This window comes from Cucumis sativus, unplaced genomic scaffold, assembly GCF_000004075.3.
Source record: "Cucumis sativus cultivar 9930 unplaced genomic scaffold, Cucumber_9930_V3 scaffold66, whole genome shotgun sequence".
Taxonomy (NCBI): Eukaryota; Viridiplantae; Streptophyta; class Magnoliopsida; order Cucurbitales; family Cucurbitaceae; genus Cucumis; species Cucumis sativus.
The window spans coordinates 1-116663 of NW_022279559.1; the positions used below are offsets into that span (position 1 = coordinate 1).

Consider the following 116663-nt stretch of genomic DNA (forward strand, 5'->3'; position numbering starts at 1 on the left):
ATAGTTATTCTTTAAAAGAATAAGGACAATATTTAATTTGGTTTCGAAGGTACATCAATCAAAACAAATCGAAGTTCAATATATTCTAAACGACTATATTAATATTATATGAACTAAAATTAAAAAGAAATGAAAAAGACGAAAATAGTATAATTCAAAGTAGTTGATGATTTTATAACTATATTTTGATGCCCAAAAGGCATAAACTCTTTAAAGCCCTTTTTCGAAAGATACGATTTAAAGTTATTGTACAACAAGAAAAAAGGAAAAAGAATGAGTTATGCTTATCTCTTTATTGAAACTAACATAATATTTGAAATAGAAGTACAAAAACTAGGTAATAAAAAAACGGTTAAAAAAGAAGTCGTTGTCTCTCTTCATTTCATATCAAAATATATTGTCAAAATCAATTACAAATATAATAAAATATCATTTATAGACACTCATGGATATTGTATATTAATTTCTACCTCAAATAAACAATGAAACATCAACTATAGGAATGAAATTTTTTACTTAATTAAAAAATATTTTAATTTAACTTAATAGTTACGAAATCTTAATCCTAAAATATTTTCAAATTCTTTCAAGGATATGTTTGAAAAAGAAAAGAGTTCTTAAAATGAAAAATTAATTAGGAGAAAAATAGGATATAAAGAAAAGAGATGTAAGATGAAAGTACCACCAAAGGGCTATAATTAGTATTAAAAAACAAGGATAATCATGTGTTCATGCGATGCTTTTAAAATGTTAATTAAGTGTAAGTAAAGGTTTTAATTTGGGAGCAAATGATTGAGGTTTGGCCTTTTTAGGTTGGCGTGGAGAATTTGCTAACAAAACTTCTCCCTTGGGGCAAGGTGTGATTGTAATTATATTGTTGGCAATTCAAATCATGCATGGGATTATTTGATACTAACAACATCAATCATATACCACATTTCCCCCAAATAAATTAGTTCATTATCACCTAAAATGGGTTTTAAATTTAAAATTAGCGTTCAACCAAAGTGACCAGATGGATTCGTTTTTCAAATAACCAATCTCGATTAACTAACAAATGATCACCACTAAAATAAGTATGTAACACAACTTACTTATTTAATCTATTAACTCTTAGGTTTATGTGTTTATAGTCTCTTTATCCTTCTTTGTAATATAATACATCTTTAAACGTTCAAACTTTATATATATATATAAATCTTTAATTTTGAATTTTTTGTTTGATCTATTCAATTTATTCGAACATATGCCAACCTATCAGACACATAATTGAAGGTCGAATGATATATCCTATCACATAATTGTAAGTATAGAAAAAGATGTAAATGAACCGACATCACATCCTAATGAAAGAAATTTTGGACATATAAACAGTTAATTGTGAAAGAATTGAAAATTATTATTTCTACCTTGTTGTACGTTTTTATTTGACAACCTTACTTAGTTTGAAAGTAAAACCTCCAATAGAAGTACTACATCACTTTTTTAAAATTTAGAAATCAAATAGATAGGAAATCATTTAAGGCTAAAAGTTTTATGGTTTGAATTTCCATGCAATAATAGAATTATATTACATTATTTATTTTCAAATAGTTTTTAATAAAGAAAAATAAAGAGTTTTAAAAAAGAGTAAAAGAAATTTCACTTCCCCATGGTAGACACGTCAGACGACTCGTATTTAGCCACGTAGGAGCTAAGTATAGGATAACATAACACATCCGAATAAGAAATTTAGTTAATGAAAGAAAAACGAAAAATCAGTCAACCGGCCGTAGGTCCACACACCTTAACTGCGGGGGCCACATAACTGCCAGGTCAGCATCTCGCCAACATGAAATGGACTGTAAATTAAATTAAAAATCCATTGAAAATTAAAAAGAAGAAGAAGAAAAAAAAAACCCTTATTTTCAAACTTACCTTTTATCCAAAAAAAAAAAAAAGAATAAACAAAAACTCCATTAATTAAAAAGCTAACTAAAGGACAGAAGAAGAAGAAGAAGAAGCTTTAGCAATGGCGGAAGAAGATTTTCTGAATGTGCAGTAGCTTCACTCAAACTAATTGGTTTCCACCTAATATTCTGCTTCTCTGAGCTTCTTCTTCTTTCTCTTTCCTTGTCTCTTCTTTTTAGCTTTTTTTTTTCTGTTCTTCCGCTGTTGATTTATTATTATAGGTCACGAATCTTCAGGATTATTCTTCTGTCCCTCTTCACAGGTACTTGTTTTGGATCTTCTCTTATTCACCATCTTTTCATATCTTTTTTCTTCCTCTTTATCTTCTGGAGTTTGTTGATCTGTGGTTTGATTTTTTTATGATGAGCTGTTTGTTTCTTTCGTGTCTTTTTGGATAAAGCTGCGTTGAGTGTGATTTCGCTTGTGGCAGAGCTAAGTGGTGAACTGTTGAGAGATAAGAGTTGGTCGATTGGTTTGATGAGTAGTTGGGCGGTGGGAAATAATTTGATTTCGAAGTCCAAGGATGCGTTTGGTTTCATATTAGTCTTTGGGATTTGGTTTGGGAGTTTCGGAAGTACTTCGTTTAATTTGTTTTCAGAATTAAAAAAAAAATGCGTTTGGTTTGGTTTTGTTTCATTTTAGTCTTCTAGATTTGGTTTCAGAGTTTGAAAGGTACTTCTTAAACGAATTTTAGAAAGTCGCAATTTAAATATTGAGAGTAGAAGATTCACTTTATCATGAATTTTATATATTTCTGGTACAATATTACATAATTTTAAATATTTTGAAATATTGGATTTTTAATTCACTAAAATGTTTATTATATCGATCAAACTCTTTAATTGTTGACTAAGCTTTTGTTTTTTGAAGAATGAGAAAAAATTAGGGTGGCATGAATTTTGAAATGAAAGCACGATGTACTTCCAAAATGTCTCATGTTTTTCCATCAGGTGCTATTTTGAGAAATGTGATTGTAATTCTTCGTGGCTCTTATATATGAATTTAGGCTCTCCTTATTTGGTTGTCGTTCTGGTTACTACTTCGTGATCATAACTACAGGGATGTTTCTTTTTGGGATTTGGTTAGTCTTTTTGCTTCTACTTGATATTCTCTTTCATTGTTTTTTTGCTTTGTTGTAATTATAGACACAAACTAGCTCATATTTATACCAATTGGGCCTCTTTCAATATATTTGACTGTCAATGGATGGTTGTCTTTGCAGATATAGCATAGCAATGGCTCTATTCATCCTTTTTGCATGGATTTCATAACGCCGACCAATGAAAATGATGTTGGTTAGGATGGGAGAAGTCTATCTTCTAATTCTAGTACTGGCTTGCTATAATTATCTTGCCCTTTCTGATTTTCAAGGTATGGATTGCATCTCTAGATGGTGTTTTAAAATTGAGACGTCTCTTGTCATACTGCTGCTCATAGAATTGTAGCTTAAGCGTTTGGTCTGTGATGTGGAATTAAAAGTTGCCCATCTCGTTAATCCTTGCGATGTTTGTACATTGTTCTAGAGTGGAACAAATAAGATAGAGATTAAAAATTGATTTCTTCTTCTTGATTGGCTTGGACAAATATTGCATATTCAAGTTAAATGCACATGACATGCTTATGTGTAATTGAAGTTTACTTTTCGCAACTGTATACATGTATCACTTAGAGCTGACAAGTGAAATGTATCTTTTTATTTTTTTTCTCCGACGTTGTTTTGAAAGCAACAGACTCATTTTCTTCTACTTGCTATTGTACTGATATACTCGACTTGTTTGACTGATTGATGAATGTTGTTCTGCTCTCCTCCAGGTGATGCACTCTATGCATTGAGGACTACATTGAATGCAACAGCAAATCAGCTCACAGATTGGAACCCAAATCAAGTCAATCCATGTACTTGGTCCAATGTTATATGTAGGGGAAACAGTGTGATCTCTGTGTAAGATAGACTTAAATGTACTCTTTTCCATAGTTTTCTCTTCGATGTTGTTGTATTCTACTTTTACTTGCCATTATAAAGTTTCTAAGTCTGGTTTTTACTTATATTGTGTCTAACTTCTCAGATCCTTGTCCACAATGGGATTTACTGGAACCTTGTCTCCGCGAATTGGAAGTATAAAATCACTTTCAACTCTGTGAGTAGTGTGTTTGTATATATAAAACTTACAGCCCTGAATACTTCATGTTGCTAGATTTTAGCTGAAAGTTTGATTATACATTTCTGGATTTTATCTTGATTTGTACTTTCTTTGTCATATATTTTCCGTGAGTAAGTCCTAATTCTTCAAACCAGGTGCTTAGACTTGCTTAAGGTTGATAGAAACTTCTTTTTGTTCGAGAAACAGAATTTTGTATTGCACGTATTTGTAGTGTTAAAATTTCATAATTGGAACATTCTTTTTGGTCTTGAGAGAGTTTGGGAGCTGTTGGTAAATAAAACCAAAGCATCATACTATTACCATTAAAGCAGTAAAAGTTAACGACTGCTGAAGTGTATTCTTAATATTGAAGGTTATGAAATTCACCAAGCCTAATATTTTACTGTCTATATGGTATAATTGCTGGCATCACGTGGTTGGAAAGTTTCTTTTATGTTTGTAGTTTCAGGAAAGGGTTAGAAATTAGTCGTGACTTGTGAAAAGCATATTATGATTTTTTTTTTCCTATTAAATTTGTTTCTCTAAACTGGTGTTTGAAGAAAATCTGCTTATTAGCGATGAACAACCAAGCATCTTCATTAATATAGATTCGTCTGCAACAGCATTTTGCAGGGAAATTACATAAGTGGGGAGATACCAAAGGATTTTGGAAACCTGACAAATTTGGTTAGTTTGGATTTGGGAAATAACAGCCTAACTGGCCAAATACCATCATCCCTGGGTAATCTTAAGAAACTACAGTTCTTGTAAGTAATTCGCAATGATGTCAAAATTTGAAGATATTTCACGAGTGTCTATAATGATTACGGTTTATTCTTGAGATAATGAGTCATTATTATTTTTCAAGCAGAACTCTGAGTCAAAATCGTCTAACGGGGACTATTCCCGACTCACTTTCAACCCTTCCTAGCTTGATTAATCTGTAAGTTTTCCACTGATCTGGGGCTAACTGTAAATCTTCAGTTTCTGTTGACGAAGTGTATTTCATTTCTTGATTTCTTGATTGTGATTCTCCTACAGTCTGCTTGATTCGAATGATCTGAGTGGTCCAATTCCGCAGCAGTTATTTCAAGTTCCAAAATTCAAGTACGTAGAACTTTTGAATATTACCAAGGTAGATACCTAAACACTGTGCACACAAACCCACTAATTAGCCCTAGCTTGTGTTGGTCCCTTTTTGTTTAATTTTGCATCATGTCATTTCTGCTGTTGATGGGTAATTTTATAGAATTGAGAGTAAGAAGCCTGTAGACTAGCATTGCTAAATTGAACATTCAAAAGTTGCTTTGAAGTCAATGTCAAGGATGGTATAATTATTCTTTAGTTGGATTCCTCTTTTCATTATTCTCATTGTAATATTTCATTCTCTATGAAAGCTTGACTGTTTGCCCCAAAAATGGTTCCACTGCCTTTTTCTGGTCGATTAGCTTGGTCAGGGAAAAATTGATGATTAGTTCCTTAGGTTGCTCATACTATTTTCTCATAGGATGTTCAATTGTTTTGTTTGTAACAGCTTTTCTGCAAACAAGTTAAATTGTGGTGGAAAGTCTCTTCACGCCTGTGCTTCAGACAGTACAAACTCAGGTTATTGGATCACATTTACCTTGGGCTTAGAAAAATGCTTTTCTATATTTTTATTACACAGTCACCCTATGACTAGAAGCGTAATCAAAATGTGAAAGTTTCTCTTCTTGTCAGGTTCTTCAAATAAACCCAAGGTGGGCCTCATAGTTGGAATAATTGCTGGGTTCACCGTTGCTCTTCTTTTGGTCGGAGTATTATTTTTCTTGTCCAAGGGTAGATATAAAAGCTACAAGCGCGAAGTGTTTGTAGACGTTGCAGGTAAACTGTTGTGACTAATTTATTTATACGGATTTTCCAAACATTTCTAGTGAAGGCTAGCTTGCAAGTATATCATATCAATTTAAAGTATGATTTTCTGTTGTATTCTTGCCACAAACTTTTGTAAACATTTTGTGGTATTTTCATGGAATAAGCACGTATCTAGAAAATCAACTGTGTTGTTTCTGTTTGAAATTTGAAGCATAGACAATCTCATGAATTATTATATCAACCAGGGATCCATGTTTATATGGGTATTTGAATATTTCATTGATCAGTTCTCTTGGTTTCTATTTTTTTATATATTTTGAAGTAGTTGAAAATTAACTAATGGATCGATTCATTAATAATTGGTATATGATATTTATATATTACAATTACATACAAAATAAATTCCATTTTTTTTACTCGAGGTTACATGCCAACAAAACTTTCCAATTAATTTACGTGACATTCATATGATATTTATATATTTTTTGAGCTATGTCCATGTTGGTATTTAATTACAATTAATTTACATGATAAATTAACCTGTACTTAATCACATGATAAATGAAGTATCATTATATTGAAACTAAGTGTACTTAGATTGCCAACAAAATTAAAATTACAGCTCAAATGACATGAGCTCTACGAATGCTTCTTTATCATTGCATACGGACTTTTGAAGCATCTTCCAGTTTGCACACACAAAAATGGTAAAAATACTCCTGTAATGAACTGGAATTTTTGTTTATACTTATATCCAGTGTTGTGTTTCCCTTGAATTTTCCAATTAGGTGAAGTTGATCGAAGAATTGCATTTGGTCAGTTGAAAAGATTTGCCTGGAGGGAACTACAGCTAGCTACAGAAAACTTCAGTGAAAAAAATGTTTTAGGACAAGGAGGCTTTGGAAAGGTGTACAAAGGGGTGCTTGCAGATGGCACCAAAGTTGCGGTGAAACGGTTGACTGATTATGAGAGTCCAGGGGAGATGCAGCGTTTCAGCGTGAAGTTGAGATGATTAGTGTAGCTGTCCATAGAAATCTGTTGCGTCTCATTGGATTCTGCACAACTCAGACAGAACGCCTATTGGTGTATCCCTTTATGCAGAACTTGAGTGTTGCCTACCGTCTTCGAGGTATAAGGTGTTTTCGTTATTGTCTATATTACATTTGCAATAATTGCTCTTGACAATATGTTTACATAAAATAAATAATGCTATTTGAGAAAATCATTTCGTTGTTTACGTATTACATAATGTTGTTTAGAGCACGTTTTTGGAATATGATCATGAAAAAACGTGCATGATACTGATACATAAGTAAATAGTAGATGCAGGCCCACTCACACATTTAAGATCCTTTTGTCTACTAACATTTAAGTTCATGTTGGATTTGTAGCATGCTAGTAATCTGTGCTAAAGTATTAATATAATTAGATTTATCTTAATTCATCAGTTAAAGTTTTTAAGTTGATTGGTAATTTAACATAGTAATAGAGTAAGATGTCATGTGTTCAGATTCTTATACTGTCATTTGCTCTTCAGTTAGATATTTGTTTTCACTTGTTGGATGCTATGCAAACTTTCAACTTCGGTGTATCCTTATGTGGTTAAGTCTATTTATAATTATGCATTAGGTTTGATTTTTCTAAGTGAAGGTCGTTTTTGTTGTTCCTTTGTACTTTCAATTGTGTCCATCATTCTATCCTGCTTTCGTTTAGTCAAATGCTATTCTAATTCCACGCCTTATGACGAAAGGAAAGTCGGGTGGTGTAAAGTGAAGATTAAGGGAAGTAGAGAAAAATTCCCTTCAAGGGTATTCCGAAGGTGTAACCTAGGCAACGAAACTGTTAAATACTTTGCTGTTTTTCCTCTGATTTCTCCGGTATTTTCAATGCAGAACTAAAGCCCGGAGAAGCTGTTCTAGATTGGCCTACTCGAAAACGGGTGGCATTGGGCACAGCTCGTGGTTTAGAGTATCTTCATGAACATTGCAACCCAAAGATTATTCATCGAGATGTTAAGGCAGCTAATGTATTGCTTGATGAAGATTTTGAAGCAGTTGTTGGCGATTTTGGCTTAGCAAAGTTGGTTGATGTTAGGAAGACTAATGTCACTACTCAAATTCGAGGGACAATGGGTCACATAGCACCGGAGTACTTATCTACTGGAAAGTCATCCGAAAGGACTGATGTTTTTGGTTATGGTATCATGCTTTTAGAACTTGTTACAGGGCAACGTGCAATTGACTTCTCACGCTTAGAAGAAGAGGACGATGTTTTACTACTCGACCATGTAAGTAAATCTCGTCAAATCAATATCTTTAAGGGTTTGTTTGGGATGCTGAGTTGGTTATTACAATAATTTGTGTTTGGAGTGTAAACTATTTTGGTATAGGTTATAATAGTTTGTTTTAAAGTACAGATTATTTTAGTTTAAATAATAAATAAGGAAAGATCATGATTATACTATAGTTTGAGTGTCGCTAAGTCTGAGTATCATAATGAGGAACTTCAACTATTGTAATGGAAGGGGTTGGAAGGCCAAATATTAACGTGCCATTATTATGGATTAGAAGCACAAACAAAATAAACTACCAAGTCTGAATTCTCCTAATTTTTGCCTCATTTGTTATTCCTTAGCTAATTCCCAATTTCACTTGGCTATGAAGGTTAAGAAACTAGAAAGGGAGAAACGACTCGATGCCATTGTCGATCGTAATCTAAATAACTACAACATTCAAGAGGTAGAGATGATGATTCAAGTGGCATTGCTGTGCACACAGCCATGCTCGGACGACCGTCCAGCAATGTCACAAGTCGTTCGGATGCTCGAAGGAGAGGGATTAGCAGAGAGGTGGGAAGAATGGCAGCATTTGGAGGTGACTCGCAGACAAGAATACGAAAGATTGCAGAGAAGATTCGAATGGGGAGAAGATTCAATACATAGACAGGATGCAATCCAATTATCTGGTGGAAGATGAGGTACCAAATTTACCTCCAAATCTCTCCCACCTTTTCATCTCTCTTGGCTATGAAACCATATGGACATGGCAGTTATTGTAGTTAGGTAAGTTTTATTGGTTCCAAATGTTCCCGAAAGCCTTGCCTTTTCATCTCCCAGTTTGTAAATTTCCGTTGGCTTTTGCTTTCTTTTTGTAATCCTGTTTTCCCCCAATTTAACATTTGTTGTGGCTGAACATTGTAATACAGCCAATTCTACAAAGTCATCATATTCATATTTGGCTTAACATTTCTCGTGTTATATTGATCAATTTTCCCCCCCTTTTTGGATTTTAAATATATTGTTTACTTCCATATAGTTAAATCCTAAATATGGTAGTTCAACTTTGATAATTAGATTCGTTTAGACGCGTTTGATATTCGATAGAATTTAACATATAAAATTTTTTTTTGCATTTATTGAATTTTTTGGTTTGTTGTTTGCTAATGTAGGAGTGTTTTCTAAATCAAAATATTGAAAACTGATTAGAAGTATGTTCGTCTATTAACGTTAAAATTTTCTTAAATAGTTAGTATAATTTCTTTCCACGTAAGAATTGCTTATTGGTATTGAGTTGTTTATATATGATTTATTAATATTTTAACGGATTAATTTTAACTTAGGGAACTCACATTTTCACCCCTTTATCTAGAATTATATATCAATATGAAAATGAAATGTAAATACAATTAAGAATTATTGTAAGTTTTAGTTTGTCAACCTTGAGCTTGTGGTTAGTTTTAAACTTTTAATATGGGTCAATAGATTTCTAACATTTTCACTTTTGTATCTATGTAAGAAGTCTCTCCACTTCAATTTTGTATCTAATAGTTTTTAACAAGCTCTAAATTTTAGTAAGTAGTAGTTCTTTTAGATATGATTTTAAATTTTATATTCATCGGAGAGGTTAAGGGTTAGTTTCGAAAATTCAAAATTTAAATCGACAGCCCAAGTTTTTAGATTAAAAATACAATTTTGTGAAAAGTAATGTAAATAACCGAAATCATAATTGTAATATGTAAAGCATGGAAATTAGATCAAATCAATCAATAACAATGAAGTCACATTAACGTTCCTAGAAGACCTAATAGAAGTCAAGTTTTTTCCTTCATGAAAGCAAAGTGTGTTTGTGCTCTAACTTAAACAGTACAAGCAATCATTGATGTCAGTTTAAATAATCAAATATGTTGATTTAAACACACTCAAAAACACGCTTACCAAAACCAACAATCTTTTTAATTATCGTATGTAATTTATGGTCTAAAGTAATGTTGAAAATGATGAACTAGATACTGAGAAGATCCTCAAATAAAAACGGATAACTTTATTTAAAAGCTTACCGCTTCAAATAACTCTTCATACCATACAATGGAGAAGGAGAGAATATACAAAAAGAAAACTAGCCTTCTTCGTCACAAGGACATGGAGAACCCTATAATAGGCTATGCTACAAACTCCAAAACATTCACTTGAAGGGTATGAAAAAATTTATCATCAATAACATCCAAAGCATTAGATGAATCTAAACAATCATTGTGAAAGAATCCTATGATCTTCAAATAATCCGACCCAACCTCCAAATGGGACGATAAATCTAAAATTTCATCTTTTTGTATATGTATCATAGCTTGAAAATCCACTATAGAACCATCTTGGGTGAAAGATATTTGGATAGGACCAAAGTTATCACATGATAACAACACTTTTGTACATTTATTAACCTAATTAATAAAATTTTAGGTAAAAACTACATTATAACTCTTTTTTTTTCTTTTTTGTTTTTGGTTGAAAGGTATAAGTTTTGACAAAGTCATCATTAAATTATGTAATAGTTTATTTTTTACTTAAGCTTTGTTTTAATAAAACTAATGATTTAATGAAAATTCTTACTAATTTTTAATAAAATAAAAATTCAGTAAAAGTTGAACTAAATGTTTTACTTTTTTTTAAACAAAATTTTATCATTTAAAATAAAATTTCAAGAACAATAATTAATTAGTCAAAAGAATTTGAATAAGAACAAAACACATATGAAAAGGAAACACCAAAAAGGGTAAAAATGAATAAATTAGTGAACAACCCACAAGTGTATGTCCACATGCCATCTGGATCTAACCACCACTATGAGATGAACTCATATTGTAAATTTGTAATACACATATTTACATTCATATTTCCTTTTGGCTTCTCACCAAAATCACTTTTATATTTAATTTCACACTTTTGAATATACTTTTTATCACCATCAAATCTAAACATGCTAGTTAGAGGGTTTTTAAATTCAAATTTACTCTAACAAATATTGTATTTGAATGGATATAAAAATACATATCCCCACAAAAATATTTTATCGGATTTTATTTTCGTTTATAGAGATGATTTTTAGTTTTTTATAGTAAGATAAATTAAAATATTTAGAAAATTTAAGATTTTATACTGATAAAAACTGATATATAGAAAGACCTATCAAAAGTCTGTATTAATAGAATATTACGAAATTTTGTTGTCAAATTTTCCATTTTTGATCATTTTTATGTATATATATTATTTTGAAAAATTAATGGGAAAAAGGAGTGAGAAAAAAGATATAATTATTAATTAATGTTTTAGTTCATTTACATTATAGTTACTTTGAAAGGTTTCTAATGATATCTCATAATTAAAAAATTATTGTACTTTTAGTTTAGTCTTGAGAGCAATGATTGATGTTTGTGAATGACGTTAATAATGGATAAATATTATATTCAAAATGTTTTTGTATAAAAAATAAAAGAAAAAAAAAGTTAAATTTAAAAAGTAGTTATCGAAGATCAATGGTAAATGACAAAACTCATCATCCCACATATTTAGTACACACGACTCCAAAATGTAGGAATGAACCTTCAACCTCTCGAGATAGATGTCATGCCGATACCACTAAGCTTAGTTTACAAAGAGAAATCAATATAGATATATATTTGTTGTTTATTATTAGTGCAATTGATGTAGAAAGATTTAAAAGAGAAACATTCTCTAAATAATGCTTAACTGAATTGAAAGTGCATTTTATATTAGCACAAAGTTGTAAACGTTGATTAAATATTAGAAACATATATGTTAAGTATCGGTGAAATGTTCATAAACATCGAGGAAATTTAAAATTTATTAATATATAATCGATATTTGGGTCTATATAACAATATGTTAATCACCAAACTCAAGTAGGATGGTATAATTGGTTAAAATATATACTATCAATTAAAGTAGCAATTTGTTTCATAAACTTAGAATTTTGTTACTTGCTTTCAATTTGGTAACAATTTAGTTCATATATTTTAATACGTAACAATTTAGTCTTGGTACTTTCAAATTTATAACAATTTAGTACGTAGAAAATATTAAAACTAGATGTTATTTCTAGACTATGTATTTTGTAAAAGATATTAAGTTTCGGTTAGTTTATTGATTTTAAATTGATCCGTATGAATTCGAAAATGAAAGATTTAAAGATTAAATTGTTATAAAATTATAAATACAAGTTACAAATAAATTGAAGTTTAGATACTAAAAGTAATTTTTAATTTAAAAAAATTGAGAAATGAAATAACAAATGAGTTTTTTTGAAAAATAGAAAAGAAGAACGATCTAAAAAAGAATAAAAGAATAAAAGAATTCTTTTACATTTTATTTTTATAAGCGTAAATAGTTAGTGAATTTATATTGTATTTTAAAGGTTTTGTTTTCCAGCTCCAAGCCAATAACAATGGAAGACAATGAATATAAGCAAGCTCTTGCTAGTGGCGGAAGGATGATTTGCTGAATGTGATGCAGTTCCTCTTCAGGCACCACCACCACTCTCTACAATTCTTCTTCTCTGAGCTTCGTATTTCTTAACCCATCACCGCCCTTCTTCCTCTTTCTTATTACTCTCTCTTTTTTTTTTTTTTCTTTCAGGTTTAAGAATCTTGAGGATAATCTTTCTCTTTACTCTGCCCCAAATCTACTTCTCCTATTCCCAGGTACTTATTTTGGTTCTTCTTTAATCTTTCAGTACCCTTTTCGATTTAATCTCGTTTCTCTTCTGGGTTTTGTTGATTACTCATTTGCTTATTGATTTTAATTAGCTACTTCTCTCTTTTGTTTTTTTGTTTTTCTCATTTTCTAGGGTGATTTGGTTTTCGTTGCAGAGCTAAGTGGCAGAGATTTTATAGAAAATTGGAATGTGGAAATAAAAGAAATGGTAATTAATTTATTTACGAAGTCTGAATTTTTTTTTTAGTTTCCATTTTAGTCTTCTAAAGATTATAAGGATATTGTGATGTTTGAATATCGAATGCAAAAAATTCAACTTAACATGACTTTTATTTTATTTTATCCTGTTTTGAGTGATAAATTTTAAATGTATGAGAAAGTCATTTATATTCATCAATCTCGAAGTTCAACCTGAAGGTCAACTTAAGAACATTTGGGAGAAGTGTGAACAAACTAATGAATTTCAAGCGCCTTCCTCCTTGTGGTATTTTGATGACCACGAAAATTTGTGTTTTTTTTTTTTTTTTTTTTTTTTGAGTACTATTCTTCAACCATCAACCATCAACCATCAGAGCCCTCTTTTCTAGCTTAGTTTTTAAAGTTGGTTAGATTGATAAAGTCATTCAGCTGGTTTGTGTTAGATTGCCACCAAAGTTCTACTTAGGAAGGGAAAAGATATATGGTACACAAGCGAGGACAATAATCTCTCAAGAGGTATAAAAGATATTTTGAGTGAAACAAGAAACAATGTCATAAGGGTTATACCCAAAGTGACCATTGTGGAGATATATTTGAGAGTTTGTTGTCCCTAGCAAAGGGTATGAGAGCCACGCCTCTTACATTTAGTTGTGTAGTGCGTCTGGATGACGTAGTCAATTGTGATCCTGGTTGAGCTAATCAAATAGGGGATGGGCTCTAGTGAAAAGGAGTTATTTGGGTTAAAAGTGATTGTCGAGAGTGCTCATGGATTGATGACTATTCGAGGGGATGCCAAGAAAGTCTTGCTTATTATTGTTATTAAATTCTTAAAAATATTTATTTAATTTTAATATGTATAAATTGACCACATATATTTTTGGTTTTTCATAAATTTTTAATTCTTTTTTTCAAGTATGAGTAGAAAATTATGATAAAAGAAGAAATTTTGAAATAAAATCACAAATCATATAGTTTTTCCTAATTCTAATATTTTTCCACGAAATCAATAATTTAAGAGCCCTAAAAAGGTAATTCAACGTACACCAATCAGTAATTAGTTTTTAGATTATACTTTGTTAGATTGGAGGCAATTTTTAAAGGTCGCCTCCCTTTTTTATGTGTTCTTCTTTGAGTTTTGTTATTTAATTTCTTCTCAATGAATGTTTAGTGTATTCTTTAATTTTTTCTCCATGAAAGTTGCATTCATCATATTCTGATTTTACAAATCAAGATTGGTGCCTATAGCTATTGTTCAAATGCTCTAGAACTGCTATGCTAGTAGTCTGATCCATTCTTTTTAATGTGGCCTTATCTTCTTCAAGGATTTGTTGGTAGACTGTGGATCATTAGGTATCTTGTACCAAATAATTTGGGACTTATTACCATGCCAATATATTTGACTAAAAGAATGGTTGGTTTTGCAAATATGGCAATGACTCTATTAACCTTTTTTGCCCAGATTCTTAACATTACGCGATGAAAGTGATTTTTAGCGGAGATGGCAAAACTCTATCTTACTGCTCTAGTTTTGGTTTGCTTTCATTACTTTGCGGTGTCTGATTTTCAAGGTATGAACTGCATCTCAAGGTAGCTTATGAAAATTGAGAACTTACTGTACTGCTGCTCATAGTCTTTTGTATAAACATCTGGTCTATGGCAAAAAGATTGTCCATCTGATTTATCTTCATGATGTTTGAAACAGTATGTAGTTTTGAATAGAAATTGAAATTCTTTTAGCATGTTTGTCAGTTTTAATAATATTAAAAGAAAGATTATGGAAATCACTTCCAAAATGACTTTTAATAATTCAAAGTCAGTTTTAATAATATGAAAATTGTATTTGAAAGTGTAAAATTATAACCAACTAAGTGTATTTCGTATTGATTTTGAAGTGATTTTAGCAATTTTAAAATCAATCCCAAAATACACATTTTCATTGGCAAAGACAGTATTAAGTGTTTCTAATTCTTTCTTTTTTTTGTTTATTTTTCACACTATCTTTGGATATGCTACAAGTCTTTTGTCACATGGAAGATACCTTTTCCATCAGTTCGTCTTTTTGCTCATTTCTTGTGAGTTGGTAGAAAAGCTAGTCTGAAGTTATCAACAAGTGTGAAAGCCTTTTTTCCCTTGTAAAGGGATACAAATTTGAAAATTTTGTGAGATTAAATCATTAAATAATGTAGTTTTCTTTTCAATTTCTGATTGCTTCCAGTTGCGCAAATTTACCTGGAATTACTATTATACTGATATTCTCTAATTGCTTGATCACTTGATGAATGTACGTTGTTCTTATCACCTTCAGGTGACGCACTCTATGCATTTAAGAAGGCATTGAATGCAACAAGTAGTCAGCTTGGAGATTGGAACCTAAATCATGTCAATCCATGCAGTAGTTGGTCCAATATTATGTGTAATGGGAACAACGTGACAGCTATGTAAGACATAATTAAATTAAATACACTCTTTTGCTGATCTTTCTATCCATTTAGCAATAATCATGTCACTTGTGAGTGCTTAGATGCTCTATATAAATGACTTATTTATTTCATTGTATGAAATATTTTACTTGCCAATATTAAAGGTTTCAAGTCTGCCATTACTTATATTAAATCTAATTTTCTCAGAACCTTGCCAACGATGGGATTTACTGGAACCTTGTCTCCAGAAATTGCTGTCATAAAATCTCTTTCAACTCTGTGAGTACTGTGTTATTTTGTGGACGAGAATTTGCAGCTCTAAATACTTGATGTTTGTGCAATTTAAGCCGGCTTCTTTTATTATTATACTCCAAATTCTGGATTTTATTGATCATAATATTCATTGTTGTCTTAAAAGTAAGTTTTAATTCTTCAAGTCAGGTGCTTGGCTTACTTAAGGTTATCTATTCATGTTGCTCGAGAAAGAGTTCTATTTTGCACATGTATATATAGTATTAAAATTCCATAACTGGAACTTTCTTTATACTATTTTTTTCAAAAGATTGTAAATTAGAAGATCACCCACTAATACCAACTGGGATAAACTATTATCAACAAAGAACTAAAATCTGTTTTCTTATGATTGGAATTCCTGTAATTTACTAAGCGCAAGACTTCGTCCTCTTCAGAGATCTAATTTTCTCACATCCCTTGGTCGGATATTTTCTTTTAACCTTCTAGTTTCAGGGAAGTGTTGGACGTTAGACATCCGTATATCTGAGATAACCTTAGCTTTGAAAAGCATATTATGATTATTTGGACACTAAATTTGGTTAACAAAACTGGTTTTTGAAATAATCTTCTTATTGGCAATGAGAAACTTAATTAATATATATTAATCTACTGCAGGAACTTGGAGGGAAATTACATAACTGGAGGGATACCAGCGGAGTTTGGAAACTTGACAAATTTGGTCACTTTGGATCTCGGAAATAACAGCCTAATTGATCAAATACCATCGTCCCTGGGTAATCTTAAGAATCTACGGTTCCTGTAAGTAATGGGTTTCAAATTACTCAAATTTCAAAGATACCTTATGAGCATTTGCAATACACCTGGGTTTTAGTTGAGATAATGACTATTGACTCCTTATTCTCATTGAAGCAGAACTCTGAGTCAAAATCATTTAACTGGGAGTATTCCTGAGACGTTGTCAACCCTTCCTAGCTTGATCAATCTGTATGTTTTCAATTATGCATAAGGCTATTAATGGAGATTTTCAGATTCGGGGATCTGTGTTCTGTTCTCAATGCCTTGATTGTTACTCTCCTACAGTTTTCTTGATTCGAATAATCTCAGTGGCCAGATTCCGGAGCAATTATTTCAAGTTTCAAAATTCAAGTACGTGGAACTTTTGAATACTATCAAGGTAGATATTATCATACCTATATATCTGCTATAACATGGCATTAGGAAACCAACACCAATTCCTAAAATTAGTGATATTAGGAAACACATCTATCTGATATTTATGGCACGATCATATAGCTCAACAGTTTAAAGCATCTACTTTTTTTTGAGAATGAAGGTTTGATTCTTTACCTTAAATTTTAGTTTCTAATGAAAGTAAAAAAAGACAATAATTAACTTAAATTTTTGAAGCTAACATTCAAAATCTAAAGCATCACTGATCGACAAATGAAAAGGAAATACCATATGTTGCTTGGACATGACAAATCCCATATCCAAAATTGATTTGGTCAAAAGAAAGTAACCAAAATTATAAAATTTAAACACTTGCTGTTAAGAAAAATTTCCTATTACTACTGTCAGGAGAAAGCAGCAAATAACGGAGAACTTAAAAGAAAGCAATAAAGATTGGAAATATAAGAATTAACGTGAATAACTCAAACTGAAAGAAAAACCGTGATCAATCAAAAAGAAGTTCACTATGTGAAAATTATTACAAACACATAGAATTCTCTTGCTGATTCCAACTCCAACACTCTCAAAACTTTTATGCTACTCACACCCTTTTCTTTACTTTCAAACTAGAAAATACAGAAAGATAATTCAACTAGAATTAGGTCACCCAAGCTTTTAGAGTGCTTGGAGCTCATCGCTCTCAGAACTTTTTTGATGTAGAATTGTTCTCATTTAATAACTTGTCAAGAACCCTACAATCACAATCTCTATTTTTCAATAGATCTTACAGTGCAATGTAATTTCTATATTCTTTGTCATCCGTTTATTTATTTTTCACCTTCCAAATATTTTTTTCACAGCTTTTCTGGAAATAAGTTGGATTGCGGCAACAATTCACGTTGGTCCTGTGATTCGGACAGTACAAATTCAGGTTATTGGATCGGATTTGCCTTAGGTCCTTAGGCTTGTGGAAAATCTTTTCCTCCGTTTTGATAACTTAGGCACCCTTTAGCAGAAAGAGAAATGTGAAAGTTTCGTCATTTTCTCAGGTGCTTCAAATAAGTCGAAGGTTGGGCTCTTAGCTGGACCTATTTCTGGGTTAATGGTTACTCTTCTTTTGGTCGGATTATTGCTTTTGTTGTGCAAGCATAGATATAAAGGCTACAAGGGTGAAGTCTTCGAAGATGTTCCCGGTAATTGTTATGACTATCATTGAATTTTCAAAATGGATTATGCAAGCATCATTTATGGTGACTAGGTTTCATGGATATCGATATCAATGTAAATATAATTGTTTTCTCGGTGCAACCTTTTTTGCCAATTCTTAGTAGCGTTTGTACGTATTAGCACCTATCTAGAAATACAACTGTGTTGTATTTGTGATTTTTGTCTGAAGCATAGACTATCTAGATGCTACTCATCTAGAGAATTATTCCTTAAAATTTGGTCCTCTACTAGCATATTGAATTGCTCGAGATAATTGATATGTGATTCGTAGTTGCATAACAAAAATATTTTCCCAACTGGATTCATGAAGAGCTTGTAGAAATAGTTTCTCATGTTTCTAACTCTTTGATGTAAGTTTTTGTATTACTTGTCAAGTTAACCATCTTATGTCTTAAATGAAATTACTGGATAATTTGAGGTATAGTTATAATGAATAACAATTTTAAGAATAATAATTAAGTATATAATAACATTTTTTTAAAATCGCAAATATAGCAAAGTCTATTAACGATAGACTTCTATTGCTGATAGATTCTTATGATTTATTAGATATGGTATATCAGTGATAGATTTCTATCATTGAGATTTTGATAGATTTCGACAGATTTCTCTATATTTGCATTTTTTTAAATTTTGCTATATACTTAATTATTTTGAATCTAATTGCTATATTTCCAGTTATCGTACTTTGAGTCATTCATTAGTAATTTTATGAAACACGCAATAATTTCAAATGTAATCAAGTCACAAGCTGGAAAAGGGAATCAAAATTCCATATGCCTCCACCCCATCTCACCCGCACTAGAACTGAATTTTTTGTTCATGGAAGCGTGTCTAAATGTTTTTTTTCCCTAATCTCTCAATTAGGTGAAATTGATCGAAAAATTGCATTTGGTCAGCTGAAAAGATTTGCATGGAGGGAGCTACAGCTAGCTACAGAAAATTTTAGTGAGGAAAATGTTATAGGACAAGGAGGCTTTGGAAAGGTTTACAAAGGGGTGCTTGCTGATGGCACCAAGGTTGCAGTGAAACAGTCAACTAATTATGAACGCCTTGGGGGAGATGCTTCTTTTCTGCGTGAAGTTGAGATGATTAGTGTAGCTGTTCATAGAAATCTATTGCGGCTGATTGGGTTTTGTACAACTCAGACTGAACGCTTATTGGTGTATCCCTATATGCAGAACTTGAGTGTTGCCAACCGTCTTCGAGGTATTAAATCATTTGCTTGTTTTGGATATGAAATTTGAAAAAAAAAAAAAATCTCACAATTTCTGTTTTCGTTTGAGCAGAAATACTTCAATGTTTGCATATTACATCATATATTAATGATCTGTAGATCTTGGTTTGGGCATAGGGAAATGAGAGAGTAACCAAGAAAACTTTAAAACTAAGGTCTAAGAGATCAATTGAGTGTCAGGTGCTTGAGTAGATCCTGGTTTGGGCAGAGGGAAATATTGGCCATGGGCTATTTCTTTCCTGTATCTACTTTTTTCATTTTTCGTAGTACTTGCTCAACCTTCAAATATTTTGATTACGGCCGACTTTTTAAGTCTAAAAAAAATATACATGAAGGCATTGTGCCCCTGTCATGTCCTTGGAAAGTAGCACCATTGTCTTAGTCCAGAGAACAACAAAATTTTCTACTCGTTTGTATTTAGTACTGAAGAAAGGAGTCCTCCAGCCTCTATAGGGGCCACTAGTTGGAAAATGACTTTTTGTGAGAGGGCGTGGTGGGTGCGGATTATCACATTCTTGAACTGGAAGGTGGTCTCAAGATCTTTCCTGGGGCGGGCTGCGGATAGGTGAAATTGTTGGGTAATTTAGCTAACTGGTTGCTACTTTCCCGTTACAACTTGAAGCTTTATAGAATATGATTGTTGTCAGTAAGTATGAACATCATTTCGATAAGTGATTTATAGGTGAGTTTCAACTTTCATTGTTGCATAGAGAGAAACAACCTTGATAAGTCTTTGGATAGTTGTCCTTTTCCGGTTAACTCCTTGCTCGATTGCTCTGTTCATCACCTTCCTGCTCTCATCATTTTATCAGTTAGTCTTTTTCTTTGTCGTTTTTACTTTTACTCTTCTCAATGAAAGCTTATGTAAAATAGTCTTGCAGGATACTGAGCATACAAGTTACTCATTTAATTCACAAGATGAACTTTGGCCAATTGTTATTGTATTGCCTTACTGATAAATAATTACTACCCCTCTAGCTGATTTCTTTTGTAATCTCCTATGCCAGAACTTAAGCCTGGGGAACCTATTTTAGATTGGCCTACACGAAAACGTGTGGCATTGGGGACAGCTCGTGGTTTAGGATATCTTCACGAACATTGCAATCCAAAGATTATTCACCGAGATGTTAAGGCTGCTAACGTCTTGCTTGATGAGGATTTTGAAGCAGTTGTTGGTGATTTTGGCCTCGCCAAGTTGGTTGATGTTAAGAAGACTAGCGTCACAACTCAAGTTCGGGGGACAGCTGGCCACATAGCACCCGAGTACTTATCCACTGGGAAATCGTCAGAAAAGACTGATGTTTTTGGTTATGGCATTATGCTTTTAGAACTTATTACAGGACAACGCGCGATCGACTTCTCACGCTTCGATGAAGATGATGATGTTTTACTGCTAGACCATGTAAGCAAATTATATCAAAATCAGCACATCTCCATTTGAATCTATTCCTTCTTTATGCCAACTTCAATTAGCTCTACTATCATAAATATAATTTTGGCTTATTCATCTCTGTTTCTTAAAGGTCAAGAAATTGGAAAGGGAGAAGCGACTGAACATTATTGTGGACGAAAACCTGACTAACTATGATATTAGAGAGGTGGAGACATTGGCTCAAGTTGCGCTACTGTGTACGCAGCAATCTTCGGCTAGTCGCCAACAATGTCGCAAGTCATTCGGATGCTGGAAGGCGAGGGACTCGGAGAGAGGTGGGAGGAATGGCAGCATTTAGAGGTGATTCGCAGACAAGATTATGAGAGAATGCAAAGAAGATTTGAATTAGGGAATGATTCCATTTATAAACAGGAAGCTATTGAGTTATCTGGTGGAAGATAAGGTAGCAATTACCAAGCTTTTTGATCCTCATCTATATGTCAGTTTTTTTCTGTTAGATTAGTTTGATTTGGGGGCCATCCTTATGAAATCATTGCCTTCTCATATCCTACTTTTGTACATTTCATTCACTTTTGTTTATATTTTTTTGGCTGTGCTTCTTTGTGTAATCTTAATTCCCTCAATTTAACACGTGCTGTGGCTGAAGTTTGTATTTGTAATACAACTGAGTGAATAGAGTCGTTATTTTCATACTTGGCATTGCATTTGCCAACATTGTAACTATAGAATAATTATTGTTTGAGCTTAAATAAAATTGTTCTTCGTTTCTAAATTGTTCTTGGTTCTGTGCTTGCTTAATAAGCATTTAAAGTTTTAATTTTTATTATTTTTTAAATAGTTTGTGTAAGTTTCAAATTACATATTTTAATTTTGTAATCTAATTATATATCACATGATAATGTAACATTTTTCATAGGATAAAATTAACCATATAAAAAAAAGAAAATTATAATATTCCCAAAGGCTCACGTGATTTAGAGTCAAACATTTGCAATGACCCTTCAAATTCGTCAAAAATGGGTTACTGAAGACTAACACTTTTCTTCTTTCTTTCTTTACAATAATATTGCATTTTAAAACAATGATGAACACAACATCCCTTTTGACCTAATTTCCACATTTAGAAAAAACAAAATAAAGTATATATTTAATTTATTTATAAAAAAAATAATAATTTCCTTTTGCTATGTTTGAGTATGAGCTTACATATTAATTAAATATTGAGTTTACAAGCGAAAAGTTAATGTAATTTTTTTTGTAAAATTATAGTTTACCTATTGTGGTGTATATATTATAAAATATAAATAATGAGTAAAATTTTAAATTTAATTTCAGCCTTTGATTTTTATAAATTAGACTTAGCAAATTTTTATTATCTATCACAATAAATTTCAGATAATATCGATCACTTTAATGATATATATCAATATATGTCTATTTAGATATATTGTGGTGTATAAGATTTTGTTATATTTATAAATATTTTCAATCATTTTACCCTATTTCAAAACAATTTAGTTCCTAAACTTTAGTCGGTGAATGTTTAGTCTCGATACTTTAAATTATTATTACTAACAATTTTAGTCCTTAAACTTTTAATAAAAAACATAACAAAACCTCCCCACTTAGCTTTGATAATACCTTTTAACTTTAAAAATCTACATTTTTTTTTAAATTATTTGAAGCTAACGTATTTACAAAATATAACCAAAAATCTATAATATATCAATAATAGGCACCGTAAATGCATATATTAATAAACTTTATTGATGTCTATCAATGTGCCTATCATATATAAAATACGAAGTTTTGTTATATTTTGTAAATATTTCGTTTCATTTTACTATATTTTAAAACATATTAACTCTAACATCTAACCAAAACATTATGGAATATCTTTTTGAAAAAAAAATTCTAAATGAACCAATATACGAACAACCATAATTAAGTTAGCAACATTATCAGATAATCAAAGACAGAAGAAGGAAAAAAAAAATCAGATAGTACAAGAGAACATAACATTCCTTTGATCATGATTCGTTGTTTTGGTCATGGACTCATGCGTGTCAAACAACAATACATATATAAAAGTAAAATTCAGAATGTGAACATACATATCTATATATATATAAGGAAATAATACATTAAAGTTATTCTTCCAAAAAATAAGGAAGATTTTTTTGTGTATTTGAAAGGTAAAAAAGGGCAAAGTTCACATGAGATATTGAATGTTTTTTGTGTCCATAAAGTTGGTATTTATTTGCACAAAAGAAGCAAATTATTTGGATGATTTCATGTATATGATTGCATGCATGACGAAATATCTTTTAGTTTTCTCTCTTTCAACCTATGGTCAAATTAATCACATACATATTTTTATGGATGGATAGTTACTAATTAATTAAATGCAAAACTTTAACTCCATTTATATATATATATATATATATATATATTCAACCTACCACCTTGACTTTATTTAGTCAGTCTCTAAATTTCAAATAAATTATAGTTTGAGATTTGTTTACTAAGGTAATTGTGATAGGTAGTTGTATATATAATAATATTTTTTAAAAAAATTATAAATATATATACAGTAATCTATCGATCATAGATTTATGTTATTGATAAGTTGTTATATGGTCTATCTTATTGGTGACAAACTTCTATCATTAATAGACGATGACAGATTTTGTTATATTTGTAAAAAGTTTTTAAATGTTGATATATATGCTAATAATTTAAATTTAATTATTATATTTACAACTATAATCTTGATTGGTGATGATGCATACTTTAACTAGTTGAGTTGCACCCATGTAGATAAACACTATGGTCTCGACCTTGATATCATTTGGCTTGATAAAAATCATCGGTGTATCCCATGTTTGGGAGTGATTTTTATTTAATCACTTTTTTCATATTCAAAATTACTTTGAGATGTGTTTTGAATCAATTAAAATTAATTTAATATTTAATTTCACACCTTTTAAATACTATTTTCATTTCATCAAAGTTAATTTTAAATGACATATAATAGCTTTAAACCTAAAAGGCTATCAATATAAGATGTAGCAAATCAAGTTATCCACTCCCCTTGGTTCAACCTAAATGGGCATACCTATACACCATTGACCTCGAGAAACTAAATTAGTATTTATCTTAAAATTAATCGACAATTAATAGAAGAATTACCTCATATACTATATAATTGTAACATCCACACTTTTTTCAATTTGAGATATTCATCATGTTTCTTTAAGATAACGTACCTTTTTAGTTTTTCATCATGACCGAATTTTCACATTGCCTTCATTAGAATAACCAATACCTTATATTAAGAAAAATAGATTAGAGTTCTATCTTAAAATTAATGGACAATACAAGAAGTAATCCACCAAAAAGTGAGTTTGATTTAGTGGTATTGACAGGACCTATGAGAGGACGGAGGTTTAATCCACCACCTCATAGTTATTGTACTAAATAAAGTACAAAAAGTATTAACTTCAAACGTTCCACCACTAGGACGTAATGACCGTCGTCATAAAAAATAAGTAATTAAAAAAAGGAAGAAAAGAGATCACTAGCTCACACGTGAACATCACACCCTTAAATTATAACTTACCCTTCAAAACCCTAAATGAGTTCCCAATTTTGAACAACCTTTTTCAATGTTTGATTCTTATGGAGCCCGTGAGTCCTTATTCATCATCTGCCCTTCAAAGTCTATCTATAAATATCCCAAAATCATCACTTTCCAATTCTTCATCAAACCCCAAATCAACTTTATTAACCTCAGCTCTCTACAAAAATTCCCATAAAACATATATCCATATATCTATATCTTTGTAAAGCAAATTAGTACACACTTCTGTACTATAGGTTTTCCATGTCGGTTTCCTTGGAAGCTTTGGCAATGGCTGGGATTGATTCCAATGAGTGGGCTATGGACGCTGAAGAATGGGAAAGAAACGAGATCGACGTTGTTCCACCACATTTATTAGCCGATGAAGAAGATGACGAGGATGGTGATGAACATGTAACGACGAGTACTATTAGTAACTATTGCTTTCCCGTTGATGGGTCATTCGAGGGATGGCGTGGGAGAGATTGCAAAGCTGATGGTGGCCATGGCCATGGCATTTTGGGGATTTTTTGTAGTCTAAGCAAAGTCATAGAGAAAAGGGCTTCTAATGGGATGAGTTCAGTGAGAATAATAGTCAGAACTATTTTAGGGTTTTTGATGGTGATGACCATGAAGATAATTAGTGCACAAAGATCCAAGATGTAACAAATTTGGTGGATATATTTTGCAAGAAAAAGTTGATATATATGTTTTTTTTTATTTACATTCTTTCAGAATACATTATGGTAATATAGGAAGAAAGAAAGCTTTCGTTTTCATCTGCTGTAGAGAATTGAATTACGACCATTTTACGTGAAGATGTTTTATGCTAATTGAGTTATACTTATTTGTTAAAGAATGATAAGAAAAGATTCGTTGAAATACTTGAGTTTTCTTTTTTATATCATCGTAAGTGTTCATTAAGGATATTAATTATGAAAGTTTAAACTTAGATAATAAATTAATTGTAGTTAACCCAGATAAAAATATAACATTTTAACCAAAATAATATAAAAATGTTTTAGAGTTAGTATCAACTTACTAGCAATGATAATATGCACTAGATCCTATATCATCATACCCTTCACTTTTAAATACGTTTAATTTTTAGACGAGAGTAAGTTTTAAGTCGAGTGATCATTTGAAAAATCAAGTTATAACGACGAATGATATTATTTCATAAGAAATCAGTAAAACTTAACCCTAGGTTGTTTCTAAATTATTATATATGTGAACAATATATTTTGTTGAAAAATAATATCCTCTTTAAAATATCGAGAAAAGCTATTTTATAAGTTAGACCTACTACAATGTGATGAATATTCATAATAACCGTGCAAGGATAGTATGTTTGTAGAAGCATCGTAACTTTGGATATTTTTCAAATAGAAAAAAAATTATCCGATCATGTCGATCTCGTTAATTAAATCCAAATCAAAGCGTTCTTTGTCACAAAACAAATGAATAATCCATCTTTTTAGTTCACGTATGTTTCTTCTCTACGTAAAGTAAAGACGATATGTACACTCCGTCTGTCTCCTTGAAATAAAAGAAATAACAATCCTGCTTTCAAGAACACGATAGTTATAACTTTGATCACACACATATATATAAAAACTAAAACAGTAAACCTTTTGAGTTAATAATTAAGTACATTGTATAACATTTCTAATAAATTACAAACAATATAGCAAAATCCATATGTAACGGACTCTATCATTTAGTAGATAACTTCTATAAATCTAAAAAAAACTATATCTAAGATTTGGTGCATTATGATTGGTATTATTTGAAAAGGTGCATAAAAATTATGGATATAGATTATTGGAGATAGTTCTAACACACACCTATACATCCTACGATAATGAAAGATTAGAAGCCATGCCTTTGGCTGTCTCATTGAACAATTTCTCTATCCAACCCTCAGCTCGAATAACCCTAACAATGTGTTGTGCATGTAACCATCCCTCAATGATCCTCCATGTCGTCACTTCGAGCTAACCACTTAGTAAGTTTAATTTTCAAGATTGGCGTACCGAAGCTTATAGCCAAATTGCATCATTTGCTCACGAGAAAACCACCATTTTAATTATTTACCAAGCCAAGACCATTCAAACCCTAATCTGTTCTCAAATTTGAATAAACTTTTTCCAATATTTTGATTCTTATGAAACTCGTGAGCTTAATTATTCAACCTTCTTCACAAAAACCCACACATCACCTCTAGCTCTTCAAATCTCATTTATATATATATATATATGTTTGTATATTATCATTCATCACATTCAAGAAATTAGCCCATTTAATCTCTCAATATTATTCCCAAATTATCAAACCTCTCTGATTTCTTATTAACCATGAGGGTTTCTTTAGAAGCTTTGGCAATGGCGGGGATTGATTCCAATGAGTGGGCTATGGATGCTGAAGAATGGAAAACAAATACTCATCAAATGGAGAACGACGACATAATTCCACCGCATTTATTAGCCGACGAAGACGAAGAAAATATAGCAGCCAAGGAATTATGCATTTCCGGTCACCGAAAAGATGACGGACTGGTGGTGTTTTGTGCTTTCCGGCGATCATATGCAATTTTAAGAAAAATGATGGAGAAGAGAGCTTCCTAATGGCCTGAAATCAGACATTATACCCAATTCTTGAGAACCCAATATGTATATTTTGCTAATTTACCCCATTTTTTAAAAAATGTAAACATACCTACATATATATAACCGAATATATAATAGAAGATAAAACGGTCGAAAATATTTATAAATATAGTAAAAATTTTTATTTTACGATTATAGATATTGATAAACTTCGATTTATAATCTATGATTATACTATTTGTTATTACGTGTAATCTAAAATTGGCCATAGTTCACCGTTGTGTCATATGGTCATGTTTTGTAATAAAAGAAACTAAGTTCATCATCCATTTCAAGAGTCGATGGACCTCTTTTAAGGCCAATGTCATCACAAGAAGAAGAAGAAGATGATGGAGACCTTCCCATATTCTACTTTTTCTTTTTCTCTCTTATGTTTTTATTTTTTCTTCCCACTTTCTTCAAGATCAACTTAAAAATTTAAGTTCATGTAAAAGAAGTATACTTAGCTTAGATGTTCTATTTTATTTTATTTTACTTTTTCAAAATTTTAATGGAAGAAAATGGTGGCTTCCTACTTGGAAACAAAAATGTGTTTGTTTTTTGTTGATCTAAATTGTGGATGCCCATTTTTATCTAATTTTCCACAATATCAACTGCATTTCTATTTTGGTTAAGTTGTTTTTTCTTCTTCTTTTAAGTTGATCTTAAATGTGTTTGGATACTCTTTTTGAGCTAATAAATGAAAATTATTGCATTAAAAATTATTTGGTTTTGTAATGTAGATTGTTTTTGTCACTTCTTCACATGCATGTTTCCTCTTTTGTATCATTGTCTATATATTTTATTGTTGGTTGCATTTTGATTGGTTTGGTTTGTTGATTGAGTTCATGAGTAAATTTCTTAATTTAAGTTTTAAGTTCATAGGAGTATATTATTTTCATAAATTACGTAAGGATAATTATATTAAATAAAAGGAAAGGAAAGGGAAAGAGAGAGGAAAAATTCCTAAATTTTGTCATTAATTTGTTTCCAATAAAACACCCCAATTTGTTATTTTGTTAAAAAAAAAGTTAAGACTCGAAACTATTGTTGTGGAACAAAATTAAGTTGGCACACAAACACCTTCTCGATGTTCTAATGCTCCTAATTTTCATCTAACAAGTTTCAATTTTCATCATAGTCATTCTAACAAATGTTTATTTCCTATGAGTTTTGAAACATTTACGAAGACTAACAACAATATCACAACAATATAACAAGTACAAAGTTTTGAAATAATAATAATAGGAAACACTTGTTCAACTCAAGAAAAACTTGTTGAAATATTTCAAAGATTGCACTCCAATTTTAATCATCTATTGTAATTTTGCACTTTTTAATCGATAAAAATGAATTGAACTTGTAAGGACGATTAGGAAATCTTTTTCTTGAAAGAAAAAGAATGAGAAGATGTCACTCTAACCATGCTTTTTAGTTTGTTGTTGTTTTAATATAAATATTATGGGGTATAATCGATGACAACGAGTCAAACCATGATCTCCTCGGAGGCATTCGTTTCCTCTTAATTTTTTTAGGCAGGAGGTAATATCGACGGATACTTGTTAGCAAACGAACAAGCAGACAAATGAATATGTTGCTTTATACAATATTTGAGGGATGCACCAAAAGCTTTTGGCTCAAATTTGGAATGCGATCACGAAAGCTTTGGCATGAGTTGTTGGGGATCATAAATCTAAAGGAATGGAGACTATTTCTTGCCACTAAAACGTGCATTGTCCTTCTGCATATCGGTTTTGGTTCTCTTTGGAAAACTTTGAGTTGGTTGGTTGGTATCATTTCCTATATCCATAATCTATGTATGATCTTCTGACATCTTTGAGGAGAACGAAATGACAACACTTTCAAGAATGTTTCTTCTTCTTTATAGCTTATATCTTTCTTCTCGAACTTCATGTTCGTAACTTACATATAAGGTACTTGGTGTTCATTTGTTCCATGCAATTTCCAAACCTTCCATAAGCATAGCATTCATTAGATGAAAACTCTTGAGACATATATCAGTTGTGCTTATGATCACCCCTTTGATTGAAGAACTCTCCAATACTTTTTACTCATCAAGTCATCATAGTACATCAAAATTTGAGACTGCTACAAGATTCAACAAGCATACATACAGGGGCAGAAAGCCTACAAATCATGTTTCCAGAACTAATATTCAATTTTGAGACAATGTTTCATTCAAAATCATAGTAGTCTAAATCTTCATGGTATGAAAAGAAATGACAATCATATTCCTTCAGGCAAAGTTATCAAGTGGCTATAGCAACTCACTCGAAGGCAGCAAGAAAAACAGCCAACCCAGGAAATATTTTTTGAAAAATCAACCAATTGAAAGGGAGAGAATTTACTAGGATTCCCAGTTTTGTATACACACAATCACAGCAAAATCAACTACTTGAAATTCTCTATGATGCATCCTACTGCTCTATTAACCAAACAAAACCTTGAAAGAAAACTTGGGATTCATCAAAAGTAGAGATGAAAAACTTAACTTTCAAAGGCTTAACCTTCTGTGGGAGAGATTTTGATGGTGTCAATCCGCTCATCCTCCGGCAAAATCGACCAGTTCGGAGACGGCACGGCTCGTAACCAACGAAAATCATCTACATTTTCCCAATTCCCTGTCTCCACGCCAAGGGTTGCATCTGTGAGATCTTCTTCAATTCCTTCGTAGCTCACACGATAGGGAGCGAATCGCACGCTGCTACTATCTTCAATGATCGGCCTACTCCTGACTCTGAGATAGAAATCGCTTTTCTTAGCGTTGTGAATCCGGATTTGATGGGAGGCCATTGCAAAGGTACATTCCTCAACATCATCAATTAGAATTGAACCCATTACAGGTCCTGTGTAAACTTTGCAGTTTCTTAGTTTGTGAATAAATAATGCCCTAACACTACCGATCAACTTGACCTCACAAGAACTAAGACCCGAGATAGTGAATTCCCCAACATCTGATCCCTTGAAATTCTTTACCAGAATCTCTCCGTCCTTGTCTCTGATTCCTGGAGAATCCCGCGCGCTGTAACTCGCTTGCTGTTGCTTGTTCATTAACATAGAATCAGCATTTTCAAGCCCTGGATCTTTCGACTCTGATTTTTGGTCTTTCTTCGTGGCTTTGTTTTTGAATGAGAATTTCTTTTTAGGTAGCAACTCAGAATTTAAATTATCGAGGGCTTGTTTCAATTCCGAAATGGATTTGAGTGAAGCTCGTACCTCGTATGAGGGCAAAGAGTAAGAGGATTCGGCAACGAGCTTCTCGAGGTCGGAGATTGAGGTGGATATCCCATCGAGGTGAGATCTGAGTTGAGCGGGGTCCGGCGGTGTGAGGCGGCATTGGGCGAGTGCCGACTCGATGGCGCGCTTGGAGTCGGAAAAGCGGTCGAGAAAGGAAGAAGTGGAAGAGGTAGAGGAATCGGATTCCGATCTGCGAGTTATGGAATTCTCTAAGCGAGTTTGATTGCGATTGGCTAGGCGTTCGATGACTGAAGCATGCTTCTTTTGGAGATTCGCGTCTGAAGGATCTGAAGGAATAGAATTAGGGATCGACGAAGGTTCATCAGCGTCCGCCATTAATGGATGCTTCGGTTGCAGCCGCGAGTTTTTTAATTTAACGATGACGGAAAATGGGTTGCGTTATACTTCAATTTTGAAACCAACCTTATTTTATTTAATATATAGAAAACAAATCTATCTTTTAATTTTCTTTTATAAAATTTCATCTATACCCTCATCCATGAAATTCAATCATTGCAAAACTAATTATTATGAAATTTCATTATTCTAAATTTACTACAAAAATTAAATGCAATAAATTAAATAAAAGTGGTTATAAATATTTTGAAATTCTATAAAATATATGTATATAAATTTGAAGGTTTAGCATAATTCCGAAGTACACAAGCTCTTAAGTGAATTGAGAAAATGGAAATACAAGTAGGCTTTTGTTATTAGAAGAGTTTTTATGTTACTTGATAGTTGATTTTTCGTAGGAAGCTAGCTTTGGTAGAGCTCTCATCTCTTATGGTAAAATGGATTTTGACAACTAATTAGGCAAAATCAGTTATTTTAATTGTGAATTTTAATTTTATTTTCTTCTATAATTTTGTGAGTGTTTTTCTAATGAGAAATACGGAAGAGGAGGGAGAGATAATGTAAAAGTGAAGAATTTGGAGAATATTTTAATGATAATTTTTTTAAAAACATATTAGTTTTAAAGTCGGAAGGATTGTTGGATTGTTTAACAAGATCATCTAAATTTGACACCCTCGTATTACATGGATAGGTGATTTAAGTAAAATTTACTTTGGTCTTAAATTAGGATATAAATTTTACGGTACTAATATTAATAATAATTCTAAAATATTAAAATCAAGTTTTTTTTAAAGAAATATTTTAAAACATGATAATTAAAAAATAAAATTTAGATAAATGTTTAAATAAGTTTTATTTAAATGATAGAAAAGAAAAACTTTTAAATAAAAGTTGAAAGAGAGCGCCCATCTCTCTTCACTGTTTTTTTAAGACTCGACCTTTCTTTTTATTTATTTTTTAAAACAAGATTCTTCCTTCTTTTTTTTCTTTTTCTTTTTTTTTATTTAAAAAAAACGTAAAAATCAACTATATTTATGTAAAATATTTCGAAACAACATTATTTTGATATAAAAATATTCAATTCAATAAAATAATAGTATAAGAAAATATTAAAATGTATAGCATGGTATTACACTAGTAGTTAGAAGTAGTTAATGGGCTCAAATTTATATTAATTTTTGCAACTGAAATTCATGTCTTAAAGTTACAAAAGAGTAAACTACGTGGTAGACCTATTTGAATAAAAATAGGTAGGTGCATTACGAACATCACTCATAATTATACACCCTTTCTTACCACTAAAATATATTTCAAAAACCAATGCATAAAAATTAGTAGAACCAACAATCCCCTATTTAGGAAGGCTATTTCATCAACATTTGTTACGAGGTTATGAGGTTACTATCACCTTTCATGTTTGAATATTTGACATAACAGATGCTCGAAACGACTCCTCATCTCGTATCAGAGGTGGGATACTCCACGATCCAAACCGATGTGCTGACACCTTACCACCTGATTACATGTCAAAATGATTTGATATGTCTTCATATTTCAGGAATTTTGTGCTTTAAAATGTTGGACCAGTTACCTTCTTTAGTGGCCTCTTCACATCTCCTTTGGTAAAGTGAGGATAAATGAGGATCCAAAGCTTTTAATAGTTCGTCATACTTTTCCTCAGCCTCGCTCACATATTTTGCCTGAAAATGGTTACCACACAAACTTAGTATTAAGAATCAAAGACGTGGTACAAGCTGTATATATGCCGGTTACCATGAGTAATCTGTTGAAAAGGATTATGTTTTGTTCAGTTACAAATTTAATCTTTGAACTTTGATCTTGGTGTTTATTTAATCTTCCAATTTTAAGCTTAACACCAAATCTCTTCTATGTAATTTGGAGCTGCTTCAGAAATCAAATGAAATTAAAGCTACCTCAAGCACTCACCAGCGCTGTTGGAGCTGAAGCTCCATACATCCGGACAAACATCCGCAGAATATTGAAATTATTCTCTAGTACATCATCCTACATGAAGATCATAGCTTTTATTTGCAGCTAAAAGGGTCAGAAAATATATTAGAGAATTGGTAAACTCACCTCATAATCAAACCTAACAGAAAGTCAGTGAGTCAACCCAGCATCAAGGGAAACCAGTGTTGTGCTTGCCAAATGATATTCAAATTAATTATTAGTAGACATCAATTCAGGAGTCAAGCAAAGCTATTGCCTATTAGCAGAACTCAAAATGGGTGATTGTTCAGAGTGCTTGGAAGCAGGAGGAGAGGGAAGAATACTTACAAATCGTCAGCTATCTCAACTAGCAATTCTGAGATTGATAGAAATTCCATGTGCAAGTCATTAACCTTCAAAAAAACTTCAGCACGACATAATCAAACTAACAAAGTAAGGTGGATAGCAGATCAAAAACAAATTGCAACGCTAACACATCAGTTAACAACTTAATATAAGAAAAAATAGTAACAAACACAGTTAAATCAGAAGATTGACAAAATTACTAAAGAACACAAGAAGGTAAGTCCATTAGGCTTATAATTCAACCACTGGAAGCCCCCAGATATTGTCTGTAGGACTAGTACATATCGTAATGTATTATCTCTAGCAAGTACTTCATGAAAAGTTAGATTATTAAGCTTCTAAAATGAAATATTAAATGGCCAAAGCTGTAATTGACATAACCTTCTATCCTAGAAGTGGAAAGTTCGATCTCCTATCCTATTATTGTTGTGCTAAAAGAATGAAATATTAAACAAGAAAGAATTACCTTCTTTCCTCTCAACTGATACAAAAGAAGGTTCAACACTCTATAATCAAAAGATTTCAGATGAATAGCCCGCATTACATCCTCGATAGAGACCTAAACAAAATAGTTGGGATCAGCATGAGCACAAGGAGTCCCAACAAGAAATAAATAAAAATAAATTAAGACTACAACAACTACCTTCCATTGCTCGCCAATGCACCACATAGGTCCCTTTCCAAGGCCCAATACTCCTCTCCACTTCTCAGTTCGTGGACCAATCTAGGCATTGGAACAAACAAAGAAGTCAATATTGCCATTCAAAGTAAGTCCCCAACTTCTCAAGTGGAAAAGAACATGGTTTGGAGCAAATCATCAGACCTGTCTGTCAATAAGCCATGTGATTTAAGGAGATTAATAAGTGGTTGAAGTGGATCAGATCTGATAGCACTTAGAATCTTAGTGCTCTTTTCATTTGTTTCCTAAATCTCAGTGGAAAAATCATATGAAAGTTCGTCAGCTAAATGCACAAGTGCTTAATTGCCATGTTTCATCTTATCCAGTATTCTATTAACACCTGAGATTCTCCAAAAGCAAATCCACCCAAAACTATCTTCTCATTCAAAGTGTCCAGCTGCAGCATGAAGATAAATTCATTATGCACAAACAAAACAGAACCCAAGGTCACTGAGATCATAGTAAAGACATGATTGGGTTATAGAAGTGGCCAAGTGGGCATGAGCATCAAAAATAGAAAAGGTGAGCCATCTGATTTACCAACCGAACCAGCTTCAGTAAGTCGACTTAATGATACATCTTGATTTGGGCCAGTTGCTAAAGCCCATCAAAAAAATTGTTTTAAAAAGAAGAATAAATATAAACAAATAAATAAACGTGTGTTTTGTGGCAATGTGTTGCTGCGGCTCCTTAGGAATAACTTCTTCCTATTCTCGTGTCTCCTTTCTCCACCTTTATTTTCTTCTCCTTTCTCCACCTTTATTTTCTTCTCCTTTCTTCTTCTTTTCTTTCTTCTTTTCTTTCTTCTTTTTGCTCCTCTTATCTTTCTTCTCTTCTCTTTCTAGCTTCATCTCTTCTTTCTTCTATTCTTCTTCCTTCTCTTCTCCTTTTCTTCTTTTCTTCTCCCTCTCTTCTTTTTAATCTTCTCCTTTCAGTACTTTTTTCGTTCATTTCACCAAACAATGAACCTCTTCAAAACTAGTTAGCTGAACCCAAAACTGACACCGAATGATCAATGATCTCCTCTATATAGATGTACTACTTCAAGAAACGTGTATTTATATTCACACCACACTCGGATGAAGTTTCTTCATTCTGTCAAAGTTCATTTTAGCAAAAGATATTCAAATATTCTCCATCCACTAATTCCTGTAGTTGTTTACATTGAGACCAAAGCAAAATTCAAATTCATTTCTTCTTACTTTCTTTCTTTCTTTGTGTTTTTCTTAATAAGAAACAATTGATGTAACATCCTCCAACCTTCGTATTAATCATTGAAGAGTTTTTTCTCTTCTCCCTCTCTCTTTCTCTTTAATTTTTTTTTTTCTTAACTGCAACATTATCCTTGAACCTTTGTACATCTAATTTTCCACCAAAGACAACTAAAGAAAAGAGTAGGACATAACCTGATATATGTAACTTTCCGTAAATGACAGAATGGGAAAGTATTTGAATACAGATTGAGGTTTGTTTGCATCCATTCCGTGAAACATGAAATAAGATCTGAACTGCAGAATGAATTATAATGTCAGCTTGTTATATGGCAGAATTGTCATAGCCTAAGTTTACTAATCCAAAAGATTCTAGACATAAAAGAATTATTTTAAAGGAAAAAGGCCTAAAATCCGAAAAGAAAATCATGACAGTAATTGTATGCCTTGAGACCTGAATTAAAACAAGAACCGAGATTACAAAATGGGGAGAGGTGATAAGACATCTAACAAGCCCGTAATATGACTGTTAAAAGCGGTAAAGTAAAATAGACACTGAGTTACATGGAAACCCAAGTACCGGAAGAAAAACCACAATTGGCTCTCTTATTAATTTCTCATATTAACAAAAGATACAAAAGGGAAGACTTATGATAAAAGGGATAGGAAATTAGGGTAAATCCTTCCTTGGGCCAAGCCCATTAATTCTAACAATGACTTACAACAGCACGTAAATAAATAAATAAATAAAACCTTCCCAGTTTAGACCAGAAGAAGAGGAAAAAATCAATAAAAAGAAAGTCCCTCAATTGAACAAACTAACCACTTTGAAGACAATGTTTTTAAATCCAACCGATTCCAACTTCAATTTTGACATGTTGTACCACTCCTCAATTTTCACTCCATGTAACCACCTTCTAAACTAAGAAGCATAGATACGAATACAACACACACATAGGACACGACACAAACATCATGACACTTCATTTTTTAAAAGTCTAGGAAAGCATTACAAAATATACATTGTTAAAAATATATACCATTTTAATATAAGGAAATACAAAGTTAAAAAGTTGATGCATTTGTATGCTTAAAAAATGAATTTGGTGCATTTTGTTCCCAAAATTTATTCGAAGTTAAGTGTTCTAGACATGTCTGACAATGTTGGACCTATATTGCCTTTGTATAACTAGTAAGTGGTAACTAGCACATCCACTGCAATAACAAGTGTCCAATATATGTCCAGCAAGTATCAGAGTGTACAAGTGTCTAAAACGTGTCAAACACGGACACCCTAGCCAAATCAAAGTGTCTGCTTCTTACTTCTAAACCTGAGATTCCAATGTGTTGGAGAGGAAATACCAGCAGTTCGTCACAAAATCAGCAATAGTGAATTCTTCGGTGAGCACCTCCAAGTTCCTCAGTTAGACCCACTAACCTAAAACCTTAGCTTTTCTCCATCAACTGATTTACTAGTGGAATATTGCTACAAAAGAGTCCTGCACTCAGCTAATTTGAAACCCCTTACTTTGGAACAAAGAGGGGACAGCAAGGAAGAACTGAACCAACCCAGCCCAGCCCATCCACAGGTCTGAACCATATATGCTGCCGATACGACCATATGCCATCAGAGGTATTTGCCAATGGAAGTCCCCCAAATATTTAATATTCAATCAAAGATTCAAAACAAAAATAAAAAGTCTATACCATGCACTTACAAAATCTTCAAGTGTAGAATTTGCACGCTGCATTGCATCCAAGCCAACCATAGCCATTTCCCCACAATAGTTCTGGGAAGAACCAAGATCCAGCTTATTGTCACAATAAGGCTGCAAAGTGTTTTCCATCTCCTTTCCCCTATAGTCTGAAACAAATTAAACCATAGCAACCAATCAATAGTAGGGCCACTACCTCCGCAACAAACAAATAAAATCTCTCTCCAAGATTAAACATCAATATATACCCTAACAAATACCAATAAACAAAATCATTCCACAACTTTCCTTATTTTATTGATCTACATCTACATTTCAGTTAGATCATAAGAATAGATATCAAAGCAAGCTTAGCTAAGTTGTAATTGACATAACATTCCATCCTAGAGGTGGGAGGTTTGAATCCCAACCCCCAATTGTTGTACTTAAAAAAAAAATCATAAGAACATAGTACCTCCATCGCCAAGCAGCAATGATACATCGCCAAGAAACTCTTCCGAAAACTGTAGAACAAAAGAAAAGTTGATGGGCAGGAGTCAAATGAATCAAAGTCATCAGTGGTTTAGCTTGCACTCACCTTCGGCATGTATTCAGAAACCAAATCGAATTTATCGTCAAAGTCAAGCTCTCCACATGGTTGCACCTAACATACAAATACAATTCAATTATGAAACAAACTCACATCAGAACAACGATTCATCAGCACCAATAAATCAAGCTGCAATCAAGAAACATACCATTTTACTAGGGGAAGTGGAGGAATTGAAATGTTCAAATTGGATGAGGAATTTAGAACGTAAAGCAGAGATGAAGTTGAGTGAGAAAGTACCAAAAGGAGAAGGAAATTGGCAATGAATCGATTGGAGGAAGAAGAAGAAGTGATGGGGATTCCGCGGGAGTCCATTAATGTAATGAGTGTATGTACTTGTTCTAGTTTCCTTAGTTCTTCCATTGTTTTCCCTTTCTTCTCGTTCTCACCCACAAATTTGATGACTCGCAATCAACTCGTCTTTTAAATTTGTTTTCTGAAATCTGAAACAATAATATATATATACTCCACACTTCCTGCCCACCTTGAATTTCATTTTCTACTATTCAAAATAAATTTAAGGTAATTATAATATGCAGTAATATTTTTAAAAAATTATAAATACAGTACTGTCTACAATTCCTAATAGACAATTATTTTAAATATAATTGTTATATTTGCAACTTTCAAATAAATAATGCTGGGAAAATTTAGAGATTAATTTAAGGAAAAAATAAAGTGTATTTAGTGATACCAAAATGTTCAAAAATTGAATTTTTATTTAAATAATTGTTTAAAATGTATTTATTTTTAAAAAATGGTTAAAAATATAGTAAAATATTTACATATTTAATAGAAAAAAATTAAAAATAAATTGAATTTATAATTTGACATATTTAAATGTTTCAATTAATTTTTGTTTAATATAATCTTGTATTTTAAAATTTGAATATAATGAAAACATGAAAGATATTGTTTATGTATTTGGAGAGTTAGAATGGTAAAATTCAAAAATAATTTTTGGAAACATATTTCATATTGCTACACAAATGATATTTGTTGAAGTGAAACATACTCTAAATATTTCCATTTTTTAAAAAGATTTTTCATTTAGAAAAACAGATAAAACTGTGTACTCTAAATTGTTTGTGTATTTGTACTCTAAATATTAAAGCTTAAAGCTTAGATGTTTAATACTTTAGTCTATCCCAATGAGTAGGGAGAATTACGGGTGGAGTCTCAATTTTTATTTCTAATTTGATATTTTCTCTCAAATAATAAACTATTATTTGTTTGTGTGTGAATATAATTAATCTATTGTTAGTAAATCGTAGAACTTTAGTTTGAATTCTCCATTGTTATTGTTCATCAAAAGCATGTTTAGAAGTGATTTTAATAAAATTATAGTCTCAAGCATTTTTTAAATTTGGTTGTCATTCATCTGTAAATAACGGAACTTTTACAATAGATACTTCTCCTATACTGATAGTAACACATCCCATCAACTTAAATCAAACCTGTGTGAACAAATTTTTACCATATACCAGACACAAAAAGAAAAAAGAAAAAAAAAAAAAAAACCTTTGTTTATATGATCACAGATTGGCCATTCACTACCCGACAGTTCCTTCTCACTTCCCCGGCCGGCCAGATTGCAAGTCGCCCATCTTCGACATACCTTCCACAAATGCATCAAAAAATGCACTTTGATTTTTGCTAAAGAACCTCACGTACTTTCTAGTTTCACCGAATGTGTAAAGAGTTTCATCAGAATTCAACAAACCCTCCCACCAACCAAGTCCTTGAAGTACTGATTGTCAAAAACGTAAGGTGTGGAATCAAGGTTGAGTGTCACATTTTCATCCACGCCATGAGGGCATCGCTTGAAGAGCTCTTCTCTGAACCTAGGCTCGATTGCTGGGTCTGGTCGTCCTGTGCCGGATTGGTTGTAGAGTCGAAACATGATGGAGAAACATCGGCCTTTGCCAATTGAGTGCGAACCTGAAAGAGCTACCAAATCTTTGACGGAGAGGTTGTATTTGCTGAAAAGGTCAATGAGAGAAGTTGCATTGGCTCTTGGACTTGGCATGATTTGGTCCGAGTCCTCTTGGCTTGCTGTTAAACTGTCCAGCCGTCCCAGTTCTACTGGCCAATCAGGGCCGCCTGTCTGAATAAATACAAGTTATGTTCATAAAAATGTGAATTTCATCTCAAAATTAATTATAAATTAGAGAAATAGCTCATAACTTCATCCTATTATCTTATTTTTGTTTTCAGATTGAATATATTCCTTCAGACTTAATGAATTTATTTCTTTCTTGTTTATGACATATAAGTGAAAGATCGAACATTCTAAGTTGATAATTCAAATGTGAATCGATTGAGTTATGTTTATTTTAGCTTAATGAATTTAGATTCGATAGGGTTAAAAACAATCAATAATAAAAGTGGTTATATTTTGATTTCTTTGGACGTGAATTCTTGACAAAATGAGCAAGAGGATGACATTTGGAAAAGTAGTTGGGGTGGGAGGATGGGGATGGACCAGTTTGTTATGAATTTTTGGCAGGATTGTTGGTGGAGCTTTTAAACCATTGGAAGTTACTTGCTTATGCAAGGGTTACTGTCCAACTCTGCTTTATTAACAAGCTACTATTATTATTGGGTACCTTACTAATTCAGTACAAGGTATCAATCCCACTTAACTCTTTTCAAACAACTTATGAACCATACAAATAGTTGTGATACTTTTCTCATCACTTACACCTCATTTCGTAACTCTTTGAATTTTGATTTTTTAAACTTAAGCTTATATACATCATTTCACAACCATTGTTTAGGACGATGTTTGATTGTCTATATTTTAGGAGTATTTTTTACTAAGAATGAGAAAACTATGAACATGGAATTAAGAGAAAATGAACCCAATTTAAAAATGAAAATAATAATTCTACCCCATCTTAGATCGACTGAATTAGGAAACATGCATGAAAGTTGATTTCTCTCTTTCGAAGATAAAAAAATATCATATGCTAAAAATATTCTCTCGTGTGTTTTAAGTTGAAAAATGGTGTCACATCATGTCGGTCTGATTTTCTATGTCTCATACAACTTTCTTTTGTTGTAGGGTAAAAGATATAACAATAGTTCGATTTTTATAATACATATATACACATTACTCCGCTCTTTCTTATACGGTAGAAATACTCTCTGATTCTATAAATTCTTACTTTTCAATTCAATGTTCTACTTCTTATCCTAAATATTTCTTTTTAAATTAAAATCCAACGATTATCACGAAGTATTCAAATTCTATATTAAATCGTTTTAAAAAATGGAGTTCACTCAAATTTGGACTGTTGTTTGGTAGCAAAAATTTCAAACAATTAAGTGGAATTAATGGAACTGAAATGTTAAATTGAAAGGCAGTGTTGGTTGATTCGTTCCTCTTTCTTGTGTTTTCGGAATTTCGATTTGTGGATTTTAGGAGAAGGATTGAGAGTGAAAAACGAAGCAAAGAAGATAAACATCAAGAAAAACAAATCTCAGGCTCCAATAAGAATTTCATAGCACAAAAAACAGAGGTAGAAGAAACGGAAGTACTCACCAAAAAGACAGCGTCTCTGGATGCCATAATTATGATATCTGCACAAGAAACAATGCCAGGACAAACCTTCTCCAAAGTCTCTTTCACTTCATCAACGACTTCGTAAGATCTAAGCGAATTAATGTTAGCAAGAGAGAGTTTCTCTCCAAGCATCGTCGGCGTATCATCTAGCAACATAGAAGCATCACAGCCCTGAATTAGACAAAGGAAACGCCGATTCAGAAGCCAAACAGGTAAAGAAAAAAAGCAAAATCCAAAAGAACGAACAGTTGGGGGGATCAATTACATTAACAAAGCAATCGTGAAACTGGAAACGCATAACGGAGGCGACACTACGAGGTTCTCTGATGAAAGCTTTGTGCATCACAGAACGGACTATGGCTTCGGCCTGAGGGCATGAGTTGGAGTAGAAATTGAGCTGGAGTTTGGCCGGAGAAAGGGATGGAAAGTGGAAGAGGAGGAAGAAGAGGAAGAGAGGGAAGAAGGTATTGGCCATTGGTTGCGCGTTGGGAATAGAATTCATTCAGTATTCACTAAAAAAGTTGTTTAGGTTGGAAAGCTTTCTTATAGCAGAGCACAATAGCAATGGCAATGGCAAGTTATAGACGACAAAGGCTATATGGGCTAAGGATGGCCAATAATTGCCATTTCTTTGGTCCTTGCCTCCTTTCATGCATCAACTTTAGCTATGACAAAATTAGGAATATTAGAACCTGCATATAGAGCTATTGGAGGACTAAAAATAAATTTATGTACTTTTAAAATTATTTTTATAATTTAAAAATGTAATGAAGTGAATTTTATTATCATAAATTTTTTTTTTTTGCTATTTTTTGCAATGTCCCTTTTATTTAATTCCTAAGATTGAGGTTACAACTTTTCTACCAACTTTTTCATATTTTGATTTTAATTTAGTTTTTAATAAAATTAAAATAGATGAATTATAAAAAAAAATGGCAATGGACAATCTATTTAAATTGCATAGTAAATAGTTTGGTCATTTTTTAAAATAGTAAAATAAATTAAAATATTTATAAGTTATAGCAAAATTTTGGAAAATATTTCGTCGAATTTACTATTTTTTACTATTTCCTCGTTGTACTTTTTTATATTTTTTGAAAAACTCCACTAAAATATTAGACTTTTATTTTTACATTTATATTTTGTTTCAATTTGGTTGAATATCTACGTTCTTAACCTCAAATTTTCACTAAATATTTATTAATTTTCACTAAATACTTATTTTTGTATTTACGTAGGTTAATAAATTTAAAATAGTTAGAGTGATGTTTAAATTAAATTTCACTATATTTCATCACTTAAAAGTAAATTTGAAATTGTCATTCATAATCCTTCTAAATTAATAAATAAACATAGACATTTGTTTGAAAATGAGTAACGATAAATTGACTAATTGAAATTTAAAATATAAATAAAACTATTTCCTATTTCCTATTTGACACATTAATGCTTCATTCCTTTTATGAAAGTAGCAAATTAAAAATTGATAGTTTTTTATAATCTTATAACCATTTGATATTACTAATTATTTGTCATATTTGGTAATATTTACTTTGACTGTTTTTTTCTAAATATTTTTGTCAAATAAATTAATAATGAACGCGTGTCGAAGTATGAGTGGTGAATGGGGGCATTATGGAGATTCCATTTACTTTTCTAAAATTGTAAAGTAATTATGGGATTGATTAAGCTTTATTATAAAATGTTAAGTTAATATTTTTGTAAGGGAAATGGAAGGTGGGAACCACGAGTTTAGGATACATATGATTCCAAATGTTGACATATGGTTTAGTTTGTGTAAAGAAAACTTTTAAATAGGCAATTTCTTCCTCCCTCCAATGAATGAAGGTCCTAATTTGGGTTTCTGTTGGAAAAAGGCTTAGGCCTGGGTGGTTTCTTGTTTCTTTCAAAAGGATTTTGTTTTCTTTCTTTCTTTGAGATGTGGTGTGTGTGTGTGTTATTGGGGGAGAGATTGTGAATTTGAGCAATGATGGAGGAATTCAGAGTTTTGGAGTGGGGTGTTACTTGAGGTTAGATAGTTGTTGGGAGGGATGCATGTAGTCTTGTAGTAATGTTTTGGTGAATGCGTTGGTTCGTCTAAATAGAGTAAGTTAATCTATGTACTTGTTTTATTGAAGGAACGAAACGAAAGCAATGGGAGATCTTACATTAATTTAATTTGAAACTTAAAATTATTGTAAATTGTTAAACAATTGCATAAACAAATTTTCTTATAATTTTAACTAAGGTTAAACATATGTTTAAACAAATTATAGATTAGAGAACTATAGAATAGAGGAATTTACTCTTGACGACGTCTCTGAATCTACAAATCACCAAATTTGAGACATTACTCGTCGGAGACCTTTATATCCTCTAGGTTGAGATTGGTTTGTGAGAATTCATTAGAATGACAAAAAGTTTTGAGAGAATTTCTGATACAATTTGCAAGCAACGACTTAGGTTTAAAAACTTGTTTTGTATTTATAACTCACTCTTCTAGAGAATCAGAAGATTCCATTAATTTAAAAAATATTAAATTAATAGAAATATCAAATTAATTATTAATTATATCATATTTAATTAATATTCTATTTAAAACATATTTAATGAATATCTCTCGTATATTTTATAGTTTTAATTTAATTAATTTAATAAAATTAAACAAAAACATTAATTGATCCTTCAATTACTAAATTAAATATCTTATATTTAATTTTACTCAAATTTGAATCATATCCAAATATAAATTTCTCTCGTTACCAATAATTTTAATACGAATCAAATTCACATTAAATTAATAGTTCAACTCATTCAAATATTTTATCTCTTATAAATTAATTAGGAATCATATTCAAAATTAAATCTATATAATAAAGTTTAATTAAAATATAAACTTTATATTATAATGTATCACCATACAATATATTAATTCCTAAAGTAAATTTGAACATTTCAAATTACAACCAATATAAATAAATTTCATTACCCTTTACGAGCTAGGAAGAAGATCTAATGAACCTATAGATCAGAAGTTAAAACGATATAAGATTAATTGGCTAAATTCATTAACCACATTAATCAATGTTCGCTAACTGTGTGTACACTAGATTCACATTTGAACTCTTCTTACTGTAGATATATTTTTGTGTCAATGCATATATACCAATAACAGTAAGTTAGTCATTCACGAGTGTTCGTAACACCAACTGGGTCAAATTACTATTTTATCACTAAGTTACTTCTAGTCCTTAAATACCAGTGCTCCTCTAATGAACAACCTATTTATGGTTCAACTAATAAACATAAACCTCTCTCGTGCCATAGAGTGGATAGACCCTTTTGTTCAAGTCCTAGAGACATCATTTAAGGAAACACTCATTTACTTATCCTAAAGTCGGGAAGAAGTGAATTCCACCTTGTGTGATTATGTTCTTAGCTCCCCACTTGGTCTTGTTCTCAAAATGATAAGCATATTAAGTCGACAATTTGGCCTCTCTCACCCGTACAAATCAAAGGACAATCCCTCGCGAACAGGAGTTCATAAATACACTCAGTACTAAAATTAAGTTACCTAGGTCATCCTAATAAAATAAAAACTCAACTAGTTAACAGAGTTACATCTAGTGGTTACTATTTCGTGGTTCAGTCTTATGCAAACTCATTGAATAAGATACCTTCACTCACATTTCACCTACACGAACACATTAAATCATTGCATTTGTATCAAATACAAAGTGAGTCGTATCCATAGTGTTACTTGGATAATCTACCCAACTTTATCTCTATACTATAGACCCTTTAAGTTTATCTCGAACATTGATTCATGTATGTCTCTACATACTGTTCAAGACTCCTCAAACAACTTAGGATGTTAGTTTATTTGATTTAGGTTATTGAGACAAAACTAATAATATAATCAATAACACTAATTGAAATTATAATAATAAAATTTTATTAATAAATAACGGTCAATTAATTATATTTACTATCTACGAATTTTAGGACAAATCCCAATGGTTTTGGTGTTGCTTCTTGGGCGATTTTGGAGGATCATAGAAAGGTGAATAATTTCATCTTGGTTGTGCTTCCCCATAGTATGGTGGGTAGATTTATAGTTATTCCTTTAAAATTTCATGGGATGTGGTAGATTTTGTTCTTTGTTCTATTTTGGTTAGGGTTGATGTGCAATCCATTTAAAGAACTAGGATGGGTTCCAGATTATTGGTGTTGGTGTTACGACTAAGTTTATCATTGCTCATTTGTCTAGATAGTGTCCTGTGACAATAGGTGTGGTGACTCAACGTTCATGTTGTGTATCACCCTAACAAAATGGGAATTGATTTGGGTTTGATATCTTGAGAAATAGAAGTGGTAATTTGGTTGTTGCCTAAACTTTACTTTTGCTTTGGGACACGTAGATGTAGAAGTTAGAGAAAAAATTTGGCCATTCCGATCGAGATAGGTTTGTAGAGAAGATTCACTTTTATGTGATTTGACTTGTATCGATGTTAATGGTGTGGTTAAAATCTTCTCTATGTTTCTTTCTCTCATCCCTTCCTATTTTTGGGTAGTTTGTGCTAAAACTTATTCTTTGCTAAATTGTGTTTGTGGCCGACTTGAGTTATGTTGTAATAAGGTGGCCTATAATTTGACCTACTATGTCTTTCATATTTTGATTATTATCATTAGACCAGTGATTTTGGTATTGCTTCTTATTTTTGGAATCCACTCATTTGTTTTAAGAAAAAAAATTTAACAAAAAAGAAAAATAGTTCTAATTGATTTATCTTTTGGTAATGGTGTGATACTGTCAACTTCAGGTATAACAAATCCTCATGGTCATTTTACTTTTGGTTTCAAACTTAGTTTCGAATCAAAATATCTCATACTAATGGAGGTATTTGTATGAGACATTTTCATTTTCATTTGCCAAATTTATCAAAGAGTAAAATTGCTGACATTAATTTGAAACTCAAGGTATAATTTGATAAAATTAAAACTCGTGTATTTGTTCGAGTTAAAAAAGTCGTATATGTGTACATATATATTACAAAAATTAAATCTAGAAAGTTGAGTCATAGAAGTGTAAGAAGAAAGTGAAGTTTGTTGTAACTTACAAGTAAAGGAAGCCAAGCATAGCCAACCAACAAGGCAAAAAGAATGAAAGGGGAAGTGGGAAGAAGTAGAACCATAATAATTCACACTTCATCTTAGGGTTGTGATTTTCACTTTCAACGTTCCTTTTTGCTTTATCACTACTAGGTCAAACACACTCACATCAAGAGTCTATTTATTGTATCTCACACTAATGTATTTTTTAAAATATGACGATATTAAAATGAAGTCCACAAATAATATTTATGTAGATAAAATTATAGTGCTAGAAAAATTCATCACAAGTAATCATTCCCTCTACAAGTCCAACCTCCACCCATTTATATGCATATATAAAATCACAAAATGAAAAATATATTCATATATATAAAGGAAATTTCATACGTGACAATTTTTAATTAGGCATGATAGTGAAATGCACAAAGATAAATACAACGCAAGATACGCTCGTATTTCTTATAACATATCCCTTTATTACATAGGTGAGCATGCAGTAACTGTACCTTATTAGAATATGACAAGAGAAAAAGGGCACGCCATAAACTTTTTGTATGATAATTAATGAATGGAGGTCGTATGAAAAGTTGTTCATACAATCTAATACTATGAATTTGTTCACGAATGGTTGACTTGAACAAATATTGAATAGTTAGAAGGATTGTAGATTAAAGTTTCTTTCCTCTCACTTTGTATTGCAATATGAACTCGAAATTTCCTTGGTCCATAAATCACACACCTCTGAGAGGAAAGTACCAAGAAAATGCATATTTCATTTTATAAATTTATCATTGCTATTATCGTAACCGAATTGATAATTTTCAACTTCACAATTAAATTGTGTTTGTTGATTATGTATTTAATTTATACCCAACGTTTTATTATGACTACATTAGTAAACTAAACAAACGTAATAATCATCTTGTAAACAAATAACAAATGTAATCAACATGTGTTTGTTATTTAAATTAATTTTACTAATTTGCCACCATCATTATGCCTAAATGGGCCAATGTTGGGCCGTTGGGCCGTGAAGTGAAGTAACTTTTTAAGGGCCCAACAATTCCGATTCTATGCAGTTCTACGCATCGAACGAGGAGATTTCTAGAAACCAAAGCGGAATTGTGAGCGAACGAGATATGGAGGAAGAGGAGCACGAGGTATACGGTGGAGAAATCCCAGTTGAAGGGGAGATGGAAGGAGACGTTGACATGTCTGCCGGCGACGACGACGCTGTCAAGGTTGCCATTTGTTCTTTCTCTTTCTGGTTCTCGTGCTTTGGAGAGAATCAGAAGAATTACAATTGTGATCGTTTATGTATTTCAGGAGCTTGACGAGATGAAAAAGCGCTTGAAGGAGATGGAGGAAGAAGCAGCGGCTCTTCGAGAAATGCAGGCCAAGGTTGAAAAAGAAATGGGAGCTGTGCAAGGTTGTTTTCTCATGATTACGCATTATTGTTTTCGTTAGAAACATCTAGTCATGGAATCTCTTGAATTTGGATTGTGATGTTGTAAGCGATGATTTGGGGCTTGAAATTTTTGATGTGTTGTTGTGATATATTTGCTAGTATTACCACATATCTGTTTCGTTTCTTGCAAATTGCTAGCATATTACCACATAGCTGTGCAAGGTTGACAAAACTCTTGACATTATGGTTCGTAATTGTTACTTTTAAATTTTAGAATATGTTTAAGCTTGTGTTTAGTTTTATGTAACCTAGGGGAGTAATAATCGTATGTGATTATGGTTTTAGACAGAAACCAATATTGAATTATGCGATCATGTTGGTTGAAAGTTTCTTAAACTGGATGAATTTTAAAGTATGGTATTATAGTTAGTTTGTTTCTATAATTATTCTCCAATTTGGCCTATCTTATTTTACCTATTGTTGTTATGTTTGATGCAGATCCTGCTGGTACATCAGCTAGTCAAGCAGGCAAGGAGGAGACTGATTCACGATCAGTATTTGTTGGCAATGTGAGAAGAAAAATGTCCCTACTGATGTTCTTTAGATTTGAGAAAAACTTTTTAGTTATTTGATCTGTGGAAAAATGTTATTGAAATGAGGAATTTCTGCAAAAATTCAAAAAGAAAAAAAAAAGAAGGAAGAAGAATAGAAAGAAAGAAGAAAACTGTGAACGATGGTTGAAATACTGGTATAATGGGAAAAAATCAGTGAGAAAAAGAAAGAAAAAAAGAAAAAGAATCTGAAACATCAAAAACCATTAGTGAGTTGTTGCATTTAGAACAAAGGGACTGTTGCTAGTAGAACTTATGTTGCTGTAAAACATGCGCTTTGGAGGCTGGGACCGTTAAATGTGGAATAATGATGTCGATGGCTCAACTCTAGGTGACAACTCAAATGTCTCCGAGGAAGCAGAGGCGAGTCAAGTGCATGCAATTTTAGTTGCAGAGCCTTGTCAATGCTCGCAGTATTATCGTTTGTCTCACAAATGAGCTAAAAGGTGGAGGCGAGGGTGTAAGATAAACGCTTTTTTGTGGAATTATTTTTCTAGTTTGTGCTTCATTTGACTCGGTTAGACCAAATGTTGGATTTTAATGCATGCATTTCACCTTAACCAGGTGATCTTTGAAAGACTATTAGTCCTTTTCTTCATATTAGAAAATTTTACTAGATTTATTTATTAATCTAGACTTTTCCTTTTAGTTAGAAACTCAACCTGTCATCTTCCGGCAGAGAGTCTTCTAGTTTCATAGTGGTAATTTTATTTCAAAACTATGTGAACTAAGATTAATGTGAGAAATCCTCCATGTTGAAGAATAAATACCTCATTCTCAATCATATCTAATGTGGAACTGTTTTCTACTACTTATAATTGATCTATTAGCAGAGGGAGGCATGCTTGGACATGCATCTGCCATGTGAATCTCATGCCTCTGATTGACTGCTACTTCTACATATGTTCATTGAACATATGAGTTGGATTTTCGTGGTGATTTGGTGATTTTGTTCATAGTTAATAATTTCTGATTCACTTCCCATGCCATTGGAAGTTTATTACTTCTTAATGTTGCTCTGGTGTATTTATCCCCAAGCCTTGTTGATTACATGTGATGAAGTTTGCTTTTCTTTTTTTGTTTTTGTTTTTGTACAAAGCTTCTTAGCGTAAAACTTTATTAAGAAACCAAACAATTAAGTCACTGAAAAAGTAAGTAGTATTTATATTTATATTAAAAGCTAAACAACAATCATAAGACTTTTTTTTTAAAACATACTAACTTAATTATTGCTGTCTGATGTGTTCTTCGAACAGAGAACACTAGCTTTGTATTCACTTTTATAGAACTTAACTATTTTATGCTCAAAGCTCTACTTCAACAATCAACGTCCTTGTTTTGAAGGTTGACTATGCATGCACACCCGAAGAAGTGCAACAGCATTTCCAATCCTGTGGTACTGTCAACAGAGTGACTATTTTAACTGATAAATTTGGTCAGCCGAAGGGCTTTGCCTATGTAGAATTTCTTGAAGCTGAAGCTGTTCAAGAGGCTCTCGTTCTGAATGAATCTGAGCTACATGGGCGGCAACTGAAGGTGAGTCTTCCATTCTCTAGGTTTTCCATAAAAAATAAAAAGGTTTTTCGTTCACAAAAAAAAAAAAAAGGAAATTTCTGGAAGGAGAAACCTTTCTGGTTCACTGGTTTGGTTTGGTGTGAATAGATAGATATAGGTTAAATTTCAAATTTGGTCGTAGGGTTTGAGTGATGTTAGTTATGTTAGAATTGAGTCGTAATGGTTCGTAATTAATATTTACTCCCTACGGTTTCATAAAACCTTCACAGATAGGTTCAACGATAAAGACATTTATGAGAATTTTATCAAATAATAGGGACTGTCTGTGAGGTTTTGTCAAAACTATAGAGACTAAATTCTATCTTTACTCTAACACTTCAATTTCACAAACCCTAGGAACAAATTTGTAATTTACTTCAACCAGATAGATATCATGCAACGCTTGGGAACTTCAATATCACTCTGACCAATATTGACATTATTTGCTTGATTACACCATTCCAGGTTTTGCCCAAGAGAACAAATGTTCCTGGTATGAAGCAATATCGTGCACGTCGCTATAACCCGTACGTGGGATTTAGGAGACCTTATGCACCACCATATTTCTATTCACCTTATGGATACGGGTACAGTTTCTAGTTTCCTAATCTTGCATTGTCATGGAAATTGTTGATTCTGCCAGTTTCTTGATCCTTCAATATCCCAATGCAGGAAGATGCCCCGGTTTCGTAGGTCCATGAGGTACATGCCTTATTATTAGATGATGCCACATCATTGTTCAGGTTTAATAAGTTTGTCCTGAAAGAGTTGGCAGTTGCTTTTGATCCTCGAGAGAATAGAGAAAGGATATATGTCTATATTCATGTTATATTGTTATCTGTCTATTGCTTTTGTTATCTTGGATATAAATTACTTTGCCGTTTCAATAAGTATATATATATATATTTTTGCCTAATTACTCGTTCATAATACACTGATGCTGTCCAGTTTTAAGGGGGCGTTTTAATTAACCTTTTAGTGTTTATATGTGAAAAAAAATGTTTGTAAATGCTAAAAAAAAAAAGTTTATAAACACCAAAAAGTCGATTCAAATGGGTGCTTGCGTTTGATAATGATTCTTCTCAATAATTGCTGGAAAAAAAGTTAGGTTATCGTTGCTTCTACTAAATTGCATAAACTCAACGATATTAAAAAAAATTATGGTTCAATTATAGAGTACACTGCTACATTTTCATCGAGAAAATTCATGGAAAAAAGATAATTTGATCTAAATTGGGTGATGATGCTCTGTTTTAGGACTTCGCTAATTGATCATATACTTACCTTTTTATCTATTTTGGAATCTCTTGTCCGCAAAATGAAATCTCTTCCTCCATTTATTTTCTCTTAAATCACTATCTTTTGTCTGTCTAGTGTTGCATTTTAGTTTTTGGTCTTGCTTTTACACTTCTCTCTCTTCCACATTCAAACTCCTTTGGTAATACAAACTAAAAATGAGGGAGTTTTAAAAAGAAGTTGGGGGTATGGTCTAGGAAGGAGGGGGTGATTTGGAAAAGGGTAGGATTAAAAAAAAATTGAGAAAGATGGATGATTTGAAAACTATTTAGCTAAAATTTTGGCTTGATTAGAATGCTTCTCTTGAAAAGTTAGTAAGGTGGAAGAAGAGACTCAAAAAAGCAAAAGAAATCAGAATGTATTTAATAGACGTGACAAGAGAAAGAAATTTAATAGTTACAAGAGAGTTGATTTGACAAGGGAGAGTTCCTTTACTTTCCGCGATCCTTCTCTTTTTTTCTTCCGTAAAACTTAGCTTGTAAATTTACTTGTAACAAAAGAAAACTCCCTAATATATTTCTTCAATCTTTCATCAACGTTTCCTTCACAGCCGCGCAACTTCACCTTCAAATTTCATCCATTTTTTCCTATTTTTTTTTAAACTACCCCTTTTCCAAATCACTCGAACAAAAAGTGAGTAAATTTAAAACTTATAAAAAATGCATAAGGTAAAATTTGAACAAATTGTTAAACTCACAAGCCAATTGATGAAGCTGAAGATGGGGAAATTTGATATAACTTGAACTTACTCCAATTAATAATTAAATGACTTTGTTAGGAAAATTAGAGACATTTTGTTGATCATGCAACTTTAATATATAAAATTGGATAATATATTGAACGAAAGATTAAACACCTTGCTTTCAAATTCGATAGAGTCATGCTCATTTTAGCATACTTTAGTTATTCAAATAGATAATCTGATGATAGCTTCGATATTCTCGTTTCCTCAGATGCTTCAAAATCGTTCCTGTGTTTTGCTATAAGCGCCTGAATCACCAAAATTCTCCATTGATGGTAACGATGCTCTAATCTATCTTTGTTCTTCAGAAGAAGCTTTGGAATCTCTTCAACAAACTCAAATTCTTCTCTCTATTTCTCTACAAATGTTACTGCCTTCTCAAAATCTCTTCAGATGTTCCAACCGTCTGAAGCTTTGTTCCTTCACCAACTCCCTTCCCAGAAACAACAATCACTTCTGTCCCTCATTTTCATCTTTATCCCTCCAAAGCCTCAATCGTTTCCACTTTCATGCACATAAGTTACTGACCACTCATAACAATTCAACTTCCCGCCACCGATTTATTGCCATTACGGCATTGGAGTTTACGAATCCGAAGACAATGCACGGAGTGGCGATTTCAATTTAGAATCGGTTCTTTTGCTTTCGGAATTCATTTTTCTCTTCTCTTCTGCTGTTTTCTTGGTTGTTTTTGTTTTGAATTTCGTGGGTTCTAGTTCGAAAAAGGGGATTTTGATGTTGATGGGTGATAGGGGTTTAGTGTGGGGTTTCCTCTGCTGGTGGCTACGGTTGTTCTTAACTCGTGGATTCGAAGGTTGCAATGGAGACGAATAAGTTGGGGGAAAACGAGTGATGGGTTGAAGGTGAATTTGTTGGATAGGTTTGAGAAATTGGAGGAGGATTTAAAGAGCTTGATGATTGTGATTCGGGGTTTGTCTCGGAAGCTTGAGAAGTTGGGCATAAGATATATGGTTACACGAAAAACACTGAAGGATCCAATTGCCGAGGTATTATTATCTCTCTCTTTTTTGTCTATGATCTGTTTTGATACTTGCAACATGTTCATGAAAGATGAATTGAGTTGGTTTTATTCTCCTTCGGGTTTAAACCTTTTCAATCCAGTCTCCTTGAAGAGAACATGATATGTATAGCCATTTTTTGTTTATCTAAACCTGAAATGCATTCAGCATTTCCATAATCATGCTGAATTTCTGTGGGTTGTAAGCAGAATTCGAGAAACTGAGGTAACAATATGTAGGATGAGAGATGGAAATTGATGTATGAGCTCGTCTATTTGTTGTTGAAAATTAAAACATGTTTTTACTCTTGATACATTATACATGTACACGAGCGAACATTTAATCAAGTGTATGTGTGTATAGTTTTGTAAGATAAAAATCATGAAAGAATACTAGGGCATACAAAAATCTAGTCCACCAAAAAACAAGTCTTTTAAGATGATTAATTGTGGATATATGTAGCCAACATGAAGCATAATTCACTTGTTAACACTTGCTCTTTTCCTTGGGGTTGGGGTTCAAACCCCAAACTTCACATTGTTGTAGGCAATATAAAACAAATGTAGGTCAATGTATATTGATACATGGGATGGGAATTATTGTATGGTTTAGATTTTTCATTGTGCTCCCTAAAAATTGTAGGGTTTCTTTGTTGGGTTTGATGCAATTATGTGAAGAACAAGAAAACAAAAGACAGTTTAAAAGAAAGTGGTGAACTAAGTTTGTAGTATGTTGAAAATTTTCAATACAATTGATTTCGTTTCCTCTCATTTCTCAAGTAAGTTTTATTTGATTACTTTTTATGAGTTCACATGCTTCCAACAGTCGCTGTGCCCAACTTCTATGAAACTTTGAGCGGATGTTTTGTTGTTATTTTGTTTTTTGTGTGTGTTCATTTCTTTAAGATTGAGTGTGAAATCTGACTTTTAACCCACTATTTTCCACAAACCTCTAATCATTTGCATGCTATTAAAGACTGCAGTTTTAGCTCAAATAAATTCTGAGGACACTCGAACTTTGGCTGTGCAAGAAGATATTCTTGAAAAAGAATTCCTTGAGATGCAAAAAGTCTTGCTAGCCATGCAGGTAAAATTTAAAATGATTATTATAACTGATAAACAGAACTCTTTAATTATTTTCAAATTAATACCCTCTATGTGCTGTTTATTGGATGGATGTTTGAGAGGGATGAAGGCTGTTTTCACAATTTAAATTAACACCCTCTATGTGCTGTTTATTGGATGGATGTTTGAGAGGGGATGAAGGCTGTTTTCACAATTTATAGGCAATTGTAGACAGGCTTCTATGATTTGTGGAATTCTTGATTTTGTTGAACTTGTTTGATTACAGAATCTTCTGATACATCTTTATGCTCTTGTGGTACTCTTTTTTTTTTTTCCCCTTGTGATCCTGAAGTTAGCTTTATATAGAAAGACGGTGATTTTATTAAGATTTCATTGTTTGTTAAAAACTGATGGAACTTGCTGTAATGAGTTAATGTGTAGGAACAGCAACAAAAGCAACTGGAACTGATTGTTGCTATGGGAGAAAAAAGGAAACTCATGGAAAGCAAACAAACGCGGGATCAAGAACAGACAAGAATTGATGGACAAAATTCAGCCAATGTGGAATCAAAAGAACTGGAAGCTTATGAAATCTGAGTTAGGATCTTCATTAAAAAATTTCCATTCATTAATTATTCACTTTTTCTTGTGATTTTGATCTAAAACCTGACTCTTCCTTAAGCTTATAACTGAAAGAAGTAAATAATTAATTAATATCTGTAAGGAGCATTCAAAACTTATTAGGCTTAAGTTTTCACTAAAACCGAAGTGGACAAAATTTAACGGAATTGTAGCACTTCACGGCTGGTGGTTATGGTGTTGGTCATGTAGCTTTCACTGGTAAACAAGGATTCTAGCAGGGATAACATATATATATATATATATATATATATATATATATATTATCCACGACCCTTCTTTTTAACCAACCCAAAAGACAATCCCTTATATGGGAAGTTAGGAAGTAGTAGATAAAAAGAAGGGTTGAGGATTCACTTAAAAAATAGAAGGGTTTTGATATATGCTGCCAACCTCTGGTAGGGACGTTTCTTAGTTTGAACGAATAATGCTATCTTTTCTTATTTTGCTTGCTGACTACATTTTAGATATGTAAAAAACTCATATTTGGATGATTGGATCTAGAAAGCACTTAGATATTCTAAGAGCAATAAGCACAACAATAATATAATAAATTCTTGGTATAACTTTGACGATACAGGTGTGTCACAAAGGATTTTGTTGATGAAACGAGACTGAAGTGGAATTTCTACACAGTAAGGTGGATTGTTTCTGTACTTGTGATCTTGATTCTTGTGGCTGCTGTTTTCAAAAAATTTTTATTTGGTAGTTATAAAGCTGGATAAGAATGCTGGAGATATGAAGAGGACTTGAGCCTTTTTCAGCAATGGTATGTATGGAATTTTGGAATATTCATAACATAATGAAGAATTTGTATTGTCTGACAGTCATAGTGTAGATTTAGGCGAATTTAGAGTCAAGTTTTGGTTGATTATGAAATGAAGGATGTAGACAGCCTCACAACCACCTATATTGGAAGTGACGGAACCAAAACGCAGGAACCAATGATAAAGAAGAAAGAACAGTTCCGGAAGCCAATTCGAGCCTAGTTTAACTAGTTTTAACACAACCAATCGACCAAAGGGTCAAAAAGAGTTGAATCGTCGCCTCTACTTGTTGAACTAATAAAAGAATTGGTGGTGAGAGGAATTGGAAATGCTAAAGACTTGTTAGATGGCTCCTCTAATTTTTGGTAACATAATTGTACCACCAGCCTTAGAAACTGATGCTTGACGTCTTTAAGGTTGATCCAGTCGACAAAAACATAGTTTCATCTTTTGAAATTAACTCATCTTCATATATGGGAGTGTTGTTAAATAGATGGTTGATCAAACTAAAGATCTAGCAACAAATAAATATAGTGGTTTATAGACTAAATAAGTTTAGTTCAATCATAATTGATTTATTCGATGTGTTAGTTGTGTTTATTAGCTGTAATTTTAACATTTGTGAAATAAAAATTGAAACATAGTTTATCTGACTAATTATTTCTTTGTAAATATGCCTAAGTTTGAAGAATATGGAATCACACCTCCTTTTTATTTATTTGTTTGTTTTTTTATTTTTTGTCACACACCTTGAGGATAAAGGATTATGTTAATAATCCCTGAGCTTAGCTTAGTTTGGTAATCTAAAGGTTCATAGATTAATAATTTAACTTAATGAATATGTTTGGTAACACACATGGTTCACTTTGAAGGGGTTTGGATAAACCTTAACAATTTTTCAACTAGAAATTCAATCCAAACCCATAAAAAGCATCTTAAACCTTTTCTTTTTCTTTTTCTTACTTAAAACACTTTTTTATTTAAACTTTGTAATATTCAATTTTTTAAGATTCTTGAAAGTGTTAAGCTTACGGAGTATATATTATATGCTTGATATTTTTTATATATATATACTTTGCTTTCATTTTCCTAGACGTACATTTATATTTTTTTGTGGTATTTATCCATTCTTTATGTGCATAGGAGTACGTGTGGGTCCTATGTACAAAATTAACTTTATTTATAAATTTAATTCCAATATGAACATAAATGAGCAGTCATGGCAGAAAGAAATTATTTGATTTTTGGAATTTAAGCATATAAATACGGCTTTTATAGAAAAATATTTTTTTAAAAAAGAGAATCTTAATTTATTGGTTTCATTTAATGTTTAATTCTTTTAAAAAAGTTTTTTTTTATTGATTTTGTTTAACTATAAATTTTAATCAAAATAAGACTTGTTGATTGAATTAGCGAGTTTAGTTGGGTTGCATGCGTGTTGTAAGTATGTTAGGGTCGTATTCATATAGCTAATCTAAATTTTATTCGGATACAATTAAGTCAAGATGCTCGAAGTGATAGCTATTTGTAAAAATTTTGATTGTATATTGACTCTATTAATGTTCAACTTCTCGTTATGGAATCAAATTGTTTAGAGGTTATTAATACAGTGAATGATGTCTCTTTGTAACTCATTGTAGTTTTTTCTTTCGTTAACGAAACAAAAAAGTCAAATACGATTAAGTTAGGTGAGGTGATGCTGGTATTATTCTAATAATGTTCTAGCATACTCTTTGGTGTATAAAGTATTAGGTGATTCTCTTCTTTACTCTCCTTATCCTAGGTAGTTTTTGTTTCACGTGTGCCTTTTAATGTAATTCCTTAATTTGATCTTTTTGTTGTATGATTCCTTTAACATTAATGTAATTCCTTAGTTTGATCTTTTTTGTTGTATGATTCCTTTAACGTAAATAAAAAAAGGCATAAGGCACAATATTATGTGCTTAATAGTCCAAGACATTAAAGGTGTTCAAAAAATTCAATAATCAGAAAAGATCCAATGCATTATGTGTAGTTGGGATTAGGTTATTGACTCATCTAGATTAGATTTGGTTCAAATAAACAAAAATCTTACAGATTGGATTGATAGTTCACTAAAATAACCCAAATTCAAATCCAAACTTAAATATTATTTAATTCCATTAATATTTATCCAAAAACTCCTAAATATAGTTTTTTAACTGTTCGAAAATAAATTTAAAATCAATTTTTTTCTAAAACTAAAATTTAAATAAATAATCGAGTAACTTGATCCAACCAAACTCAATAAAATTTGTAAGAAACAATCGAGTTTAATTCTATTTATGTTTTAATAAATATTATTTTGATCCACAAAATTTAGTGTCCAAGCAAGCAAGTTGAACCTAAAAATCTTTCAACTCAACTCATGAATACTGTATTTGTAGTACACCATTGTTCAATAACACCATCGATTACAATAAAGAGAGCTCCCCACGTTGTTTCTTTGCTTTTCGAAAATTATAATTATAATTTGTTTATTTTCTTTCTTTCTTTTAGAAAAACTAAAACAACAAACGTCATTCGCGTGTGTCTACGGAAATAATAATTCAATTTATTATTCGTAAAAGCGCGTGTTTCACACTTGCAATCCCGACCCACCGTTTATGCTCTCCCCAACCGCCATTGATTTTCCCTTTTAACACCATCACTCCAAAACACAACTCACTACCCTCTCCCTCCCTCTCCAGATTTCATTTCAATTCCTTCTTCTTACACTAATGTCTTCCCTCCTCCACCTCGCTTCATCTCAGGAAGATCGAGAAGAAGGTGGTGGAGGAGGAGGAATAATCCAGATTATTCCACCCAACACTATTCTTCTTCCTTCTCAAACCTTTCTCTCTGCAGCCGTCTCTTTCAAGAATCAGGTTTGTTTTACCTTTTTTTTCTTTTCTCGAGCTCCCAAGCGTTCATGGAAACGGTGTTGATTACACTGGTTTTTTTTCTCTCTGCTGTTGAAATTTTGTTAGGTTGTGGAGCTTACTTGGAAACAGAGAGGTAACGCGGATATTGGAGTTGATCCGACGGTGTATAACGGCTTACTTGGGACGGCGGTAACTTGCCTGAGATCGTACGAGGCCACCGGAAACCACCAGGACTTGGTATTGTGTTCTGATATTGTAGATAAATGTACGGTTCTAGCACGTGCCTCTCACAGGTGATCATGTGACTTTTGCTTTCCCTTTCTCTATCCAATGATATGATTTATTTGGTTTGTTGCCTTTCCAATCATAAAATTTAAAACGTGAAGTTCATAAAATAGACGTCCAAAATTCAAGTTTTTGTTTCCAGTTTTTCGTTTTACCTAAATTTAGTTTTTCCTTTGATAATCTAAAATGAATTTCATAGGAAATGGTTTTTTTTTTTTTTTTTTTTGAAAATTCAAAGTGATTTTAAATCCATTTTTACTTTTAAAAAAATCTGATTATAATAGGATTTTGCAGTGTTTTATAGGATTTGGATGTTATTACTTAGTTAACTTTCTCAATTCTGTACAGCCCTTCCATAAAATTGTTAGATCTACTATCGACCATTGAACTTTTTGATTTTTTTAGTATAAGGGTTAGTTTTTGTGGTACAATTTGGCTCCAATTTATTATGGAGTTGTTCTTGCATTTTTACACCTGGGCCAACCATGAATTGTCATGTGTCAATGCATTATCTTTTAGTTTTCCCATCAAGCGATGACACCTCTTGGCTAGCAATGAAGAGTGAGTTTTTCCGATAAAGTAAAATCATCTTTCTTTAAAATTCTCTCCGTTTGTACTAACTAATAAAATTGTTCCAAAAAAATATATAAAGTAATTAAAAAAAGAAAACTCAGATAGCAACGGAATATGTGATTAGATAATTTTTTTTTAATATTTCCACAAAGCTTCTGGACCCAGTTAGACCTGTTTGTGATTAAAATAATAAAAATCATCATATAATAAAATAGAGCAAAAAAACGAGTGCCACAAATATTGAGTTTTCAGAAAAATTTCAAAAGAGACAAACTTCTTTTGTCATATAAAAAATATCTCATGACCAGGCCTCTGGAATTATTTTTCCCCTTGATTTTAAATTATCTGCTCCTCAAACCCACTTTGAAAAGCAGAAAGTGTACTACTAAAAAGTAGTCTTCTTTTTTCTCATGATTTCTTTCTGTTTTTGGCGAAATTTTGTTGAATGATTAATGAGTGAAATAAAATCGTATTTTGAGACATGATATTATATAAGGTGGGGCAGTTCTTATGAATTTTGTTTTCATAATCTTCATTTCTTAAAAAATATAATGATGAAATTTATAGTATTAACCTCCCGGTTAAGTTCTTAGTTTAGTTCGTAAGCTTTCAAAAGTATTTAGTAGGTATTTGAAGCATAATAAGTCCTTTCAAAACTTTAAGTCCTTTTGATAATTGGTCTATTATATGTACCTTTGGATTTTGTTTCTAATGGAACCTTAAAGTTTCACATTGCAGAGGTATAAGGACTTATAAATACAAAATCAATAAAATTGTACGCGATAATTTTTCATGAAGATATTACCTTCCTGACATCTGAGAGATGATGGGTAATTAGTAACTGTTTTGCTAAAAGAAATAAATAAAGAAAAGAAAATAGGTATTGGAAGTATGGGATAGAAGTTAATGCTTATTTATTATTGTTGTTGTTTCCTTTTTAAAAGGAGAAATTATTGGTTTTAGGCATATGTTCTTTTTAGTTAATATATCACTTGGAAAGAATGTGGACCATATAGTTCTTGGAAGAGTTTGATGTGAAATAATTGAATATTTTGTTACTTTGGTATGGGCAGGCACTTGACTTTTCTTTGTGGTAGAGGAGGAGTTTATGCTCTTGGCGCCGTGGTATCTCATTACATGAGGGACCCTCAAAAGCTTGACTTCTTCTTCAATCTTTTTCTTAAGGTCTGGTCTCCACTTTTGCTGGTCTAATTATATGTTAAAATTATGAAGTTACATTTTTCTCTCATATAAATAAATAAAGTTATATTTCTCGGTATGCAGGCCTAGGTTTATATTTGGTTGCATTTGGATCATTAGTTTTTAAACTTGATATTTGAACTTTTTTGGTCTTGGTTAGTTCTTGAAGTTGACTTACTAAACATATTTTCTTTTCAAGTACTATAGGTGGGGGATTCAAACCACAAACTTTGTGGTTATGTCAGTTGAGTTATGCTCTCTTGGGCTGATATCAGTTAAATATTTTTTTAAAGTTGTTTAGGAAAGATATATCAATTATTGTTCTCTTCAAATTGGAAATTTTTTTTTTCTTTATATATGTTTTCCTTTTTCTCTTTTCACTCTCCTTCACACTGCCTGCCTATTTTCTTCTTCTTTCCTTTCCTTTTTTTTTTCTTATCCAAACTTCTCGTTCTTTGGTCCTTTGAACATTGTCACGTAGGAGACCTGTTCCAGATATGGAGTTGCATATCTGGAACATTGTGTTGTTTAAGATCTTGCATGTCTCATCAGCGCTATACCAACAAGATTAAAACCACTTGGAACATTTGGTTTAGTTTAAATCTCAAACTTCTTGGTCGAAGATGTAATATGCCTAAATATATTCAGCTACTTTAATTCCCTAACACCAATAGGTAGTATCTGAAAATTTAGCACCACCGAGCCAACTCTCACTGGAAATTGGCACTGCATTAAATTGACATGTTTTGTTTATAACCAGTGGATATTAGTTGGACACCTGAAAATTGCGAGTAAGGTTTGGTTTTGACAATTATTTCGGTTTGGGCGGTTTTCTTGTTCACCCCTAGTAAAAATCTTTTAAAAAACCTCCCATATGTCACCTATTAACACAGTTGTACTGAGCCACAGCAAATCGGTAAAGGAGTAATTTATCATTCTTGGCAAGTTTGGGGTAGGAAATAAGTTTCGATAGCTTGTAGACGATGTTTATTCAGAAATTACGTGTAACTGAATTCTTAATCAGCTCCATATATAAGCTTTAAGAATTCAAGAAGTCTGAACAAGAAACTGAGTTGAACAGAGAATGAAAATACAATTTTCAAACAGACGATGGATATCTAAAAGTGTTTGAACTCTAAAGATAAAAGGTAAAAATCTTAAAAAGGTACCACCAAGAATTTGGTTAAAACAAAAAAACACTTCACAATTACTATTATTATTATTATTATTATTATTATTACTATTTAAGAAGCCTAGGCATAAAATGGCAATCCATTGGATTCTCAGTTTCTTATTTACTGTTTATGATGTTTCAAAACAAGTGCTCTCCATGTTTACCGTCTTTGGTGGTTTGCGTATATGCATATCAAAATTAAAGCTGAAGAAGACAAAATTACTCTTGATATTTTATTTTATATTTCATGTGAAACTTTGGAGTACAAGAAAGAAGAGTGTAGCTAAATCTATGCTTATAACTAAAACGAGAGAAAAAGAAACAAATATAAGGTACGAGAGTGTCTTAAAATGTCCTATAACCTTTTATAACAGGCAGCAGAAGAGAAAGCACTCCCTATTGGACCTGAAGAAGGAGGTTTTGGAATGTCATATGATCTCCTGTATGGGCGAGCTGGGTTCTTATGGGCTGCCTTATTCATTAATAAGCATCTTGGAGAGCAGAGAATACCTCATGATCTTCTCATGTCCGTAGTTGATGCTGTTTTAGCGGGTGGCAGGGCGGGTGCATCCGACAACCCAGACTGCCCTTTGATGTTCAGATGGCATGGGACGAGATATTATGGTGCAGCCAACGGCCTGGCTGGTATCTTGCAAGTACTTTTGCATTTCCCACTTTCAAAAGAGGACACTGATGATGTTAAGGGGACGTTGAGATATTTGATGAGCAAAAGATTTCCACACAGCGGTAACTATCCCTCAAGTGAAGGCAGCCCAAGGGACAAATTAGTGCAATGGTCTCATGGGGCCACTGGCATTGGCATTACCCTCTGCAAGGCTTCACAGGTTGGTTCATTCTTTCGTGTCTAACTTTTTAATGTGGCTCAATGCTCATCTTTCGACTTCAATATCGTCCTTCTATTAGGCATGGAGGTTCTAGTATCTTTTTGTTGTTCAGTGTAGGGGTGAGGCAGATTTCTTAGTCTTGTTTATCCAGTGGAACACATATAAAACAAAAATCACGAAATCATGTTTACTAGGAAAGAAGTTCTTGGCCTTGATGTTTTAAGAAATTTTCAGATTTGTTGTCAACCATAGACCACAGCGATTAAGGTTAAGCTTCACTGGGAAAGGGTTGGATTAATTTAATAACTTCAATCTGGGATCTTTATTTTTCTATCATAAACTGCATAGTAAAGACTTACATTCCTGAATGAAATACATAAGGTGGTTACAGGAGTTCTGATTTTACTCGAATTTCAGGTTTTCCATGAAGACAGGGAGTTCAGGGACGCTGCAATTGAAGCAGGGGAAGTAGTATGGAAAAATGGATTGGTAAAGGAAGTTGGACTTGCTGACGGTGTTGCCGGCAATGCATATGCCTTTCTTTCCCTTTATCGCCTTACCGGAGAGAGTGTCTATGAAGAAAGAGCCAGAGCATTTGGAACCTACCTGTATCATAATGCTAGCAAGCTTGTTGCTACCCAAAACCAGGTTGGAGGCGACCGTCTTTTCTCTCTTTTCCATGGACTAGCTGGAACTGCATGCCTTTGGTTCGATTTGCTTGAACCTGAGAAGTCAAGGTTCCCAGGTTATGAATTATAGTTGAAGCTCAACTCAAAAGCATCCCCCTTGGAGTATGAAGTTGTGTATATTATTCCACTGATGTCTTGATGTTTGGATCTTTTGGTGTGATGGACTCGTTAATAATCAATTGTACAGTGCCTAAGATGTGTTACGATAACACACCAATTGAAGTTCTAGAATTGGGTTTTCAAGAATGAAAACAAGTCAAGGCAGGGGTGTTGATTTCTTGACCTTGAAGTTTGAAATCACATTTCACGTGCTTGAATAAAAAAAAAAATTAATTGATTAAAAGAGAACTCACTGTTAATTCTCTGTCGTGGTGATTGTTTAATTATAAAAGGTAGGTTAACATTTGATACGTGGGAACTATGGAAGAGCCTATTGATTCTCACATTTTTTTAAAAAGAGGAACACTCTGTTCAAAACGAGTTTCTTCAGTTTTTATAATTTTAGCTATAATTTCTTTCATCGGATAGTGTAGGGAACTGGAATATCTTGAAACCAGCTAACACAAACTATTCTCATTTGATTGAAGAAGAAGACATCTTTAGGCACCAAAAAGAAAAAAGAAGAAAAACCACATAAATACACAATGTAAACTACTTGTATGAATTTACAGTTTTACAAAAAGATCAAAAGAAAAAAAAAAAAAAAAAATCAAAACTGCATTAACATCACAAAAACTTCACTCAGGTGATTGTTCCTTCTTTCTGTTGAAAGCTCCTCCTCCTCATCAAAAGATCCCAAATCTCCTTATCAATGCCTTCTTCTTCCTTGAATTCCTATCTCCTTCTAACTCATCCAAATTCCCTTCTTCCAACTGATCCAGATCCTCACCATCAAAATGCATCAGCTCCCCATCTTCACTATACTGAGACAACGATGGCCTCCTCTCGTGCAGCCTTGCCGAACCAGGTGAATCAACATTCTCGTCAAAAATGGACCCTTTAAGCGTCTCCTCCATTTCAGGCTCTTCATCTTCTGCTTCTTCTTCCACCTCCTTCTTCTGTGGTGAGATTCTCAACTCCAAGAAACTAAAACTGAAAGCTTTCCCTAACCTTTTCCCAAATGTATCCTCCTTCTCGGCTGGACTCGGACTTGGATTCTGATTTGGACTTGGACTCAACGGCGGTTTTGATTTCGTCATCTCCACTTGCTCTTTTCCTTCTTCTTTGTTCTTGCTCTCCTCTTTGCTCTTGTTCTCCTCTTTGCTCTTGCTTTCCTCTTTACCGTTCCCTTCTTTCTTGGTTGCTTCTTCTAGCAATTGCTTCAACTCCTTAATCTCCTCTAGAGCTGAAGCTTGGCTGACTTTTAGAGTCTCATTCTCAGTGCTAACAAAATCCAATGCATTTTCCTTCTCGACTAAACAATCTTTTAGCTGTGAATTCTCCTCTATTGCAATTCCTGCAGCTTCCTTGGCCACAGTAGCTTCATTTAAGGCTTGTTTTAGAATGTCTCTTAATTTCTTGATCTCTTCTTTTGATGTCATGTTCTTGAGATCGGCTAGCCTCAGCGAATCCATTAAGCGGCGATTCTCTTGTTGCGCATTGTATCTGTCATCTTCAGCTCTTCTTATACAATCCACTAAGCTTGTTTCTCTTCCACTCCATGCTAATAGAGATTCTTCTGCTTCTAATCTCAGCCTATCTACTGTGCTTTTGTATAAATCAGCCTCTTTTCTTGCCTCTTGTAACAGAGTTTTGTTCTTTTCTTCTATGGTTTTCAATGTTGTTCTCAAGTTCTCTGTTTCTTCCTTTCTTTGCTTTAATTCCTCTTCACTTGTGCTGTATTTTCCTTTGAAATGATTGGCTTCTGTTGCTACTTCTTTTAATGCCATAGCTAGATCATCCATGGCCTTCTTGTTGTTTTCCTCTGCTTCTGTGGCTAACTTTAGCTCGTTTTTTAGCAGAGCCAGATTTTGTTTCGTCGATTCGAGCTCGAATTTTAGGCTTTCGAATTCGTGGTTTCCTGGAATGTTGTGGTTGTCATTATTGGTGTTGGAAGAACATTTTTGGAGCTTTTCATGAAGGGATTGGATTTCTAGCTTTGACTCTTCGAGGGAAACCTTTGCTTGTTCTAGCTGTTCTGTTTGTGCTAATATTAAATCCTTTGTTTTCTCCTCTGATTCTTTGGAAATTCGGTACTTTTTCTCCAGTTCTTCGATTCTTGATTCTGTTTGTAGTTCAGAATTTTTCAAAACAGAGAGCTGCTCTGTTTTCTCTGCCAATTGAAGCTTTAATCCCTCAGCATTTTCCACGGCGGAGTCTTTGTTTCTCTTCACAGATTTCAATCCCTCAGCCTTTTCCACGGCGGAGTTTTTGTTTCTCTTCACAGATTCCAATCCCTCAGCCTTTCCTACGGCGGACTCTTTGTTTCTCGATTCCAACTCAGAATTAAGCTTTGTATTGATCTCATTCGCCATTTTCTTCACATCTTTAAACTTTGGAAGCTCTGTTGAATCATCTTCTTCCACATTGAATTTCATACCTACCTTCTCCATTGGTTGATGTATTTCATAAACTACGATCAAATCCTCTGTTTTTAAGGAAAAAGAAAGGAAAGAAAAAACACAAAACACAACTGACCCCAACAAACAAAAGCAAAACCCAGTTTCTATAACTATGGAAACATTGTTTTTAATATAACAAAAAGAATGAAAAATTGAAGAAGAAGATGAAGCAGAAAGGGTCAATTAGAGAGGAAAGAGAGAGAGAAACTTACAGAATCAGAGTAAGTTGGAAGAACACGCAATTCCATTGAGAAAAAACGAAAACGAAGTGTTTGTAATTTTTGGTTTTTTGGAGAAAGAAAAAGAAGATCAGTAGAAGATGAATTTAGAGAGAGAAGAAAAGAGAAGAGAGGTTTGAGAATGAAGGAAAGTCCGAAGATGGCGGATGTTCCATTAAAGGAATCAATGGGTTTCATTCGATCTTTGTCGATTTCATGAAATGTTTAAAATTATGTTAATCAATTAGCCATTGGATTTGACGATGTCCATTTTGCCTTTTTCTTTTATTACTTTTTTAACTATAAAACTACTTTGGTAGTTGCATGGATTATGGTTTTAAAATACAAATACAAATTAAAATCTAACACTAAAATTTCAATTTTATTGATAATAAATATTTATAAATAAAGTTCCAAACATTTTTAAAAAATATCAAAATAAATTAAAAAAATTTAGTAAAATTTTAGATTCTATTATATCACCTGTGAATTTAATTTGTTATAAGTTGTAAATATTTTGTAAAATCTACTATTTTCACAAATTCCTCAATTTTATTTATATATTTGTCTCTATCTTTATTTTTTTATATAAAAGAAACGTATAAAAATTGTGGGTAATATGTGAATAATTAACACATTGTTTATTTAAATCCAATACAAAAATCAAATTGATCATAAACTAAAACGGATTAGACTTCAAAGTACACACACCAAAATAAAATTTTAAGAGAACTATTCTTAGTGATTGGAAAGTTCGATAAAAAAATGAAAAACTAAGAAAAAGAAGAATTTAATTTTATGGTGGCTAATTATGTCTATGTTTAACCAATACACTTTTTTTTTTTACTATCAAAATGTTGTAGTGTCAAAGATGTTATGTCGTGAAGTCGATAGAGGTATGTGTAAGCTGAAGACATAATTTTTTATGAATCTTTGGATTGAGAAAATTGGAATGGAAATAAGATATCGTAAAAAATTATAATTATATATATATAGATGGAAGCGGCCGGTCGGCAGAGAGTGGTGGTTAGATGGCAACATCTAACGGCCGTTTAACTAATTTTCTTTTTCTTTATTTGAGCCGATTGTGTATATACGTATATATGTGTATATGTTTCCATCCATATGTCCATAGAATATATTATAAAATTAAAGTATGAAAAAACTAAAATATTTACAAATATAACATTGTACTATTGTCATTTAATTATTTAATTATTAATCAAGATATATTTATCGTTTATGGATAAATTTATTTTAATACATTTTTAAATATTTTTAAAAGATTTGTTAAACATAATAATTTTCTTAAAATTAAGGATAAATCAAGATTAATTTTAAAGATAAGTTATCATTTGTGAATATTTTCAACATATTTATATAAAGACAGTTACAAAATATTTTGAATAATATCTTTAAATTTGGAAAAGATGGTTTTTCAAAAATAGAAAAGTTTGACGAGTTATTTAGGGCTCATAGAACAAAACCACTCAAATACAAAATTTATTACGGTTCGATTTTTTTCAGATTGGGTGTAAATATTTTGTCAAATGCTCTATTTTTGACAATTTTCCTATTTTTTTCAACTATGGTACGGTTACCTAAATAATTCAACTTTAAGAAGTTCAAATTACTTATTTTGTATTACTAATTCTTTTTTATCGTTTTCAAACATAGTATAATTAACCAAAATATTTAAAAAGTTGTCGTTTACAATAATTTTTATGTCTATGTTCTTATACAAACGATAAATGATGGTTTTTTTAACACTTTTTGAAATATCACAGTATTGTTAAAAATTTTAAAAGTTAAACATTTGAAACGATATTTTGCTAAAAGCAAAAAGAACCTAAACTTTTAAATGAATTTATAGGTGAAAGAATCATTAACAAGTCAAAACGTAGTCTAAATCAAAGGTTCAAATTTCTCACTTTTCACGCATATTTTGAACCATATGCAGAGAATAAATAAAAGAGTTGCGTCAAATTTTTAATTACAAATTAAAATAAAGGTTTGTTTAGAAGAAAAAAGATTCAAGTTGGGCTGCAAAGAATGGTATTGTTAAGTAGGGAGAAAACGATTTATTTATATTATCAAATGGAAGGAAGAACTTTTCAAGGCTGCAATAAGGAATTTTCTTCTTTCAAAGGAACCATCTTTGATCACCAAAACGTTTATTCCATTTATCAGTTCTCAATTTCTTAATTTGTTGTTGTTTTTTCCTTTTTTTGGTTCGTTTTAATTCAATGGTCTTGTTGTAAAGTGACATTTAGAGCTTGTTTATAGTTCAACTATTTAAATAATATAGGTACACATATAAGAATTGTTGTCAATATAGACTAATTCTTCTCAACAATTTGACTTTGAAGAAAACAATTCAAAGTTTTTTCGTTCTTTTTCTCCAATAGCAACGACTAAAACATTACTCGATCAAAAGGATAGAAGTTAAAATCTTTACATGAATTCAATGAATATAAATAATTTTGATCCATTAGATACAATTAAAAAGAGCTTGAAAATGCTTTGGCCAAATATTTTAGTGATCTCTTTTGCTCTGATAGTCCCATGGGAGGAGGATTAGTTGGTTGAATTTAAAATTAGTGAAGGTATGAATGAGAATGTCGTGAGAGATTACTCTGAGATGGGGATTAAGGGTGCAGTATCCTGAATAAATCTTCCCTGTAAACACCAATGTATTGCAGAGAAGAGAGAAAATAACGAGGCTGCTGTTCGTGAGATCTAGGGAATGCTCGACTATCTTCGACAGATGAAATGGAGGCAATATGGCCCTGTTGAAACTAGTTGAACCTGAATGGAGAATTTGGGTGTTCGTGAATCAGGATGGCTGCGCTTAGTTCTTTCTCATAGGCTTTTTCTAATAGAACGACCCACCATTCTCCATCTTATTGACGTTTGATGAAGGGTGAGAGTGGGGCTTCTTTATTTTGATTTGTTACCTTTAAGAGTGACATTACTAAGAAATGTATTTTAGGCTTGAGTTGTTTTAGAGAATGAAAACATCAGTTTAGCAAAGAAAAATTAGAAGCTTTTCACCCGAAGATATATATAATTATCGCAGTGACAAAATTAACTTTCAAAACCCAAATGAAAACTTGGAATGATGAGAGAAATGGTATAAGAATGAAGAGAACAAGTGCGGGTTCTGAATGGATTCATCTTTTAGGCAAAATCATAAAGCCAGTAAATATAGCAATGATCTGATGTCCCTTCACTCTACAACATTTTTATATCATGAACATAGCATAAACCACACGTGCAGCTGATTTAAAAAGTCGAGGATAGTAGCCAAATGATAAGAACGAATTATAGATTTAGGGATGAAGGCGAAGATAAAACAACAGCACACCATATCAAATTGCAGGAAGAATTACGTTGCATAAAGGAACATAAACATGAAACCACACATTAGCAGGTGGGAAAAAAATGATGAATCGAGACAAATCTGAACTACAAATTAGATATGATAGGTTTAGGTTATCCAACAAATATTAGTTTGGCTGCAATACCCCAAAAACACAATTCATCAATGGAAATACAGAATTAAGCTCCTCCATCCTTTTTAAAAGAACAAAAAACAAAATCATCCACAACTAAACATTAACATGCACAACCAAAAGCATTATGCCTTTTTTACCATATTCACTACAAGTTTTCTAGTATAAAACTATCTACCAACCCTTGCTAAAAACAAAAATAAGAACCACCCCCATCATCATCCCTTCATCATCATCATCAATTAGGTCTTTTGATCACCTCCTTTGCAGCCAATACCATTCACCAAACAACAATACAACATCTTCTAAGCACGTTCACCTCGGATTCTCCGAGCCAACTGGATATCTTTGGGCATTATCGTCACACGCTTTGCATGAATGGCGCAGAGATTGGTGTCCTCGAACAATCCAACAAGGTAAGCCTCGGCTGCCTCTTGCAATGCAAGAACAGCATGGCTCTGGAAACGCAGATCAGTCTGCAACACAATGCAATTTTATACATCAGCTTTGATCTATCATCAAACCCAAGAACATATCTCAAAGCAGGTAATGAAAGAGGTTGCAACAAACCTTAAAGTCCTGGGCAATTTCACGGACCAACCTCTGGAAGGGCAACTTCCTGATCAAAAAGCTCAGTACTCTTCTGGTACTTACGGATTTCACTGCACGGATCCACAAGGAGCCAAAAAGTTATTACCTTTGCTCAAACCAATTGAACAATTTCCACCTACTAAAGCGGAAACCTAAAGGAATTAAACCGTGCACAATCTTACCGAAGAGCAACAGTTCCAGGACGGTATCTGTGTGGCTTCTTCACTCCTCCGGTGGTTGGGGCGGACTTACGAGCAGCCTACAAAATTCAGAAACAAAAAAATGCATAAATAAATAGAAAACTCGAGAAAAATCAAATCAACTCATCCACAAAATTTCAAGCAAAAAAAACTTGAACAAACCTTTGTAGCCAACTGTTTCCTTGGAGCCTTTCCTCCAGTAGACTTACGGGCAGTTTGCTTGGTACGAGCCATCTACAGAAAAACAAACCCCAACTCCAACTCAATCACAATTCGACATCATCCAACACAATTTTCATTCTAGGAATCTTTACAGAACGCCTACACGAGATTTCAGAAAGTCGAACGGCACTACCACACAAATCCTCCTATCTAATTAATACCCAAATCTATTTCCTAATCGCATGCACTCATAAACTAAAAAACATACAATACAAAATCACTAAAGACATTCAAACGGGAGAAATTCGAAAAGGCATCCGAACTATGTAACCCAGGGAGATCCAGAAAGCCCTAATCTCTCCTAAACCTAAGCCCAGAAACAAAATTGAGAGCGTTGAACGACGGCAAAGAAATAAACCATAGAAGAAAACAAAAAGATCTGGAAACAAATTGACTACTTGAAAATCAATCTAAAAACCTGGCCGAATTTCAGAATAATGATGAAAGAAGAAAAGAAGAAAAGAAAAAAGCGAGAAGAATTAAGACAAACCTGAAGTCGCTACGGCGGTTCTTCTCTCTCGAACAGATCCTTCTCTTCGTCAAAGAAGCCAAAAGTTCAACGATAAGTGCAGTTAGAGCATATATATAGCGTCATAAAAGAAGAAAGAATCTGAAGGATCGAACGGTTAAGAGAGCATATCCGTGTGTTTTTTAGGTGTACGAATCTAACGGTAAATGAGGGATTGAGTTGTGTTTTCTCGAGTACAGTGAACGGCCACGATGTGATAGTGAAAGGGTAGACGAGGATCGTGAGAATACAATACTCGTTTCCTATTGGTTGGAATCGCGATAAATCTGTGGCAATTCCTTTATTTTGGGTTATTGGGGGATTAGAGAATGAAACGTGAGATGATTACCCTTTGCAGGGCAGTTTAGATTTTGAATTTGTCAACAAAAAGTTTCCTATTTCTTTTTCTCTGTTTTTCTTTTTCCATTGGTGGACTAAAAACTGACCAATCAACTCATGCCATGTAGGATTTATCCTTTTTTAGGAGCTGGAATTTCAATTTTTTTCTTGCAAACATTTCTTTAAAAATTATAATTATCTGTCTTTCTTTTTGTCTATATAACAGAGTCCTAATATTGGTGATTGAAAATTTGTGAAATGTTTGCATATTTTATATGTTAGGTGGCAGATCGAACTTATTTGAACTCTTAATTATCAGTATTTATATAAATAGACTAATAGAATCCTTAACATTTAAAACTTAGTTATTTGGTCTTTTTAAGGATTGTATCAATTAAATTCCAAAACTTGACTTTCATAAGTAAATCAATTATAAATCTCAATTAGCATTACTTATAAGACCCATCCATTGTATACATGTAAGAAGTGTTGCATTGAGCTCGAGATCAAAAGCTTGATTCTCCCCAGGTGAAACGAAGCTGAAGCAAGCAAGCAAACATAGTTTGAGAAGAAGTTCATGAACTTGGAAAGGGTTCCATATAATAATTGATAATTCAAAATCGAACAAACTCAAGTTACAAAGTGAAACTTCTAAACATCTGTCACTTTAGTATAAGAGAGAGAGTTCTACAAAGGAACCGATTTTACAATCCCGATCTGCCACCATTTCCAGATAAATTGAAAAGATGCTGATTTTGCCGGGTTTGGGAGAGGGAGACGAGTTTCATTTTTTTCATATGAATTTCAATTCCAAATCTTTTCCCTTCCCTTTGTTTTTCTTTTTACAGTAATAAGCAAAAAGAAAGAAAGAAAGAAGAAAAGAATCTTCAAAGCTTAATAGAAACCTACAATAAATTATCACACTCTCGGCTAAACTAAACACTAAACCCACCTTCAAACTTAAGAAACCAATAAAGATGCCGACCACCGTATCACACTACCAGTGATTCATGACACCAATTTGTGAACTGTGATTATACTTCGACTCTTGAGAGACCAATGGTATTATGTTTGATCGTGGACTGACCTTGAGAAGGCAGACTTTGAACACGAATCAGGTGGGTGGTCGGCATTCACAATATCTAGACTGTGATTACACTTCGTGAAAGTTAAATAAGTCAGCGACATTAAGGTGCTTTGCAAGACGGCGAATTGCTGAGCTGACAACTCCAGAATTTGAAGAGACGGAGTCGGGAAGACAAGGCAGGCAAACAGGAAGGTCGTCGTCTTCTTTAGTGTTGAAGAATGATAGCACGGATCGGCAGAATATAAATCTGCAGATTATGGAACAAAAGAAAGAGAATTGTTATTTACATTAACAATGGCTAGAACATAAGCTTCTGTATGTATTAGCATTGCATAAGTAATGCGAGCAGCGGGAAATACCTGAGAATGAGACGGCGTAAAAAATGATCAGACAAAACTTGGGCCCAAACGATATTTAAGCTAGTTGATGTACAAAGAATTATTTCCCAATCGGAAAATGCAGAGGAGAGTATGGTATCAGCATCGTTGTAAACATCCTATAAAGGAGAACAAGTTGTGGATTAAATGGAAGTCCCGAACATATTTGAAGAGCAAGTTTTGATCTTATAATTAACTTACTATATCCAAATTGGCCGAGGACAGGCCAACCATTTCGCAAAATGCCGGTAGAGGTGCAGTCAAGAAAAAAGTAAACTGACTTCCTGATTGAATTGTATCAACATTTAAGGGATTCTTGAATGCAGGTCTCAATGGTGAAAGAAGTATGGCGGCAGTTTCTCCTCTCTCTGCCCCATGTAGAACCTGAAAATAATATAAATTGACAAATTGAAATGACTTCTTCTTGGAAGAGTGCATGTATTAAGAACATATTAAATTTTAACCGAGACCAGACAGGTCTATCAACAAGAAACTATCAGTCAGATACTGCCGAACTAGCTTTTGTTGTCTAAATGAAAACTTTCATAGTGAAAGTGCAGCAAGAAAGGTCAACGCAATATTCTCCCTCAAACGCTGTTGTTTTGTATGAGAAAAACAAATCAATTAAAGGCATCGAATGGCCTTATCTATGTCATCTCATTCTCAAAGCCAAGTAATCACATATGATGATACTCAGACGAAAAATGAGAAATATCCACCTATTAAAAGGAAATTTAATTTCCAATATAGCAGAATGAAGCAAACCATTATGACCTGGCAACACTTGTAAAAGTTTTGACAAACCTGCCTTGAATGCATGGCTGTTGTTACTGTCAACTATCAAGAAAACAGGTCTACGTGTAAAAGGTATTATATCACCAGGGTATAAAACGTTTGGACCTGAAAATTAAAGATAAAAAGAGGTCCATGTCATCAATGAAATTGGAAACAACAGAGAGTTGGAATGAGTAAGTATCCACATCATTCAATAGCAAAGACCATTGAGAGAGGGTATGAGAGAATTCTGTACCTCCACTACCCCTATGCCCAAACCACAAATACTCATCATAAAGGTCACTTGATCCTGGCTTCTCACTCTTACAAGATTCCGCTAGAGCATTACAATTTTCTCGTGAATTCTGGGCTGTGACTTTATTTTTCAAGGATTTTCTTGATTCCCCAACACTCGCCATTTGATTGACACTGTTTTGACAGCACTTCCCTACACCAGTTATCATTGAATGTCAATAAACAATATTAAAAATGAGAATAAGAAACTAAAATCACTTTCACTTTGTTATAGGACATTAACCTGCTGCAGACAGATAAATCAGCATGATACTATCTGGGAGGAGCTCCTCACAAACTGTCGCCATGACCTGCTCACAAACCAAGAAGCTCAATTATAAGTTCTTCCAATTTTGAAAGCCACACCAAGCACCTATTTTGCACATATAGAAGGTGATGGAGAGTAGAACATAATGGGTTGGGTCTTGGCAGAAAAAGTTCGGAAGGAGTGGATTTACCAAGCCAACAGAAAAACAGAGCTTAGAGGGTATTTTTTCAGTCTAAATTCTTTGCAAGTGTGGAAGTTAGTGCTATCATTTCAACTTGTTATGTCAAGCATTACAACACTGAGGTCAGAAAGGGCTAAAGTTGTATGGCTGGCGAAGACTTTTATACCCAAATATAAGAAGTGCTTTCTATCTCATGATATGGATACCTTCAAGTCACAATGGCCAGTGAGAAGATATTGGCCGTATCCTAGTTCTGTAGGCAAATGATAAAAGTACCCTATCTACCGTGTATAAATAGCCACTGAAGTCACGTTGGCCACAATCATCATTGAATGTCATCTAAGCTCATAGATCATCACCGAGAGGACAAGGTAATACCCAAGTAGCAGGCATTGGAAGTTATTAACCAGTAACCACTAGGCCAATCCATAGTGGTTGGTAGTTTTTAGTGTTTGTTAGAGGAGATTGTTAATAGCCAGATGGAACCATACACAAAGGAAGAAAAGAGACTAGATAGGTACATATTTAAAAACAGAACTATTGGAGAAAGATCCCTCTATACATGCTATCAACCTTTGTATTCTCCTTTACTCTAGTAGTATATATCGGTTCTTACCATTATTGGATCACATGCAAAGCTATTCAAAGCGAAAAGTGCAAACAGACTCAATTCATAACTTCAGGGCATTCTATAACATGTAACAAGCTATAAGGCATAACTCGTAAGTCCTAACTAATTCAAACAAGTAGTAAAGCAATATCTGGAGACCAGAACATCCAAAGAAATAAAATGCCAAAATTGTCCAATTAAAAAAATAATAATTAAAACACAAATACTCACTAAAAGAGGGAGAAAAGGCTGCAAATTGAATAAATAAAAAACTTTGCTATGCAACTGAAGCAGAAAGAATGTTGTGAATAAATTTTAAACTTACAGCTATCAAATGAGTCACAGAAGGTCGATGGAGGATAGCTTTCTTCGGATTTGGAGGTAAAGATGGATCGGTAACATCAGTAGCTAAGTTGATATCAATTATTCCAGATGCCCCAGAATGATCAATGCCAGCTCCATTTTCATTTGGTTCAACTGGATGCTTTTGGTAGAAGAAACCAGGCTCCCATTCTAAACATTGTAGCATTCTATATGTGTCCAAAGTAATTTCCGCAAATTTAACCTGAAAGTAATGGTACATATAGTCAGACAAATTTATTATCATTCATGATTAATAGCAATAGATGGGGAAAAAATTCATAATTAATTCACCTCATTTCGGTGGTAGCTAGTTAAAACAGCATCTCGAAATTTAAGAACCCTCTTTGCATGGAAGCGTCCAACAAATGGAAGGGATGGTGGATGAGAATCAAATGCAGTAGAGTAACGTAAAGGTCTGACATTTGTCGAGGCTGTTGCTATATTCATGAAGCAGAAAATTTCTTGCACAACTAGCCTCCACTCCTTAAAGTCAGTAGCCTAAAAGCAAGAGTTAAAATGCCTCAGTTATGCAAGTAAAAAGTTGTATTAATATGCACTTAATACTTTTTTAGCAAAGAAGATATCTAGGCTTTCTAATAAGATAAAGTAAAATAAAAGAAAGTGCTAATTATGGGACCCCAAGAAGGGGCATTAAATCATTCTCATTCTTCCAAGAATACACATGAAACTCTGTGAAATATGAACGTAACCCATGTTTAAAGCAGGAGATCCGGACAAATCTTAAATGCAACCAATCAAATCATGATTCTAAAATCATCTCTGGAGATCTCATAATGATCTCAGGAGTCTTAAAAAGAAATCTTTCAAGTCTCATATATTGGTAAGTTGAATTTCAAAGTCACCCACAAAGCAGCCAACACAACTAAAGATGAAAGAAAAAGTTCCCCTTCACTGTACAAATTTGTTGTGAGCGTGAGTAAATTTCCTTTCTTTTTTTTTTTTCCTTTTCTTTTTTTCTTTTTTTCTTGTTTTTTTTATTTTTGTTTTTGTTTTTTTGTTTTTGTTTTTTGGATAAGAAACAATGTGAGTAAATTTGTTAATACAACTCTTTCGAATATAAATTATCTCAAGGACATAAAGTGACAAACAGTGTAAGTAAATCATAAATGTTTCTCTGCTGTGATGGGTTTGGCAGCTGAGAAGAAACCAAATGAAAAGGGAACATATAAAATTGTTCTTCAATTCAACGGATGACAATCGAGTTTTTAAATATCGTGAAGAATTATGATAAATAACGAAAAACAAACAAACAATCATAAGTTATAAAAGGTCTGCACAGCATTCATTCAGAAGCCAAAGAAAGAAAGAAAAAATGCTAGGGATTGTGAAATTAATAGAAAAGTTCTTCAAAAAATAAATAAGCCGCCAAGAAAGTCCATCAGCAAACTGAAAATCTTCAACAGAATCCGAAAATTCAGTTATAATCATGGAAGAAATGAGAAAATACCCGAAAAGTGGCCTTGCTATCGTCGACCAGAGCCTTCAATCGTTCGGCAAGAACCTGAACAGTATCCGTACGATTCAATAACAATGAAACCAGCAAAAACCTCGCGTAAAACCTCAGTTCCTTGAACTCGCTCCTAGATCCTTCCTCGAATTCTTCGATCCCTCAAAATAGCTTCGGTTGAGAATCGCTTCATAGAACACATAGGCTTCAATCAAGAACCTAGCCTCACTAGTTCTCATATAATGACCAAAGTAAAGCTGACCGATCCGGCTAGCGATCTCGCCAATTTCCCAGCGGTTGAGACCAGATTCAACAAGCTTGGCGCGAAATTCCTGCTGATACTTCCAAAGACGCATATAAGCCTTGAAAACCTTATGAAAATAGTGATGGTTGTCCACACGCCCATAGGCCGGGACGTCTTGGACCCGAGCGAACTTCCGGTTGGCGTTCTCCACCATAGCTCGGAAGGTTTTCGCTTCACAGTCGTGGTCGGTCATTCCGGAAGTCTCAATTCCCCGACCGGCAGCCACTATCTCCGGCTCTCATCGAACAAAAAACAGAAAATTCGAAACCGCAAATAAGTTAAACTACGAGCGAGCTGAGAGTGAGCAGCGCTCGAGTAGTTCTTCTACAAGCTCATACGATTCAGAGAAACACAGAGAAACAGAAGGGTGTTGCGTTGGACTTATTTGCTTGGGGACTCGTGTGGAGTTTGGTTCTATTGTAGCGTCATAAATCAACAAACAAACCACTTTTTCTCTTTCATCCTCGTTGTTCTTCTTCCTCCTCCTCCTCGAATCTCCCCCCTTCGCTTTTACTTCGTCGTATGAAAGTGAATTTAGATTTGAAATCCGGCAAAAGCGAAGGTAGTTGCAGTGGCGGCGGAGAGGAAGCTGGAAATGGCAGGAATTTTGGCGGCTATGGCGGAGAAAGGAGAAAGGAGAAAGGTGAGAGAGAAGAAGTGGGGAGGGAAGAAGGAGGAGAGTGGAGGGGAGGTGTGTTTTTCTTTTTGCTTATATTATGTCATCTAAAATCGTAGCCGTTGATTGAATGATCCAAGGGTCATTTACTGAACCGGAGTTTTGGGCCTACTATTTCCCACGTCCTTTGTTTTCTTCCTCTCTTCACTCAATTTCATTACATTGGGTCACCATTTCCCTCTCTCTCTCTCTCTCTCTCTCTCTCTCTTCTTTTCTTTTCTTTTCTTTTTCTTTTTCTAAATAAATAATGACGGTTCCTATTTTTTTTTTTTTAATGTTACTTTATTAAATACATACTTACACTAAGATATAAAAAAAAAAAATACATAGTATTAATTGTTTCTACATCTTCAAATATAACATAACAGATAGACAATAAAAAAAAATATAGGACAAAATAAATGATATGAAACCATAGTAAAAAAAGAGGCAACATAAAGTCTATTTTTGTTTACTATAATTCTTTATATATACACACACCACACATAATATATGTTAAATGTGTCACATCCGTTGGAGAAATTTGAAATTTTACAGATTATTAGAAACAAAAAATGAAAAGTTCCATAACTCATTAGATAAAGTGAAACCCAAAATAAACATTAATCAATATCGTTTTTTTGTTTTTTTTTCCTTCTCCGAGTATTAATTATGAACATTGTTTGTGTTGTTAATATGGGGAATTTGGTTTGATGAGTAGAAAATAGAGAAGAAAGTGGAGCATATTTTAATGAGAAATAATTAGGTGAAAGTGAGAATGGTGGGAGATAAAATATTAAATTAATATATAGTAAAGAAGTGGTATTAAATTTAAAATTTGATGTGGGAATGAGTATGATTAAGAAATTATTTCCACGAGATTAGGAAACCCAATTTCATGAGATGTGTTCTTTATTTTATAAGTGTGAATTAATTATAAAATAATCCAATTGTGAGTAGACAACAATTACATAGTGGAGGACGTGACTTAAAAGTGTGTGTGTTGTATACAATTGTTAGGTAGGGTGGATATTTTAGATGCAACTAAATATTTGACTACTACTGATTTCTCCTACTTGTTTATTTTTTTCTTAACCATTTTAAGCTCTTCTTTATTTTTCTTAAATACTCATTTTAAAGGTGGACTCATTTGATTAAATTTGTTGTTGTGTTATGATTTGTGTTTTACAATTGTAACGAAACGTGGGGGTGTTTATAGTCAAATTTTTAATCAACAAACACAATTTGATTGAAAATCGCTAAGGGGATCAATTCGATTGCATTTGAAAATTATGTGAGATGATTCACTAGCTTTTTAAGGGAAGTATCAATTTAAACTCTAAACTTTGAAGGTCAGATTAATTTAAATTATATAAATTAATAATGGTATCAATTTAAACTCTAAACTTTTAAAGTTGTACAATTTAAACTCCAAACTAGTAGTTATATTAAATTAATCTCTGAATTTTGATAAGTGTAGTGTATCAATTTAAATCCCCAATTACAAGAGAGCGTAGGAAGAACAAAAAAAAAAAAAAAAACCATTTATGTTTTATATATTTGGATACACAGCTGTGAAAGTTGAGGATTTAGATCGATACAATTATTCGTTTAGAGTTTTAAATTGGGTTTTTAATATATGCACCCGTTCTTTTATATACTTTTGAACAATTTCCAAAATTTTGTCCTAAGATACCATTAACGTTGTCGTTTAAAATTACATTACTATAAGTACAATAGGAGAATTATGAAAAAATAGTGAGACCAAGCTAATTTGGAACTATCCTTCTTTATGATAATTTGAAACAACAAACACTATACGTAACTTACTCGATCTTTAAATTTTGTACGATTGAATTCAATTTATTAATATAAACAAATTTAGGCAACTGATCCAACTTCAACTATCACATAGGGTATAGTAGTGCATGATACTAATTAAAGAGCATTTTATCATTAACTACTTTTCTTGTGATTGATTAAGATATCAATATATGACCTTAATTACAATAAATCACACATTATGACTTTATATTAAAACATTTGAAATCAAATCACACATTATGACTTTATATTAAAACATTTGAAATCAAATCACACTGCTTCTTTTCACAAAATTTCCTCCAACATTAAAGATAAAAAGGCCTAGTAGTTTTGTAAAGTGTTTTTAGGCTTTTCATTTTCTAATATTATTATTGTTATTATTTTGAATGTTAGGGGAGAAACTGTAATTTTGTCTTTTTATATTTAAAGTTCAAATGAAACATATAGAAATGAATGCTTAGATGAATTAATGTGAATAAAAGGACTTGGATTCTTTGCAGCTGGCAGAGGTAGACATTCCTATGGTTAGGGGAGAAATTAATGCTACCAAAAAAGACAATCTTAATTATTTTGAGAATTGGGCTTTTTTTTGTTGATTTTAATTTATTAAATGTAACTCAAATAATTAAAAAGGTAGTTATGCAACCACTCAAAAATATTGCAATTACCTTAAGAGTATGGTTGATGGTATTATGGTGAAAATTTTCTTAATATAGAAATGTATTAGCAAATGGGTTGTTAGATACTATGGTTTGGCTTTTCTTGGATACTTCTTTTCAACTAAACTCAAGATCAAAAGAAAGAAGAGGTAAAATTTTTGAATGAGACGCACAAAATAAAGAAATATTGTTGTTATTTGCAAGTTAACTACAATACATTAGTGTTATCATGTCTCTCATCTACAATATATTGAATTGTAAACCTAACCCTTTATGATTTTCTCGATCATTGTCGCATGGGTGTTGAGCTTGCAAGGGTTTTATTGGAGTTTTCCACGAGGAGAAACTATTGAATTTGAGATGACCGATTTGAATCTTGATTGAAGTTGCAAATACTTGTGGAAGACTCAACCCATTATTGCATTGCATCATCTTCTTTTCAATCAGCTCCAAGGCTCATTGAAGGGGGCTTTTCATTGATGAACTTTGTATGTGTTGGAAATACAGTGGTTGCACTATCTTCATATATACTAGAAACAACCCTAAGATTGATCAAGAGAATTAAACACTATAATCAATTCCTTTTTAAGAAAAAAAGAAAGATGAGAAGTATATATATCATAGAAGTTGTAAATAGAGGATGAGGGCTTTCTAGATCTTTTCACTTTGCTAACAATTTCATATCACATGAATCTCTTGTGCAATTCTACACTACGTTCTTGGACGATGAAAACTTAAAACTTCCAATCATATATCTATATTAAGTTGGACTTAGAAGAGCTCCCAAACACGTCCATAATATGAATACTTTGATCATCTTCATTAGATATCTATATTTACATTAATTAAAATAAAGTGAAAAATTGATCATACATATGCATGCAATAGGGATTGTAACAATAACAATGGTCGTAGTTGTTTTCTTTCAAATTATTTTTTTGGAAGAACCAAATCGAATTAAATACAACAAAAATATGATAGAAAGCATCTTGGACGATATGATATATATACAAAATATAATGAAATACAATCAAATAAATACATTATGATATATATTATATTATGATATGAGTGGTTGATTTATGGTCTCATGGGTTGACAGCAAATTTGAAAAATGAAAAAAATAAATAAACTGATTGGTGGGCATATGGTACAAAACAGTTGGTATAGTTGTTGACGAGAGAATACAATAATTGAAAGAGAGGAGAAATAAAGGAAATTAAAAGGAAAAATGAACTGTTCATGTTAGGCTAAAGTTGAGCAATAACTATATTATATACTTTTAAAACTAATTATCAATATTGGCTAGTTTTGAACAAATTAATTTAATAATGTAATTAAGGGAAAAAAATGTTTCAATTAATGATACATTTGGGGTCATTTTGATTTGATTATGGAAAGAATTCATGAACATATATTACATAGGTTTGACATTAACTTTTTTACATGTGTGTCAGTGTGTGACGAGGTATATATATGTATGTATTTTAAAGTATTTGTCGATATTTTGATGGATTATAATAATTAAGTGAGAACTAGTCGGTAGTATTTTTGTTGATGATATCGACTAAAGTTTGAATATGATTTGTTTTTTGTTTGAATTTCTAATGTGAGTATCCATGAGAAAAGTTGGGATCAAATAATTGATTGTGTGAAGTTCTTGGTCTACCCGTGTGGTTTTAAGTATTTTTAGCATGATGTCGTTGATATTTACCACGAGCACGTCTCCAACATTATGTTATATATATGTTTAGTGATCTTATTATAGTTTGAAATGTTTGTTTTTATATGAAAAGTATAAATTGGAATTACTTGATTTACGCATAAATCAATCAATTAAACCATATTCGATGTTGAATCAAGATGTTGGGTAACAGACATGAAGATAATATTCTATCAAAGGGATATTTGATGTTGAATCAACATGTTGGTCGATGGTTCATAAAGAAATGTTAGAATAGTTAATATGCATTAGAAAAGAATAATTGTTACGATAGTCCAAAATTAAAATATTGAACTAAAACGACGTTTAACCAACTTTCTAAAATATAAAATTTTTATCCTTCTCCCAGTTATGTCATATATATTCGGGTAAAAATACCAAACGAAACAACACACAAGCAAATTAGGCCTCCTCATCTTTCCTTACTCATAATCTTCTCTCTCTCACTATTAGCTCGTTAATTTTTCTCTTTCACAATGATAAATCTAACCCTCGATCCATCGTGATTTTCTTTTGTTATCTCGAGTCTATGCAACCCCACTCACACGTACAATTCACCTATCCCACACATGCTAGCAAAATCCCCACAACACATATATGAAACCTAAAGGAAACAAAAATGGAGAATGAGAAAATTTGAAAAAGGAAAGAAAAATAAGGAATATATTTTAGTAATAATGTTTGGTATATGAGATTAAAAGATATAAGCAAGAAGAGAAAATTCTAAAATTTTAAAAAGTGAATATAGCCAAAACTATTTTGTAACTATTATACAATAATAATCCCAATGTGTGTGTGAGTGTATATTCAATAATTGTGGCTTTGTTAAGACAAATAATTATCATAGGTTGACTTTGGATGAAGGAAAAGGGAGAGGTTCTTTTGGGCACATCACTAATCCCCATTAAGATACCATCAACAAAGTTCATCATCTCCTTCCAATGTGAACATAAGGTAGGTCATGACTATCATTTTGTCAAAAAAAATGGAAAAGAAATATCCTTCTAATGCGTACTATAAAAAAAAAACGAGAGACTATTCAAGTATTGTAATCGTAGTTTAATTATTCGTATATGTATTTGGAGATGAATATAAATTTAAAGGCTACGTGTATTTAATTTAAGAAAAATTTGAATACCTCGTTTGAAAAATTTTATAATAAAAAGATAATATTCTTTAGAAGTTTATCTAAGAGTAAAAGAAAAAAATATATCATCCTTATATTTAAAATGTCAATTTCAAGTGCTAACAAAAATATAATTAAAATATTGGTTTAATGGATTTTTTTAATAAAAAGGTGTAAATTGTAATAACAAGCCATGTTATGAATAGTTAAAAAATTAACATTTTTATTATTATATTTATATTAGTAAACAATTAGTATGTTTCGTTATTTTGTTGTATGATATAATAGAAATGTCGATATCAAAATCATAGAAATATATAAACATTTAGATATCAATAGAAACGTAAGCCACGTTTACCTCAACTTTATACTTGATCTCATGTGACACATTCATTTTTTGACATATTTACTGTTATGGTTATAATCATAAACTACCATAGTTTAGTATATAACAATAATGTTAAATTTGATAAAATTCATGGTTTTAATTAAATACAATCAAAGTGAATCCAATTAGGTTAATTCATTAGAAGTGGTAATTAATAACGTGTTAGATTTGAATGATATAAAAACAAAATGAATGGTGGATGAGGTTTTGAAATTGATGGAGGAGTCATTTTGGTTGCACTTTATTAGGTGGAAGCTTTTTCTCTACTCTCCCAATTTTGTTACCATTTTGTGGGACATCTCTCCTCTCTCTCTTAAATTATAATCACTAATCACTCTCTCTATCTATTTCACATTCTTAATTACACCAATAATATTATTCCCTTCTATGCTTAATAAACATTTTAATTCTTTACCTAATTCCATTTCATTAATGTTTAAGTTTCCAATTATGCTTTGTTCTATTTTTCTTAATAAAAGCCATTTTATCTTTTGTTATTTACTTTTTTTTTTCAATATTTACTCAAATCAAAATAAGTATATTTTAAACCATTTTTATAAAAGTGAGTTTTTTGAGAAAAAAAATTCTAAGTCTATAATTTTTAGATTTTGTTCTTTTTTTAAATTGTGTTTTTAATTTAACCATATATATTTGATAACCTATTTACAAATAAAGTCTTTTTTTTTTTCATTTTTAGTTTTCTTTCATAATTGAAAAAAAATCATTCTTGTTTTAAAAACAAAAAAAGTGAATTAGTTACTAAACACACTTATTCTTTGAAAACTAAAAAACAAAAGTTGGGTTACCGAATAAGCCGTGAATGAATTGTTTTTAAATATAGTAAAATAAATCAAAATATTTATAAATGTGTTGTGTGTGTTGTGTCATGATTGACACATATAGTAATTTATCTCAATTTGGAGCTTAACGGTAGTTTTCGAAGATTATGATATTTTTAGCATATATAGTACACCTTATAATCATTTACAATAATTTTTCTTTTTAATAAAAAATTGTAGGTCTAAAATATTTAGCGGTTATGAAGGTTTAAAGATCAAATCTAAGTTTGGAATAATATGTATTATTTTATTTTATTTTGAAAGAGGAAACCTTCCTTAAATCACATACTTAGTGTTATTGTTAATACTTAATATCAATTCTAAACTAAAAACACTATAACTATGATGTGTATTACATATTTATATATTCTTTTGTCATGCAACAGTGCTAAAAATAATTTCTTTTAATAGATATCTTTAAAAGTACGTTAGATTTAAAGGATTATAAAACCTACGATGATCTTTTGGTCAAGATATATATCTTTTAAGTCTTAATTAAATATATCGAGTTATTCTATCAATAAAAATACAATCAATTGACTCAATACTAAATTGGTTAAATTTGTGCAATCACTTGTTAAAATATTGTGTGAGTTTATTTTGCTCGAGATGATCCATCATAGTTGTATTTGAAAAATTAGACTAGTAGGTTTCGAGTAGGTCAATGATATTGGGATCAAATTTGGTGATCTAGGTTTTAAGAGACGGATTGAAACAGTGGCAGATCCAGAAATCATAGGTAGAGGACACTATATATAAAAAATGTAGATGTAGAAGACAAAAATTTGAACCTAGAACCCTGAGGTTTGAAAGTAGATACAACCATTATACCAGAAACAAAATTTAGTAATAATTTCAAGGAATTATCGGCTATAGGTACCTACTAATAATCAAGTAACATATACATATATAAAGGTCGTAAAAGAAAAGTGTCTTTTTTTTAGTAGTAGAAGTGAGATCGTAGATTCAAAACTCATAACTTTAAAGAATTAAGTTTATGGTAGGTTGGTATAAAAGGTAAAGAGAGTTTATTATGACAAAGAAAATGACATAAAAACATGGCTTTAGCAAATGCTTAAATAAAGAAGTTGATAAAGAAGTTGGCAAAGTGGAGGAAGATGAAGTTGAAGCCACGTGTGGCATAATGATTGTGTGTGAAAGAGAAACAAATGAAGAGGAGCCTAAAGAGTTGAACTTTGGAAAAGAAAAAGAGTGGATGAGAACCAAAAAGCAATGAGATGCCAAAATGAAAGGATCCTATGGCCTTTCACGAAGAGGAAAGTGGGAATAATGGAAGCCATTGATTCTCATTTGAGGTTGAGAATCTTCCAAATTCCCATATCTTTACTCTCTTTTTTTATCCAATTTGAGAGTCAAAAAAGAGTATGAAAATTTTGGAGCCTTCATTCATCCCCACACTCTAAAAGAATGAAGAGGGCCTTATCTAATCATAATGATGTTGAACAAACAACCTTCTATACACACTTCAATATATATACACATATATGCTCAATTTGGATGTTTGTTTTGAGCTACTTTTGGAAGGTGTGAGTTATAGGCAAAAAAAAAAGAAAAAAGTAATGAAGCAAGATATATATGTCTAAAATAAACTTTTTGAAAGAGTTTATTTTCATATATGTTTAAACTTATGAAGATTGCTGTAGCAAATCGCCTAGAAGAAGTGATGCGTTGAGAAACTTTGATGCCTAGACAAAACACCTAGGTAGAACGCGTGCTTCCTTGCCTTGTATCTCGCATAATGTGTTGGTATCTCGTCTGGTAAGAACACCTTCGTTCAACTTGCGTAATGGTTGTTGGTATCTCGCCTGGTAAGAACACCTTCTTCGTTCAACTCGTGTAATGGTTAAGTCACCAAGTGATCAACTCGCCTATGGAAGAGTTAGCCTATTGCTCAGAACGACAACTTGTCAAGTTGCCTGGTCAATACAGAAACTGGTTAGAAAGTGACTGAGTCATGGATTTCACTCTCTTTAAGATGTTTTGCAGCTCTGCTCTTTTGTGCATATAGTTTAGATTGCACCATCGACCCCACGAATTGCCCCACCCTGAAACTAATTGAAATTCTCTCATGTTATAGTGAAAGATAATTGAACGAAATCGTCGTTCGAGGAGAGATTGCAAAACTGATTGATAAATACCATTTATTTTGAAACGGTTTTTGATTTTGGAAAGTTTAATTTACCAAAAACATTTGGAGATATTGACAAACCTACATTTGCCTATCAATCTCCTCACCCCATTCAAAACTTGAGTGCCCTTAGGGCCCAAATCCATGAATGAATATATAAATTTATAAATGAGACCTCCACATTTCTATCTAAGCAATGTGAGAATGCATGTATAGAATAAAATGATAATAAATATTTGCTTACTCGAAGTTTTCATTTAACAAAGATAGTTCCACTACTAAAGAAAATGTTGCTAAAGAATAGAGAATAGTTTGGTAGATGAGAGTATTGTCTTGGTGTGAATGGTAAGCGTACACAAGAATTGTCTGTTTGATAATCGATCTCCTATCCCCAAAATTATCCTACATCACTAATCTCCCAAAATTCTCATCATTAATCTCCCAAAATTCTTCCTCATACATTATTCAAGCAATATCATATAATCTAAGTTGAGATCATGTTATAGATAGTTTTAACAAGAATACCTTGTATCGTAGTATTATTTCATGATACTATAAAATCATATTGATCACTATCCTCACAAACTTTCTTACTTGAAAATATCTACAAGAATGTAAAGTTACACTTGTATTAAGACTGTGTCGCTCTCGTGAATATTTGACTTTGCTTAATATAATTCTCGTAAATTCTCAATACAACGATCTAAGATTTAACATTATGATATACACATGAATATGTTTAATTTTTATGAATAAGTGGTTAATTGTATATACATCTTTTAAAATTGCTTGTGAAAGAAACCTTGTAAGCCCAAAGTCCAAAGCTTACATGTGAAGGGAAAATCTTTGATGTTGTTGAAGAGGATCTCATAACTTGGAGTTGTTGGAGTAAGTAAAAAAAATATCCATTATTAGATTGGGTCCATTTTGGTGGCTTCCATTACCAATGACTAATTATTTTGTTATTCAATTCCAATAATTTGGACTCCCCATATTAATATATATTAATTCAAAGTATTTTTTATTGATAAAAGAAGATATTACCGAGGAGTATACGTAATCTTATTACATACCTACAAAAGAAAAAGAAAATTAAATCATTAGTGTTTTTTTTTTTTAACTTACTTTGGTTTAAAAATAAGGTTAATATATAGTTGATTAATTAAAAATTCAAAATAAACTTGATGTTTAATTTTACATTTTCAACCAGATTTTTCGTATAATAGTTTTGTAGTAATTTCAAAAACAACAAAACTCATTTACTATCAAACATGACGTAATAAAAGGAGTGATTAGATCGATTAAAATACGACCCACACTCATGTGAGCAAGAGGTAGCGGCTAGCCTATCGTGACCTTTCGGGCTTATTATGACGAACTATTGGGCTAACCATAAGCCCACTTGTGCTTTGAAGAGGCCTCATAGGTTGACCACTCAAGATCTCTTTCTTTTAAGAAGTATAAGCTCTTGTTTAAAGTCACAAGAAAGGAAGATAAGATGGACAGTTTCCCCTTTTCAATGGACATGTTTAAAGATTTTAAAAATTACTAACATTTGGTAGTTCTTTACTCCTTCTCATATGAAATCTTACTCATCCTTTATCTTTAATATATATATATATAGAAATCTTTACATTCCTAATTTGCTCTCACATTTTCAAATAATTCTATATTGTAACTATTCATGTCAATAGGATAACACAATTATAAAGTAGTGTAACTTTTTGTATATGAATATGATTTAAATCATCCAGGTATAAAAATATCACGATCTAACAACAAAATCATTCATCTAGTTGCACATTATTGACATCGTGCAATCTATCGTTTATCTCATGATTTCTGTGCTCACAAAAAACAATGGTTATGTTTTCTATATATATAATACATTGTTAGAGAATTTTTTATCCATACACATAAAAGGTCACCAAGAAGCCACTCACACGAATCTAAATCACACATTTGATAAATAGAAAAACAATGGTTTTTCTAATGAGAATATATATATATATATATATATATATCAAGATGACCCCTCATTTTCCAATTTTCCAATTTTCAAGTTTGTCTTTATTTTATTTTGCAGGTCTCCATAATATATTAACAATTGAGTCTTGATTTTCCTAATTCATAAAGCAATAAGTGGGGAAATTAGGTGAATTTGCATTAATAAGATGTTTGACTCCTTCGTACCCTTTGTTCGACAAACCAAACCTTCTCCATTGGGATTCATCTCTTTTTTCTTTTTCTTTTTTTTGAATTAATTGCAAGAACAAACTCTTCTTCTTCGTCTATGTGTATATATATACATATATATATAAAAGAATAATGTAAATTCAAAGAAATTGTGAATGATTAAAGAACAAAAAAGAAAAATTCTAATTCATTTACTAAATAAAATCTCATACAATGATAAATCAACTAAAATACAGAGCTTTTGGGCGGAGCAACAACCTTGACCAAAACCCAAGTTTCTTCTTTCCTTTAACGCCAGCGCCGGTGCCGCCATCGGTAGAGATCCTAATGGAACCGGTCTTCTTCAGCTTGTCCGCTAACAAGTCAACCGCCATCGACCCAGTGACGAACTCGGAGGCGTTACGACGGTGGTGGCGGCGGTGGCGGCGAGAGGAATCGGCGGAGAAGAAAAAATCGGAGGAAGAAGAAGAAGGGGAAGAGAAAGTTGATTGAGAATCGGAATAGTTGGGAGATTGATGAAATTGTTGAAGCTTTTCTCGAAGACAAGAAGGGCAAATTCCGGGTAAGAGATTGTGATTTGGGTGTCTCTTACATTCTTTGGCCGATTCCGATTTCCCCATGCTTCTTCAAACAAATTGATTGATTGTGTTTTCCTCTCTGTTTTTCTTTTTTTTCTTCTTTTGGTTTTTTGTTACTTTTTGTCTCTGTTTAAATGTGAATTGGGATATAAAAACAAGAGACAGAGTGTCGTCCGTGTGAATTGGTTAATTTTCTTTTTTTTTTTTTCTTTTTTCCTCTTTTCCTTTTTGGATTAATAAAAGAAAATTGGTTGGAATATATATTTTAATTTTTAATGTCGGTCTCGTTTTTATTAAAAGAAAAAATATATAATTTTTATCTTATTAAATGTGGTCATTTATTGGTATCTCAATGTTTTGACCCTAAAATAGTTTTCCTCAAATCTGTCTTAGTTGAGTTAAATTTATTTTGGTATTAGTTGTTCAACAATTAAAATATCAACTAATTAAATTTCTTGTAATTGTATACATTTTAAGCTCCTTTTTTTTAATGTTTTGTTTATTTGTTTATAATAAGTGGGTAGAAGATTAAACGTTATATGTTGAGATTAATTTAATAATGAAAATTTGTGTTAGTTGTATTATGTTCATGTTTCTAACAAATTGTTCATGTCTAATGTTATCTTAATCATATAACAATAATAATAACTTTTAAAAAAGGTTTTGACATCTCTTAATTTTTAGTACATAAAGATGTTAGGTGTTGGGTGGCAGTTGAGCTTAAGCTCTCGATGACAATGTGTCATTGAATAAACTATACAAAGAAATGTGCAATGATCTTATGATGTACAAAGTATTTTTAAATTAAAATTTAAAAATATAACTAGCGTGACAAATTTAGATACATTAGTATGATGGTATTTTACTATATTCATAAATATGTTAGATCATTTCATTATATATGAAAATAAACATGTTTAATATATTTTTTAATTTACAATATCATAATTTATTTACCACTATCTTCCTTGAAAATTTGGAATATGAATGTATAAAAAAATGCATAAAACAAATAGAAGTGAGAGGGAAACATTGCTACTTATTTAACTTTATTCACATAAAATATTACAATATTCATCCATCACATACCACAATTGAAACGTTGACCTAATCATGATATTTCTAAAATTTGAGGTTGTATCGATTTATTAACTTCACACACTTGTAATTGTTTCCATTAAATTTCTAAATTATCATCGGCCTAATTTGGTTGAGAAGATGAATGAATATTGAAAAGGAAAAAGAAAAAGAAAAATGCGGGATTTAAGGAGGTGCGCACGTGGGGGGAGGGATTATTGGGAGAACGGAGAAGAGAATTATAAAGCTTAAAAAGAATTAGGGAAATGTACGAAGACGACGACGTCGCCGCGTTTCGAAGACAATGGCAATGGTTTTAACACGTGGGAGTGCCTTCACTCGTGGAAACTCTTTTTATTTATTTATTTATTATTATTTTATAAAAAAATAAGCGCGTTAAATAATAAAGTTTGACCAATTTGATTGATTGTTTTTGTTAATTTGTTCCTGCTGGGTCATCATCGTCTCTATCGTACTATTTCTATATTTCTTTTCTTTCTAATTTACTCTACTTCACGTTCTATATAATCTAAACACTTTCTACACAATATACTGTAGCATAAATAATTGGGTGCATCTAATTTTACATGCATTTGTTTATAATTTCTTTCTTTATATATATTGTGAAAATAGACTGGCTGATAAGCATCAACAAAGCATGGAGATTTTTTTTCTTCTTATTACCTAGAGATTAAGTCTTTAGAAGATTGAATAAACTTATATATTCAGTCTTCTTCAAAGACTAAATATGGTTGATGTGGCAGACACCTCGCGGTTGAAAGGTGAAACCATTTTTTTATTCTTTATCATTATTATTTAATTTTGTTTTCCCTCTTCCTAATAATTCAGTAGTACTAAAGGAAGGATCAAATTTGCTTTCGTTTTATTTTGTTTTGGCCGTCTGTTTCATTCCTCCTGCTGCTTCTTCTTCCTTATTATTATTTTTTTTTCTGGGATAAATTGATGTGCTCAAAACGAACACAAGAAAAGTGAAATGGAGTAAAACCCCATCGTTAAAGGACGTACGAGACATTTTTTAGCAAAGCGAAAAATGAAGAGGATCGAGGAGGAAGTGATCGAGCTATTGAAGCTACAAACACAAAAAAAAAAAAAAAAAAAAAAAGGGAAGAAGATCAAGAAAAGATTCAGAAAACAATGGCAAAACCAAAAAGAAACTAGCAAAAATCTTCTAATAATTTTTTTAAAAAAAAATGAAAAATGAAACGTTTTTGTCAATGAAGGGAAGAGGGAGGTAACACAAAAAAATAACGAATAAAAAATGGTTTCACCGATCAACTGATACAATGCTCGCCACATCAATATATTTAGTCTTTGAAGAAGATTGAATCTATACAAGTGTGTATTCAGTATTTAGAGAAGAGTGAATCCTAATAGGACAAAAAATCTCTATGCTTTTTGCAAATATTTTTTCGATCGACCACTTTATTTTTGTAAAACCAATAGAATGTCAGACGAATTTAGTGTGAAGATCATAGTCCAAAATATTTTATTGTTTATCTAAAAATGGCTGCTGTTATAAATGAAAACAATAATAAGTTTGAAAGAGAAAACAAAGTATATAATATATATATCTATATCACACTATGTATTTGAATATTATAGAAATAAACCAGAATATATATTTGATACATTCATCATCAACAAGATAATTTATATAATATATCATCTTTATCTTATATATACATCAATATATGTGATGTATATTTAACATGGACTTCTAAATTCAAGTTTTGTTGTAAATAAAATTAACAATTCAAAATTTTCTTAAAATAAATGGTGTACACTTTAAATGCATAATTATAGGATGATACAAACTTGATTTCTAGTGGTTATTACGTTAAATGCACGATTTTAGGAAAGAATATAATTCTAAATTCAAAATTTGAAGATATTTCAATGTAACTTTTCAATTCAACTCATAAAATAAATATTTATGACTATAAATAATTTGAAAATACTGATTTTAGGGGATGATATTCTAAAAGAATTTGATATCGCTATAAAATTCAAATCCAAGTTAATTTGCCAAATTTGCTTAAAACTCATTGACTTCAAACCGAAAGAAGCCACGATTATTGATGTCCATTGTATTGGGACCGATATAAACTAAGCTTCATGGTGTCGCTCCTTGAAAACCAAAGTTATCTTTTTAAATAAAACAATGTTTGTGGGTTTTTGTGTTAATAATTATATGTTGCAGCCTATATGTGTGTATGTGTGTTGAGTGTTTGAAGTGCTGAGAAGAGGAATGATACTTTTTTGTATTTTATTTTGTGTCAAATTTAAATCATATTAATGCCTTCAATAAATAGGGGGTTTGAGGTATGTTTATGATTATTTTTGTCATGGGTGTTTAAATTCTATATAATTGACTCGTTGCACTCTCTATTAAACCACGCCTTTTTTCTTTCTTTCTTTCTTTTCTGTTTTTTTACAACATAATTAAGACTGCTTCGAAATAATTAGTATAATTTTATTGTTTGGTAAAGCTAATTTATCCACATCAATTATTTGTTCGTGAAACCATAAAATTAATGTCAACCTTACCTTTGAGTTTACACACTCGATCTAAGCTACATATGTTTTCATTATTTTGATTGATCTCCTTTAAATTGAGACACCATATTTAGTCAACACCGACATTTTATTTGCTATCGTTACCATTTCTTCCTCTATTCACGTGTTAATTAAGGAACAAAAACTGGTTTTTAGAGAACAAACAAATATTCACCACTTGTTACAAATATTTATAGAGAGATAAAAACCTACTTTTCGCTCAATGATCTAAATTTAACAACGAAAATTGCTATAAAATGGTCTTCCCTCGTTTTCTCATACGATAAAGCCATAAGGGAAAAACGTAGGCTTAATTACTAAAAGATAAAACTAAAAAATGGCAAAAACCATTACGATTGTTTTCTTTATGTCCATTGTTGTGGTGGGATCACTGCAATTCTCTAAGGCACACATGACCGCTGAAAGGGATGCTGAGATTGAGAGGAAATCTAATACTTTGTTTAACGAAATATCCAATCTAGAGCCTCAATACAAATCATGTGTAGAAACGTGCAAGAAAACATGCACGACAAAAGGCGTTGCTAACGATTTGTGTGATCCTATATGTGATAAAGATTGCATGAAAAATGAAGTTGTTGGTATTGTCTTCAATCTCTGGAGAAATGGTTTTTTTTTTTTTTTTTTGTTATATCAAGACAATAGTTAATTTTATTGTGTGTGGTCAGTTTTAGTTGCGAGGCAAAAATTTCATGTGTCAAAATTTAACGAAAATTAAATTTAGTTGTTTATTTCTTCCAACTTTTATTTCTTTTAATCTTTTTTTGTTTTCTTGTGTGAGTTATTTTGATTTTTTATGTGTTTGTACTGCAGAAAAACTCAAGTCCAAACTAGGCGCTTGATAATTGACCAGGAATTTAAAGTTGACAGCTGGAAAATGGTGGGATCAACTATAAATGATTTGATTAATTAACATTTTAGAAAGGAAAATCTAAATTCCCTTTCATTTTCTTCATTCAATATAATTTGTTGTTTCTTTATACAAAGGTTCTACCTTATGTGTCGTTGGGTGCTTCTTTCGTCATTATTTTCAACAACGAGATCAATAAAGTTTATTAACGCCTTTTGTGTTTATTCACATAATTATTTATGCGTTTTACATTTATCATATAATCCTACCGTGTAGAAGAAATTTTGTGAATATATCACATTATTATTCAAGTTGCGAGCAGTTTTGTCACATGTGTGTTTGGTCAATCTCCCTCGGTAGTTTTTGATATATTATAAAAGAGATGAAGTTTGTGGTTATAGATATGTTTTATTGCTTTTTTTTATAATTACAATTATGAGATAAGTTTATTTTGAATTGGTATTTCAGATTGTCAAGAGAAAAATTGTGTTTGGATGGAAAAAAAAAAAGAAGAGAAAATGGAGAGGAGGAGATGGGTTGAGAAAATTAGGAAATTGGTGAGGAATATATGAAGGGAGAAATTTAGAAAAAATTGAACAGGTAGGGTTAAGAATTCTTTAGTTTATTTATTGGGGGTTTTGCAAAAAAATGTATCATCAAACAAGACATCTCTTCAATAATATATTAGGATCAAATGCTAAGAGGAATTTAGAAGAAGATGAGTTAATGGCGGACAATGAAGGAGCAGAGGTTTGTTTATATTTTAGATTTGATTTTCATGTTTTTGTTTTAAAATGAATTCATTAATCAAAATTAAATTATTTTAACACTGTAAATTAGAGCTTGTTTGTGGGTATATACTGATGGTGAATGGGAAAAATAGAGAGGAATGAGAGAGAAAGTGAGTGGTTTGACATTGAAGGTAGAGAAAGTGATAAAAGAGTTTAAAAGAGAATTCTATACTTAATTATAATCTTCAGACTCATAACCGCATTGAGTGCGTCTCATACACACTCATCCAAGCTAGTCTAGAGTCTCAATAAGAGTTTATATCCAAACAAGGAATTTAGTTACAGAGGAATTACAGTCCACTAAGAGATCTCTCAAATACATGCCATAATTTTACAATCGCTACTTCTAACCACCCCATGCTGCAATATATATAAAACTTAAGTATATACATTGAAACTGTTTTTCTCTATTTCTTTTAGAATTAAAGCTCGTAAACATACTCTAACAACTGTTTAAATAAGGAATCGATAATGAATTAATAATTGAAACGTCACTATCACATATTACGATAAATCGCAAGTATTTGCCAACAAACCAGTACCATATGAGGGTCGGCCATAGCAGAGCGCCTAAATATACGGTCGAGATAATAATAGCTCGCAAACGATCAAGAAAAATCACGTGGCAAAACAAGCTCAAGTACATTTAGTACTTGCCACAATAGCGACATCCATCCAACCAACCATGGTAGAATACTAAATACACGACCGATAATAGCTCACACGATATCCATATCCACAAATAAACACGCGACTAGACTAAGCTCACGCATATTTAGTATCTGCCACAGTAGCAACCTGCATCCAATCCAAGCATGATAGAATACTAAATACACGGTCGAGAATAGTTCACACGCGATCCATATCGATAGAAAAACACGTGGTCAAACTGAGCTCATGCATACTTAGTACCTACCGTAGTAGCAACCCCCATATCTACGCTCCTATGTGCACATAGAGCCATCCATCATGTGGGTTGAGCTAGGCTAGAAGCCAATCACAATCCTTCATCCACGTCCTCACCTATTCTCAGGCTCCTGAATCTCTGGCCACGACCTATTTCAGCCTTGAAATCCCCTAACAACCATAGGTGTGGCGCTACCAAAACACATTTGCATAACTTATGGGTAAATCACCAACATTCATTAGGATCACATATTTCATGTTTAAAAGTCAATCATGGTCAGAAATACATTTTCGTAAAGTCGTTTTCAGTCCTGAAAGATCAGACACATACTTTTAGAAGAGGCCATTCAAACCATCCAAGTTTAATTACAGATCAAGGGGTATCCTTTTAAACCAGTTGTCATTTAAATCATGATTAATAAGTTCGGGTTCGCTCCAAAATATAAGAGTACATGGAAACCAAAAGTCATATTTTAAAATTATTTCTGACATGTAGTTCAAGAAACACTCATATTGGAATTTTTTGAAATCATGGCATACTATAATAGCATACATAGATTAATAAGAAAATACTTGAAAATAACCCACTCCCAGTCAACGACTAAATTCTCCACGATCATAAGCTTTCCCTACTTCAGATTGATATGAAAACAATGATTTATCAGGCCACTAAGTTATCCTCACATGTTCAGATCATGACATAACTATCCCCAAAGCGTTCTATAATATCAACTCAAGCTATTTTATGTTTCAGTGACCCTGATCCTCCACTCCTCAAATTGAACTACTCTCCAAGATGCCTTATTTTTAGCATAGATTTTATCCTACATCCCTCAAGCCTTCAAATACAAAATTTTTACACAATGGGGGTACCCGCAACTTAAGCCAACCTTAAGTCGAAAAGTCACTTCCAACTCCAATTAAGTATCACAATTGAAGGCACCATAAATTTACGCATTTAAACCGTAGGACAATATGGTTTTTAGTCCCTTGAAACTCAACCCTAACATCCAAAACAAATTGAGCATCCACAATTTGAAACCAACAATTGATAGGGATTAAATACAATCTTACGTACTTGCAAAATCTCAACAAAATTGATCCAAAGCTTTCTCAAACACTATTTCAATTCAAGTGGGCTAGACAGCGGCTTGACCTCTTCCAAAATTCAAATCTGACATTAAAATGTAATGGCACTACTACAAAAACAACCTTACTTGACCCTTGAAGTTTTGTTATACTTGACAGTTTTAATAAATTTTTACTTTGAAACTATCATTTTTAATTTTTTTTTAAAAAACTCTCCTTTCTTTCTTCTATCCTTTTTTGGTTGGTGATGGTTTTTATTTATTTTCTTGTTTATTTTAACATAGTTTTCTTGCATGCACAATATTTATTATCATGTAATATTAAATTCATGAATATTTCTTTTATGCTTACCAATATTGCCACGGTATTTTATATCAGTTAATTGTTCTTTTTTCTTACATCATATTTATCTTTACATTTTACCATTCTAAAAGAAATTCGACGATGCAATTAAAAATATCTGGAATTCGTTATTTCTAAATTCTTGAGGTGAGGGAATCGTTTCTTTGGAGTCCAAGATTTGATTCCCAATATTTTTTTAAAAAACAAAATCTTATCTTACTTGCTTAATTCGTTGTATAATACATTTGATTTCATTGCGCATTATTTCCTATTGACCTAATTTTGAATCATTTCTTAAATTTTCTTCTTTAGCCGTTTATAAATTTTTACTTTGAAACTATCATTTTTAATTTATTTTTAGAAAAAGTTTAAAATATAAATTTATACTTCATAAGTCATCCTAATCAATTTTTTTAGCAACACACTTTTATTTCGCTAACAGAAAAATACTATGAAGGAATCTAGGAAATTTGGGAGTCCGATTTCCTAGAATTCTTAAGGTGAGGGATCAATATCTTTGGGAGTCTGAAAATTTATCTCATGAAAAAAATGGATTTAATCAATATTTTAAGAAAAATCTTTATTCGAAGACTAGCCCATGATATACTTTGAGAAATTGTAATAATTTTTCTTTTTCTTAAGGTGAGAAGTTTCCTTCAATATACCGACTAATTAAGGGAATATTATTCCAATTATTTTATGAGATCATTGCTTAAATATTGGAGTAATGAGGGGTAAAATAAGACATTAGTTTTAAAAATAAATAAAAAATTATTTTCAATTCGAGATTTGAAATTTGCCAACCGTTTTCTAAATGGGTGTTGTGGGGTGCTAATACCTTCCTCACACACAAATGACTCCCGAACTCATCTCTATTTTTCGCAGACCATATTTTTAAAACTGTTTACTTTATTTTGATGTCCAATCACACCGTAAAAAAGATTGGTGGCGACTGTTTTTCTTTTTAAAAAAAACACTAACTCTTTTGAGGACATCGGTCGCTCCGCGTCATCTCGGGCACGTGGCGACAACCACTAAATCATTATTGGAAAAATTCGAAAAAACCAACATATTTAAGCCAATACAAGTCTATTTCTTCAACAATTCCAACAAGCCAAGGTTTGAATTGTTGCATCCGTACTAAATAAAGAGTCAACCGATATACAGAAAGATCTGAAGATTGGAAAAGTCTACCTTGAATGCGTTGTATAAATTCTTAATACGAAGATGAACATGGAACATTTACATCAACCACGTGGTAGTCAATATATTGGAAAATTCCAATCCATCTTCCATCGAACGTAGTCTTCACACGTTGTAGTGCCATGAAACATAACGCTAAATGATAACAGTAAAAGAAAAGCAACTCAACCGTAAAAGAAAGTCGTAGGCAAACCCAGAAATATCCTGCCAAATGAAAATAAAATTAAATATTAATGTAATTGCAAAAAAAAACGTATAAAAATCTTAAACAAGTTGACATCTCTTCAATGCATATATTATGGATCAAATGCTAAGAGGAATTTAGAAGAAGATGAGTTAATGGCGGACAATAAAAGGAGCAGAGGTTTGTTTATATATTTAGATTTGATTTTCATGTTTTTGTTTTAAAAATGAATTCATTAATCAAAATTAAATTATTTAACACTTGTAAATCATTGAGCTTGTTTGTGGGTATATACGGATGGTGAATGTCCAAAATAGAGAGGAATGAGAGAGAAAGTGAGTGGTTTGACATTGAAGGTAGAGAAAGTGATAAAAGAGTTTAAAAGAGAATTCTATACTTAATTATAATCTTCAGACTCATAACCGCATTGAGTGCGTCTCATACACACTCATCCAAGCTAGTCTAGAGTCTCAATAAGAGTTTATATCCAAACAAGGAATTTAGTTACAGAGGAATTACAGTCCACTAAGAGATCTCTCAAATACATGCCATAATGTTACAATCGCTACTTCTAACCACCCCATGCTACAATATATATAAAACTTAAGTATATACATTGAAACTGTTTTTTCTCTATTTCTTTTAGAATTAAAGCTCGTAAACATACTCTAACAACTATTTTAAATAAGGAATCGATAATGAATTAATAATTGAAACGTCACTATCACATATTACGATAAATCGCATGTATTTGCCAACAAACCAGTACCATATGAGGGTCGGCCATAGCAGAGCGCCTAAATATACGGTCGAGATAATAATAAGCTCGCAAACGATCAAGAAAATCACGTGGCAAAACAAGCTCGAGTACATTTAGTACTTGCCACAATAGCGACATCCATCCAACCAACCATGGTAGAATACTAAATACACGACCGATAATAGCTCACACGATATCCATATCCACAAATAACACGCGACTAGACTAAGCTCACGCATATTTAGTATCTGCCACAGTAGCAACCTGCATCCAATCCAAGCATGATAGAATACTAAATACACGGTCGAGAATAGTTCACACGCGATCCATATCGACAGGAAAACACGTGTCAAACTGAGCTCATGCATACTTAGTACCTACCGCAGTAGCAACCGCCATATCACGCTCCTATGTGCACATAGAGCCATCCATCATGTGGGTTGAGCTAGGCTAGAAGCCAATCACAATCCTTCATCCACGTCCTTGATAGAACTAAGTCATGCACAGCGGAAAAAGAATCGAATTTCTACCCTAATTGCCAACAATTAACATGTAACCATAAACTAATCAAAATTAGGGTTTTAAGAAGTATTACCTTTGAAGCTTTCAAAAGGTTTGATGTCTTCTTACCATTCTACCCGAGACCACCACTAGTACTCAACTGCTATCCTCTGGACAAAGAACCGGGTTGTGGGACCCAATTTTGGTGTAGAAAATAATGGAGATAAAATGAGATTGGAAGCTTTCTTTTTTCTTTTGTTGAGATGATGAAAATGATAAAAGAGGCAAAAGTCCTTCAACATTTGAAAACATCTCTATTTATAGCCTAATTACATGCAAAAATATGCAATTCAATTGCCAAATCTCAACACCTAATATTCCACTAACAATTAGTGGAACTTAGTGGGCTAGGTGTCTATATCTCATATAGCCACATATCCACTAAGAGTTAGTGGGATTATCCAACAAAATGTTGGATTTTCCCACTAACTTAGTCCAAGGGTAAAATGGTCATTAGATTTTTCTAGTCAAAAGTCAAACTTTGACTTTTCTAAGTCAAAAGTCAATATTTTGACTTTTTACCATTTTGTCCGTCTTGACTAATTCCAACCTCTCGAGCATGAATCCGCATTCATTTTTCCAAAATTCAAATCACATTTGAATATAAGGCCGGTCAAAGTTTGACTTTTCAAAGTCAAAAGTCAACATTTTGACTTTTTACTATTTTTGACCAAATTCCGAGCTTCTTAGTATGAATCCGCATTCATACTTATAGTATGTAAAACATAAAGCTCTATTTCTAATTAGAAGACCGACGATTATATCACTGTATATGTCGTTTTCCTTTCTTTCTCCCTATTCGAACAATTCGACTTATTTCATCACACTGTTCTAAGTTTAATCCATATGAGCTAGCAGAGGAACCTAATGGACCTATAGATCATGGGCTCCAACGATTCAAGATTAACTAGCTAAACTCTTTTAAACCGAGTTAATCAACATTCGTTAACTAACGGGTCATTCCACTAAAGTCCCGTAGTTGCACTCCCCTCACTATAGATATATTTGTGTCCATTTGATAAAACCATAATCAGTAAGTTAATCCTTCACAGGTTGCTCGTAACCTTGGCTGGGTCAAAATACCGTTTTACCCCCAAGATTACATCTTGCTCCTTAAGTCCCACTAATCCACTATTGAACAATTGTTTAAGGTTCAACCTATAAACTTAATCCCTCTCGGGCCAATGAGAGGGTGGGGCCCCTTGTTCAAGACTTGGATTCAGTGCTTAAGAGAGCAACCTATCTACTAACCCTAAAGCGGGTAGGAGTGAATTCCATCTTGTACCCTATGTTCCCAGCTATCCACCCGATCTTACTCCTGAAATGGGAGGCTTATTGGGCCAACGCTGATGAGCTGCCCTCACCTATGCAGATCTAAGGATAATCTTGTATGAACAGGAGTTCATAGTTAACTCAGGATTAAGACTAAGTTACCTAGGTCATCAATAATTGAGATAGTCAGTTTTAAACAGTAAACGGTGTTATAACGTAAAAATGACTAATTCATGGTTCAGTCTTATGTAAACATTTTACATAGGATGCCCCCACTTTCATGTCTCTACATGAACGATTAGGATCACATCGTTTGTACTACAAAGTGGGCCGCATCCATAGTCTCTCAAAATAAGGCGCCCAACCTTTATTTCATATACTATAGACTATTTAGGCTATATACTCGAACTTGATCCACGTTTATGTTTACACATAAAGTTCAAGTTTATTCAAAAAATAGCCTTGGAACTTTGATTTATTGGATTTAAGATTATAATATTTAATTTCTCAATAACAACTTTATTGAATAGAATATGATTTATAAACTACGAGTTTTAGGACAAAAATTCCAACAGTCCTCACCTATTCTCAGGCTCCTGAATCTATGGCCACGACCTCTTTCAGCCTTGAAATCCCCTAACAACCATAGGTGTGGCGCTACCAAAACACATTTGCATAACTTATGGGTAAATCACCAACATTGATTAAGATCACATATTTCATGTTTAAAAGTCAATCATGGTCAGAAATACATTTTCGTAAAGTCGTTTTCAGTCCTGAAAGATCAGACACATACTTTTAGAAGAGGCCATTCAAACCATCCAAGTTTAATTACAGATCAAGGGGTATCCTTTTAAACCAGTTGTCATTTAAATCATGATTAATAAGTTCGGGTTCACTCCAAAATATAATAGTACATGGAAACCAAAAGTCATATTTTAAAATTATTTCTAACATGTAGTTCAAAAACACTCATATTGGAATTTTTTGAAATCATGGCATACTATAATAGCATACATAGATTAATAAGAAAATACTTGAAAATAGACCACTCCCAGTCAACGACTAAATTCTCCAGGATCATAAGCTTTCCCTACTTCAGTTTGATAGGAAAACAATGATTCATGAGGCCACTAAGTTATCCTCACAGGTTCAGATCATGACATAACTATCCCCAAAGCGTTCTATAATATCAACTCAAGCTATTTTATGTTTCAGTGACCCTGATCCTCCACTCCTCAAATTGAACTACTCCCAAGATGCCTTATTTTTAGCATAGATTTTATCCTACATCCCTCAAGCCTTCAAATACAAAATTTTTACACAATGGGGGTACCCGCAACTTAAGCCAACCTTAAGTCGAAAAGTCACTTCCAACTCCAATTAAGTATCACAATTGAAGGCGCCATAAATTTACGCTTTTAAACCGTAGGACAATATGGTTTTTAGTCCCTTGAAACTCAACCCTAACATCCAAAACAAATTGAGCATCCACAATTTGAAACCAACAATTGATAGGGATTAAATACAATCTTACGTACTTGCAAAATCTCAACAAAATTGATCCAAAGCTTTCTCAAACACTATTTCAATTCAAGTGGGCTAGACAGCGGCTTGACCTCTTCCAAAATTCAAATCTGACATTAAAATGTAATGGCACTACTACAAAAACAACCTTACTTGACCCCTGCAGTTTTGTTATACTTGACAGTTTTAATAAATTTTTACTTTGAAACTATCATTTTTAATTTTTTTTAAAAAACTTTCCTTTCTTTCTTCTATCCTTTTTTGGTTGGTGATGGTTTTTATTTTTTTTTCTTATTTATTTTAACATATTTTTCTTGCATGCACAATATTTATTATCATGTAATATTAAATTCATGAATATTTCTTTTATGCTTTCCAATATTGCCACGGTATTTTATATCAGTTAATTGTTCTTTTTTCTTACATCATTTATCTTTACATTTTACCATTCTAAAAGAAATTCGACGATGCAATTAAAAATATCTGGAATTCGTTATTTCTAAATTCTTGAGGTGAGGGAATCGTTTCTTTGGGAGTCCAAGATTTGATTCCCAATATTTTTTTAAAAAACAAAATCTTATCTTACTTGCTTAATTCGTTGTATAATACATTTGATTTCATTGCGCATTATTTCCTATTAACCTAATTTTGAATCCTTTCTTAAATTTTCTTCTTTAGCCGTTTATAAATTTTTACTTTGAAACTATCCTTTTTAATTTATTTTTAGAAAAAAGTTTAAAATATAAATTTATACTTCATAAGTCATCCTAATCAATTTTTTTAGCAACACACTTTTATTTCGCTAACAGAAAAATACTATGAAGGAATCTAGGAAATTTGGGAGTCCGATTTCCTAGAATTCTTAAGGTGAGGGATCAATATCTTTGGGAGTCTGAAATTTGATCTCAAGAAAAAATGGATTTAATCAATATTTTAAAAAAAATCTTTATTCGAAAACTAGCCCATGATATACTTTGAGAAATTGTAATAATTTTTCTTTTTCTTAAGGTGAGAAGTTTCCTTCAATATACCGACTAATTAAGGGAATATTATTCCACTTATTTTATGAGATCATTGCTTAAATATTGGAGTAATGAGGGGTAAAATAAGACATTAGTTTTAAAATAAATAAAAAATTATTTTCAATTCGAGATTTGAAATTTGCCAACCGTTTTCTAAATGGGTGTTGTGGGGTGCTAATACCTTCCTCACACACAAATGACTCCCGAACTCATCTCTATTTTTCGCAGACCATATTTTTAAAACTGTTTACTTTATTTTGATGTCCAATCACACCGTAAAAAAGATTGGTGGCGACTGTTTTTCTTTTTTAAAAAAACACTAACTCTTTTGAGGACATCGGTCGCTCCGCGTCATCTCGGGCACGTGGCGACAACCACTAAATCATTATTGGAAAAATTCGAAAAAACCAACATATTTAAGCCAATACAAGTCTATTTCTTCAACAATTCCAACAAGCCAAGGTTTGAATTGTTGCATCCGTACTAAATAAAGAGTCAACCGATATACAGAAAGATCTGAAGATTGGAAAAGTCTACCTTGAATGCGTTGTATAAATTCTTAATACGAAGATGAACATGGAACATTTACATCAACCACGTGGTAGTCAATATATTGGAAAATTCCAATCCATCTTCCATCGAACGTAGTCTTCACACGTTGTAGTGCCATGACACATAACGCTAAATGATAACAGTAAAAGAAAAGCAACTCAACCGTAAAAGAAAGTCGTAGGCAAACCCAGAAATATCCTGCCAAATGAAAATAAAATTAAATATTAATGTAATTAAAAAAACAACGTCCCATAAAAATCTTAATTTCAAGTTGTTATTATGTTAAATGCACGATTTTAGGGATGGATATAATTCTAAATTGAAAATTTGGAGATATTTCAACGCAAATTTTCAATTCAACTCATAAAATAAATATTGATGACTATAAATAATTTGAAAATATTGAATTTATGTTAGTCATGATTTTAGGGGATGATATTCTAAAAGAATTTGATATCGCTATAAAATTCAAATCCAAGTTAATTTGCCAAATTTGCTTAAAACTCATTGACTTCAAACCGAAAGAAGCCACGATTATTGATGTCCATTGTATTGGGACCGATATAAACTAAGCTTCATGGTGTCGCTCCTTGAAAACCAAAGTTATCTTTTTAAATAAAACAATGTTTGTGGGTTTTTGTGTTAATAATTATATGTTGCAGCCTATATGTGTGTATGTGTGTTGAGTGTTTGAAGTGCTGAGAAGAGGAATGATACTTTTTTGTATTTTATTTTGTGTCAAATTTAAATCATATTAATGCCTTCAATAAATAGGGGGTTTGAGGTATGTTTATGATTATTTTTGTCATGGGTGTTTAAATTCTATATAATTGACTCGTTGCACTCTCTATTAAACCACGCCTTTTTTCTTTCTTTCTTTCTTTTCTGTTTTTTTACAACATAATTAAGACTGCTTCGAAATAATTAGTATAATTTTATTGTTTGGTAAAGCTAATTTATCCACATCAATTATTTGTTCGTGAAACCATAAAATTAATGTCAACCTTACCTTTGAGTTTACACACTCGATCTAAGCTACATATGTTTTCATTATTTTGATTGATCTCCTTTAAATTGAGACACCATATTTAGTCAACACCGACATTTTATTTGCTATCGTTACCATTTCTTCCTCTATTCACGTGTTAATTAAGGAACAAAAACTGGTTTTTAGAGAACAAACAAATATTCACCACTTGTTACAAATATTTATAGAGAGATAAAAACCTACTTTTCGCTCAATGATCTAAATTTAACAACGAAAATTGCTATAAAATGGTCTTCCCTCGTTTTCTCATACGATAAAGCCATAAGGGAAAAAAGTAGGCTTAATTACTAAAAGATAAAACTAAAAAATGGCAAAAACCATTACGATTGTTTTCTTTATGTCCATTGTTGTGGTGGGATCACTGCAATTCTCTAAGGCACACATGACCGCTGAAAGGGATGCTGAGATTGAGAGGAAATCTAATACTTTGTTTAACGAAATATCCAATCTAGAGCCTCAATACAAATCATGTGTAGAAACGTGCAAGAAAACATGCACGACAAAAGGCGTTGCTAACGATTTGTGTGATCCTATATGTGATAAAGATTGCATGAAAAATGAAGTTGTTGGTATTGTCTTCAATCTCTGGAGAAATGGTTTTTTTTTTTTTTTTTTGTTATATCAAGACAATAGTTAATTTTATTGTGTGTGGTCAGTTTTAGTTGCGAGGCAAAAATTTCATGTGTCAAAATTTAACGAAAATTAAATTTAGTTGTTTATTTCTTCCAACTTTTATTTCTTTTAATCTTTTTTTGTTTTCTTGTGTGAGATTTTGATTTTTTATGTGTTTGTACTGCAGAAAAACTCAAGTCCAAACTAGGCGCTTGATAATTGACCAGGAATTTAAAGTTGACAGCTGGAAAATGGTGGGATCAACTATAAATGATTTGATTAATTAACATTTTAGAAAGGAAAATCTAAATTCCCTTTCATTTTCTTCATTCAATATAATTTGTTGTTTCTTTATACAAAGGTTCTACCTTATGTGTCGTTGGGTGCTTCTTTCGTCATTATTTTCAACAACGAGATCAATAAAGTTTATTTACGCCTTTTGTGTTTATTCACATAATTATTTATGCGTTTTACATTTATCATATAATCCTACCGTGTAGAAGAAATTTTGTGAATATATCACATTATTATTCAAGTTGCGAGCAGTTTTGTCACATGTGTGTTTGGTCAATCTCCCTCGGTAGTTTTTGATATATTATAAAAGAGATGAAGTTTGTGGTTATAGATATGTTTTATTGCTTTTTTTTATAATTACAATTATGAGATAAGTTTATTTTGAATTGGTATTTCAGATTGTCAAGAGAAAAATTGTGTTTGGATGGAAAAAAAAAGAAGAGAAAATGGAGAGGAGGAGATGGGTTGAGAAAATTAGGAAATTGGTGAGGAATATATGAAGGGAGAAATTTAGAAAAAATTGAACAGGTAGGGTTAAGAATTCATTAGTTTATTCAATGGGGGTTTTGCAAAAAAAATGTATCATCAAACAAGACATCTCTTCAATAATATATTAGGATCAAATGCTAAGAGGAATTTAGAAGAAGATGAGTTAATGGCGGACAATGAAGGAGCAGAGGTTTGTTTATATTTTAGATTTGATTTTCATGTTTTTGTTTTAAAATGAATTCATTAATCAAAATTAAATTATTTTAACACTGTAAATTAGAGCTTGTTTGTGGGTATATACTGATGGTGAATGGGAAAAATAGAGAGGAATGAGAGAGAAAGTGAGTGGTTTGACATTGAAGGTAGAGAAAGTGATAAAAGAGTTTAAAAGAGAATTCTATACTTAATTATAATCTTCAGACTCATAACCGCATTGAGTGCGTCTCATACACACTCATCCAAGCTAGTCTAGAGTCTCAATAAGAGTTTATATCCAAACAAGGAATTTAGTTACAGAGGAATTACAGTCCACTAAGAGATCTCTCAAATACATGCCATAATGTTACAATCGCTACTTCTAACCACCCCATGCTGCAATATATATAAAACTTAAGTATATACATTGAAACTGTTTTTCTCTATTTCTTTTAGAATTAAAGCTCGTAAACATACTCTAACAACTGTTTAAATAAGGAATCGATAATGAATTAATAATTGAAACGTCACTATCACATATTACGATAAATCGCAAGTATTTGCCAACAAACCAGTACCATATGAGGGTCGGCCATAGCAGAGCGCCTAAATATACGGTCGAGATAATAATAGCTCGCAAACGATCAAGAAAAATCACGTGGCAAAACAAGCTCGAGTACATTTAGTACTTGCCACAATAGCGACATCCATCCAACCAACCATGGTAGAATACTAAATACACGACCGATAATAGCTCACACGATATCCATATCCACAAATAAACACGCGACTAGACTAAGCTCACGCATATTTAGTATCTGCCACAGTAGCAACCTGCATCCAATCCAAGCATGATAGAATACTAAATACACGGTCGAGAATAGTTCACACGCGATCCATATCGACAGGAAAACACGTGGTCAAACTGAGCTCATGCATACTTAGTACCTACCGTAGTAGCAACCCCCATATCTACGCTCCTATGTGCACATAGAGCCATCCATCATGTGGGTTGAGCTAGGCTAGAAGCCAATCACAATCCTTCATCCACGTCCTCACCTATTCTCAGGCTCCTGAATCTCTGGCCACGACCTCTTTCAGCCTTGAAATCCCCTAACAACCATAGGTGTGGCGCTACCAAAACACATTTGCATAACTTATGGGTAAATCACCAACATTCATTAAGATCACATATTTCATGTTTAAAAGTCAATCATGGTCAGAAATACATTTTCGTAAAGTCGTTTTCAGTCCTGAAAGATCAGACACATACTTTTAGAAGAGGCCATTCAAACCATCCAAGTTTAATTACAGATCAAGGGGTATCCTTTTAAACCAGTTGTCATTTAAATCATGATTAATAAGTTCGGGTTCGCTCCAAAATATAAGAGTACATGGAAACCAAAAGTCATATTTTAAAATTATTTCTAACATGTAGTTCAAGAAACACTCATATTGGAATTTTTTGAAATCATGGCATACTATAATAGCATACATAGATTAATAAGAAAATACTTGAAAATAACCCACTCCCAGTCAACGACTAAATTCTCCACGATCATAAGCTTTCCCTACTTCAGATTGATATGAAAACAATGATTTATGAGGCCACTAAGTTATCCTCACATGTTCAGATCATGACATAACTATCCCCAAAGCGTTCTATAATATCAACTCAAGCTATTTTATGTTTCAGTGACCCTGATCCTCCACTCCTCAAATTGAACTACTCCCAAGATGCCTTATTTTTAGCATAGATTTTATCCTACATCCCTCAAGCCTTCAAATACAAAATTTTTACACAATGGGGGTACCCGCAACTTAAGCCAACCTTAAGTCGAAAAGTCACTTCCAACTCCAATTAAGTATCACAATTGAAGGCGCCATAAATTTACGCTTTTAAACCGTAGGACAATATGGTTTTTAGTCCCTTGAAACTCAACCCTAACATCCAAAACAAATTGAGCATCCACAATTTGAAACCAACAATTGATAGGGATTAAATACAATCTTACGTACTTGCAAAATCTCAACAAAATTGATCCAAAGCTTTCTCAAACACTATTTCAATTCAAGTGGGCTAGACAGCGGCTTGACCTCTTCCAAAATTCAAATCTGACATTAAAATGTAATGGCACTACTACAAAAACAACCTTACTTGACCCCTGCAGTTTTGTTATACTTGACAGTTTTAATAAATTTTTACTTTGAAACTATCATTTTTAATTTTTTTTTAAAAACTTTCCTTTCTTTCTTCTATCCTTTTTTGGTTGGTGATGGTTTTTATTTATTTTCTTATTTATTTTAACATATTTTTCTTGCATGCACAATATTTATTATCATGTAATATTAAATTCATGAATATTTCTTTTATGCTTACCAATATTGCCACGGTATTTTATATCAGTTAATTGTTCTTTTTTCTTACATCATATTTATCTTTACATTTTACCATTCTAAAAGAAATTCGACGATGCAATTAAAAATATCTGGAATTCGTTATTTCTAAATTCTTGAGGTGAGGGAATCGTTTCTTTGGGAGTCCAAGATTTGATTCCCAATATTTTTTTAAAAAACAAAATCTTATCTTACTTGCTTAATTCGTTGTATAATACATTTGATTTCATTGCGCATTATTTCCTATTGACCTAATTTTGAATCATTTCTTAAATTTTCTTCTTTAGCCGTTTATAAATTTTTACTTTGAAACTATCATTTTTAATTTATTTTTAAAAAAAAGTTTAAAATATAAATTTATACTTCATAAGTCATCCTAATCAATTTTTTTAGCAACACACTTTTATTTTGCTAACAGAAAAATACTATGAAGGAATCTAGGAAATTTGGGAGTCCGATTTCCTAGAATTCTTAAGGTGAGGGATCAATATCTTTGGGAGTCTGAAATTTGATCTCAAGAAAAAAATGGATTTAATCAATATTTTAAAAAAAATCTTTATTCGAAGACTAGCCCATGATATACTTTGAGAAATTGTAATAATTTTTCTTTTTCTTAAGGTGAGAAGTTTCCTTCAATATACCGACTAATTAAGGGAATATTATTCCACTTATTTTATGAGATCATTGCTTAAATATTGGAGTAATGAGGGGTAAAATAAGACATTAGTTTTAAAATAAATAAAAAATTATTTTCAATTCGAGATTTGAAATTTGCCAACCGTTTTCTAAATGGGTGTTGTGGGGTGCTAATACCTTCCTCACACACAAATGACTCCCGAACTCATCTCTATTTTTCGCAGACCATATTTTTAAAACTGTTTACTTTATTTTGATGTCCAATCACACCGTAAAAAAGATTGGTGGCGACTGTTTTTTTTTTTTAAAAAAAACACTAACTCTTTTGAGGACATCGGTCGCTCCGCGTCATCTCGGGCACGTGGCGACAACCACTAAATCATTATTGGAAAATTTCGAAAAAACCAACATATTTAAGCCAATACATGTCTATTTCTTCAACAATTCGAACAAGCCAAGGTTTGAATTGTTGCATCCGTACTAAATAAAGAGTCAACCGATATACAGAAAGATCTGAAGATGGAAAAGTCTACCTTGAATGCATTGTATAAATTCTTAATACGAAGATGAACATGGAACATTTACATCAACCACGTGGTAGTCAATATATTGGAAAATTCCAATCCATCTTCCATCGAACGTAGTCTTCACACGTTGTAGTGCCATGACACATAACGCTAAATGATAACAGTAAAAGAAAAGCAACTCAACCGTAAAAGAAAGTCGTAGGCAAACCCAGAAATATCCTGCCAAATGAAAATAAAATTAAATATTAATGTAATTAAAAAAACAACGTCCCATAAAAATCTTAATTTCAAGTTGTTATTATGTTAAATGCACGATTTTAGGGATGAATATAATTCTAAATTCAAAATTTGGAGATATTTCAACGCAAATTTTCAATTCAACTCATAAAATAAATATTGATGACTATAAATAATTTGAAAATATTGAATTTATGTTAGTCATGATTTTAGGGGATGATATTCTAAAAGAATTTGATATCGCTATAAAATTCAAATCCAAGTTAATTTGCCAAATTTGCTTAAAACTCATTGACTTCAAACCGAAAGAAGCCACGATTATTGATGTCCATTGTATTGGGACCGATATAAACTAAGCTTCATGGTGTCGCTCCTTGAAAACCAAAGTTATCTTTTTAAATAAAACAATGTTTGTGGGTTTTTGTGTTAATAATTATATGTTGCAGCCTATATGTGTGTATGTGTGTTGAGTGTTTGAAGTGCTGAGAAGAGGAATGATACTTTTTTGTATTTTATTTTGTGTCAAATTTAAATCATATTAATGCCTTCAATAAATAGGGGGTTTGAGGTATGTTTATGATTATTTTTGTCATGGGTGTTTAAATTCTATATAATTGACTCGTTGCACTCTCTATTAAACCACGCCTTTTTTCTTTCTTTCTTTCTTTTCTGTTTTTTTACAACATAATTAAGACTGCTTCGAAATAATTAGTATAATTTTATTGTTTGGTAAAGCTAATTTATCCACATCAATTATTTGTTCGTGAAACCATAAAATTAATGTCAACCTTACCTTTGAGTTTACACACTCGATCTAAGCTACATATGTTTTCATTATTTTGATTGATCTCCTTTAAATTGAGACACCATATTTAGTCAACACCGACATTTTATTTGCTATCGTTACCATTTCTTCCTCTATTCACGTGTTAATTAAGGAACAAAAACTGGTTTTTAGAGAACAAACAAATATTCACCACTTGTTACAAATATTTATAGAGAGATAAAAACCTACTTTTCGCTCAATGATCTAAATTTAACAACGAAAATTGCTATAAAATGGTCTTCCCTCGTTTTCTCATACGATAAAGCCATAAGGGAAAAAAGTAGGCTTAATTACTAAAAGATAAAACTAAAAAATGGCAAAAACCATTACGATTGTTTTCTTTATGTCCATTGTTGTGGTGGGATCACTGCAATTCTCTAAGGCACACATGACCGCTGAAAGGGATGCTGAGATTGAGAGGAAATCTAATACTTTGTTTAACGAAATATCCAATCTAGAGCCTCAATACAAATCATGTGTAGAAACGTGCAAGAAAACATGCACGACAAAAGGCGTTGCTAACGATTTGTGTGATCCTATATGTGATAAAGATTGCATGAAAAATGAAGTTGTTGGTATTGTCTTCAATCTCTGGAGAAATGGTTTTTTTTTTTTTTTTTTGTTATATCAAGACAATAGTTAATTTTATTGTGTGTGGTCAGTTTTAGTTGCGAGGCAAAAATTTCATGTGTCAAAATTTAACGAAAATTAAATTTAGTTGTTTATTTCTTCCAACTTTTATTTCTTTTAATCTTTTTTTGTTTTCTTGTGTGAGATTTTTGATTTTTTATGTGTTTGTACTGCAGAAAAACTCAAGTCCAAACTAGGCGCTTGATAATTGACCAGGAATTTAAAGTTGACAGCTGGAAAATGGTGGGATCAACTATAAATGATTTGATTAATTAACATTTTAGAAAGGAAAATCTAAATTCCCTTTCATTTTCTTCATTCAATATAATTTGTTGTTTCTTTATACAAAGGTTCTACCCTATGTGTCGTTGGGTGCTTCTTTCGTCATTATTTTCAACAACGAGATCAATAAAGTTTATTAACGCCTTTTGTGTTTATTCACATAATTATTTATGCGTTTTACATTTATCATATAATCCTACCGTGTAGAAGAAATTTTGTGAATATATCACATTATTATTCAAGTTGCGAGCAGTTTTGTCACATGTGTGTTTGGTCAATCTCCCTCGGTAGTTTTTGATATATTATAAAAGAGATGAAGTTTGTGGTTATAGATATGTTTTATTGCTTTTTTTTATAATTACAATTATGAGATAAGTTTATTTTGAATTGGTATTTCAGATTGTCAAGAGAAAAATTGTGTTTGGATGAAAAAAAAAAGAAGAGAAAATGGAGAGGAGGAGATGGGTTGAGAAAATTAGGAAATTGGTGAGGAATATATGAAGGGAGAAATTTAGAAAAAATTGAACAGGTAGGGTTAAGAATTCATTAGTTTATTCAATGGGGGTTTTGCAAAAAAAATGTATCATCAAACAAGACATCTCTTCAATAATATATTAGGATCAAATGCTAAGAGGAATTTAGAAGAAGATGAGTTAATGGCGGACAATGAAGGAGCAGAGGTTTGTTTATATTTTAGATTTGATTTTCATGTTTTTGTTTTAAAATGAATTCATTAATCAAAATTAAATTATTTTAACACTGTAAATTAGAGCTTGTTTGTGGGTATATACGGATGGTGAATGGGAAAAATAGAGAGGAATGAGAGAGAAAGTGAGTGGTTTGACATTGAAGGTAGAGAAAGTGATAAAAGAGTTTAAAAGAGAATTCTATACTTAATTATAATCTTCAGACTCATAACCGCATTGAGTGCGTCTCATACACACTCATCCAAGCTAGTCTAGAGTCTCAATAAGAGTTTATATCCAAACAAGGAATTTAGTTACAGAGGAATTACAGTCCACTAAGAGATCTCTCAAATACATGCCATAATTTTACAATCGCTACTTCTAACCACCCCATGGTGCAATATATATAAAACTTAAGTATATACATTGAAACTGTTTTTCTCTATTTCTTTTAGAATTAAAGCTCGTAAACATACTCTAACAACTGTTTAAATAAGGAATCGATAATGAATTAATAATTGAAACGTCACTATCACATATTACGATAAATCGCAAGTATTTGCCAACAAACCAGTACCATATGAGGGTCGGCCATAGCAGAGCGCCTAAATATACGGTCGAGATAATAATAGCTCGCAAACGATCAAGAAAAATCACGTGGCAAAACAAGCTCGAGTACATTTAGTACTTGCCACAATAGCGACATCCATCCAACCAACCATGGTAGAATACTAAATACACGACCGATAATAGCTCACACGATATCCATATCCACAAATAAACACGCGACTAGACTAAGCTCACGCATATTTAGTATCTGCCACAGTAGCAACCTGCATCCAATCCAAGCATGATAGAATACTAAATACACGGTCGAGAATAGTTCACACGCGATCCATATCGACAGGAAAACACGTGGTCAAACTGAGCTCATGCATACTTAGTACCTACCGTAGTAGCAACCCCCATATCTACGCTCCTATGTGCACATAGAGCCATCCATCATGTGGGTTGAGCTAGGCTAGAAGCCAATCACAATCCTTCATCCACGTCCTCACCTATTCTCAGGCTCCTGAATCTCTGGCCACGACCTATTTCAGCCTTGAAATCCCCTAACAACCATAGGTGTGGCGCTACCAAAACACATTTGCATAACTTATGGGTAAATCACCAACATTCATTAGGATCACATATTTCATGTTTAAAAGTCAATCATGGTCAGAAATACATTTTCGTAAAGTCGTTTTCAGTCCTGAAAGATCAGACACATACTTTTAGAAGAGGCCATTCAAACCATCCAAGTTTAATTACAGATCAAGGGGTATCCTTTTAAACCAGTTGTCATTTAAATCATGATTAATAAGTTCGGGTTCGCTCCAAAATATAAGAGTACATGGAAACCAAAAGTCATATTTTAAAATTATTTCTAACATGTAGTTCAAGAAACACTCATATTGGAATTTTTTGAAATCATGGCATACTATAATAGCATACATAGATTAATAAGAAAATACTTGAAAATAACCCACTCCCAGTCAACGACTAAATTCTCCACGATCATGTCGCGACGTGATCGCTACGCGGAGCGGCCGACCTCCCCGTTTATTTAATTTTAATAAATAATTTTGGAGTCGCCACCAACCATACTAGGGTGTGATTGGTCACCCAAAAAAAAAAAAAAAATGGTCTACGTACATTCAGAGATTTAAGTTCGGGAGTCAATTGTGTGTAGGGAAGGTGTTAGCACCCTACAACACCCAAAAAATGGTTACCCAATTTTATCTTTTAAATTAAATTATAGAGGTTCACAAAATAAAATTTTATTTAGGTTTTGTTTAAATGTCCCATGTTTATCAATTCATATCGAAGAAAGTAAAACCTAAGCATGAATTGATGATTATGAGTGGCATAAGAGCCATTAGAAATATTAAGTTTATTTTTGTTTTAAAAATATTTTTATTCACCTTAAGAATATTAAGATACCAACACTTGATATTTTAATCTCTATCATAGGTGTTTAATGAAAAATTTCATATATCTAGAATTAATAAATTCATAGAAAATACTACTCAGTTTCATTTAAAATATGAAATGTGTTAATTTAAAAAAAATAATCTATTAATTAAATTTCAAACGGAAAAATTTCATGTATTTATGGATTTTAAATTATAAAATCCATAAAAAACAATACTTTTTCTCCAATTTACATTATTATAAAAAAAAATAATAACAATGACAAAACATTATGAAATTTGAAAAATACTTAGGTGTAATATACTGAGATAAAATAAATACATTGATAATATATGCAAAATGTAAAAGATATTAATGTAGGATGCAAGATAATTAATTAATACAACACATGCAACATAATTAATTAATTCAAAATGATGCAAAATAATTGATTAATGCAGGATGCAAAATAATTGATTAATGCATAATTAAACGAGGCCAAATGGATATCAAATAATAATTAACAGTTGAATGCTAAAGTAGGTTTGGCCCAATATGCAAATAAATAATATTGCGAATAAATAATCACACCAAAATAAATATCAAATAATTATAGCCACATATGCATACTGATTAATTAATACATCATGCAAATAATTAGAATGAGGGAATGAAAATGTCACATAAAGTTGCTAATTAATTAATAGGCCAAATGAAAAATGGTTGTTGCCAAAATTTAATTATATCATGCATAATTATTAACATGGATAATATATGGATAACAGTAATTATTAACAGAGTATGTCATATGGATACATGGATAAAGTAATTAACAAAAACGGTAAAATGGATGCCAATGAAGAATGATGCCATATGGATATAAGTAATTAACTGTAAAATGGGTGTCAATGAAGAATGAGTATCCAAATACAAATATATGATGCTAATTAATTATAAAGAAATTAACACAGAATGGATGCCTAGTAATAAAAGAAAATTAACACAGAATGGATACCCAACAATTAAAAAGAAATTAACACAAAACAGAATGGATACCCAATATTTAAAAAGAAATTAATACGGAACAGAATGCTCAATATTTAAAAATAAAAAATAAAAAATTTAATATAGAATGGAAGGTAGAATGCTCAGTATTAAGAAAGATACAAATAATAAAATTAACATGTTAAATGATGGTAAAATGATGAACACGATAGTTCATAATTAAAAGCAGTATATCAAACAAGAAAAAAAAAATCATTAAACAAGAATAAGAATAGAAAGAGGAAAAAGAAAAAAAACTTACCAGCAGGTCTGCCCTTCAATGCCAAAGGTTATTCCTTTTGATCTTCTTTCACTCTTCACCTCTTTCTAAATCCTCCAATAATAAAAAAAAAAGATCCTCCTCCTTTCTTTTTCCTCTTTCCTTTTTATAGGGCAAGCTCCATTGTTTTTTTTAGATCACGAGATGGAGTGCAAATTACAGAGAAATAGGAAGAAAGTGGGAGAGTGGGAGAAAGTGATAGAGTGGGAGAAAGTGGAGAGTGATGACGAAGAAAAAGGGATGGTTGAGAAAAAATAGGAAGGAAATCAAACCTTTTATTTTTATTTTTATTATTTATTTTTAAATATATTTATTATTATTATTATTATTGTTTTTTTAAAATATAAATTTAAGATTCAAATTCAAATTCAAATTCAAATTTAATTTCTTTTTTAATCTTTTTTTCTTTTCTTTTTTCTTTTTTAATAAATAAATATAAGACAAAATACGGTATCTACAGTTTGCCCCCCTTTGTCTATCCTGTAAATATTTAAAGGTGGACAAAGGAAATAGATAAAGTATTTGGTCGATCTTTTTTATTTTTAGAGAGAAAAAAAAAAAAAAAAAAAAACATCAACCGTAGCTCTAGGACTAGGTTTGATAAATGAGAAAAGACCTGATAGACAGACTTCGGCCTCAGCTTCATATCTGGGCTCGATTTAACCAAATTTTTTTTTAATAAAATAAAATTAAAAAAAAAAAAACATCAACCTTAGCTCTAGGACTAGGTTTGATAAATGAGAAAGGACTTGATAGACAGGCTTCGGCCTCAGCTTCATATCTGGGCTCGATTTAACCAATTTTTTTTTAATAAAATAAAATTAAAAAAAAAACATCAACCTTAGCTCTAGGACTAGGTTTGATAAATGAGAAAGGACCTGATAGACAGACTTCGGCCTCAGCTTCATATCTGGGCTCGATTTAACCAAATTTTTTTTAATAAAATAAAATTAAAAAAAAAAAACATCAACCTTAGCTCTAGGACTAAGTTTGATAAATGAGAAAGGACCTGATAGACAGGCTTCGGCCTGAGCTTCATATCTGGGCTCGATTTAACCAAATTTTTTTAATAAAATAAAATTTAAAAAAAAAAAAAAAAAAA

The 116663-nt window shown here is 32.0% G+C and overlaps 10 protein-coding genes, 2 long non-coding RNA genes and 2 pseudogenes across 13 annotated transcripts; 7 read left to right on the plus strand and 7 right to left on the minus strand.

The window, feature by feature from the left end:
• Window positions 1-1948: 1948 nt before the first annotated feature.
• Window positions 1949-9237, plus strand: LOC116406114 (annotated as a pseudogene).
• Window positions 9238-12774: 3537 nt separating this feature from the next.
• On the plus strand, window positions 12775-21623 carry LOC116406130 (annotated as a pseudogene).
• Window positions 21624-28620: 6997 nt separating this feature from the next.
• Window positions 28621-30795, minus strand: LOC116406132 (tubulin-folding cofactor C-like). The gene has a single exon (XM_031889836.1). It carries the CDS (start codon window positions 30713-30715, stop codon window positions 29645-29647), a length of 1071 nt encoding a protein of 356 aa, XP_031745696.1. The 5' UTR covers window positions 30716-30795; the 3' UTR covers window positions 28621-29644.
• Window positions 30796-31877: 1082 nt separating this feature from the next.
• On the minus strand, window positions 31878-37685 carry LOC101211687. The gene is made up of 14 exons (XM_031889824.1): window positions 37487-37685; window positions 37235-37300; window positions 37112-37160; window positions 36661-36806; window positions 35138-35239; window positions 34072-34128; window positions 33876-33976; window positions 33697-33776; window positions 33519-33613; window positions 33035-33099; window positions 32834-32846; window positions 32684-32761; window positions 32328-32436; window positions 31878-32251 (listed from the first exon to the last, which is right to left on the minus strand). The coding sequence occupies exons 1-14, from the start codon at window positions 37607-37609 to the stop codon at window positions 32148-32150; spliced, it is 1188 nt and encodes a 395-aa protein (XP_031745684.1). The 5' UTR covers window positions 37610-37685; the 3' UTR covers window positions 31878-32147.
• A 905-nt stretch (window positions 37686-38590) lies between these two features.
• On the minus strand, window positions 38591-41424 carry LOC116406090 (peroxidase 17-like). Its single transcript, XM_031889788.1, is given in 5 exon segments — window positions 38591-38823; window positions 38826-38972; window positions 38975-39353; window positions 40794-40985; window positions 41080-41424. Coding segments are annotated over 5 exon segments (1005 nt in total). The 5' UTR covers window positions 41317-41424; the 3' UTR covers window positions 38591-38773.
• A 5588-nt stretch (window positions 41425-47012) lies between these two features.
• On the plus strand, window positions 47013-50418 carry LOC116406112 (polyadenylate-binding protein 2-like). The gene is made up of 6 exons (XM_031889816.1): window positions 47013-47170; window positions 47256-47358; window positions 47836-47906; window positions 49293-49484; window positions 49968-50089; window positions 50175-50418. The coding sequence occupies exons 1-6, from the start codon at window positions 47069-47071 to the stop codon at window positions 50221-50223; spliced, it is 639 nt and encodes a 212-aa protein (XP_031745676.1). The 5' UTR covers window positions 47013-47068; the 3' UTR covers window positions 50224-50418.
• A 1685-nt stretch (window positions 50419-52103) lies between these two features.
• Window positions 52104-55519, plus strand: LOC116406113. The gene is made up of 4 exons (XM_031889817.1): window positions 52104-52547; window positions 53535-53645; window positions 54065-54220; window positions 54843-55519. Exons 1-3 carry the CDS (start codon window positions 52455-52457, stop codon window positions 54218-54220), a joined length of 360 nt encoding a protein of 119 aa, XP_031745677.1. The 5' UTR covers window positions 52104-52454; the 3' UTR covers window positions 54843-55519.
• Window positions 55520-57607: 2088 nt separating this feature from the next.
• LOC116406102 (lanC-like protein GCL1) lies at window positions 57608-63006 on the plus strand. The gene is made up of 5 exons (XM_031889807.1): window positions 57608-57914; window positions 58017-58204; window positions 59843-59954; window positions 61518-61988; window positions 62406-63006. Exons 1-5 carry the CDS (start codon window positions 57768-57770, stop codon window positions 62745-62747), a joined length of 1260 nt encoding a protein of 419 aa, XP_031745667.1. The 5' UTR covers window positions 57608-57767; the 3' UTR covers window positions 62748-63006.
• Window positions 63007-63207: 201 nt separating this feature from the next.
• Window positions 63208-65625, minus strand: LOC116406101 (WEB family protein At5g16730, chloroplastic-like). 2 transcript variants are annotated; one of them, XM_031889805.1, is made up of 2 exons: window positions 65451-65625; window positions 63208-65220 (listed from the first exon to the last, which is right to left on the minus strand). In XM_031889805.1, exons 1-2 carry the CDS (start codon window positions 65484-65486, stop codon window positions 63463-63465), a joined length of 1794 nt encoding a protein of 597 aa, XP_031745665.1. In that variant the 5' UTR covers window positions 65487-65625; the 3' UTR covers window positions 63208-63462. The 2 variants fall into 2 exon arrangements, with proteins under 2 accessions (XP_031745665.1, XP_031745666.1); XM_031889806.1 differs by having other exon boundaries at window positions 63208-65249; window positions 65451-65618.
• Window positions 65626-68904: 3279 nt separating this feature from the next.
• LOC116406098 (histone H3.3-like) lies at window positions 68905-70628 on the minus strand. The gene is given in 6 exon segments (XM_031889801.1): window positions 68905-69447; window positions 69542-69598; window positions 69600-69633; window positions 69745-69821; window positions 69925-69996; window positions 70475-70628. Coding segments are annotated over 5 exon segments (411 nt in total). The 5' UTR covers window positions 70475-70628; the 3' UTR covers window positions 68905-69276.
• Window positions 70629-71405: 777 nt separating this feature from the next.
• On the minus strand, window positions 71406-77349 carry LOC101218870 (protein SCAI). The gene is given in 10 exon segments (XM_004146826.3): window positions 71406-72165; window positions 72278-72414; window positions 72497-72679; window positions 73104-73195; window positions 73326-73517; window positions 73608-73674; window positions 74748-74987; window positions 75077-75283; window positions 76254-76381; window positions 76384-77349. Coding segments are annotated over 10 exon segments (1794 nt in total). The 5' UTR covers window positions 76751-77349; the 3' UTR covers window positions 71406-71984.
• A 10988-nt stretch (window positions 77350-88337) lies between these two features.
• LOC116406103 lies at window positions 88338-88736 on the minus strand. The gene has a single exon (XM_031889808.1). It carries the CDS (start codon window positions 88734-88736, stop codon window positions 88338-88340), a length of 399 nt encoding a protein of 132 aa, XP_031745668.1.
• Window positions 88737-92626: 3890 nt separating this feature from the next.
• LOC116406116 lies at window positions 92627-93440 on the plus strand. Its single transcript, XR_004219153.1, has 2 exons — window positions 92627-92947; window positions 93180-93440. It is a non-coding gene; the product is annotated as an uncharacterized LOC116406116 (long non-coding RNA).
• Window positions 93441-104707: 11267 nt separating this feature from the next.
• On the plus strand, window positions 104708-105526 carry LOC116406121. The gene is made up of 2 exons (XR_004219158.1): window positions 104708-105042; window positions 105273-105526. It is a non-coding gene; the product is annotated as an uncharacterized LOC116406121 (long non-coding RNA).
• The last annotated feature ends 11137 nt before the right edge of the window (window positions 105527-116663 follow it).

What these genes read in the sequence shown, in the direction of transcription:
- LOC116406132 (XM_031889836.1), bottom strand. Translation starts at nt 30,715, where the DNA reads ATGGCGGACGCTGATGAACCTTCGTCGATCCCTAATTCTATTCCTTCA.
- LOC101211687 (XM_031889824.1), bottom strand. Translation starts at nt 37,609, where the DNA reads ATGGAAGAACTAAGGAAACTAGAACAAGTACATACACTCATTACATTA. An exon ending in ATTGCTGCTTGGCGATGGAG is followed by an intron (nt 36,807 to 37,111) that starts GTACTATGTTCT and finishes AATTTGTTTCAG; the next exon opens with ACTATAGGGGAAAGGAGATG. An exon ending in TGAAGAGGCCACTAAAGAAG is followed by an intron (nt 32,252 to 32,327) that starts GTAACTGGTCCA and finishes ACATGTAATCAG; the next exon opens with GTGGTAAGGTGTCAGCACAT.
- LOC116406112 (XM_031889816.1), top strand. Translation starts at nt 47,069, where the DNA reads ATGGAGGAAGAGGAGCACGAGGTATACGGTGGAGAAATCCCAGTTGAA. An exon ending in TACATGGGCGGCAACTGAAG is followed by an intron (nt 49,485 to 49,967) that starts GTGAGTCTTCCA and finishes ACACCATTCCAG; the next exon opens with GTTTTGCCCAAGAGAACAAA. An exon ending in TATTCACCTTATGGATACGG is followed by an intron (nt 50,090 to 50,174) that starts GTACAGTTTCTA and finishes ATCCCAATGCAG; the next exon opens with GAAGATGCCCCGGTTTCGTA.
- LOC116406113 (XM_031889817.1), top strand. Translation starts at nt 52,455, where the DNA reads ATGATTGTGATTCGGGGTTTGTCTCGGAAGCTTGAGAAGTTGGGCATA. An exon ending in TGAAGGATCCAATTGCCGAG is followed by an intron (nt 52,548 to 53,534) that starts GTATTATTATCT and finishes ATGCTATTAAAG; the next exon opens with ACTGCAGTTTTAGCTCAAAT. An exon ending in AAGTCTTGCTAGCCATGCAG is followed by an intron (nt 53,646 to 54,064) that starts GTAAAATTTAAA and finishes GTTAATGTGTAG; the next exon opens with GAACAGCAACAAAAGCAACT.
- LOC116406102 (XM_031889807.1), top strand. Translation starts at nt 57,768, where the DNA reads ATGTCTTCCCTCCTCCACCTCGCTTCATCTCAGGAAGATCGAGAAGAA. An exon ending in CTAGCACGTGCCTCTCACAG is followed by an intron (nt 58,205 to 59,842) that starts GTGATCATGTGA and finishes TGGTATGGGCAG; the next exon opens with GCACTTGACTTTTCTTTGTG. An exon ending in CCCTCTGCAAGGCTTCACAG is followed by an intron (nt 61,989 to 62,405) that starts GTTGGTTCATTC and finishes CTCGAATTTCAG; the next exon opens with GTTTTCCATGAAGACAGGGA.
- LOC116406101 (XM_031889805.1), bottom strand. Translation starts at nt 65,486, where the DNA reads ATGGAATTGCGTGTTCTTCCAACTTACTCTGATTCT. An exon ending in TTCCAACTTACTCTGATTCT is followed by an intron (nt 65,221 to 65,450) that starts GTAAGTTTCTCT and finishes CCAATGGAGAAG; the next exon opens with GTAGGTATGAAATTCAATGT.
- LOC116406103 (XM_031889808.1), bottom strand. Translation starts at nt 88,736, where the DNA reads ATGGGGAAATCGGAATCGGCCAAAGAATGTAAGAGACACCCAAATCAC.